Source organism: Sorex fumeus, unplaced genomic scaffold (genome assembly GCF_029834395.1).
Source record: "Sorex fumeus unplaced genomic scaffold, SorFum_2.1 ptg000064l, whole genome shotgun sequence".
Classification (NCBI taxonomy): Eukaryota; Metazoa; Chordata; class Mammalia; order Eulipotyphla; family Soricidae; genus Sorex; species Sorex fumeus.
This window is the reverse complement of record NW_026606121.1, coordinates 712478-850757: the sequence shown is the minus strand read 5'-3', so window position 1 is coordinate 850757 and position 138280 is coordinate 712478. Positions and strand designations below refer to the sequence as shown.

Sequence of the window (138280 nt, the reverse complement as noted above, 5' to 3'; positions counted from 1 at the left end):
GAGAACTTGCCCACCTTGCACACAGCTGACTGGGGCTCGATCCCTGGCATCCCATAGGGTTCCCCAACACCACCAGGGGCAATTTCTCAGCGCAGAGCCAGGAGTAAGTCCTGAGAATCACCAGGTGTGGCCCCAAAACAAAAATTAATAATTAAATTATTTTTCTTTTTGTCATAAATACCTACAGTGAAGATACCATCCTTGTCTCATATTTATTTATTTTGCATTTTGAGATGTTTTTCCTTTGGCAAAAATCTGACCTGGTCTGACTTTTCAAGTCTCCCTGTCACTCTCTCTGTATCCTCTGTATCTCTCTCCCTTTCTCTCTCTTCCTCCAATAGCCAAAATATTATTGACTTGATTTGTCTCTTCATCTGCCTCTCACCCTGTTTCTGATATATTTTATAACTTGGAAATGTGAGGAGGTGATAGTAACATCTTGGAAATACACCCCCAGAGTACAGGCTATAGAAAATTCTTTGAGATCAGGAATAAACATAGGCTTTTTCTGAACTAATTGTTTGTTTGTTTGGGGGCCACACCCAGGAGTCCACAGCAGAGCATCCACCTCCTTGGTATGATGAGTCGCTCTGGGCGGCTGTTGTCGGGCAGCGCCAGGCTGAACTTCATGGCCCAGGCGTTTACAAAGAACACGGGCAGGCGGCTGAAGGCTGTGCGCAGGAGCGTGAGCAAGTCTCTGCGGTGCCCGGACTCAGTAGTGGGTGTTGGCCAGCTCCACGACCATCAGTGGGTGGGTTCTAGGGTCAGCAGCGCAGACACGGCCTCCAGGATCCCAGTCTGGAGCCGCACGGAGATGGACACGGGGAAGGCAGTGAAGTGGATGCCCGGGGCCCACCACCCTGCAGAGCCCAGCCACGGAGTGTAGGAGGCCACGGGGTGCAGCTGGGCAGCACCATGGCCAGCAGCGACCCCATCTGGTAGGTGAAAATCCACCAGCCTCAGAGATGTAGGGAGACGGGAGGGAAAGGCGGCCAGGCAGCTCATTTCCACACGAGTGATGCCTGAGCACAGTCAGAAGAACCCCTGAGCATTGCTGTGTGACCCCAAAAGGCCCCCTCCAAACGAAGGGGAAATTAGAGAGATGGGTAGACAAATGGAGCTTGTCCTGCACGCAGCTGATGCAGATGATTGATCTTTGGCACCACTGTTCCCACCCACACCCCCCACCCGCAACTGCAAGGGGAACTCCGGAGCAAAGTGTCAATTAGCCCCCAGGTGCTTCCCACCTCCCAAAGAAACAACAGGGAGAGAGAAACCTCAGGGAAGCCAGATGTTACATTCATGAGACACAGGCTATGTTTTTAAAAATATATTCGTCTAATCCAAATAGTCACTAAGAAAGCGAAAACTTGCATGAAAGTCTTGGGATCTTGTGGCGAACGCGCAGGGGACTGGAGGCGGGTGCTGTTATGTGCCGCACTCCAGTTTGATCCGCGGTGCTGTGTGGGACCCCTGAGACGTGGAAAAGTCCCTGGCCACTGCAGGGTGGGTGACCCCAAGTACATTTGGACCGTCAGGCTTGTGATAGATCTCAGGGAGTGAAAGAGAAGGAAGGAAGGAAGGAAGGAAGGAAGGAAGGAAGGAAGGAAGGAAGGGAGGGAGGGAGGGAGGGAGGGAGGGAGGGAAGGAGGAGGAGAAGGAGGAGGAGGAGGGAAGGGAGGAAGGAAAGAAGGAAGGAAGGAAGGAAGGAAGGAAGGAAGGAAGGAAGGAAGGAAAGACATCTGAGAGATGCTCAGAGGCCTAGAGGCACACACTTTGCTTGCAGGACCCCCAGTTCCATCCCCAGCACCACATGCTTCCCTAAGCACCAAACTGAGAGCCATCCCCAAGCATCCCCAAGTATGACCCAAAGACCAGGGGACAAAAAGGAAATAGAGGGGGTTGGGGCAGAAGTACAGCAGGGAGGGCACTTGCATTGCACATGGCCAATCTGGGTTCGATCCCCGGCACCCCATATGTTCTCCAAGCCCTATCAGGAATGATCCCTGAGCACAGAGTCAGGAGGATTTCTCGTGCATCATTGGGCTCAAAAATAACACAAACAAAAATAACACAAACACAACCAAAAAAACCCAAAACAGAAGTAGGGTAAGTAAAGAAGGAAGATAAGAAAGACAAGGGAGAAAAAAAAGGAAAAGTGGAATTAAATTGAGATGAGGGAGCCAAGGTTTGAATGGATTCTCAACACTCACCCAAAGCAAAAAAAGAACGAGAAATTTAATGGAACGTTTCATTCTGAAGGGGGTTCTGCAACAGAAAAATTGTATTAGGTGAAAAGTAAATAAATCTGGTACCAGAGACATTCTACAGGGTCAAGGCTGATGCTTTTGCCTGTGGCCGACCTGGATTTGATCAGCTGCTGCCCTGAGGATCTTGGGTGCAGTCCAGAGGCTCTTGAGCACTGAAGGGTGTGGGGTTTTCACTTGGGGTGGCCCGGGGAACTCCCAGCACTGCAGAGCCAGCGTACCACTCACATTCTTAGGACCTGCACTGCCCCTCTGGCCCTGCTAGTCTAGAACTCCTGGGGAGGATCCTGGAATCATTATTGTTTTTTTGGTTTTTGGGCCACACCTGGTGGTGCTCAGGAGTTAATCCTGGCTATGTACTCAGGAATTACTCCTGGCTGTGCTGGGGGCCCATATGGGATGCTGGGGATCGAGCCCAGGTCAGCTGCATGCAAGGCAAGAGCCCTCCCCTCTATATATTACTCCAGCCAGGATCCTGGAATCATGGTTGGGGTCCCAGACCTCTGGAGCACAGCTTGGGAGGATCCCTACCGACACTTCCAAAAGGCAAAGAAATTGGAAGAAGCAGTGGACATTAACTAATACCAAGGCATCATTGTTCACTCAGAAATTGCAACAGATATTCCAGGTTGATGGAGGATGTGTGAGCATAAGGAGAGAAAGTACGAGAACATGCTACCATCTGCTCAGTTTCTTCCTAAATCGAAAGCTGTTCTCCCCCAAAGTCATACAAAAATTCCCACTCTTTCACAGGTTTTTATCCAAGAGAAAGAACTATTTGCCCACAAACACCTTCTGTTCGTAGCGACGATATTTAGAGTCCCCTCACAGTCTGGAAGTGACCCAGATGGTCTTTGGTCCATCCATTGATTACACAAAACCACTCAGAAACATTTCAGGGAGAAGAGAGAAAAAGAAGAAAAGTGCGTGCCACAGAGGTCGGCTGGGTGGTTGTGCTGGCGAGAGGGGACCAGGGGACATGGGTGATCAGAATGTACACTGGTGTTGGAACATTGCAAGATTGAAATCCACGGTGAAAGCTTTGTGACTGTGTATCTTATGGTGATTCAATTACAAAATTTAAAAATAATAAACAATTATGTCACTAAGCAAAAGAAGCCAGGTACCCACATGCTTTATGGCTCAGAGAAAATCCATCAATCCTTGACTGGGGCTGGTGTAGGAGATGAAATGGCTGCAGGGACTGTGAGAACCTCTAGGGGGTGTGCTTCCACCTCTGGATTGTGATGGAATCACGTTTACCAAAATCGGACCAGTCTGTGAAACAAGCCCCGTTCATTGCACACCTGATTTGCAAAACAGCACCAAAATTCCAGAACCGGCTTAATCAATGGCTAAATAAATAGCAGTGCTCCTACACTATAAAAAAAATCTCCAAACTCAGATCACACGGCTTTGATCTGCTAAGGCAAATAGCTTAAAAAAACAAAAACAAAAACAAAACAAAACAAAAAAATCGCCTTTGTCCTAGAAAAATATGTCCCCGTCTTTCTTACCCGTCTTTCTTACCCTATCTAGCTGACCTATTTTAGAGGTCAGAAATAGTCACTAAAGTCTATGGTGGGCCCCTTCTCCCTCCCCAGATTGTCTGCAGAATCCCCCACCACCCACTGGAGTGGATGAGCTGCAGGTGCAGCTGCCTGGGACCACTCAGAGCAGGAGATGGAGAACAGGCTGGTGCCACTTCCCCTGAGTCCACCGTCTTCAAGTTGAAAATCCAGAGGCTATGCCCAGAACAGGTCCCCGCTGTCAGTCTTGGGTTGATCACAGTGGTCTCTAGCCACCCAAATGATCTCCCAAAAGCTGCTAATGGCATAGATGTCCTGGATGGCACCCCTCAGGTGGTAAGGAGTCTTACCTCCTGGACTTCTGGGATGGGAGGCTGGTACAGGATAGAGGTCAGGCTGCTGTCGAGGTCAGCTTGGACAGAGTTGGAGTTGGAGGGAGGTTATCATGGTTATCATTTTAATTCAGAAAGTTTGCAGGTTGGGCTCGCTTTGGCGGCGCATATGCGGAAAGTTTGCAGGTCAAGTTTTAGAAATACAGTGAAGACAAAATCAGTGGTCAAGAAAGAGTAATTTTTTAGACACAAGAGGGCAGTAGAATAGAATAGAGAAGTGCAAGAGAAGAGAGGAAAGAGAAAGAGAAGAGTGAGAGAGGGAGAGAAAAGAGAGAGAGGGAGTAGAGAGATAATTCAGAGTGCAGGATGCTTGCCTTGCAAATGGCTGACCCAGGTTCCATCTCCAGCATGCCATAGGGTACCCTGAGCACTGCCAGGAGTAATTCCTGAATCCAGAGCAAGGAGTAACCCAGAACACTGTTGGGCATAGTCCCAAACTAACACACAAAGAGACAGACAATAAAGAGAGAGAGAGAGAGAGAGAGAGAGAGAGAGAGAGAGAGAGAGAGAGAGAGAGAAGAAAAGCTCTTCATAGAGGCAGCAGGAGGTTGGGAAGGTGGGTGATGGGAGGGAACCTGGGGACACTGGTGCTGGGAAATATACACTGGTGGAGAGATGGGTGGTGAAATATTATATGACTGAAATAATGAACAGCTTTGTAAGGTTCTATCTCACAGTGATTCAATTAAACAGTTATTTGTAAAAAAAAAAGAGAGAGAGAGATCCCTCATTCTTCTGTAGACACAGAAAAAATCACTACTTATTTATTTTTGCTTTTTGGATCACACCCAGCAATGCTCAGGTGTTACTCCTGGCACTGCACACAGGAATCACTCCCGGTGGTGCTTGAGGAACCCTGTGGGATGGGTCCCAGCAGTGGATAGAACCCAAACACCCTTCCACTACCCACTGTACTTTCATTCCAGCCCCTAAGAAGAAAATCTATAAAGTGTATCCTTGGGGGTCTGATGGGGAAACTCTGGTGAAAGTTATTGTCAAGAGCAACCCCTGAGGAAAGACTCTAGGACACTGGGAAAACCAGGACTCGTGGCCATTCTGATTCCTGGGTGAAGTTGTGGGAGGGCGGGAAGCTGATGCTCCATTACAGCTGCCAGAGAGCCACTGCCCACATGGGAGCTGATTACCATGATGTGCGTGCAGGAGCTGTGGCCGGACTGGACCCCTGGGTGTCAGTGGACAAAGTTTTGTGAACGCATGAAGCATCCATCAGCATCTTGAGCCGCAGTCCCAGTGAGGGCTCCAGTGCTGGGGGATTCAGAGACCCTGGGCCAGAGTGATCCTCAGAGCCCTGCAGGCATGTGGCAGCCACTGAGAGTCTTGAAACTGGAGCTGGGTTTTGAGCATGGTCCTGCGGGTAGAGCTGACCTGGGTTGGATGCCCAGTGACCCATACGTTCCCCGAAGTCACCCAGCAGTGATCCCATAGCACAGAGCCAGGAGTCAACCCTGAGCGCCGCATGCCAAAAACAAAAAAACTGAAGCGAATGGGGCTCTCCAAACCTGCAGTTTAGGAGACAGCCAGTGGTCTTTGCCAGTGGAGAGCAGCCCCTTCTGCTCAAAGTGGAAAGTGTGGTGGAAGCGAATTCCAATGGAGCTGCCGCTTGGCCGCTGGCCGGCCTACGGGACCTCGCCGAGGACAAAAATTCCTCGCTTTTCCATCCTTCTCCCTAATGGAGATCTGACCAGGAAGAAGCGATCAAACGAGACTTACACCCAAGGATAGTAGAGATGTGTACCAGGAGGATTACTCCACAACTTGGAAACTGGCCTCACATGCTGGGGGAAAGGCAGGTCAGATAGAGAAGGACCATCAAGTAAAGGGTGCTTGGTGGGCCTGCTCGGGATGGGAGATGGGTACTGAAAGTAGACTATAGGCTGAACCTGATGGCCTGTCAATACCTATATTGCAAACCCCAACACCCAAAAGGAGAGAGAGACCAAAAGGGAATGACCTGCCACAGAGGCGGGGTCGGGTGGGGGGATGGGGTGGAGGTGGTGGGAGGGATACTGGGATCATTGGTGGTGGAGAATGGGCACCAGTGGAGGAATGGGTACTGGATCATCATATGACTGAAATGTAAGCACGAAAGTTTGTAAGTCTGTAACTGTACCTCACAGTGACTCATTTAAAAATTAAAAAGAAGAGGAGGAGGAGGAGAAGGAGGAGGAGAAGGAGAAGGAGAAGGAGGAGGAGGAGAAGGAGAAGGAGAAGGAGAAGGAGAAGGAGAAGAAGAAGAAGAAGAAGAAGAAGAAGAAGAAGAAGAAGAACAAGAACAAGAACAAGAACAAGAACAAGAACAAGAACAAGAACAAGAACAAGAAGAAGAACAAGAAGAACAAGAAGAAGAAATAATCAAAGGATCAAAGGAGTGGAAGATGTAGAGCAGCCAGAGTCCAAATGAGGAAAATGACATGGTCCCCTTCTGGGTGCACATGGGGGGGTGGTGGGAGTGGTGGACAGTCCAGGCCGGTGCTGCAACCTGGAGAGCAGGGCAGGCACCCGCAATCTATGTTCTTTCTGCAGCACAGCCTTCTCCGGTGATGAGAAGTCTGGTGGGACTGAGCTGCTGCCTGGGGAGATCCTGCTGCGGGTGCCAGGCGGCCCCTGCTCAGTGGTGGTTCTGCTGTGGAGCCCGGGGGGGTCGAGCGGGATGGTGCAGGCTAACTGCTTGGTGACCCTCGTCCTGCCCGTGGTGTGGGCCCGGCCGCAGTCTCGAGATCTGCCCGTCGCGAGGGCGCGGAGACGAAGACGGCGCTGCGGGAGGTGGCCGGTGGCCCCATCCTCTTGGACACGGGGACGGGGGGGGGGCGGGGTGGCGCCCTGGGCTGGGGAGGTGCTGCTGGGGTCCCTGGAGAGGCAGGGAGTGGGCCCAGGCGACATGGGGCTGGTGGTGGGCATGCACGGGCACAGGGACCCCGTCGGGAACCTGGGGCTATTCCCTGGGGCACTCCTGCTGGTGTCCTCCCCAGGGGCCTCTACCTCCCGCACACGCTGAGCAAGGAGCGGCCCCTATGGCTCGGACCCAGGCTCAAGGTGTGGGCCACGCTGGGCCATGGCGGCCAGCGGGACGTGAGCGTGGTGGTGGAGGGCACTGGCCCTGGGCACCCGTGGTGGTGGCTGGCGACGTGTTCGAGCGCCACGGGGACGAGGAGTCGTGGTGGGCGCTGAGCAAAAACCCGGTGGCGCAGGAGCGAAGCCGCAGAAGGGTCCTGGCCACCGCCGACTTGGTGGTTCCCGGCCACGGGGCCCCCTTCCGGGTGATCAGGGGAGCCCCGCGGTCCTGCTGCACGAGTGTCCCGTGAATCTGGCACCGCTAATGGGCACTACGGATCCCGGGGACCCTGCTTCTGCTTCAGGAACTAAGGACCCGGAGGTGCATGGGCCGAGCAGCCAGCGGGTGATGGCCACGGGCTTCAAAGTCTCCTTTGAGGACCGACCCCTCTTTTCTCTCTCATCACCAAGCTGAGTCCAAGGACTGGCCTAGGCGGTGTTGCCTCCTCTGGGACCTCATTTGTAAAACGGGGATGTGGTTAAAAATAAAAACGGGAAACCACCAACCATCTTGCCCCCAAGCCTACTGCTGGCCATGAACAGGGAATCTTGCAAATGCAGTGGGCTAGAACGGCCCCTGGATACTCTAGCCTGCTAGTTCTCTTAGGGTGCAGGCTGCAGAAAGAAGGTGCCCGCTGTAGGACACCCAAGCTCGAGCCAAGGTACAGCTAAGAGGGCATTTGCCTTGCATGCAGCCAACCAGGTGAAATCCCTGGTATTCCACATGGTCTCCTAGCTCTGCCAGGCGGGATCCCTTAGCAATGCCAGGTATGCCCCTTACACACACACAACACACACACACACACACACACAAAAACACACAGCACACCATATCACCCTTGTCCCTCTACCCGGTCATCATTCATTCTCTCAGTCCTGAAGAGCCTTTCAACACCTGAAACGTTCCAGCCACTGCTTGCTCAGAAGGATAGGAGACAGTGAGCGACAGACAAACGGCCGTCTCTCCTCGAGGTGACTTCAGAGTTATCAGAGAGGAAATACCTGTGCTGACTGAGGAAAGAGAATGATCCAACAGGAAGGGGAAAGAAGGGGGCCGTGGGGGGGGGGGGGGAGGTATCTTCCTTTAGAGCACTCTGGGAGAACATCCCAGGAGCGGAAGCTTGATGAGAACTGAGTGGAAGGAGACCTACACAACTGGGGAGAGGCGATTCCAGCCCCAGGAGCAGCCGCTATGAAGCTCGAGACAGGCGGGCCTGACCTGCTGGGAGAGCAGGAAGGTCCTGCCTCTACGCCAGGCCCTGGAAGGGCACAGGAAGGTTCTGGGTTACTTCTGAGACACAGGCCTTTGGCCTGTGAACAGGCTGATGACACAGATTCACAGAACCCACGTTTGGGTACCCGCCACTCAGACCAGTTACTCAGGGCTGAGTTGAGAATGGTTTCATCAGGAAGAGCCAACTTTGATGTGTTCTCGTGTGACCCCATCCCCACCTCCTCCCTCCCTAATCTTAACCATCAAGTTGGGACTGGGGCTTATCGGGCTGGCTGAGAATGTAAGTTAGGAGTTTAAGGTTGTGGGCAGGGCAGAGGGTCTGACTTGAGGTTGTCCGCACTGGACTCTGTGATGGTTCTCTTCTGGTCAGTGAGCTCCTCCTGTTGCTCCTCTTCCTCTTCCTCCTCCTCCTCTTCCTCTTTTGCTCCTCCCCCTCCTCCTCCAGGGGCTCTGACACCCTGAAGCAGCCTTCCAGGGCCTGACTGGTCTCTCGTTCAAGGGAAAGAGGAATCCTCGGGCGCGATAAACCCCAGAGGCATTTTCAGGCAGTCCTTGGTCCCCACCAGCCCTCCCAAATGACCAAGTTCAGCACCCCAGAGAGAGTGTGAGAACATTTCTTAGGATGAAGAGGAAGGCAGGGAGTGCAGGAGAGGCAGCGCCAGGACGCATGTATGAGGAAGCGGGTGCCTAATGCTCGCGCATTTTGGGGGTCCAAACCCATCCCTGTGTCTCCCCTTCTTTGTCTCTGGGTCACACCAGGAGGAATAGGATGGACCAGAGACCAAGGGGAGCCTGGAGTGTTTCGTATAGCCTCTGCCCAGGTTCCGGGAGACAGCCTTGGTACGTGTAGGCTGGAAGGAAAACTGTGCAGGGTGGCCAGGGTGCTGGGCACGGGTCTCTGCCTTTCTCTTTTGAGCTGCTCATTCCCACCGTGTCCTCTTGCTATGTTCTCTGGAGACGCGCACTTGGCTTTCCGTGGGGTGCTGGGCACCAGGCAGTGGTCAGGGCAGCTGTGTCCAGCAGAGTCCCTGGGTCCATCTCAGGATCCTGCATAGGGCAAAGGGTACGGAGGTCTGAACTGATGGCTCATTGGCTGTGTGGCTTGGCAGGAGTTCTGGAGGAACCCCAGTTCTTCCATCCCGGCCTCAGGGAGCACAGTCCAGACCACAGGGGACCACGGGGGGGTGGGGTGGTGCTAATGAGGGTGGCCTGGGGGCAGCCTGGGAAGGACACTTATTCCCTGTCCTGGTACGAGTCTGAGAGGAAGGTGCCCGGGCTGCGACTCCAGCAGCTCAGGCGGGGCTGCAGGGCCCCAGTGGACTGTGCGGCATTTCCTGCGAGGCCCCAGGGGTGCAGAAAAGACACTGGAGACCAGGCTGGGTCCTCCCATGCTGGGGATGGCGTGTTTGGGAAGGCCCTCAGTTCAGGACACCTGTTGGGGGGCTCTGGGACAGACAGGGAGGGGCTGCTGCTGGAGCTGGAGAGAGCAGGGGAGGGTGGGGGAGGTGTCAGCCTGGGGACCAGAGGAGAATGGGTCAGGCAGGGTGACTGTCCCTTCCTCTTGCCACAGGCAATGTGTCCTGGTGGCCGCTGTCCCCCGCCCAAACCCATGTCTCTACTCTGACTCACCAGAGACTCCCCAAGACTAGCTGCAAAGTAGCACTATGAGCCCACAGGGAGGGCCCGAGGCTTCCCACACCACCCGCTCTGCTCTTGTCCCCAGCAGCCCATCAGGAGCCCCTCTCTACACCCTGCACCCCTGTACCTGCCTCCTCCCCCCCGTGGGGACAGGGTTGAGAGCGGCCCCCCACCTTTGTCTCTGTGCTGTTGCTCTCCTGCCCTGACCAGGACCTGCGGAGCTGCCTGCTGGCTGATCTCTCTGCCTGGACACCCACAACAGGCTCAGCCCCTGCCTTGTGCCCATGCTTTCCAAGAGGAACCTCTCAGGTCCCTTTCCAGGAGGCCGATGTGGTTCCCACTCCCCTCCCCCACTGCCTCCTGGGGCCCCCTCCCCCACAGCCTTGGGACCCATCTCAGTGGACACCCACCCATGCAGGAAGCCTGCACCTCTGTGGGGGCAACAGAACCCAGCAGCACTTCAGCAGCCTCTGCAGCCCCCACACTGCCCAACTGGGGAACTGAAGGGGCTTCCCCCAAACCACACCGCGGGGCACGCGGCCTCCTCAGCACCCATCTCTAGGCTGTATATGTGTGTGTGTGTTTGCATGTGTATCTGCGTGTGTGTCTGTGTATCTCTGTGAGTCTCTGTGCATATGTGTGTCTGTGTATCTCTGTGAGTCTCTGTGCATATGTGTGTCTGTGTATCTCTGTGTTTCTATGTATGTGTGTATATATATCTCTCATCTCTCTGTGTGTATATATATGTTTGTGTGTCTGTGCATTTGTGTGTATATCTGTATCTCTGTGTGCATCTCTGTGTGTCTGTGTATCTTGGTGTGTCTGTGTGTGCGCGCATGTGTGTGTATCTCTGTGCGCATGTATGTGTGTGTGTGTGTGTGTGTGTGTGGTCATGTGTGTGTGTGTGTGTGTGTGTGTGCGCGTGTGTGAGTGAGTGTCCTCATGGTGCTCAGAAATCAGTGGACCCCATGGTTCTAGGATCACACCTGGCTGATGGTTTCACAGGGACCCACCTGCCAGCCCCTCCTCTGACTCTCTTCCTGGCACAGGAGCTGGTGTCACCCAGTAGGAGGCTGGGGAGGGGGAGGGGCCCTGCACCACCTACCTTGGCTTCTCTTCCACACGAGGTAGGAGATCAGCCCCAAAATTGTCATTTTGAGAAGGGAGATGGTCACCGTGACTATGACCACAGCATCCAGCCTCCGGGGCCCTGAGTTCTCTGTGCTGTTGGTCACATCCAGGCCAGTTTCAGGTTGGGCTGAGGAGACACAGGACATCAGCGGATTCTCCTCAGGAGGCCCAGAGGACTCTGATGCCCATATTCCAATACAACTTTCAAGATACTACATGACATGAAACCATACTGTAGTTCAGTGGAATTTTCATAAAACATTTTCTCTTTTCTTTTTTTTTTCTCTTTTTTTTTTTGGTTTTGTTTGGTTTTTTGAGCCATACCTGTTGACGCACAGGGTTTATTCCTGGTTTTGCACAAGGAATTGCTCCTGGCAGTGTTCAGGGTACTGTGTGGGATGCTGGTGATCGAACCTGGGTTGGCCACATCTAAGACAAGTGTCCTCCCCACTGTGCTATCACTCCCATCCCATCCATAACATCACACACACACACTGTCCTCCCATTGTTCATCGATTTTCTCGAGCGGGCCCAGTAACATCTCCATTATGAGAATTCTTGTTACTGTGTTTGGCATATTGAATACTCTCAGTAGTTTGCCAGGCTCTCTGAGAGGGGCAGAAGAATCAAACCTGGCTCGGCCAGGCTGACTGCGCTCAAGGCAAACGCCCTACCGCTGTGCTATCACTCCAGCCCATCCATAACATAACTATATATATATTTTTTTTTTTGGAAGGGTGTCACACCAGTAATGCTCAGTGGTGACTCTGGCTCTGCACACAGACTCATTCATGGTAGTGCTCCAGGGACCATCTGGGATACCAGGGATTGAAACCCGGTCAGTCACATGCAAGGCAAATGCCCACCCCACTACACCATTGCTCTGGCCCCCATAAAACCATTTTCAAAAATAAAGTCAGCATTATCATAGAGCAGATAAGGGCTGGAAAGACCCACATCCACAAGAACAAAAGCAACCGGTGCTGGCGCGGATGTGGCGAGAAAGGGACCCTCCTTCACTGCTGGTGGGAATGCCGGCTGGTCCAACCCTTTTGGAAAACAGTATGGACGACTCTCAAAAAATTAGAATTTGATCTGCCATTTGACCCAGCTATAGCACTCCTGGGAATATATCCCAGAGAGGCAAAAAGGTATAGTCAAAGTGACATCTGCAATTGTTTGTTCATTGCAGCACTCTTTACAATAGCCAGAATCTGGAAAAAACCTGAGTGCCCAAGAACAGATGACTGGTTAAAGAAACTTTGGTACATTTACACAATGGAGTACTATGTAGCTGTTAGAAAAGATGAAGTTATGAAATTTACATACAAGTGGTACTACATGGAAAGTATCATGTTAAGCGAAATGAGTCAGAAAGAGCGGGATAGACACAGAAAGATCGCATTCATCTGGGGAACATAAAGCAACAAAAAGTGAGAGTGACACACAGGAATGGCTGAGATTAGTACCAGGAATTTTGCTCCATGAATGGAAGGCCAGCCACAGGCTCTAGGTGAAAAGGAAGCTCAGATAGAGAAGAGAGTACCAAATGAAGGGTGTTGTGAGGGCCCTCCCAGGGTGGGAGAAGCATGCTAAAAGTAGTCGATAGACCAAACATGATTGCCACTCAAAGCCTCTCTTGCAAAACACAGTACCCAAAAGAAGAGAGAGAGAACAAGGGGGAATACCCTGCCACAGAGGCAGGATGGGACGGGGGGGGGGGGGGATGAGGGGGGGGGATGCTGGGACCCATGGGGATGGATGACGGGCACTGGTGGAGGTATGGGGACTTGATCATTGTATAACTGAAACCCAAGCACAAAATTTGTAAGCCTATAACTGTACCTCATGGTTTTTCACTAATAAAAAAAAAAAAAAAAAGGGCTGGAAAGAGAGATCAGCACGTTAGGCACTTCTTGTGCGCAGCTGACCCGGTCCTGTCCCCAGCGTCAAGAATCGTGCCCTGAGCACCGCCTGGCACAGCCCCAGAGTTTTCTTCCTTGACCATGGAAGAGAGACAATAGAGGACTCCTTAGTTGAATCTGGTATGTGGGAAAACCCAGTTTGGCCCTTGGCGCCATGTGACCTCCAGAGTACCAAAGGAGGTTCAGCTCTGCAGAACCCCAAGTCTGGCCTAGGTGAACCCCGGCACCCCAGGACTCAAACAGCCTTAATTCCTGGGCCCTTGATTGAAAGGCTGGCCTAGCTGACCAACAGTGCCAGGAGTGGCCCTTGAGGCCCTTGAGAATGACTTGGGAAACCCCTCAATAAAAGAAAATCTTTTGAACTCTAACTGCTTTATAGAATTTGGGACTTAGGAGGTTTGGTGCCACCCAGAAAGTCAGCCTAGATTCCCGGGCCAAGTGCATAGGCAACTGAGGTGACTTCAGGCATCTGAAACCCCAGAATTGCTAATGTGCCTTTGGCAGGACCCAACTATTTGGAACCAAGTTTCTGGAAAATTAAATGGCCAAAAGTTAGGTAGGTGGGAGTCACGCCCACAAACCAGCTCTGGCCCAGCTTTTTTTTTTTCTTTTTTGGGTCACACCCAGCGATGCACAGGGATTACTCCTGGCTCATGCACTCAGGAACTACTCCTGACAGTGCTCAGGGGACCATAGGGGATGCTGGGAATCAAACCTGGGTCGGCCTCATGCAAGGCAAATGCCCTAACTGCTGTACTATCACTCCAGCCCTCTCTGGCTCAGCTACACAAGTTCAATAATCTATTTAGCATCTGCTTGAGGGTCAGGCTGAGGGGGTTGGTAGGATGGGTCAAAGTAAGGGTGAGGGGGAAGGAGCAATGGTGTGGAATTGGTGTTGAAATAATGAATGCAATAATATTGTGAATAGATTGATGAAAGATTAAAAAAGTAGAAAAACAAGAATTTGGGGCTTAGAAATAAGAAAGTAGACAACTGTCTCTGTACAATTATGCAATGGGTTGGTCTGCAAAGCAAACCCTCTGCAGGATAAGATTGATATGGAAAAACAAACTTAGGAGTGACACTGGCTGGCAAGATTTCATTGCTGTGATGACTTTGCATGGTGAAAGTCAACTCAAAATTACTCTATTTTCCTATATTTATTTATAAAAGAAATGGGTATGAATATCACATGAATTTCATGAATTAAAAATTGCATTTGGGTGAGCATAGCTGGAGGCATTCAGGGCTTCCTTCTGCTCTGTACTCAGGGATCCCTTTTGGTGAGGTAAGAGACCATCTGAGGTAATAGGGATTGAACCCGACTTAGCCACATGCAAGGCAAGCATCCTACCCACTGTCCCACCCACTGTCTCCAGCCTGCAAAATTTAATATTGATGACCAAATTCTTCAGAAATGTAACTGAAATGGAGAATGCGAAAAGGAGGAGGCTTTAGGACAAAGGGGCTGGCCCGAGCAGCTGACTCACCAGGGGTGACGCTTAGTTTGGTTCCCTGGATGGACTCAAGCACCTGTGGCCCACATCTCTTTGTGTTCAGAGTCACTTGGCAGAAGTACGTGGTCGCGTCCCCCCTCCGCAGGTCCCAGATGAGGAGGGCACCCTGGGTCTGGCCTTGTGTCCAGTCCAGGCGGAGACGGTCCTTGAACTCCTTATGGGTCCAATTCAGAGTCTGGTTGTAGATGAAATCTCCATGTAAGTGCTTCCACCTCCAGCCTATCTTCACCTCAGGATTCTCGGCTAACTCCCAGCCGTGGTGGAAGGAGCAGGGGATGCGGACGGAGCTGCCCTCGAGGGCTTCCAGGTGCTCTGGCTGGTTGACCCCATGGCCAGTGTTGCAGTCTCCAGGGGCAGCTGGTTGGGGAGGAGAGACACAGAAGTAAGAGTCCCACGTCTCTGGCTCCATGTCCCTGGGCAGGGCAGGACCGTCCCTCTGAGCAATGTCCTCTGTCTAAGCTTAATGGACAGGGATGACCCAGCACCAGGCCAGCCCTTTGCTCCTGGCCATAGAGACCCTGCTCTGCTCCCCAGAGGCATGTCCCCCAGGTGCCAGCCCCACCCTGAGGAGTTCCCCTGTCCAGTCACTCACCGTCCAGCAGAGAGGCTAAAGGGGCAGCAGCATCAGTGGGTCCGGGCCCATGCCGTGCTCTGCTCAGGGCGGGCAGCAGCAGGGCTGCTCTGGGGGGCTGCAGGGGGCTCCTGAGCACAGCGGAGGGAGGAGCAGGGAGGGAAAGCACAGGGAGCCCTACTGTGACCAGCACTTCCTATGACCGAGGCTGCTCTCTTCCTATATTGCACAAGGGCCTCCCATGGCCAGTGAGGGGGATCCCACCTGCCTTAAGTGCGGGGCAGGTCCTGACCGGGTTTGGGCTCCCTCAGAGCAAGGGGCTGAGAGATGGGGGCTGGCACCTGGCCACCCTCTGCACCTTCTCTGGGGGCTGTGCCCACCGTCACAGGCTGAGGTGGTCCACGGCTGATGAACTAGGCCAAGGGGTGGGTGGCCAAAAAATTCACAGAGGAAGTACTCTTGGCTTCTGGGTGGCAGCAAACAGAGTCACTTCCCTTCTCCCTGTCCCCAACCCCAGTGACACCTCTCAGGGTCCCCCTTGCACTGCCAAGTTCTTTTCCTCCCTCGCAGGCCTGAGAAAGGAAGTTCAGTGTCTTCACAGAGATCGTTGTCTGTCAGCCCTTTTCTCTGCCCCGTCCTGTCGTGGTTGGAGTGTGTCTTATCTCCCCTGGGAAAGCCGTGGCCAGAGCCCAGAACTTTCTGGGCTTTGAAAGTTGCTTGAGAGGATTGGGGAGAGCTGGGCAAGGGCAGGTGAGGAACCAGGAGTGTCCAGGAGTGCCCTGAGGGTGACACCGGCTTCCCTCCCGCCCGCTGACCCGGGGTTCAAGGCTTACACGTCTTCTTCCTAGCCAGGCCGCCTGGGGAGGCCCAGACTCACTAGGGTCACCACTGCCCACTCCACAGGGCAGTGCAGGATGTCCCCAAAGCAAGCCCTTGGCTGACAGCCCTGAGTAAATGCTGTCAGATGCCTGAGGCCGCGCAGCCTCCTGATGGGTCTCTTGGAATCAGGGGGCTTGTTTCATGCCATGGTCTGCCCCGGCCCAGCTACATCCCCCAGAATAACCGTGAGGGGACATTTCTGTTCAGAAAGAGAGAGTGACTCACGGGGTGCCATCCTCCTTCTCTAAAAATGAGAGACCTGACAAATGTATGGTTGGGGCCCTGCACACAGAGGGCTTCAGGGAGGAGGTCGAGGGCTGGTGTTTGGTCAAGGTTGAGGGGGGAGGGACAGCTTGTATAAGATCAGTGGCCCAGAGAAGGGCCAGAGCAGTGTTAAATAAACAGAATTTATTTCCGGAGGCCCTCCCGTTGATCGTCGATTTGCTCGAGCGGGCCCAGTAACGTCTCCATTGGAGACTTTGTTGTTACTGTGTCTGGCATATCGAATACATCACGGGGAGCTTGCCAGGCTCTGCCATGCGGGCGAGATACTCTCGGTAGCTTGCCAGGCTCTTTCTTTCCTGAGGAAACCAAATTTCTTTTCCGAGGGCACCGCTGCTGTCCTCCCTGAGCAATATTTCCTTTCTCTCCCCCATATCTGGTTCATATTGGTAATGCTGACGCGGTCCTGATTTTAGAAGCTCGAACAAACCCAGGCGTCCCATGTGTATCACATCCCGACTGGCCTATCTCCCCCCACCACCCCTCTGGTCCAATTCATTCTCATCTACGGGAAGAATTTGCTCTAGGTGAACGAAAAAGTCAGTTTCTCTAGAAATAGCCTCCTAATCTGAGGAGAGCCTGCCTGGAAGAAAGTCAGAAAACTATGTTTCCTCAATGACCCCAAAGAGGGAAGCAACAAAAAGAACAGGGACTGAAAGACAAGAGAACAGATCAGACAGACGGACAGACAGACACCACACCAGCAGAAATCTGTGCTGTCAGGAGTGAGTGTGTGCTTAGTTAAAATATTCTGTGGGTGACATGATTTTCTGAAACAAGCCAAAAGCCTTGGAAATGTTTTGCAGGGTCACCTGCTTTCCTCCTGGGTCCCCCTACTACCATTAGGGCTTAGCTCCTCTAATTCCGTGTGAGTACTTCCTGTTACAGAGTACAGTTCTCGTTCACTCGGCTCACAGAAGTTTCCCCACCCAGAGAGCTGGAGAGAGAGCACAGGACTTGGGCACCTGCCTGGATGCAATTTAGCTGTGGCGCGGTGCAGACACCAGCTCAGCGTCTGTCCCTGAGCCCAGAGCTGGGCTGGGCTTCTGAGCACTGCCTGGCACAGCCACACAGTTTTCTTCCTTGACCGTGGCAGAGACCACAAAAGGCTCCATGCTCGTGTCTGTCCTTGGAAAACCCAGTTTGACTCTTGGCAAAAAGTGACCTCCTGAGTACAGCAGGTTCAGCTCTGCTGAACCCCAAATGTGACCTGGCTCACTCCAGACACACAGGGCTCCACAGCCTTGTGTCCTGGGCCCTTGATTGAAAGGCTTGCCTGGCTGACTGACAGTGACCAGGAGTGGCCCCTGGGGCCCCTGAGAATGACTGAGCTATCCCCTCAATAACAAAAATCTTTTGAGCTCTACACTGTTTATAGAATTTGGGGATTGGGGGTATGGTGCCATCCAGCAGGCCAGCCTGTACCCGCAGAGTGAGTGTATCAGCAACTGAGGTGCCTTCGGGAGTCTTGAAACCCCAAAATTTCCGCTGTGCCTCTGGCCAGACCCCAACAACTTGGGACCAAATTTCTTAAGAAATGAAAAGCCCAAAAGTTAAGTGTATTGGATAGATGCCCACAAACCAGTCGCGGCTCAGTTAGACAAGCTCAATAATCTACTTAGCATGTGCCTAAGGGGCAGGCTGGGGGGTGGTGCGAAGAGTCAAAATAATGGTGGGGGGAAGGTGCAATGGTGGTGGGATTGGTGTCTATGCCACAACACACCCCTTGGAGGTGACCAACAGGTCCGAGGGCATGGTGGGTCCGTCAGGGTGAGAGCCGCGGCCACTGGGCTGCGGTCACCGCAGGAGGTGCCATTTAGGCACTGTTGGGGCACTCTGAGCCTGGTGGGGCACATAGTAATGGGGGTGTTGGCCATTGTCAGGGGTCTCCTGACTGAGTGCAGCGAAGAGGAGGGACAGCCCTGGGGGCTACCAGAGGTCCTCGCATAGCCACTTGACGAAGGAGACACTGGCCACATCTGAGAAAGTCAACTTCTGGGGCTCCGCCTTGGATTGGAGACAGAGAAAGGTCCCGGAGACCCCAGAAGCTCCTGAGGATGTGGGGGGCAGGATGTGGGATGTGAGGGGCAGGCCAAAAGGAGCCCAGTTGTGGGGAAGATAAAGCACCTTTTTGTGGAATATAAAGTAACATAATAGGAGACAGCGGGTAGGGTGTTTGTCTTGCAGGTGACATCATATGCTATTCATAATCACTTAATCACTTAATCACTTAACTTCCCGTTAGTCGTTGATTTGCTCGAGCGCGCGCCAGTAACGTCTCCATTTGTCCCTGTTGCGTGCTAGTGTAGCCCAATGGCATCTCTTCGCTCCGGGAACATGGAGGGCCTCAAACCGATCGTTCATGACCTTGACAAAGAAGTCTGACCATCTGGTAGGTGGGCGGCCACGCGGTCTTTTGACATCCCGTGGAATCCAGTCGGTAACAGCTCTAGTCCAGTAGTCGTCTTTAAATCTCATTACGTGACCAGCCCATCTGATTTTCGACACCTTGGCAAATGAGACAGCGTCCCTGATTCTTGATTGTCGATGGATGTCAGAACTCCGGATTCTTTCTCTCATTTGAGTGAAACGTGATATTCCAAGCATAGCTCTTTCTATTCTTCTTTGGGAGACCTGAATAGCGTTCTCATCCTGTTTGCGTAGGGCCCAGGTCTCTGAGGCATATGTTAATGCAGGAAGAACAGTGGAATCAAAGAGATGTGCCCGGAGCCGGAGGTTCTTCGTCCTCTTAGCTATTTCTTCGACGTTCTTGAAGGCGTTCCAAGCCACTCTCTTCCTCCTGCGCAGCTCGGGTGCCAGGTCATTTGTCATGTTGACCTCTCGACCTAGGTACACATAGCTGTTGCATTCAGAGATGGTCGTTCCGTTGAGAGCGAATGGGGCGTCAGGAACGAGGCTGTTTCTCATGAACATTGTCTTCGTAAGATTCAGCTGTAGTCCTACCTTTCCACACTCACGGTCAAAGTCGGCCAGCATTTGTGCCGCTTGGCTGATGTTTGGTGTTATTAAAACAATGTCATCAGCAAAGCGGAGGTGGTGTAGTTGCCAACCATCTATCTTCACTCCCATTCCTTCCCATTCCAGTCGTCGCATGATGTTCTCAAGGGTGGCACTGAAGAGTTTCGGTGAAATGGTATCACCCTGCCGCACCCCTCTCTTGACATCAACGATCACTTCTTTGTAGAATGGTGAGATCCTGGTAGTGATCCGCAATACAGCTCACGGAGGATCCTGATGTATTGGGCTTGAATGCCCTGATTGGCTAGGGCTTCAATGACCGCTTCCGTCTCAACAGAATCAAAGGCCTTCTTTAAATCAATGAACGTTAAACAGAGCGGCATCTTGAACTCCCGAGAAACCTCAATGAGCTTGGTTATCGTGTGGATATGATCGATGGTGCTGAATCCTTTGTGGAACCCGGCTTGCTCGCATGGTTGTCCTTCATCTAGTGTTCTGCCAATCCTATTTAGGATGACTCGAGTGAACAACTTGTAGATGACAGACAATAGGCAGATCGGGCGATAGTTGCCAATGTCATGGATGTCTCCCTTCTTGAAGAGTAGTACGGTCCTGCTGGTTTTCCATTGGGACGGAACCTTGCATTCAGACAGGTAGCGAGTGAAGAGCCGAGCCAGTGTATTGATGAGTACTGACGGCAGGTTTTTCAGGTGTTCAGCTCTGACCTTGTCTGGGCCAGGTGCTGTTTGTTTCTTTACCGAAGAAATGGCGTGTCGGATTTCGGAAGGGAGAACATTGGGAACGACATATCCATCCTGTGGAATTTGGTATGTCGGCAAGTGGACATGGCTGTCGAAGAGATTTGAGTAGAAGTCATGGATAATCTTCTTCATTACCATTCTGGAGAATGTGATGGATCCATCAGGACATCGGAGGGCAGTCATCTTGGTCGTGTAGTTGGCGAAGGACAGGCGGGCGTTACGAATACTTTTCCCGGCTTCTGCCGCATCTACCAGTACTTCTGCTCTTCTCTCTTTGAGGTCTTCCTTGATCGCATCTCTGCACTGCTTTGCGAGCTCGGACGTTAGCTTGCGGTTGCCTGAGGCATGCGCCAAACCACGCTGACGAATTAGCTCAAGAGTTTTCGAAGATAGGCGATTTTTTGTGGCTATCTCTCTCTTGGCGTTCCTCGCACATTCATGGAGGTGCTGAACCAGTCGATCGTATTCCTCGTCAATGTTGTCAACAATGGCATCTTCCCATGTTGTCGCAATAGTACCAAAGAGTTCCCAGTTGGTGGTCATTCTGGGAGTTCTCTTTTTGAACTTTGCAGCCCTTTCTCCCCGCTCTGTGAAGTAGAATTTTGCACGAAGGAGACAGTGGTCCGATCCCATTCAAAATTTTGGGACAACAGCGACATCGGTCAGGCAAAACCATCGATTGAATATGATGTGGTCTATTTCGTTGTGGAATCGTCCACCGGGAGATTCCCATGTCCATCGTTTAGATTCTGCCTTCTGGAACTGTGAGTTACCATGAATGGTCTTGGTCAACATGATGAACTCAGACAGTCTCTCACCCTGTTCGTTCCATTCTAGGCCATGGGTCCCGATGTGAAGTTCTTCAGCTGATCTTCTCGGTCCTATCTTGGCATTAAAATCACCCACAATGATCTTGTAGAAGGTGTGGTCTTCTTTATAGAACTTCTCTAGCTCCATGTAGAACTTCTCGATTTCTCTTTCATCATAATGAGATGTTGGTGCGTAGACAACGAAGATAGAAACTGCAGGCAGTGAGCCACATCTATTCAAATGTAAACGTCCGATTCGGGTTGTTAGGCATTCTAATGAATCAATGTTCTTGGCCAAGTTTGTGTTGACAAGGACACCGACGCCTCCAACACCTCTTTTATCGCATGTTCCGAGGAACAATTCTTCTCCAGTGTCGAAAACGGCATGGTGAGATTTGTACTTTCTTGGCTCGGTCAGACCAATGATGTCGTACTTGATCATTCGCGCTTGTACCATCAGGTCCTCGATGGATGCATCTGATGCTAGCGTACGTGCATTGAAAGTACAGACGATCATTTTTGTCTTCCTTCGTTGTGGCAGCCTAGGTCGACATTCATAATCAACAATAGAAAAAGATAATGTGGCAGAGCCCACAGGGGTCCTGGGAGCTTAGAGGAGTTAGAAAGGAAGGAAGAGGGGACCTGGGGACAGGATTCCAGGGTCCTTGCAGGATTCCAGGGCGGGGGGGGGGTGTGTGCAGCTGTTGTCCGAGCAGCCGACTCACCTGGGGTGACGCTGAGTTTGGTTCCCCAGATGGACTGAATCACCCGTTTCCCGCATCTCTTTGTGTTCAGCATCACTTGGCAGAAGTACGTGGTCGTGTCCCGCCTCCGCAGGTTCCAGATGAGGAGGGCACCCTGGGTCTGGCCCTGGGTCCAGTCCAGGCGGAGACGGTCCTTGAACTCCTTATGGTCCCAATTCAGAGTCTGGTTGTAGATGAAATCTCCATTTAAGTGCTTCCACCTCCAGCCTATCTTTACCTCAGGATTCTCAGCTAACTCCCAGTTGTGGTGGAAGGAGCAGGGGATGCGGATGGAGCCGCCCTCGAGGGCTTCCAGGTGCTCTTGCTGGTTGATCCCATGGCCAGTGTTGCAGTTTTCAGGGGCAGCGGTTTGGGGAGAAGAGACACAGAAGTGTGAGCCCCACGTCTCTGGACCCATGTCCCTGGGCAGGGCAGAACCGTCCATCTGAGCAGTGTCCTCTGTCCAGACTTAGGGGACAAGGGAAGAGGGGGTAACCCAGCACCAGGGCAGCCCTTTGCTTCTGCCCTACTCCCTCAGAGGCACATCCCCCAGGTGCCAGACACAGCCCGTGGGGTTGCCCTGTCCAGGCCACTCACTGTCCAGTAGGGAGGCCAGCAGGGCTAGCAGCAGCAGCGGGGCCCGACCCATGCCATGCTGTGCTCAGGGTGGGCAGCAGTGAGGCTGCTCTGGGAGGCTGTCGGGGGCTCCTAAACACAGTGGAGGAAGGAACAAGCGGGGACAGCGCAGGGAGCTAGAGCGTGACCAGCACTTGCTGTGACTGAGGCTACTCTGTTCCTGTATTGCACAGGGCCTCCCTGTGGCCAGTGCGGAGGCCCCACCTGCCTTATGTGTGGGGCGGGGTCCTGACCCAGGTGCTGGGCTCTCTCCCCACTCTTCTGCACCCCTGCTTAGCTGTCCCTGGACAGCCCGAGGGCTAGTGTGCATCTCTGGCACTTCCCTTATCTCGGCTTCTTCCTGATCACATCCTGCCTGAGACAGGGCGACCACGGGGCCAGAGGAGGCTGTCAGGAGAGACCCGGTGGCCCTGGGCCTCTCTCAGCCTCTGCCTCAGAGCGAGGGGCTGAGAGATGGGGGCTGGCACCTGGCCCCCTCAGCGCCCACTCTGGGGGCTGTGCCCATCGTGCCCAGGCTGAGGCGGTCCAAGGCTGAAGAACTAGACCAAGAGGTGGGCGGCCAGGATTTCATAGAGGAGGTGCTCTCGGCTTCTGTGGTGGCAGAAAACAAAGCGACTTCTCTTCTCCCTGTCCCCAACCCCAGCATCACCTCTCAGGTTCCCCCTTGCACCACCAAGTTCTTCTTTTTCTCCCTCACAGGCCTGGGAAAGGAGGTGCAGTATCTTCACAGAGACCGTTGTCTGTCAGCCCTTTTAGCTCGGCCCCATCCGGTCGTGGTTGGAGCGAGTCTTATCTCCCCTGGGAAAGTAGTGGCCAGAGCCCGGAACTTTCTGGGCTGTGAAAGTTGCTGGTCCACCAGGTGTCAGTGGATACAGTTTTGTGAACGCACCGAAGCTTCTATCAGCATCTTGAACTCTCTCTCCTTCCCCCCGGGGGCCGGCCCCAGTGAGGGCTCCAGAGCCGGGATTCAGAGACCTTGGGCCAGAGTGATCCTCAGAGCCCTGCTGGCATGTGACCACCGCCGAGATTCAAGAAACTGGAGCTGGACTCTTGGTGATAGTGCAACAGGAGGGTGTTTGCTTTGCACTCAGCCCACCTGGGTTCGATCCCTGGCATCCCATATGGTCCCTTGAGCACCACCAGGAGTGATCCCTAAGCACGGAGCCAGGAGTAGCCTGTGAGTTTTATCAGGTGTGACACAAAAACAACAAAAAACAACCCAAACCCATATTCAGGAACCTGGTTGGCTTGGGGACAGGCAGTGCTCCCTGGGGACCATGTGCTCTGAGGAGGCTTTGATGCCTGAGGCCCAGGGGGGAGTCCAGGGCTGCCCTGGCACAACTGGAGAGGGCCCGGCTCAGTGCTGGGTCTGTGTCCTTGAAGCCAGCAGACGGGGAAGTGTGTGTGGCTGTGGGGGCCTTGGGTTCCTGAGGGACCATCTGACTACGGGGGGAAATTCTGAGCAGGGTAGGAGGACCTCGGTCTGGCTGCCCAGCATGTAGGGCCCCATCCACTCAGCAGATCCTCAGTTTTGGGGGGCTGAGCCCCAACTTTTCTGTGCTGGGAAGCCTCCTGAAAGTTTCTGGTTCTCACGAAACCAAAACTCCAGGTTGCTTTGTTGGGGAGAGGGGGTCTCACTTCCTTGCCCTTTACACAATTTTCGGCGCCACTCTGATTTCCAGACCCCTCCCACCCCTTCCATCCTCCCTCCAACCCCGATCCCACGTTGCCCAGCACCATCCCAGGCCTTGGAGGTAGTCTGCAGGGTCACCTGGTTTCCTCCTGGGTCCCCCCACTACCGTTAGTGCTTATCTCCTTTAATTCCGTGTGACTGCTTCCTGTTATAGGGTACAGCTCTCCTTCACTCAGCTCACAGAAGTTTTCCCTTGTGAGCTCTGCTCAAAATTCCACCCCCAACCCCCACCCCGAGAGCTGGAGAGAGAGAGAGAGAGAGAGAGAGAGAGAGAGAGAGAGAGAGAGAGAGAGAGAGGGAGGACAGGCTCGGGCACTGGCCTGGATGCAATTTAGCCATGGCACCGGTGCAGACCCCAGCTCAGCGTCTGTCCCTGAGCACAGAGCTGGGCCGGGATTCTGAGCACCGCCTGGCACAGCTGCACAGTTTTCTTCCTTGACCATGGCAGAGAGACAACAAAGGGCTCCATGCTTGTGTCTGGCATGTGGAAAACCCAGTTTGATCTTTGGTACCACAAGGCCTCCTGAGTACAGCAGGTTCAACTCTGGAGAACCCCAAGTGCGGCCCTGGTGACCCCTGACACACGGGGTTCAAACAACCTTGTGTCCTGGTCCCTTGATTCAAAGACTGGCCTGGCTTACTGACAGTGGCCAGGAGTGGCCCCTGGGGACCCTGAGAAAGACTTGGGAGGCCCCCAAATAACAAAAAATATTTTTAACTCTATGCTGCTTTATAGAATTTGGGACTTAGGGGGTACGGTGCACACAGCAAGTCAGCTTGTACCCATGGGGCGAGTGCATCAGCAGCTGAGATGCCTTCAGGCTTCCTGATACCCCCAAATTGCCACTGAGCCTCTGGCCAGACCCTAACACTTTGGGACCAAGTTTCTGGAGAAATTAAACAGAAAAAAGTTAGGTATGTGGGAGTCACGCCCAGAGCTAGCAAGCTCAATAATCTGCTTAGCATCTGCCAAAGGGGCAGGTTGGGGGTTGGTGGGAAGGGTCAAAGTAATGGTGGTGGGATTGGTGTTGAAATACTGAATGTAAACAATTACTGTGAACAGCTTTATAAAAATTTTTAGAAGTAGAAAAACAAGAATTTGGGGCTTAGAAATCAGAAAGTAGATAAATTGTCCCTATACAATTATGCAGTGAGGTTGGTCTGCAGAGCAAACCCTCTGCAGGTTAAGAATCCATAAGTAAACACCAACTTAGGAGTGACACTGGCTGACAAGATTTCTTTGCTGTGAGGACTTTGCACGGTGAAAGTCAACTGAAAATTACTCTATTTTCCTATATTTATTTTAAAAATGAGTTTGAATATCACTTTAATTCCATGAATTAAGAAATTGTATTTGGGTGAGCATACCTGGCGGTATTCAGGGCTTCCTTCTGCTCTGTGCTCAGGAATCCCTCTTGGTGACGCCAGAGACCATATGCGGTAGTAGGGATTGAACCCGGGATGCAAGGCATGGCAAGGCACGACAAGCCACATGCAAGGCAAGCATCCTATCCACTGACCTACGCACTGTCTCCGGCCCACAAAATTTGGTTTATTGATGACCAAATTCTTCAGAAATGTAACTGAAATGGAGAGTGTGAAAAGGAGGAGGCTTTAGGACAAAGGGGCTGGTCCGAGCAGCTGACTCACCTGGGGTGACGCTGAGTTTGGTCCCCTGAATGGACTGAAACATCTTTGGCCCACATCTCTTTGTGTTCAGCCACACTCGGCAGAAGTACATGGTCGCGTCCTTGCTCCGCAGGTTCTGTATGAGGAGGGTACCCCTGGTCTGGCCCTGTGTCCAGTCCAGGTGGAGACGGTTCTTGAACTCCTCAAGGGTCCAACTCGGAGTCTGTTTGTAGATGAAATCTCCATGGTAGTTCTTCCACCTCCAGGCTATCTTCACCTCAGGATTCTTGGCTAACTCCCAGCTGTGGTGGAAGGAGCAGGGGATGCGGACGAAGCCGCCCTCGGGGGCTGACAGGTGCTTTTGCTGGTCGACCCCAAAGTTTTGATTGCCACAGTTTTCAGGGGCAGCTAATTGGGGAGGAGAGACACAGAAGTTTGAACCCCATGCCCCATGTCCCTGGGCAGTGCAGGACCGTCCATCTGAGCAGTGTCCTCTGTCCAAGCTTAATGGATAGGGATAACCCAGTACCAGGGGAGCTCTTTGCTCCTGGCCATGGGGGCCCTACCCTGGACCCCGTGAGGTGCGTCCCCCAGGTGCCAGCGCCACCCCATAGGGTTCCCCTGTCTGGTCACTCACCGTCCAGCATGGAGGCCAGCAGGGGCAGCAGCAGCAGCAGGGCCGGGCCCATGTCGTGCTCTGCTCAGGGCTTGCGGCAGCGATGCTTCTCTGTGGGCGGCTGAGGGCTTACGAGCACAGTGGAGGGAGGAGCAGGCGGAGGCAGCGCAGGGAACCCCAGCGTGACCAGCACTTCCTGTGACCAAGGCTGCTCTGTCTGTATTGCACAAGGGCCTCTCTTGGCCAGTGCAGGGTCCCCACTGTCTTAGGTGTGGGGTCGGGTCCTAACCCGTGTGCTCAACTTTCTCCCCTCTCCCCTGCACCCCTGCTTAGCTGCCCCGGACACCCTGAGGGAGCTCGCCAGTGTGCATTTCTGGCTCTGCCCTTGTCTCTGCTCCTCCCTGGCTATTCCTACCCGGGGACGGAGTGGCTGCAGGGCCTGTCGAAGCTCCCAGGAGGGACATCTTGACCTTGGGCCTCTCTCAGCCCAGCCTCAGAGAGAGGGATATGAGAGATGGGGGCTGGCACCTGGCCACCCTCAGCGCACACTCTGGGGGCTGTGCCCACCCATGCCCAGTCTGAGGTGAAGGACTAGGCCAAAGGGCGGGTAGCCATGACTTCACAGAAGAAGTGCTCTCGGCTTCTGCAGTGGCAGCTAACATAGTGACTTCCCTTCTCCCTGTCCCCAACCCCAGCGTGACCTCTCAAGTTCCCCCTTGCACTGCTAAATTCTTCTTTTCCTCTCTCGCAGGTCTGAGAAAGCAGGTGCAGTGTCTTCACAGAGCCCCTTGTCTGTTAGCCCTACACACTTCTTTTTTTTTTAATTAGTGAAACACCATGAGGTACAGTTGTATACTTACAAGTTGTTGTGCTTGGGTTTCAGTTATGCAATGATCGAGTACCCATCCCACAACCAGTGCCCATTCTCCACCCCCACCAATCCCAGTATCCCTCCCACCCCCCCATCCCCCATCCCACCCTGCCTCTGTGTCAGGGCACTCCCTTTTGTTCTATCTCTCCTTTTGGGTGCTGTGGTCTGCAGAAGAGACATTGGGTGGCAATCATGTTCGGTCCGTAGATTACTTTGAGTAGCCCTACACACTTCTTGCTTCATAAAATCATTGTCGCTGTCCTGTTGTTCATCGATTTGCTCCAGTGGGCCCAGTATCATCTCCGTTGTGACACTTGTTACTGTGTTTGACATATCAAATACTTAGGTGTGGGGTAGCTTGCCAGGCTTTGCTGTGCAGGCGAGATACTCTCAGTAGCTGTCTCATAAAATATATATATTACTATTATATATCATATAGGCTGGAGCAATAGCACAAACGACTGAGTTCTGCATCCCAGACAGAGTGTGAGAACATTTCTTAGGATGAAGAGGAAGGCAGGGAGTGCGGGAGAGGCAGCGCCAGGACACATGTATGAGGAAGGGGGTGCCTGATGCTCGCGCATCTTTGGGGTCTGAACCCATCCCTGTGTCTCCCCTTCTTTGTCTCTGGGTCAGACTGGCTGGAATAGGATGAACGAGAGACCAAGGGATGCCAGAAGTGTTTCCTGTAGCCTATGCCCAGGCCTTGGTACTTGGGGGCTGGAAGGAGAAGTGGGCAGGGTGGCCTGGGTGCTGGGCCAGCTGGTTAGGGCCCTTTCTCTTTTGAGCTGCTCATTCCCACAGTGTCCTCTTGCTATGTTCTCTGGAGACGCGCACTTGGCCTTCCAGTGGGGTGCTGGGCACCAGGCAGTGGTCCAGGCAGCTGTATCCAGCAGATTCCCTGGCTCCATCTCAGGATCCTGCAGAGGGCCAGGTCGCTGAGGCCTGAGCTTACAGCTCACGGGTTGTGTGGCTTGGAAGAACTCCGGAGAACCCCCACTTCTTCCATCCTGGCCACGGGGAGTACAGCCCAGACCACAGGAGACGGCGGGGGCTGCTGATTTGGGTGGCCCTGGGCCAGACTGGGAAGGACACTTGTTCCCTGGCCTTGTACAAATCTTGGAGGAAGTTGCCAGGGCTGAGGCTCCATCAACTCAGGCAGGGCTGCAGGGCCCCAGTGGACTGTGCTGCATTTCCTGTGAGGCGCTGGAGGGGCAGAAAAGCCACTGGAACCCTGGCTGGGTCCTCCCATGCCGGTGACGGTGGGGTTGGGGAGTCCCTCAGTTCAGGGCTCCTGTTGGGAGGGTCTGGGACAGGCAGGGAGGGGCTGCTTCTGGAGCTAGAGAAAGCAATGAAGGGTGGGGGAGACGTCAGTCCGGGGAGCAAGAGAGAAAGGGTCAGGCAGGGCGGCTGTCCTCTCCTCTGTCCACAGACAATGTGTCTTGGTGGCCGCTGTCCCCCGCCAAAACCCATGTCTCTACTCTGACCTACCAGAGACCCCCCCAAGACTAGCTGCAAAGCAGCGCCATGAGCCCACGGGGAGGGCCCGAGGCTCCCCCCACCCCCAACCTGCTCTTGTCCTCGCAGCCCATCGGGAGCACCGCTCTGCAGCCTGAACCCCTGTATCTTTCTCCCCCTCTCTTGGGGGCAGGGGTGAGAGGGGCCCCCTACCTTTGTCTGGAGCTGTGGCTCTCCTGCCCTGACCAGACCTGAGGAGTGACCTGCCCGCTGCTCTCTCTGCCTGGACACCCACGGCTGGACCCTGCCTAGCCCCTGCCTTGTGGCCACACCTTCCCATGAGGAACCTCTCAGAGCCCTTCCTAGGAGGCCACTGTGGTTCCGATTCCCCTCCCCCTCGGCCTCCTTCTTCCCTAGAATATCAGGGCTCCCCTCCCCCATAGCCTCCTGGGGCTCCCCTTCCCCCACAGCCTTGGGGGCCCATCTCAGAGGACGCCCACCCGTGCAGGAAGCCTTCACCCGTATGGGAGTAACAGAACCCAGAAGCTTCTCAGCAGCCTCTGGAACCCCCACATTGCCAGGGCTGCGATGCTGCCCCCCTGGGGAACTGAAGGAGCTTCCCCCAAACCACATCACAAGGCATGTGGCCACTCTCGCATCCATCTCCAGACTCTGTGTGTGTGTCTGTCGTGTGTGTGTGTGTGTGTGTGTGTCTATCTCTGTGTATCTCTCTGTGTGTATTTGTCTGTGTATCTCTGTGTGTCTATGTGTATGTCTGTGTATTTCTGTGTGCATCTTTGTGTGTGTATGTGTGTGTGTGTGTCCCCTTGGTGCTCAGGGTTCAACGGACCTTGTGATTCTGGGATTATGCCTGGCTGACGGCCTCACAGGGAACCACCGGCCCAGCCCTGCCTCTGACTGTCTTCCTGGCACAGGAGCTGGAGTCACCTGGTAGAAGGTCGGGGCAGGGGCAGGGCCCGGCATCACCTACCTTGACTTCTCTTCCACACGAGGTAGGAGATCAGCCCCAAAATTGTCATTTTCAATAGTGTGACGGTCACCATGATTGCGACCATGGTGTCCAGTGTCAAGGGAGAGCTCTGTGTGCCGTTGGTCATATCCAGGCCAGTGTCAGGTTGGGCTGAGGAGACACAGGACATCAGTGAATTCTCCTCAGGAGGCCCAGAGGACTCTGATGCCAATATTCCAATACAACTTTCAAGACACTATATTACATGACACAATGCTGTAGTGCAGTGGAATTTCCATAAAATATTTTTTTCTTTTGTTTTTTTTTCTTTTTATTTGTTTTTGTTTTTTTTTGGGGGGGGGGGTTCCTGGCTTTGCACTAAGAAATTGCACCTGGCAGTGTTCTGGGTACTGTATAGGATGCTGGTGATCAAACCTGGGTTGACCAGGTGTAAGGTAAGCGTCCTTCCCACAACAATATTGCTCCTGCCTCATCCTTAAAATATCTATCTATAAGCTTTTTTAGGGGGTGTCACACCCAGCAATACTCAGGGGTTGCTCCAAATCTGCCCTCAGGAATCACTCATGTTAGTGCTTGGGGGACCAGCGGGATGCCGGGGATTGAAACCAGGTCTGTCATAGGCAAGGCAAGTGCCCACCCCACAGTACCATTGCTCCAGATCCAATGAAAGAATTTTAAAAAGTAAAGTCAGGGGCTGGAGCAATAGCACAGCGGGTAGGACATTTGCCTTGCATGCAGCCAACCCGAGTTTTATTCCCAGCATCTCACATGGTCCCCCGAGAACCACCAGGTGTAATTCCTGAGTGCAGAACCAGGAGAAACCCTATGCATGTCTGGTTGTGACCCAAAAAGCAAAAATCACAAACCAAAACAAAAACAGTAAAGTCAGCATCAAAGAGCAGCTAAGGGCTAGAAAGAGTGACCAGCAGATTAGGCACTTCTTATGCACAGCTGACCCGGTCCAGTCCCCAGCATCAAGAATCATGCCCTGACCATGAACGGACACAGCCCCACAGCTTTCTTCCTTGACCATGGCAGAGAGAACAGCAAAGGGCTCCATGCTCGAGTCTGGCATGTGGAAAACCCAGTTTGACCCTTGGCACCATGTGACCTCCTGAGTACCACAGGAGGTTCAGCTCTGTAGAACCCCAAGTGCGGCCTGGGTGACCCCCAACACCCCAGAGCTCAAACAGCCTTAAGTTCTGGGTCCTTGATTGAAAGCTGGCCTTGTTGACCAACAGTGGCCAGGAGTGGTCCTTGAGGCCCCTGAGAATGATGGGAGGCACCTCAATAAGAGAAAACCTTTTGAACTCTAAACTGCCGTATAAAATTTGGTGCTTCCTTTTGCTCTGTGCTAAGGGATCAGTCTTGGTAACATCAGAGGTCATATGAGGTAGTAGGGATTGAACCTGGGTCAGCCACTTGCAAGGCAAGCATCCTACCCACTGTCTCCAGCTCCCCAAATTTTGTTTATTGATGTCCAAATTCTTCAGAAATGTAACTGAAATGGAGAATGCGAAAAGAAGGAGGCTTTAGGACAAAGGGGCTGGACCGAACAGCTGACTCACCTGGAGTGATGCTGAGGTTGGTCCCCTGGAACAACTGAAACCTCCTTGGCCCGCAACTCTTTGTTTGCAACGTCACTTGGCAGAAGGACATGGTCGCGTCCCCCCTCCGCAGGTTCCAGATGAGGAGGGCGCATCGGGTCTGGCCCTGTGTCCAGTCCAGGCGGACACGGTCCTTGAACTCCTCATGGGTCCAATTCAGAGTCGTGTCGTAGATGAAATCTCCATGGAAGTGCTTCCGCCTCCAGTCTATATTCACCTCAAGAATCTCAGCTAACTCCCAGCTGTGGTGGAAGGAGCAGGGGATGCGGACAGCGCCACCCTTGGGGGCTGTCAGATGCTCTGGCTGGTCCATCTTAAAGTTTCCATTGCCACAGTCTTCTGAGGCAGCTGGTTGGGGAGGAGAGACACAGAAACATGAGTGCCATGTCTCCGGCCCCATGTCCCTGGGCATGGCAGGACTGTCCCTCTGAGCAGTGTCCTCTGTCCAGGCTTGGGAGACAGGGGAAGAGGGAGTGATCCAGCACCAGGGTAACCCTTTGCTTCTGTCCCGCACCCCCAGAGGTGCGTCCCAAGTGCCAGCTGCACCCCATGGGGTTCCCCTGTCCGGTCACTCACAGTCCAGCAAGGACGCCAGCAGGGGCAGCAGCAGCAACGGGGCTGGGCCCATGCCATACTCTGCTCAGGATGGGCAGCAGCGGGGCTGCTCTGGGTGTTGCCGAGAGGTCCTGAGCATGACCAGCACTTCCTGTGACCGAGGCAGCTCTTACTGTATTGCACAAGGGCCTCCCATGGCCAGTGAGGGGGCCCCTCCTGCCTTAGGTGTGGGACAGGTCCTGACCAGGTTTGGGATCCCTCAGAGCGAGGGGCTGAGAGATGGGGGCTCGCACCTAGCCACCCTCTGCACCTTCTCTGGGGGCTGTGCCCACCGTCACAGGCTGAGGTGGTCCACGGCTGATGAACTAGGCCAAGGGGTGGGTGGCCAAAAAATTCACAGAGGAAGTACTCTTGGCTTCTGGGTGGCAGCAAACAAAGTGACTTCCCTTCTCCCTGTCCCCAACCCCAGCGACACCTCTCAGGTTCCCCCTTGCACTGCCAAGTTCTTTTCCTCCCTCGCAGGCCTGAGAAAGGAAGTTCAGTGTCTTCACAGAGATCGTTGTCTGTCAGCTCTTTTAGCTCTGTCCCATCCAGTCGTGGTTGGAGCGTGTCTTATCTCCCCTAGGATAGCCTTGGCCAGAGCCCAGAACTTTCTGGGCTGTGAAAGTTGCTTGAGAGAGTTGGGGAGAGCTGGAGAGCTCACGGAGCATCCAGGCCTGCCTGAGGGTGACATTGGCTTCCCTCCCACCCCACTTGCTGGGGATGCAGTTGCAAAGTCTACTCCCAGCCCTACTGCCTGGGGAGGGCACTGACCCACCAGTCACCACTGCCCACTCCACAGGGCAATGCAGGATGTCCCCGAAGCAGGTCCCTAGCTGACAGCACCAAGTAAATGCTGTCAGGTGCCTCAAGCCTTGCTGCCTCCTGATGGGTCTCTCAGAACCATGGTGATGTAGGCAGGATAGGGAAGGCCCCCTCCAAGGCAATGGCAAAAGCAGACCTTGCAGAAAACAGGAAAAACCGGAAGTAAGGCCTGATAAGACCTCACCTATCTACAGCAACAGACCCAAGAAGCTCCCGCAGAAGCAAAAGACCAGGAAAGGAATTTCAAAGGCCACACACAAATATACACATCGCAGTAAAGGGGCACGTCTCATGCCACGTTCTGTCCCCGGCCTGGCTGCATCCCCAACAGTGACCTTGAGGGGACATTTCTGTTCAGAAAGAGAGAGTGACTCACGGGGGCGCCATCCTCCCTTCTCCAGAAACTAGAATCCTGACAAATGTGTGGCTATGGCCCTGCTCACAAAGGGCCTCAGGGAGGAGGCGGAGGCCTGGAGTTTGGGTGGTGGGGGGGTGGACAGACTGTATAAAGTGTGTGGCCGGGGAAAGGGCCAGAGCAGTGTCACATATAGAAAATGTATTTCCCGAGGAAACAATATTTTTCCCGAGGAAATAAAATTTATTTCCTGAGGGCACCACTGCTGCCCTCCCTTAGCAATATTTCCTTTCTCTCCCCCATATCTGGATCCTGTTGGTAATGCTGAGTTGGTCCTGATTTTGGAAGCTCAAACCCAGGCGTATCATGTATCGCATCCCCACTGGCCTATCTTCTGTCCCACCAAATTCATCCTCATTTAGAGGAAGAATTTGCTCTAGGTGAATGAAATAGTCAGTTGATATGGAAACAGTCTCCTAGTCTGAGGAGAACCTACCTGGAAGGAAGTCAGAAAATCACTAGGAAAACTGACCCCAAACAGGGAATCAACAGAAATAATGGGTGCCAAAGACAAGAGAACAGATCGGACAGATGGACAGAAAGATACCACACCAGCGGGAATCTATGCTGTCAGGAGTGACTGTGTGCTTAGTTAAAATCTTCCATGGATGAGATGATTTTCTGAAACAAGCAAAAAGCTATGTTTGGGTTTTGGGTTTTTGGATGACTCCCCTGGTGTCCGGGGCTCTGCTCCACCTCGTCTGGGTGGGTGTTATTCGTAGCAGTGCTCAGGGGACCAGGTGGTCCAGGACTTCAGCCAGGATGAGCTCTAATCCCTGGAACACTCTTTTTGGTGCCCCAAATCCTTTTTTTGTGTCTAGAGGTACTGCTATTTATTCAGCCATTGATTAAGCTGATTGAATTGGGTATGAACTCCACATTACTTTTTATTATTATTATTATTATTAAAATTGTTTCTTAAATTAAATATCTGTTAAACACTTAATATCCATCTTCCAAGATTACCACACCATATTTGATGGGGTTCGGAGAGCCCGGCAAGCTACCCAGAGTATTCGATATGCCAAACACAGTAACAACAAAGTCTCCAATGGAGAAGTTACTGGGCCCGCTCGAGCAAATTGATGATCAACGGGAGGGCCTTTTATTTAAATATGGTTTAAAACATGGGAACACCCGCAAGGGTGATTAGAGACCGCCCTAAAAGCCTCTATCCCTCTTGAAGAGCCTGGCAAGCTACTGAGAGTATCCTGAAGTATACTGCCTGCCTGGCAGAGCCTAGCAAGCTATCTGTGGCATATTCAATATGCCAAAAACAGTAAATACAATGGGTCTCATTGCCCTGACCCTGAAAGAGCCACCAATACAGCAGTGTAAAGAAGGATGAGGAAGCAGAGGCTGATAAAATCTCAAGGCTGAACTAGGCTGCCAAAATGAAGAAGGACTAAAATGAATGTCTGTACTTTCAATGCATGTACGCTGGCATCAGATGCATCCATCAAGGCCCTGATGGTGCAAGCGCAAAAGATCAAGTACGACATCATTGGTCTGACCGAGACGAGAAGACATCAACCACATCACGCCATTTTTGATACTGGAGAAGAACTGTTCCTCGGAACATGCCACAAAAGCGGTGTCGTTGGTGTCAGTGTCCTTGTCAACACAAACTTGGCCATGAGCATTGATTCATTCGAATGCCTAACAACCCAAATTGGTCGTTTACACTTGAATAGATGTGGCTCACTGCCAGCAGTTTCTATCTTCGTTGTCTATGCACCAACATCCAATTATGATAAAGAAGAAATTGAGAAATTCTACATGGAGCTGGAGAAATTCTATAAGGAAGACCACGCCTTTTACAAGATTATTGTTGGTGATTTTAATGACAAGATAGGACCGAGAAGATCAGCCAAAGAACTCCTCATTGGGACCCGAGACCTAGAATGGAAGGAACTGGGTGAGAGACTGTCTGAGTTCATGATGTCGACCAAGACCATCCATGGTAACTCACAGTTTCAGAAGGGCGAGTCTAAATACTGGACATGGGAGTCTCCCGGTGGACAGTTCCACAATGAAATTGACCACATCATATTCAACCAACGGTCTTGCCTGACCTATGTCGCTGTTGTCCCAAAATGCCAAACAGGATCGAACCACCGTCTCCTTTGTGCAAAATTCTACTTCATGAAGCAGGGAGAAAGGGCTGCAAAGTTTAAGAAGAGAACTTCCAGAACGACCACCAACTGGGAGCTCTTTGGCACTATTGTGACAATATGGGAAGATGCCATCATTAACAACGTTGACGAAGAATACGATCGACTGGTTCAGCACCTCCATGATTGTGCAAAGAACACCAAGAGAAAGATAGCCACAAAAAGATGACTGTCTTCGAAAACTCTCGAGCTCATTCGCCAACGTGGCTTGGTGAGAACCTCAAGCAACCACAAGCGAACATCCGAGCTCGCAAAGCAGTCAGATAAATGATAAAGGAAGACCTCAAAGAGAGAAGAGCAGCAGTGCTGGCCGATGCGGTAGAAGCTGGGAAAAGCATTCGCAATGCCTACCTGTCCTTCGCTAACTACAAGACCAAGATGACTGCCCTCTGACATCCTGATGGATCTATCACATCTTCCAGAAGGGCAATGGAGAAGATTATCCTTGACTTCTACTTGGATCTCTTCGATAGCCACATCCACCTGCCCACATACCAAATTTCACAGGATGGATATGTCATTCCCAACGTTCTCCATTCCAAAATCCAACACATCATTTCGTTGGTAAAGAGGCAAACAGCACCCGGCCCAAACAAGGTCAGACCCGAACACCTGAAGAACCTGAAGAACCTGCCATCAGAACTCATCAATACACTGGCTCGGCTCTTCACACGCTCCCTGTCTGAATGCAAGGTCCATCCCAATGGAAAACCAGCAGGACTCTTCTACAGTACAAGAAGGGAGACATTCACGACATTGGCAACTATTGCCCGATCTGCCTGTTGTCTGTCGTCTACAAGCTGTTCACTTAAGTCATCATGAATAGGATTGGCAGAACACTAGATGAAGGACAACCATGTGAGCAAGCCAGGTTCTGCAAAGGATTCAGCACAATCAACCATATAAACACAATAACCAAGCTCATTGAAGTTCGTCAGGAGTTCAAGATGCCGCTCTGTCTCATGTTCATTGATTTAAAGAAGGCCTTTGATTCTGTTGAGACTGAAGCAGTCATCGAAGCCCTAGCCAAACAGGGCGTTCAAACTCAATACATCAGGATCCTCCATGAGCTGTATTACGGATTCACTACCAGGATCTCACCATTCTACAGGAAGGTGATCATTGACGTCGAGAGGGTTTCGGCAGGGTGACACCATTTCACCGAAACTTTTCAGTGCCACCCTCGAGAATGTCATGCGATGACTGGAATGGGAAGGAATGGGAGTGAAGATAGACGTTTGGCAACTACACCACCTCCGCTTAGCTGATGACATCGTTCTAATAACTCCAAACATTAGCCAAGCAGCACAAATGCTGGCCAACTTTGACTGTGAGTGTGGAAAGGTCAGCCTACAGCTGAATCTCACAAAGACAATGTTTATGAGAAACGGACTGGTTCCTGACATTCCATTCACTCTCAATGGAATGACCATATCCGAATGAAACCGTTATGTGTACCTAGGTCGAGAACTCAACATGACGAATGACCTGGCACCTGAGTTGCACAGGAGAAAGAGAGCAGCTTGGAATGCCTTCAAGAGTGTCGAACAAATAGCTAAGAGGATAAAGAACCTCTAGCTCCTGCACATCTCTTCAATTCCACTGTTCTTCCTGCATTAACATATGCCTCAGAGACCTGGGCCCTATGAAAACAGGATGAAAACACTATTCAGGCCTCCCAAAGAAGAATCGAAAGAGCTATGCTTGGAGTATCACGCTTCACTCAAGTGAGAGAAAGAATCCGGAGTTCCGATCTCCATTGACGATCAAGAATCAGGGATGCTGTCTTGTTTGCCAAGTTGTCGAAAATCAGATGGGCTGGACATGTAATTTGATTTGGAGATGTCCTCTAGACAAGAGCTGTTACTGACTGGATTCCACGAGATGTCAAAAGATGGCATGGCCAGGTGCCAGGTCATTCGTCATGTTGAGTTCTCGACCTAGGTACACATAACCTACAAGATGGTCAGACTTCTTTGTCAAGACCCTGAACAATCAGTTTGAGGCTCTTCATGTTCATGGAGCGAGCAGACGCCATTGGGCTACACTAGCACGCAACAGGGACAAATGAAGACATTACTGGTGCCTGCTCGAGCAAATCGATGAGGAACAGGATGCCAAGCGATCAAGCGATTAAAACTGTTTTTAAATTGAATATCTGTTAGATAGACCATTACAAAGTTGTTCATAATTGGGTTTCAGTCATACAATGATCCATCGCCCATCCCTCAACCAGTGTATATTTCCCACTACCAATGTCCCCTTTTTCCCAACCACCATCCCCAAGCCCCACACCCCCACCCCAGCCTCCCTCTATGGGAGGCACTTTCCTTCTCACTGTCTCTCTCCTTTTCCTTTTGTGCATTATGATTTCCAATACAGGTGCTAAGGGGTCATGGTGTTTGTTCAGGGCACAAGGTATTTTTATCAGGACAGTAAGGGTGGAGTAGCTTTCCAATTGGTTGGCCACTATGGGGTGTGGATATAACTGGCAACACTTCCGGAAGTTCAGGGTGGTGGGGGAAGGTAGCCCATCCCAACTTTGAGAAAGCCTGGAGATTTCAGTCACAAACTCACATACTCGAATTATCCGCAGATTCTATCTTGGTGAGGTTCGTCCTGAGACGATGGAGTCAGGCCAGGGGTATGGCTGCAATTTTGGATTGTGGAAGCAAGTGGCTGCCAGGTGCTCTGCTTGGGCAGGCCCCTGGACAACATGTGCCCCTACAATTTACCCAGGTCTGTTTAGCCATGCACAGGTCTGGGGATAATTGTGGCTTTTGATTTCTTTTGAGATTTATGGGTCTCTGAAATAGGTTGTTTAGCTGAGTTGGAGGTGGTTTGTGGGTATGGTTCCCACAAACCTCACTTTTGGCCATTTAAGTTCTTAGTAAACTTGGCCTCTAGTATTGGGTCCAGCCAAAGGCAGAGTGGCAATTTTGGTGTACCAGGAAGCCTGAAGCACCATCAGCTGCTGATGCTCTCTCCCTACAGGTACAGGTTGACCTATTGGTGGCACCATAGCCCTTCCCCCCTCCCCCAATCTTCAATCTTTATCATGCACGTAAGAGATAACTATCTCTCATTCTAGATAAACTTTCAGTATCAATGTTCCAAACCACAATGCCCAGAAGAAGAGACGGGGTGAGAGGTGCGGGTGGAGAAGAAATGCACCTGCCATAGAGGCAGGCAGGGGGTCAGCATTAGAGGGTGATGGGAGGGAACCTGAGGACACTGGTGCTGGGAAATGTAGACTGTTGGAGGGATGGGTGTTGGAATACTGTATGACTGAAATCATAAACAACTTTATAAGGTTCTATATAAAAGTGATTCAGTTTAAAAATGTTTTTGAAAAAAGAGATAATTAGCCCTTATTCTTCTGTAGACACAGAGGAAAATCTTTAATTTTTTTTCTTTTGGGTCACACCCAGCACTGCTCAGGGGTTACTCCTGGCTCTGCACTCAGGGATCATTCCTGGTCGTACTTGGGGGACCCTATGAGGTGCTGGGGATGGAACCCAGGTCTGCTGAGCGCAAGGCAAACGCCCTCCTGTCTGGACTATAGACCCTCCCCAAAGAAGAAAATCTATAAAGTGATACCTCTGGGGGTCTGATGGGGAAACTCTGGTGAAAGTTGTTCTCAAGAACGAGCCCTAAGGAAAGACTCTAAGGACACGGAAAAACCCGGGACGCAGGCTGTTCTGATTCCTGGCTGAAGTTGCAGGAGGGTGGGAAGCTGATACTCTGCTACAGATGCCAAAACATCACCGCTCACATAGCAGTTGATTACCAGGACGTGTGCGACCCCTCTTGTCAGTGGACACAGTTTTGTGAACACACTGATGCATCTATCAGCATCTTGAGCTCTCTCTCCTTCCCCCACTTCGGGCCAGCCCAGCAAGGGCTCCAGGGAGGTCAGTGCCAGGGAATTCAGAGACTTTGGGCCAGAGTGATCCTCAGAGCCCTGCTGGCATGTGGCATCGAGACTCTTAAAACTGGAGCCTGGGGTCTGGACAATAGTCCAGCGTGGAGGGCATTTGCCTTGCACTTGGCCGACCTGGGTTCTATCCCTAGTATCCCAAAGAGTCTCCCAAGCACCACAAGGAGTGATCCCTGAGCACAGAGCCAGGAGTAGCCCCTGAATTATATCAGGTGTAACACAAAAACAAAAACAAAACAACCCAAACCCAAACCCAGGAACCTTGTTGGCTTGGGGACAGGCGGTACTCCCTGGGGACCTTGTGCTCTGAGGAGGCTTTAATGCCCGAGGACCAGGGGCAGTCCAGGGCTTCCCTGGCACAGCTGGAGAGGGCCCAGCTCAGTGCTGGGTCTGTGTCCCTACTGTTGGCCAACAAGAAAGTGTGTGTGGCTTCAGGGGCAGCGCGTGGCTGTGGGCTCCAGAGGGATCGTGTGAACGCGGGGGGATATTCTGAACAGGGTAGTAGGACCCCAGCCTGGCTGCCTGGCATGTAAGGCCCCACCCACTTAGCAGACTCCCAGTTCTGGGGGTTGAGCCCCGATTTTGCTGTGCTGGGAGTCTCCTCCTGAAACACCCCTCCCACCGGTTCTCACAAAAGCAAAACTCTAGGTTGTTTTGTGGGGCAGTGGGGGTCTCACTCCCTTGCCCTTTGCACAACTCTCAGCGTTGCTCTGATTTCCAGACCCCTGCCACCCCTTCCATCTCCCCCCCATCCTGCTCCCAGCGTCACCCAGCACCATCCTGGGCCTTGGAGATATTCTACAGGGTCACCTGCTTTCCTCCTGGGTCCCCCCACTACCATTAGGGCTTATCTCTTCTAATTCCCTGTGATTGCTTCCTGTTACAGAGTACAGTTCTTCACTCAGCTCACAGAAGTTTTCCCTTGTGAGTTCTGCTCAAATCCCCGCGCCCCCTGCCCCCCGACCCGGAGAGCAAGAGAGAGAGCACAGGGCTCCGGCACCAGCCTAAATGTAGTTTAGCCATGTCACGGTGCAGACCCCAGCTCAGTGTCTGTCCCTGAGCACAGAGCTAGGCCAGTTTCTGAGCCCCGCCTGACACAGCCCCAGTTTTCTTCCTTGACCGTGGCAGAGATAGCTAAGGACTCCATGCTCGTGTCTGGTTGTTGAAAACCCAGTTTGATCCTTGGCACCATGTGACCTCCTGAGTACAGCAGGTTCAGCTCTGCAGAACCCCACGTGCGGCCTGGGTGACCCCAACACACAGGGCTAAAACATCCTTGCGTCCTGGGCCCTTGATTGGAATGCTGGCCGGGCTGACCGACAGTGACCAGGAGTGGCCCTTGGGGCCCCTGAGAATGACTTGGGAGGCCCCTCATTACCAGAAAATATTTTGAACTCTATATTGCTTTGTAGAACTTGGGGGTTAAGGGGTGCCACCCAGGAGGTCAGCATGTACCCCTGCGGCAAGTGCATGAGCAGCTAAGGTGTCTTCAGGCTTCCTGATACCCCAAAATTGCCCCTGTGCAGACCCCAACAATTTGGAACCAAGTTTCTGGAAAAATTCAACGGTCAAAAGTTAGGTTTATGGGAGTCACAAACGAGCTCCAGCTCAGCTAGACAAGCTTAAGGTAAAGGTAAAGGCCCTCCCGTTGATCATCAATTTGCTCGCGCGGGCCCAGTAACGTCTCCATTGGAGACTTTGTTGTTACTGTGTTTGGCATATCGAATACGTCACAGGGAGCTTGCCAGGCTCTGCCGTGCTGGCAAGATACTCTCGGTAGCTTGCCGGACTCTCCGAGAGGGGTGGAGGAATCGAACTCGGGTTGGCCATGTTGGCTGCGTGCAAGGCAAACACCCTACCGCTGTGCTATCGCTCCAGCCCTAGACAAGCTTAATAATCTATTTAGCATCTGTCTCAGGGGCAGGCTGGGCGTGGGGGGAAAGGTCAAAGTAATAATGGGAGGAAGGTGCAGTGGTGGTGAGATTGGTGTTGAAGTCTGAATGTAAACAATTTTTTAAACAGCTTTATGAAAAATTTAAAATGTAGAAAAACAAGAATTTGGGCTTAAAAGTAAGAAAGTAGACAATTGCCCCTATCCAGTTATGCAATGGGTTAGTCTACAAAGCAAAGTCTCTGCAGGTTAAGAATCCATAAGTAAACACAAACTTAGGAGTGTCAATAGCTGACAAGATTCTTTTGCTGTGATGACTTTGCATGGTGAAAGTCAACTCAAAATTACTTTATTTTCCTATATTTATTTAAAGAACAAATGAGTACGAATATCACTTTAATTCCATGAATTAAAAATTGTATTTGGACAAGCATACCTGGCACTCTTCAGGGCTTCCCTCTGCTCTCTGCTCAGGGATCCTTCTTGGTGAGGTAAGAGACCATATAAGGTAGTAGGGATTGAACCTGGGTCAGCCACATGCAAGGCAAGCGTCCTACCCACTGTCCTACCCACTGTCTCCAGCCCCCCAAATTTTGTTTATTGATGACCAAATTCTTCAGAAGTGTAACTGAAATAGAGAATGCGAAAAGGAAGAGGCTTTAGGACAAAGAGGCTGGCCCGAGCAGCTGACTCACCTGGGATGCTGAGTTTGGTCCCCTGGATGGACTGAATCACCCATGGCCCGCATCTCTTTGTGTTCAGCATCACTCTGCAGAAGTACGTGGTCGCATCCGCCTCCGCAGGTCCCAGATGAGGAGGGCTCCCTGGTTCTGGCCCTGTGTCCAGTCCAGATGGAGATGGTCCTTGAACTCCTCATGGGTTCCAATTCAGAGTCTGGTTGTAGATGAAATCTCCATGGAAGTGCTTCCACTTCCAGCCTATCTTCACCTCAGGATTCTTGGTTAACTCCCAGCTGTGGTGGAAGGAGCAGGGGATGCGGACGGAGCCGCCCTCAGGGGCTTCCAGGTGCTCTGGCTGGTTGACCCCAAAGTCAGTGTTGCAGTCTCCAGGGGCAGCTGGTTGCAGGGAGAGACACAGAAGTGTGAGCCCCACACCCCATGTGCAGGGCAGGATGGTCAATCTGAGCAGTGTCCTCTGTCCAGGCTTAATGGATAGGGATGACCCAGCACCAGGGAAGCCCTTTACTCCTGTCCATAGGCGCCCTGCCCTGGACTCCTAGAGGTGCGTCCTCCAGGTGCCAGCCGCACCCGGAGGGGTTCTCCTGTCCGGTCACTCACCGTCCAGCATGGAGGCCAACAGGGGCAACAGCAGTAGCGGGACCGGGTCCATGCCGTGCTCTGCTCAGGGCGGGCGGCAGCAGGGCTGCTCTGGGGAGCTGCCAGGGGCTCCTGAGCACAGAGGAGAGAGGAGCAGGCAGGGACAGCGCAGGGAGCCTGAGTGTGACCAGCGCTTCCTGTGACCAAGGCTGCTCTGTTCCTGTATTGCACAAGGGCTTCCCCGTGGCCAGTGAGGGGGTCCCACCTGCCTTAGGTGCAGGGCCGGGTCCTGACCCGGGTGCTTGGCTCTGTCAGAGCAAGGGGCCAAGAGATGGGGGCTGGCACCTGGCCACCCTCAGTGCCCACTCTAGGGACTGTGCTCACCCGTGCCCAGGCTGAGACAGTCCAGGGCTGAAGGGTTAGGCCAAGAGGTTGGCAGCTGGGATTTCACAGAAGAAGTGCTCTCAGCTTCTGCAGTGGCAGCAAATAAAGTGACTTCCCTTCTCCCTGTCCCCAAGCCCAGCGTCACTTCTCAGGTTCCCCTTTGCACTGCCAAGTTCTCCTTTTCTCCCTCGCAGGGCTAAGGAAGGAGGTTCAGTGTCTTCACAGAGACCCTTGTCTGTCAGTCCTATACACGTTTTGCCTCTTAACATATATATTTATATTATAGCACAGCGGGTAGGGTGTTTGCCTTACACGCGACCAACCCAGGTTCGATTCCTCCGTCCCTCTCGGCAAGCTACTAAGAGTATCCCGCCCGCACAACAGAGTCTGGCAAGCTCCCTGTGGCATATTCGATATGCCAAAAACAGTAACAACAAATCTCACAATGGAGACATTACTGGTATCCACTCAAGCAAATCAATGAACAAAGGGAAGACAGTGTTACAATGCTATAATATACGTATATTATATGTATAATTTTTGGTTTTTAGACCTCACCTGGCAGTGCCTAGGGCTTTCTTCTGGCTCTGTCTCAGGTATCACTCCTAGTGGGCTCAGGGATCCATATGGGGGGCCAAGACTCAAACCCGGGTTGGCCGCATGTAAGACGAGCACCCTGCCAGCTGTATCACACTTTCAGCCTCTATTTGTATATTCTAGACAACGATTTCCAAAGGTGTTTTCAGTAGGTCAGCCATCCATGTTCCTGCCCTCATTCCCGTGACCTCGTGACCCCATCCCTTCCCTCCAGGCTCTCTCCTACCCGCTACCTTCATCCTTGGCAGATACATATTTGAGCTCAATCATTGTGTTTCGGGTCCCATGCTCCAGAATTGATGGGTCTAGTATATCTGGGCACCTCACAATTCCAGGTTGTGGTGGTCACGTCATGCTGGGCCACCCCTGAGAAAGTTGAACCTGAAGCCTCAAGGGTTGAAACCTTCTGGGCCATGGAAGAAGCTGCAGAAATTGGGATCAAGGGTCCCAGCAAAGGCCCAGGACTGGAAGCTTCTATACCTCCTTGATAGTTGTCTTCATTTTTGAAAAACTGTTTTTGTTGTTGCTTGTTTTGGGGCCATTCCTAGTGGTGCTCAGAGATCAAATCTGAGTCAGTCACATGCAAGGTAAGTGCCCTCCCCGCTGTACTATCGCTACAGTGCCCCCGTTGCCTTCTCCTCTATCTCTCTCTTTCTCTCTCTCTCTTTCTCTGTCTCTCTCATCCTCCCATTCTCTCTCATCAAAGTAAACTTTCCAACTTGAAATGACACTTGTGGTGGAGAATTTAAGCTCATGCTCATCCATTCAAAGAAAGAAATTACTAAAAATATGATTTAAAACGGTAATAAGGAAAAATATAAAGGAAAGAAGGAAAAAAGAAAGGAAGAAAAGAAAAACCAGGAAGATTTTGGTGTTCGCTCTAATACAGTTGAAATTTTAGCTCCAAAATGCTCAGCCTTATCTTCTAGATTTGCAGTGCCTCAAGATGATCACTAGGGGGCACCAAGGCAGCAGCCCGCTGGAACCTTGTGCTGTTTGAGGAATCTTGTGTGTCAAGGATGAACGGAGCAGCCCCAGCTACAACCCGAGGGTGTCGGCAGGAGTGTCAGCCGACTCAGTGTCCTGGAATGATCGAAATGCAAATTCACTTTCTATCAGTTTCCACAACACGCAACTCCCTTTTTCCCTCTTCTTGCTTTCTGGGTGCCTGGCTGGGTGTCTGGGTTGTGACACGTAAGGGTTCAGTGGCAATTTTTGCTTTGCCCTCCCTGTGCCCTTGGAATCAGGAAGTGTGTTCCCTCGATGTACTGTTAGAGTGTTGGGGAAGTCAGGAACAGGAGCCGGGAAACGGGCAGCCAGAGGCAGGAGCGCAAGCAGCCTGTCCTGAAGCTGGGCGGAGATGAACAGGTCATAGATCACAGAGCTGACCAGGGCGGAACAGAGGGACCCAAACTCACCTGTGCCCATGGCGGTAAGGGAGCGGGACCACCAAACCAGGAGATTAGTAAATGTCTCCCTGGGACCTAAAACCCAATGTATCGTCACACAGTCTAAGCTATAAGGGACCCTGCTAAGGCCCATGTCGTTCCCCTCCTGCCTCAATGTCCCTCAGTGTACTGTCATGACACAACCAACGACAATACTTCATTCTTGTGTTCTTCTCTTTATCTCACCACTGCACTGTCTCACCACTTACAAAAATGCTCTGTGGGACCAGAGCCATAGTACAGTGGGGAGGGCTTTTGCCTTGCAAGTGGCAAACACTGTTTTTTTGCCTTGCAAGTGGCCAACACTGGTTTGATCTCTGGCATCTATATGGTCCCCCTTGCATGTCCAGGAGTAATATCTGAGTGCAGAGCCAGGAGTAACCCAGTGCATTGCCAAGTGTGACATTGCAGAAGGAAAGAAAGAAAGAAAGAAAGAAAGGAAGGAAGGAAGGAAGGAAGGAAGGAAGGAAGGAAGGAAGGAAGGAAGGAAGGGAGGGAAAGAAAGAAAGAAAGAGAGAGAGAAAGAGAGAGAGAGAAAGAGAGAGAGAAAGAGCTGAGAGACTGAGGAAATGGTAGGGAGGTACAAACAGCCCTTCCCAGGGTTCTGGAGAAGGAACAAATCTCCAACACTACAATAAACATCTCTCATTAAGAAAAAAGAAACGATGGAGCTAGAGTAATCATACAGCAGGTAGGGTGTTTGCCTTGCACACGGCTGACCCAGGTTTGATCTTGGCATCCTATAGGGTTCGCCAAGCACCGCCAGGAGTAATTCCTGAGTGCAGAGGGAGGAGTAACTCCTGAGAATTGCTGGGTGCAACCCAAAAAGAAAAAGAAAACAGGAAAAAGAAATGCGGGGCTGGAGATGGGGAGATACAGACAGCCGAGGAGGGGGCTCAGAGCCAGGGTGCGCGCAGGGTTGCTCCCCCGAAAGCCTCGTCTGGGTGTAGAGCGGCTGCTGTCTCAAGGGCACCGTGGTCTCCCCACCCATCACAGAGGGAAGGAGTGCCAGTCTCTGCTCTCACCACTGTTGGGAAACTGAGGGTCTGGAACCGGCGCCCCCTTACTCTGAGCCCTGAGACCCTCTTTATTCCTCAGGAAGCCCAATCTAAAGCCAGTGCTGGTGGCGCCTCAGCACAGGGATTTGGGGGACCCAAGCATTCAGCGCTTCAGGAAATCATTGACGGGGAGATGGAGGAAGCACGCCGGGAGGAATCGCAGGGAGAGGGCGGAGCAGGCTGCCAGGGCCCAGGGTCGCGACACTCGCCTCCTTCTTGCCTGGCATGAAGACATGGGTGATGGTGAACATGCGCAAACTGCGCTGACCACTCAGCTGCCAGGACCCAGCTGGAGAGAAGATAAAGGTCTAGAGATAAGGTGGCAGAATTTGTTTATTTTATTATTTTTAAAAATGTTTTTGAACCACATTAGCAGTGCTCAGGGGTTACTCCTGGCTTCGAATTCAGGAATCCCTCCTGGCAGTGCCCAGAGATCAAACGGGATGCCAGAAACTGAGGCTGTGTCAGCTACATGCAAGGCAAGTGCTCTCTCTGGTTGACACCTCTGGTATTTCTTCTGGAAGACTGAGAAATCTTTGCTCATAAAAAATTTTTTTTTCTGGGAGTGGAGAAATGGTACAGCGGGTAAAGTGCTTGTCTTGCACGCAACCAACCAGGGTTCGATCCCTGGCATCCCATATGGTTTCCAAACACCAGCAGGGGCAATTTCTGAGCACAGAGCCAGGAGTAACCCCTGAGCATCACCAAGTGTGGCCCCCCCCAAAATTAATAAAATTGTCTCTAGTCTCTAGCCCTCCCGTTGATCATCGATTTGCTCGAGCGGGCCCAGTAACGTCTCCATTGGAGACTTTGTTGTTACTGTGTCTGGCATATCGAATAAATCACGGGTGGCTTGCCAGGCTCTGCCGTGCGGGCGAGATACTCTCGGTAGCTTGCCGGGCTCTCCGAGAGGGGCGGAGGAATCGAACTCGGGTCGGCCATGTTGGCTGCGTGCAAGGCAAACGCCCTACCCGCTGTGCTATCGCTCCAGCCCAGCTGGAAAATTACTTTTCTTTTTGTTATAGAGATATACAGTGAAGATACAGTCCTTGTCCCATATTTATTTATTTTGCAGCTTGAGATGTTAGGCAGTTATTCCTTTGAAAAAATCTGACTCGACCTGATTTCTAAAGTCTATCACTCTCTCGGTATCCTCTGTATCTCTCTCTCCCTTTCTCTTCCGCCAATTGTCAAATTTTTATTTAAAAATTTTTAATGAATCACTGTGAGGTACAGTTAGAGACTTACAAACTTTTGTGCTCACGTTTCAGTCAAACAATGATCAAGTACCCATCCTTCCACCAGTGCCCATTCCCTACCACCAATGATCCCAGTATCCCTCTCCCACTCATCGCCTCCCTCTACATCCCCACCCCCACCCCCCTCCGCCTCTGTGGCAGGCACATTCACTTTTACTCTTTCTCTCCTTTAGGGTGTTGTGGTTTGCAATGCAGGTATTAAGGCTGGACTTCATGGCCCAGGCGTGCACAAAGGCCATGGGCAGACGGCTGAAGGCGGCGCGCAGGAGCGTGGGCCAGTCGTTGCGGCGCCCGGACTCGTAGCTGGTGTTGTCCAGCTCGGTGACCACCAGCGGGCGGCTCCAGGGCCAGCTGCGAGGACACGGCCGCATGGATACCGGCCAGGCGCCACACGGGGATGCACGCGGGGAAGGCAGTGAAGTGGACGTCCGTCCACGGAGAGCAGGAAGCCACAGGGTGCGCCTGGGCAGCACCACGGCCAGCAGCGGCCCCGTCTGGTAGGTGAAGATCCAACAGCCTCAGGGCTGTAGGGAGCGGGGAGGGATAGGCGGCCAGGCAGCTCATTTCCAAACGGGTGATGCCTGAGCACAGTCAGAAGGAGCCCCTGAGCATTGCTGGTGTGACCCAAAAACCCAGCCCCCGCTCCAAACAAATGGAAGGCCAGAGAGATGGGTGGACAAATGGAGCTTCTTCTGCAAGCTGCTGTCGCGGGTGATTGATCCTTGGCACCACGTGATCCCCACCCGCGCCTCCACCCGGCACCGCCAGGGGGCACTCCCGAGCATAGCGTCGGGAATAGCCCCCCCAGGTACCGCCCACTTCCCAAAGAAACAGCTGGAAGAGAGAAACTCCAGGGAATCCAAATGTTACACTCACGAGACACAAGCTATGTGTTTTGTTTTTAAAAAACTGATCGTCCAAGTGTTCACCAAGGAAGCGGAAACATACATGAAAGACTTGGGGTCTTCTGGCGAACACGCAGGGGGCTGGAGGGGGGCGTTGTCATGTCCCTCATCCCAGTTTGATCCGTGGCGCTGTGTGAGACCCCTGAGACCCCGGGAAGCCCCTGAGTACTGCTGGGTCAGGTGACCCCAACTACATCTGGGCCAACAGGCCTGAGACAGATCTGAGGGAGGGAAAGAGAAGGAAGGAAGGAGGGAAGGAAGGGAGGACGTTAGAGAGATGCTCAGAGGCTTGGAGGCACACACTTTACATGCAGGACCCCCAGTTCCATCCCCGGGACCACATGCTTCCCTAAGCACCAAGCTGAGAGCAATCCCCAGGCACCCCAAGGTATGACCCAAAGACCAGGGAATAAAAAGCTAATAGAAGGGGTCAAGGCCATAGTACAGTGGGGAGTGCACTTGCCTTACACATGGCCAACCCGGGTTCGATCGCTTGTACCCAATATGGTTTCCCAAGCCCTACCAGGAATTATCCCTGAGCAGAGTCAGGAGTCATCCCTGAGCACCACTGGGTTCAAAAATAACACAAACAAAAGCAACAACCAAAAAAAACCCAAAAAAGAAATAGGGGAAATAAAGAAGGAAGACAAAAAAGACAAGGGAGATGAAAAGAAAAAATGGAATTAAATTGGGTTGAAGGAGCCAAGGTTTGGACAGATTCACAACACTCATCCAAAGCAAAAAAAAATAATGAGAAATTTAATGCAATGTGTCATTCTGAAGGGGGCTCTGCAACAGAAAAATTATATTTGGAGAAAAGTAAAGAAGTCTGGTGCCAGAGACATTGTACAGGGTTCAGGCTGATGCTTTTGCCTGTGGCCGACCTTGGTTTGATTGGCTGGTGCCCTGAGCATCTTGGGTGCAGGCCTAAGGGCCTTGAGCACTGAAGGGTGTGGGGTTTTCACTGGGGGTCCCAGGGAAATCCCAGCACTGAAGAGCCAGGGTACCACTGCTCATTCTTAGGTCCTGAACTGCCACAAGACCCTTTTAGTACAGAACTCTTGGTGAAGATCCTGGAATCATTGTTTGGGTTTTGGTTTGGGGGCCACATCCAGTGGTGCTCAGGGGCTACTCCTGGCTCGGTCCTCAGGAATTACTCCTGGCTGTGCTGGGGGACCATATGGGATGCTGAGGATCGAACCCAGGTTAGCTGCATGCAAAGCAAGAGCTCTCCCACTGTGCTATTACTCCAGCCCAGATTCTGGAACCGTTGGTGGGGGACCCAGACCTCTGGAGCACAGCTTGGGACGGTCCCTATCAATACATACAATGATACATATAATACATAAAAAATACATAAAAAATTTTGTCTCCACTGCCCAAAAGGCAAAGAAATTGAAATAAACAACAGACAGTAGCTAATACCAAGGCATCAATATTGGCTCAGGAATTGCAACAATTATTCCAGGTTGATGAGGGACGTGTGAGCATAAGGAAAGCAAATACGAGAACGTGCTGCCATCTGCTCAGCGTCTTCCTAAATCAAAAACTGTTATCCTCAAAGTCATACAAGAATTCTCACTCTTTCACAGGTGTTTATCCAAGAGAAAGAGAAATATTTGCCTACAAACACCTTCTGTTCATTTAGAGTCCCCTCCCAGTCTGGAAGTGACCCAGATGGTCTTAGTTCAATCCACTGATTACACAAAATCACTCAGAAACATTTCAGAGAGAAGAGAGAAAGAAAGAAGAAAAGTGCCTGCCACAGAGGCTGGCTGGGCGGTGGGGCTGGTGGGAGGGGACTCAGGGTCATTGGTGGTGGGAAATGTACCCTGGTGTTGGAGCACTGTATGATTGAAACTCATCATGAAAGCTTTGTGACTATGTATATCATGGCATGGTGATTCAATTAAAAAATTAAAAATTAATAAACAATTATGTCACTAAACAAAAGAAACCAGGTACCCACATGCTTTATGGTTCAGAGAAAGTCCATCAATCTTTGCCTGGGGCTGGCGGCAGGTGTGAAACTGCTGCAGGAACTCCAGAAACCTCTAGGAGGCACAGTTCCATCTCTGGATTGTGATGGAATCACAATCCATCACAGTTCCTTTGGCAACAAGTTTACCAAAACCTGACCAGCCTGTGAAACAAGCACCTTGCATTGTACAGTGACTTACAAAATAGCATCAAAACCCCAAAGTCAGATACAGGGCTTTGAACCTCTAGGGCAACAGCTTAAAAAGAAAATTGTCTCAGAAAAATGCGTCCCGATCTTTCTTACACTACCCAGTGGGCATTCTCCTCCCAGAGAGTGTCTTCCAGTCCATTGTCTTCCAGTAGAATGTGCCACCAAACCATCGCAGGGTGAGGGAGGGGGACGGGCACAGAACCAGGGCTCTCCGAGTCCACATCTGCATCCTGCACAGATGACTTTAACCTTAGTTGACTGGCAGGGGGTCCACATTTGCAAGTTACAACTTCCCCATGCCCCAACGGCCCCCAGAAATAACCCCTAAAGTCCACGGTGGTCCCTTTCTCTCTCCCCAGATTCTCTGCAGAACCCCCACCACCCGCTGGAGTGCATGAGCTGGGACCGCTTAGAGCAGGGGACAGAGAGCAGGTAGGTGCCACCTCCCCCAGGGCCAGCACCTTCAAGTTGAGGACCCAGCAGCTATGCCCAGAACAGGTACCTGCAGTCAGTCCTGGGCTGATCCCAGTGGTCTCCAGCCACCCGGATGACCTCCCAGAAGCTGCCCATGGCATAGCTGTCCTGGATGGGACCCCTCAGGTGGTAAGTGGAGGCCTTACCTTCTGGACTTCCGGGATGGGAGGTCAGTACAGGAGAGAGGTCAGGCTGGTGTCCAAGGTCAGCTTGGACAGAGAGTTGGAGGGAGGGCAGGTTCAAGTACTTGGAAGCAGCGGGGAGGATTTCTGGGGGTGAAAGGGGTTGATGGACAGGAAGTATATTTTCACACAGAGGATCTGTGGGTAGAAAATGAAATCTCACGGGGTCTTATGTTTTCCTCATTTCTTCTGAAGGTGGAGGTTTCCTTTCACCAGAGCTAGACCCTGCCCCCAGAGCAGCCCCAGAAGTCCTGCCAGCCCATCCCAGGCTGGCACTTAGCAGCTGGACTTGTGATGGGTCATCAGGACATTTATGGGCGAAGGATGGATAGTACAGGGGTCAGGTGCTTGTCTTGATGCAGCCGATCCCCATTTGATCCCTGTACTCTACGGGATCCCCTGAACCCCAGCAGGAGTGATCCCTGAGCATAGAGCCAGAAGTAAGCCCTGAACACCACTGGGTGTATCTGAAAGACAAGAACAAAAAACAGGGTCTGGAGCAATAGCACAGCAGGTAGGGCATTTGCCTTGCACGCGGCTGACCCAGGTTTGATTCCCAGGATCCTATATGGTCCCCTGAGCACCTCCAGGGATAATTCCTGAGTGCAGAGCCAGGAGTAATCCCTGTGTATCGCCGGGTGTGACCAAAAAAGAAAAAAAAAAGAACAAAAATAACTTCCATATAGTGAAGGAAGCAATCACCAAGGTCAAAAGGCAATCTACAAAAGGGAGAAGCTATTTGCAAACCACATAGGTAGTAATGACTTAATCTCTCAGTTATGTTTTTAAAGAACCTCTAGCTCAAAAGCAAAGTGGTAAATGGCCTGGTTAGAAAGTGGACGAAAGTCTTGAATAGACATTTCTTCCTCAAAGACATTCAATGGGTACATGAAAAGATTCTCCATGTCACCAACTCCCTGGAAAAGGACATCAAAGGTATACCTTACATTTGATAAGGGAGGCTATTTTCAAAAACCAAAAAATGTAATTGTTGGTAAGGATATGGGAGAAAGAATTCTTGTGTACTGTTGGAGAGATTGAAAAATGGAGCAATTACTACGGAAAATATTGCCACTGTTCCTCCCCAGATTAAAAACAAACTGCCAAAACAAAACAAAACAAAACTGTCAAATGATTTAACAATCCCACTTCTGGTACTGATCCAGAAGAACTGAAATTGGGACTTCAAAGAGGTACTAGTGCTCCTATGATCACAGCAACACAATAAAGAATAAGCAACATGCAGGAATAGCCATCCATAGACGAATGGGTAAAGACAATGTAGCATGCACACAGGACATATTTTCTTCCTCAAAAAGGACATTCTGTAATAGGAGTGAAGCCTGAGAATATAATACTGGGGGGAAGGAAGCCAGTCACAGAAAGAAAAATATTGCCTCTTTCCATTTGTAAGAGGGATCTAAAACAACCCGAGTTTATATATCTGGGGCTAGGGAGCTGGAGGTCTTTTTTTTTTTATAAAAGTTTTAAATTTATTTATTATTATTACTGGCTGGAACTATACCTCAGCGGGTAAGGCATATGTCTTGCATGGGGCCAACCCAGGTTCAATTCCTGCACCCCTCTCAGAGAGCCCAACAAGCTGCCAAGAGTATCCTGCCCACATGGCAAAGCCTGGCAAGCTACGCATGACATATTTGATATGCCAAAAACAGTAACAAGTCATGGGGCTGGAGAGATAGCACAGCGGGTAGAGCGTTTGTCTTGCACACGGCCAACCCTGGTTCGATTCCCAGCATCCCATATGGTCCCCTGAGCACCACCAGGAGTAATTCCTGAGTGAAAAGCCAGGAGTAACCCCTGTACATCGCCGGGTATGACCCAAAAAGCAAAAAAAAAAAAAGTAACAAGTTTCACAATGGAGACATTACTGGTGCCCACTCTAGCAAATCAATGAACAATGGGAGGACAGTGCTACAGTGCTATTATTATTTTTTTTTTTTTTTTAATTAAATTTTGTTTATATTATAAGTTAGTTCACAATATTTGGTTACATTTAATATTCAAACACCAATCCCACTACCATTATACCATCCCACCACCAAATTCGGGATGTTTCTTTTTTTTTTTTTTTTAATTTTTTTTTCCCCTTTATTTTATTTTATTTTTTTTAAAGTTGTAGATTTACAATTTTTTGTGCTTTGGTTTCAATTATACAATGATCAGATACCCATCCCTCCACCAGTGCCCATTTTCCACCACCATGGATAATATCCCTCCCACCCCCATCCCCCCATCCCCCCGTCTCTGTGGCAGGGCAATCCCCTGTGTTCTCTCTCTCCTTTTGGGTGTTGTGGTCTGCAAAAGAGGCATTGAGTGGCAAACATGTTCAGTCCATAGTCTACTTTCGACATGCATCTCCCCTCCTGGGAGGATCCTCCAAACATCCTTTATTTGGTGCTCCCTTCTCTATCTGAATAGCCCTTTCCTCTAGGATACCCGGCTGGCCTCTAAGTTATGGAGTAATCCTCCTGGTGCTGATCTCAGCTATTCTTGGGTATTAATCTTATACTTTGTTACTTTATATCCCCCAGATGAATGCAATCTTTCTATGTCTATCCCTCTCTTTCTGACTCATTTCGCTTAGCATGATACTTTCCATATTGTACCACTTGTATGTAAATTTCATGACTTCATCTTTTCTAAGAGCTACATAGTACTCCATTGTGTAGATGTACCAAAGTTTCTTTAACCAGTCATCTGTTCTTGGGCATTCAGGTTTCTTCCAGTTTCTGGCTATTGTAAAGAGGGCTGCAATGAACAAACAAGTGCAGATGTCACTTCGACTATACATTTTTGCCTCTCTGGGATATATTCCCAGGAGTGGTATTGCTGGGTCAAATGGGAGCTCAATTTCTAATTTTTTGAGAATCGTCCATACTGTTTTCCAGAAGGGCTGAACCAGTGGACATTCCCACCAACAGTGAAGGAGTGTCCCTTTCTCGCCACATCCACGCCAGCATCGGTTGCTTTTGTTCTTTTTGATGTGGGCCAGTCTCTGAGGTGTGAGATGGTATCTCATTGTGGTTTTGATCTGCATCTCCCTGATGATTACAGTGCTATTATTATTACACCAGAGATGCTCAGGGGCTACTCCTGGCTATATACTCAGGAACTACTCCTGGTGGTGCTCCGGAGACCATGTGGGATGCTGGGAATTGAACCTGGGTGAGCCCTGTACAAGGTAAGCGCCCTTCCCACGGTACTATTGCTCTGGTCCCTGGAGCGCAAGTTTAACAAGCCAGAGCCCCAGGTTCAATCCCTGGCACTGAGCCTTCTGAGCACAGTTGGAAGAACCCCCCCACCCCAAATATCAACAGTTCTATTCAACTACTTTAAACCTGAGTTATATCAGGACTTGGGCTGGAGCAATAGCACAGCGGTAGGGCTTTTGGCAGACCCGAGTTTGATTCCTCTGCCCCTCTCGGAGAGCCCAGCAAGCTACCAAGAGTATCTCGCCCGCATGGCAAAGCCTGGCAAGCTACCTGTGATGTATTCGATATGCCAAACACAGTAACAACAAATCTCACAATGGAGACATTGCTAGGCCCACTCGAGCAAATCGATGAAAAACAGGAGGACAGTGACAGTGACAGTGATATCAGGACTAAACTAAATGGATCTATGGGTTACTGTTTTTCTTTGTAATTGTGGGTCACACTGGTTTGGGCATATCAAATATGCCACGAATAACTTGCCAGGCTCTGCCGTGCCAGCTTTGCTGATGACATTGTTCTAATAACACCAAACATTAGCCAAGCGGCACAAATGCTGACCGACTTCGACTGTGAGTGTGGAAAGGTCAGACTACAGCTGAATCTCACGAAGACAATGTTTATGAGAAATAGTCTCGTTCCTGATGTTCCATTCGCTCTCAACGGAACGACCATCTCCAAATGCAACAGTTATGTATACCTAGGTCAAGAAATCAACATGACGAATGACCTGGCACCTGAGTTGCGCAGGAGGAAGAGAGCAGCTTGGAACATCTTCAAGAGCAGAGCGTTGAAGAAATAGCTAAGAGGACAAAGAACCTCTGGCTCCAGGCACACCTCTTCGATTCCATTGTTCTTCCTGCATTAACATATGCCTCAGAGACCTGGGCCGTACAAAAACAGGATGAGAACACTATTCGGGTCTCTCAAAGAGGAATAGAAAGAGCTATGCTTGGAGTATCATGCTTCACTTAAATGAGACAAAGAATCCAGAGTCCCGACCTCAGTTGATGGTCAAGAATCAGGGATACTGTCTCGTTTGCCAAGGCGTCGAAAATCAGATGGACTGGACATGTAATGAGATTTGGAGACGACCGCTGGACTAGAGCTGTTACTGACTGGATTCCACGGGATGTCAAAAGACCACGTGGCCGCCCACCTACAAGAGGGTCAGACTTCTTCGTCAAGACCCTGAACGATCAGTTTGAGGCTCTTCATGTTCCTAGAACAAGCAGACACCATTGGGCTACACTAGCACGCAACAGGGACGAATGGAGACGCTACTGGCACCCACTCGAGCAAATCAATGAGTAACGGGAAGTCAAGTGATCAAGTGATCAAGTGTGGGTCACACACCTGGGGGTGCTGGCTGTGGAGTTGGGGCAACACTGGGGATCAAGCTCCGAGGAGCCTTCAGCCCGCTGTCCCCACTGTAATGCTTAGCAGAACTCAGATGGGGAAAACAGCCTCAAACGCCAGACAAGAAACAGATGTCTTGGTGACAGGTCCAACAAACGGATGGAACAAATCAATATCCCAGCAACAGAGAGACATCTGAGTGGAGTTGGAGCCCCAAACCAGGCTCCACCAGATCTGAGACCCTGGGGGAGTTAGCGACACGTGGGGATCCCCTCCTACCCCCGTGTGAGGGAGCCAGATTGTTTCCATCCAACCTTTTGCTCAAGACACCAGGCAGCATTTGCAAATAAACACCAAGCCCAAGGAAACAAGTGAGACCAAGTGTAATCCAATCTCAGGCCTTTGAAGACACAGTTCACAAAAGCAATGATTTCTCGGGGTCCAAATGATAGGATAGCAGGGACAGTGTTTATCTGTCAGGCGGCCACCTGGGCTCGATCCCCAGCAATCCACAGAACTCCAAGAGCACTGCCGGCAGTAATTCCTGAGTGCAGAGTTGGGGAGAGGTAACCCCTGAGCATTGAGGGGTGTGACCCAAAAAGCCAAATCTAGGAGCGCTAGGAGCCAGGCCTAGACCCCCTTAGACCACGCAGGCACAGGTGAATTACATGTTCTGGGGGACCTGGGTCCAGAAATCCCTTCACGAGGCAGGATCTCTTGGTAGATCTCTTTTCTCTAGCCCTGCTTGCTGGGAAGTTCTCTGAGCTGGAGGCCATTAGCTTTCTTTCTCTCTTTCTCAGTATTTGCCTCAAACTCAAGTTCCCTCACTCCTCATGGGAGTCACCAAAAGAAACTGAACGATATCTGTAGAAGTCCTGGGCTTGGTGAGAGACTTCAGGGATTGGTCCTCAGACAGTTGTTCCTGTCAGGAGCTGGGAACAGGAACTCTGACTGTGGACTCGGCCCTGGGACCCCTGGGCAGGAGACAGGTTTCAGGGGCCCTTGTGGGTCTCCCCTCCATGCAGGGAGCTGTGTCCGACCACCCCCTCATTTGCATTCTTCACTCTATTTTTGCTCGAAAAAAATCCTTATGGATCTTTTGGATCTTATAGATCTGGAACTAAGCCCCTGGATTCGGGGGAAGAAGGAGATACATCAGGTAGGTAAGGATGAGGTTGTGGCCTGAGAGAGACAGAGACAAAGAGAGAGAGAGAGAGAGAGAGAGAGAGAGAGAGAGAGAGAGACAGACAGACAGACAGACAGACAGACAGAGACAGAGATAAGACAGAGAGAGACAGACACAGAAAGAGGCAGAGAGACAGAGAGAGAGAGGCAGAAAGAGACAGAGACAGACAGAGACAGAGAGACAGAGACAGAGATAAGATAGATACAGAGAGAGACAGACACAGAGAGAGATGCAGAGAGAGCAGTTTCAGCAACTGAGGCAGGAGCTGTTCACTTTCTGGCTGACCCAAGCTGATGGCATCGGTCCTGGTGCAGCTCTGCTGGCCCCAACAGCTGACAACTGGCAGAGGCTTGTCACACAGATGAACAGCACCAGAATGGTAGTAGAGGGGAGCCCAGTTAGGGTTAAGGCTGTCGGCCCTGCTGTCTGACCGTCCCAATCCAGGCTCCTGACTTTACCACACAAAAGAGCAAGTCAGAGAAATCAAGTCTAGAAAACAGTTTAGTGGAACGAAGACATGTCCCAAAGGAAGCAGCATTGATCTAAGGCACCTTACCAAAGGCAAGAAGCCGCACTCGCGGGTGAGAGGAAGGCGGACTGCAGAGAGGGTGGCGTTGTTGCCACACCAATCTCTAGCTTCTATAGGGAAAGAACAGGATAGACTAGTAAGGGGAACGTGCAGGGAATAGTTGAGAGGAGCAAGGAAAATGTATGTTGATTTATTGGATTCAAAGCACCGCCCTGATTCTCACTTGGTCACTTGGTCACTTCCCGGGGCTCCCACCACCCCACCGTTGTAAACTGACCTGGGATACGTGGGTGTGGTTTGCAGAATGCAGAGGTAGCAAACTGAGAGTGAAATCAAGGAAGGGCTCTTTCGGCCATCACCGGCTTGCTCATCTGCTTTTAACTTCTCTGTCACTGTCACTGTCCTCCCATTGTTCATCAATTTGCTCAAACGGGCCCAGTAACATCTCCATTTTGAGACTTGTTGTTACTGTGTTTGCCATGTGTTTGGCATATCGAATACGTCACGGGTAGCTTGCCAGGCTTTGCTGTGCGGGCGAGATACTCTCAGTAGCTTGCTGAGCTCTCCGAGAGGCGCGGAGGAATTGAACCCGGCTCAGCCGGACTGGTTGCACACAAGGCAAACGCCCTACCGCTATGCTATCGCTCCAGCTCTTAATCCTGATTATTTTCACCTTCGGATGACTAAAATTTTGTTCATGGGTAGAAGCATTCTGAGGCTCCAGGATTTATGTGCGGGCTTCTAAGAAAAACCTGATCAAACATGAGAATCGATCAAAGGTGTAAAGGGAAGATGAATTACTCGAAGGGGTACAACTGGTCATTGTATATTTTAGTTATTTGCTCATAGATATTTGCTTCAGAGACTAACAGGATTCGTCACTGTTACGCTTCGCAGTGTCGGCAGAAGGAAATATTTTTTCCAAGAGGGGAAGTTTTCTGATTCCTTCCCCATCAAGGTCAACTATTCACCATATTTATACTGTTCACTCTCCTGACTCATAGCATGTCCCAATCTTTCCTTTTTCCTTACTCCAAATTACTGTTTCCCTCTTCCTTTTTTTCCCCTTCCCTTACTTCTTCTCTTTCATCTCCTTTCTCATCTGTCCTTCTGTCTTGAGAGCTTTGTTTGATGGCATGATTTTATGAATAATACTACTTAAGATTTGTGTCTTACCCCAAGGTCAGCTTCATGGGGACATTTAGTTATTTTTTAATTAATTAATCAATATTGAATTCCCATGAGATACAGTTACAAAGCTTTCACAATCAGATTTCAGTCGTACAATATTCCAATACCTGTTCTTCCACCAGTGTATATTTTCCAGCAACAATATCCCCAGTATTCCTCCTGCCACTACCTCCTCCCCTGTCCCCCAGTCCCCAGTCTGCCTCTGTAGCAGGCACTTTTCTTCTCTCTCTCTCTCTCTCTCTCTCTCTCTCTCTCTCTCTCTCTCTCTCTCTCCTTTTGGGCATTGTGGTTTGCAATGCAGGTACTGAGAGGACATCATGTTTGGTCCTTTACCACTTTAAGCATACATCTCCCATACAGAGTAATCCCTTCCAACCATCACTGTCATAATGGTCCCTTCTCTTTCCCAACTACCCTCTCCCCAAGCCCTTGAGGCAGGCTTCCAACCATGGACCAGCCCTTGCCCTTGTTTCTACTGTCCTTGGGTATTAGTCTCATACTATGTTTTTTAATATCCCACAAATGAGTGCAGTCATTCCATGTATGACCCTCTCCTTCTGACTTCTTTCACTCAGCATGATACTCTCCATGTCCATCCATTTATAAACAAATTTTTATGACTACATTTTTTTCTAATAGCTGTATAGTATTCCACTGTGTAGATGTACCATAGTTTCTTTAACCACTTGTCTGTTTTTCAGGCACTTGAGTTGTTTCCAGATTCTGGCTATTGTGAACAATGCTGAGTTTAAGATGTTAGATTGACGGGGGGCGGGGGGGCAGTGCCTGGTAGGGGAGATAGTTCCAGGGGCAAAACACTGAGGGTCCAGCTGCCAGGTTTCGCTTTGTGTCAATGCCCAGACTTCAGGATGGAGAAGGGTAAAAAACCCACTCCATGGAACTCTTTCTAAGAAGAAATGTTTCAACTCACTCTAGAGCTCTGGTCCCTACTTTTCAGGGACACAGCACAAGTTTGCAGTTTGTTAGATAAGATACAGGTTCTTTTTATGTTTTTCTGGTTTTGGGGTCTCACTTGGCAGGGTCAGAGCTTACACTTTGCCCTGTGATTAAGGTTCACTCCTGGCAGTGTGGAGGGAACCATGTGATGAGCCAAGGAGCGAAGTTGGGTTGATCATGTACAAGGCAAGTGTCTTATTCACTGTACTATTGCTCCAGCCCCAAGACACAGGTGCTTCATTGAAGAAGGTAGTAAAATAATCACACAAGAGTCAGCATTACATTTATAAATAAATTGCAGGATTTTCCCTGCATGCAAGCCAAGTGCCCTACCCACTGTACTATCTCTCCAGCCCTAGCTACCCATTCTTTATCAGCAAACAACTTTTAGGTTAAACACATGTTTTCTGCTGGGCCATCTTCAAACCAACTTTGAGATAGCCAGTAAACATGACTTACTCCGTGATGCTGGTTTGACCTAAGTTCAGCCGTTTTTAAAGTGTTGGCCATCTTATGATTTCAGTTTGGGGTTCCAGTCTAGACAGGATGCTTCTTTGGCACACCTGCGCCACCCAAAGTGCATTGGGTCAGGATGGCCCTGTAGTTAGCGTCAAGAATTCTTCCCAAGAGCCCAGCCTCGCAGTCACACTTCGCCTCGGAGCCAGCAGGAAGCCTGCACCCTGGGCACAGTCTCATCAACCCTGCCTTGCTGGCACCTCGGTCCCCTGGGAAATGAGCAGGCTCAATCTTCACAGCTTAAGATCTTGGAAAATTATGAACAAAAGGGGCCCAAACCAGACAGGAAGAGAGAAAATAATAAAACTTCAGAAATGAATGAACTGGAACCCCACCCCCCCCAAAAAAAATCCAAAAGATCAATGAAACCAAGAGCTGGTTCTTTGAAAAAAATGAGATTGATAAACCACTAGTAAGAGTCACAAAGAAAGAGAGAGAATCTTAATAAACCAAATCAGAAACGAAAGAGGCACATCACAACAGATCACTTGATCACTTGACTTCCCGTTAATCGGCGATTTGCTCAAGCGGGAGCCAGTAACGTCTCCATTTGTCCCTGTCGCGTGCTAGTGTAGCCCAATGGCATCTGTTCGTTCTAGGAACACGAAGAGCCTCAAACCGATCATTCATGGTCTTGATGAAGAAGTTTCCACTACCTCCACTACCCAGCCGCTGCCATGCTCCAGGATGCTTTCTGGACCCGCGCGGGAATTGCCGTACCATATTTGATAGGTTTTAAATATGGTTTGAACCATGGTAACACCTACAAGGGCGATTAGAGGCTGCCCCAAAAGCCTCTATCCTTCTCGGAGAGCCTGGCAAGCTACTGAGAGTATTCCGCCCGCACGGCAGAGCCTCGCAAGCTATCCATTGTGTATTCGATATGCCCAAACCAGTAACTACAATGGGTCTAATTCCCCTGACCCTGAAGGTGTCACCAATATGGCAGCATTGAGAAGGATGAGAAAGGAAGGGCCGATAAAATCTCAAGGCCAAACTAGGCTGCCACAACGAAGGAAGACAAAAATGATCGTCTGTACTTTCATCACAACAGAACCCAAGAAATTCAAAGGATTATCAGAGATTACTTTGAGAATCGTTATGCCACGGAACAAAAGAATCTAGAAGAAATGGATACATTCCTGAATTCTAATAATCTCCCAAGGCTGAACCAAGAATATCTGGAATACCTGAACAGATCTAGCACGGAAATTGAAATGGTAATCAAAAGTCTTCCCCAAAACAAAACTCCAGGCCCAGATGAATGCACTTTCAAACCTTAAAGAGGACTACTGCCAATCCTTTCCAAGTTTTTCCAGGAAGTCAAAGAAACATAAACATTCCCAAACACTTTCTATGAAACAAATATCACTCTGATATTCAAAGCAGATAGAGATACCCACCAACAAAGAAAGTTACAGGCCAATATCCCAGATGAACACAGATGTGAAGATCCTCAATAAAATACTAGCAAATAGAATCCAACAACTCATCAGAAAGATCATACCCCATAGCCAAGGAGGTTCCAGTATGGCGATGCAAGGAGAGATGGTTTAACATTTGCAAGTAAATTAATATAATACTGTCCTCCCATTGTTCATCAATTTTCTTGAGCGGGCCCAGTAACCTCTCCATTGGAAACTTTGTTGTTACTGTGTTTGGCATATCGAATACATCACGGGTAGCTTGTCAGGCTCTGCCGTGCGGGCGAGATACTCTCGGTAGCTTGCCGGGCTCTCCGAGAGGGGCGGAGGAATCGAACTCGGGTCAGCCATGTTGGCTGCGTGCAAGGCAAACGCCCTACCGCTGTGCTATCGCTCCAGTCCCTAATATAGCACACCGTATCAAAAAGAAAAAAATTTTAAACCATGTGATGATATCATGGAGAGTATCATGCTGAGTGAAATTAGTCAGAGGGAGCAGGACAGACATAGAATGATTGCATTCATTATGAAATATTAAAAACAACACCACAGTGTGTTACTACATGGAAAGTATCATGCTAAGTGAAATGAGTCAGAAAGAGAGGGACAGACATTGAAAGATTCATTCATCTGGGGAATATAAAGTAACAAAATGGTAGACTAACACCCAAGAATAGCCGAGATAAGTACCAGGAGGTTCACTCCATGGCTTGGAGGCCAGCCACAAATGCTAGGGGAGAAGGCAGCTCAGATAGAGAGGGGAGCACCAAGTAAAGGGTGTTGGGAGGATCCTCCAGGATGAGAGATGCATGCTGAAAGTAGACTATAGACCGAACATGATTGCCACTCAATGCCTCTTTTGCAAACCACAACACCCAAAAAGAGAGAACAAAAGGGAATGTCCAGCCACAGCGGTGGAGTGGGATAGGGGGGTGTGTGGGAAGCTGGCCCTTTAACTGACCAAGGGCCTACGTGCCTGTGCTATGTATGGTTATCTTGGCCTATGTGACCCTGAACAAGTGGGTCCTGACTAGCGCAAATCTGGTACTGCGTCTGCTCTGACTGCAGCCTATGAGCTATGTATGGTTGTCTAAAAGAAAACATTTGTCACAGCTAGCCCAAGAATAAGAAGTAACTGACACTGACTAATCAAGCACATGGAACATGTAGTTTTTGTAACTCTCCTAACAATATATGATATGACCTAGTGATGTAATTGCCTTCTGTGATGTAAGCATAGTTTCCTGGGTCGCAAAGTATATAATACCCCTGCTGCCCTGAATAAAGTCCTGTCCTGTCCTGTCTCTTTATCTCTGTTTCTAAACTGTACTCTGTCTCTTGTGTCTTGTGTCTTCGTTCGGTTGGTCCTTCCCTGCATCTATGGATCCTAGGGCCACCTCCGCAGGCCAGAGAGTGGTCTGGCGGGGTCCCCCGCAGGGGTGGGGGTGGGAGGGATGCTGGGAGCATTGGAAGTGGGAAATGGGCACTGGTGGAGGGATGGGTGCTCAATCATTGTATAACTGAAACCCAAGCACAAAAATTTGTAAGTCTACAGCTGTACCTCATGGTGTTTCACTAATAAAAATTAAAAAAAAAAAACACCACAATATGAGACTAATACCCTAGGACAATAGGCCTGGAGGACTGATCCACAGTTGGAAGTTTGCCACAAGTGTGAGGGGGACGGCTGTTAGTACAGAAAAGGGATTGCTATGACAAAGATAATTGAAACTGATCACTCTGAGACAAGAACTGAGTGTTGAAAGGAGGCAAAGTAAAGTAATATACGTGATACTCTTTCAGTACCTCTATTGCAAATCATAACACCCAAAATGGGAAGAGAGAGTGAGGGTGAGAGAGAGAGATAGAGAGGGAGAGCGAGAGAGAGAGAGAGGAAAAGTGTTGGGAAGGGTGGTGAGAGGGAAACTGGGGTCATTGGTGGTGGGAAATGTGCATGGGCACTGGTGAATGGACATGGGTATTGGAACATTGTATAACTAAAACAATCTTTACTGTGTAAATCATCTCATGGTGATTCAATAAAAAAAAAGAATTAAATAAAAAATTTAAATTTAAATAAAAATTCTGCCCAAGCATCCTGATAGCCACTTGGCAGGAATGAAGAAACACCAGGAACCAAAAATGAAAGCAAAGGTAACAGGATTGTGGGAGTTTTCTAACCAAATAGGCAAGAGTTTTTAGATATGTAAAGTTTCACTGAACGATTTAACCCCTGTCTCAATGGATTAGCTCTGTAAACCCCGTAATTCCTATCTATCAAAATCTATATGACCCCACAATACCAGTTCTGGCAATATATCCTGAAAGTGCAAAAAAAGCACAGTAGAATTGACATCTGCACCTGTATGTTCATTGCAGCACTGGACACAATAGTCAGAATCTGGAAACAACCCGAGTGCCCGAGAACAGATGATCGGTTAAAGAAACCTCCGTACATCTACACAATGGAATACTATGCAGCTGTTAGGAAATATGAAGTCATGAAATTTGCTTATAAGTGGATGACATGGAGAATATCATGGTAAGTGAAATGAGTCAGAAAGAGAGAGACAGACATAGAATGGTTGCATTCATTTGTGGAATATAAAATAACATGAGACTGACACCCAAGGACAGTATACAAAAGGGCCAGGAATATTGCCCCATAGTTGTCTCATGAGCTGGGGGAGAAGACAGCTGGAATAGAAAAGGGATCACTAAGTCAATGATGTTTGGAGGGATCGATCAGGTAGGGAGATGTGTGCCGAAAGCAGATAAAAGACCAAACTTGATAGCCTCTCAGTATCTGCAAACCATAATGCCCAAAAGTAAAGAAAGGGTATGGGGTAAATTGTCCTCCATAGAAGCAGGAGGAGGGTTGGGATGGGGGAGGGGATACTGGAGACATTGGTGGTGGAGAATGTGCACTGTGGAGGGATGGGTGTTTGATCATTGTATGACTGAAACTCAAACATGAAAGCTTTGTTAACTGTATCAGTTGGTGATTCAGCGAAAGAAAGAAAGAAAGAAAGAAAGAAAGAAAGAAAGAAAGAAAGAAAGAAGGAAGGAAGGAAGGAAGGAAGGAAGGAAAGAAAGAAAGAAAGAAAGAAAGAAAGAAAGAAAGAAAGAAAAAGAAAAGAAAGAATATCACATGGTGTTGGCTGTCTTGGGGCACTCCAGGCTCTCCTTTAGGAGCCGTGCTATTTCAGGGGTGTCTGGGTTTGCTTCGCTAATGTTCCACATGGTTCTGCTACACCTGGGAATGCAAACGGCCTAGGTTTTGAGGGATCCTGTGGATATCAGGGGTCCCTGCCCTCCCAGGGCCACAGAGAACCAAGGCGACAGAAGTCACAGAAGGCGTCACAGTCTGTGATGTCCCAGATACTCACATGCCTCCCACTCTTCTGGGTTGTTGTTTCTTCCCCCAAGATAGATGCCTACAAGGTACATTTATTCCGTCATTCCCAGATAACCCTGGGTGGAACAGAAGTGAAAGAGGGAGAGAGAGGAAAGGGCCATCCGGGAGGAATTGTTCCAGGGATCATGCCAGCTTAGGGGGACTCATCTTGAAGGTCCGGCAGAGAGGAGATGAAGAGAATCCAGCAAACGCTTATTAAGAGCTCCACGCGAGGTTTGTAGGTCTCTGGAGAGTCTGCACTGTGAGCAAAAGCCGTGTAAGATTTATAGGGTCGAAACAAAAGCGGGGATGGGGGCGCCAGAAGTGGGCACCATTTGCTGATTTTCTCGGGCCGCTGATGGTTATCAGACCCCATTTTACTTAATACAGTGCACCCATTATGACAATTCCAGCACAGAGCAGGAGTCATCACTGTGAATGGCCCAAAACCCAAAAAGGAAAAGAAAACAGAACTCCCAGCCCCCGGGAACCACACTCCCTTCCCCCATTCCTTGCTGGATAGCCTCTCAGGATTCTGACCCTGTGGGTAGCTTTGTTTCCGGCTGCTCTGGAGAGCCTGACACCCACAGCTTCCCCAGGGTGACTCGGTGCTGTTGGATTTGAGTCTTGGTACTTTCCTCCGAGCTCCCTTGTCCAGTGTGCATGTTGAAAATTGCACCATTTCCTTTGAGACTGGACCTCCTTGCATCTTGAGTGCATCTTATCTCTGCTTCTTCTCATTCCAGTCTCCAACCGTCACCAACAGCCGTTGCAACACCATTCTCAGTTCCCTATATCTTGTGACCGACCCCTATCTTCAACAAATAGCACTTTTGGAAGATTCCAGCTTAATGGTCACGTGCAGGGGAACAAAATGTCGCGAACAGTCACATGGATCTTCCCAGGTGGTTCAGCTCACAAGGAAGTCAGGGGGAAAAATAAGAGTTTGCCTCGTTTGCTCAGCTCAGTCATGTGAGCTGAGTCGCCCTAGAGATATATTAGATCTTGCTGGAACAAGATAAGCATTTAGTTGTATTGAGTGGGTGAGTAAAGGAACAGGTGATTAGTTCCAGTCAGAAGGTCCTGCTGAATCAGCTTAATCAATGGCTGAATAAGTAGCAGTGGTCCTACATTTATAGCACTGTAGCACTGTCCTCCCATTGTTCATCAATTTGCTCGAGCGGGCACCAGTAACGTCTCACAACAAATTGTGAGACTTGTTGTTACTGTTTTTGGCATATCGGATACATCATGGGTAGCTTGCCAGGTTTTGCCATGCGGGTGGGATACTCTTGGTAGCTCGCTGGACTCTCCGAGAGGGGCAGAACAATCGAACCCAGGTCAGCCATGTGCAAGGCAAATGCCCTACCCGCTGTGCTATCGCTCCAGCCCCCCACATTATAAAAATAAATAAATAAATCACTTGATCACTTGACATCCCATTACTTGTCAATTTGCTCAGGCGGGCGCCAGTAACGTCTCCATTTGTCCCTGTTAAGTGCTAGTGTAGCCCAATGGTGTCTGCTCGTTCCAGGAACACAAAGAGCCTCAAACCGATCATTCAGGGTCTTGACAGAGGAAGTGTGACCATCTCGTAGGTGGGCGGCCACGCCATCTTCCATGGAATCCAGATGGTAACAGCTCTAGTCCAGCGGTCGTCTCCAAATCGCATTACATGTCCAGCCCATCTGATTTTCAACGCCTTGGCAAACGAGACAACGTCCCTGATTCTTGATCGTAGACAGAGGTTGAAACTCCAGATTCTTTCTCTCACATGAGTGAAATGTGATACTCCAAGCATAGCTCTTTCGATTCCTCTTTAGGAGACCTGAATAGCGTTCTCATCCTGTTTTCGTAGGGTCAAGGTCTCTGAGGTGTATGTAAATGCAGGAAGAACAGGAAGAACAGTGGAGATGTGCCCAGAGCCGGAGGTTCTTCGTCCTCTTAGCTATTTCTTCGACGCTCTTGAAGACGTTCCAAGCTGCTCTCTTCCTCCTGCACAACTTAGGTGCCAAGTCGGTCGTCATGTTGAGTTCTTAACCTAGGTACACATAACTGTTGCATTCGGAGATGTTTGTTCTGTTGAGAGTGAATTGAACGTCAGGAACAAATCTGTTTCTCATAAACATTGTCTTCGTGAGATTCAGCTGCAGTCCTTCTTAAGCATCCTTAAGAAGGATGAAATTAATTAATTAATTAATTAATTAAAAAAGAAGGTCCTTCTGAGTGGAGAGAGGAGGGGTGCTGTGTTTGGGGGTGGCTTGGGCAGGAAGGAAGACCCACCCTGGCCCTGGGTGGGACATAACCTATTAGCTCACATCTCAGGATTTGTTCCCTCTTCTTTTGTTTGATTTGGGGCCACACCTGGCGATGATCAGAGGTTACTCCTGGCACTTTGCCTAGGAATTACAAGTAGAACTGTTCGAAGGACCATATGGGATGTTGGGGATCAAACCCGGGTTGGCTTCTTGCAAGACCTTCCCCTCTCTACTATCACTCTGGTCCCAGGATCTGTCCCCTTCTTTACCAAAGAGGAAACTTACATTGGAAGTGTGACAAGCAGAATTTTTTTTTAAAAAAACAACCTGGTATTAAAAGATTTCATTTGAGGGCCAGGAAGATGCTCAAAGGGCTGGAGCATGTAGTGCTTTGTATGAAGGAGACCTGGATTTGATTCCCAGCATCATATGGACCCCCAGAAAGCCCTGAGCGATAAGTCAGGAGAAGCTCCCTCCACTCTTCCAAAACCTGGAGTGTGGCCCCAAAATAAACAAACAAAAGAGTTCAATTTGGTGGCCTGGGAATGTGGTTCAACAATAGAGCATCATGTGTGAGGCCCTGGGTTTAACCCCTGCACTGGCAAAGAAATAAAATATAAATTTCAGGGGTTGGAGCAATAACACAACAGGTAGGGCATTTCCCTTGCACGTGGCCGACCCGGGTTTGATTCCCAGCATCCCATATAGTACCCCGAGCACCACCAGAAGTAATTCCTGAGTGCATGACCCAGGAGTAACCCCTGCGCAGGTGTGACCCAAAAGGAAAAAAATGTAAATTTCAGTTTGTGGATTAATTATGCTTGGGGTGCTAAGGGAGGCATTGGAAATTCAAATGTCACCAGGTCCCTTTCTTCAAGGAACTCAGACTCAAACAAGTTGAATAAGTACGTGTCTTGTCAGATACTCTTCCCAGAAACTAAACCGATGCAGCATCTATGAAAAACAATATGGGAGAGCATTAAGAAAATCAAAATAGAAATTCCACATGGCCCAATAATATCATTCCTAGGCAGTTACCCAAAGGCTGCGAAAACACTCATTTGAAAGGCTATTTGAACCCTGTTTGCTTAGCAGCATTATTCCCTGCAGTCAAAACATGGAATCAATCTAAATGTTCCTGGAAAAATAAGCTGTGGATGAGGGGTGAGAGGGATACTGGGATCAGTGGTAGTGGAGAATGGGCACTGGTGGAGGGATGAGTATTCGATCATTGTATAACTGAAACCCAAGCACAAAAATTTGAAAGTCTACAACTGTACCTCATGGTGTTTCACTAATAAAAATTAAAAAAAAAGAAATTAAAAAAATAAGTTGTGGTTGGGGCTGGAGCGATAGCACAGTGGGAAGGACGTTTGCCTTGCATGTGGCCAACCCAGGTTCGAATCCCAGCATCTCATATGGTCCCCTGAGCACCGCCAGGAGTAATTCCTGAGTGCAGAGCCAGGAGTAACCCCTGAGCATCACCGGGTGTGACCCAAAAAGCAAAACAAAAAACAAATAAATTGTGGTCTATTACATAGTCAATGTAATACTATCTGCCATTAAAAATGATGACTTGTGGCTGGAGAGAGGGAGGGCACTCGCCGTGCATGCACAAACCTGGGTTTGATCCCTGGCACCCCATATGGTCTGCTGAGCAACGCTAGGAGTAATTCCTGAGTCCAGAGCCAGGAATAAGCCCTGAACATAGCCAGGTATGGTCAGAAACTGTCACTGTCACTGTCCTCCCATTGTTCATCAATTTGCTCAAGCGGGCCCAGTAACGTTTCCATTGGAGACTTTGTTGTTACTGTGTTTGGCATATCGAATACATCACGGGTCACTTGCCAGGCTTTGCCGTGCGGGCGAGATACTCTCGGTAGCTTGCCGGGCTCTCCGAGAGGGGCGGAGGAATCAAACTCAGGTTGGCCATGTTGGCTGCGTGCAAGGCAAATGCCCTACCGCTATGCTATCGCTCCAGCCCATGGTCAGAAAACAACAACAAAAGACAAGTTAGGCTCCAAAGAGATAGTGCAAAGGGTAAAGCACTTGCCTTGCACCTGGCTGACCCGGATTCTACACCTGTCAACCCAAAGGGTCCCTCATGCACTCCCTCCATCACTCAGGAGCGATCCCTAAGTGCAGAGCCAGGAGTAAGCCCCGATCACCCATGGGTGTGGTCCCTCACAAAAATGTAGATTAACAGTAATGATAGGGAGGAGAGGGCTGGGAGTGGGGCAGGGGGAGAGGTTGAACTAGAAGTGACACAAGGGTAGTGGTGGAAGTCTTGGATCCTGGTGAAGATCCTGGTGAAGTGTATAACTTTGTACATCAAAATCATAAACATTGGCACTATTGTAAGCACATCATCCAGACTGCAGCACTGTAGCACTGTCCTCCCATTGTTCATCGATTTGCCCGAGCGGGCCCAATAACATTGTGAGACTTGTTACTGTGTTTGACATATCGAATATGTCACCGGTAGCTTGCCAGGCTTTGCCGTGCAGGCGAGATACTCTCGGTAGCTTGCTGGGCTCTCCGAGAGGGGCGGAAGAATTGAAACTGGCTCAGCCAGGCTGGCCGCGCGCAAGGCAAACGCCCTACCCGCCGTGCTATCGCTCCAGCCTATAAGTTCAAAAATGGAAAATAAAACATTTGAAAAATATTATGCTGTAACTATTAATCAGTGGAGGGATCCCAGCACTCAACAGCAGCAGCAACCCTCAAAACGAAAGACAATAAGGGGGCTGCAGAGTAATACACTGGGTTTGCTTTGCATGCATCTGACACACAACTAGGAGTGATCCTTGAATGGAGAACCAGGAGAAAGGTGGTCACTGGAGCACTTCCTGATATGGCCAAACCCCCTCTCAAACAAGAATAGAGAGAAAGTCAACCAGGAATCCAGTTATTGTGTGCCTGCTGAAATAGTCACAAAGGAAGTAATCTTGACAATAAATCTAAATCTGAGAGATCTAGAGTCTATTTGCAAGAAATAAACAAAAACACACAGTGGTAGAATAAGTCAGAGGGGAAATGTTACACAACTTAATAACAAGGTAACTTCAACAACTACATTTCAAGTGAGGAAGGAGGGAGAGAAAAAAACAAGGATAGGGAGGAAGGAGAAAGAAGAAAGGTGGGGAGGGTCAAGAAGGACGGAGAAGAAGAATGAACTGAAGGAGAACAGTCTACAATACAAACATTTATTTTAAATTATAGGTAGATGACCAAAGTGATAGCAGGTGGGTAGGGTTTGCATTGCACACGATTGGCCCTGGTTCGATCCCCAGCACCCCCTGAGGGTCCCCTGAGCACCACCAGGCCTGATCCCTCAGTGCAGAGCCAGGAGTAAGGCTTGAGCACCACTGGATATGGCTCAGAAACAAAGAAAAAATTATAGTAAGTATAGTTGGCCCATGGAGCAATGGCAAAGACAACAGCTTCCACAGGAATGAACAGACGGAAGCAACTGTATATCCAAGAGAAAGGTTCAGTCTCTCCTAAGCACCCACTTCTGCAAAACCGGGATAAGATTACAAGTAAGAAAAAGGGTAAGAGAAGTGTGGAAAAAAATACCACTCCAGGGGCTGGAGTGATAGGACAGTAGGTGGGGTGCTTGCTTTGCATGTGGCCGACTCAGGTTTGATCCCTGGCATCCCATATAGCCCCCAAGCACTGCCAGGAGTAATTCCTAAGTCCAGGAGTAACCCCTGAGGGTCACTGGGTGTGAGTCCACCAAAAATATTTGAAGATTAATTCAGAAATTAAAAAAAACTAAAGAAAGAAAATACTATTACAAACTCATGGCTAGCTAAAGGTCAGGGAAACCTTAAAATTCAGCATTGTCCTAGAACTTTCACTATATTCTCCTCCAGTTTATTGTTTCTGTTCAGGGGTAATAGTAACCCCTGGCGATGGCAATGCTCCAGGGTTACTCCTGGCTCTGCACTCAGGAAAGATTCCTGATGGTGCTTAGGGGATCGTATAGGATGACGAGGATCAAACCCAGGTAGACAGCCTGTAAGACAAGCACCTTATCTGCTGTACCATCTCTCCAGCCCCCTCTCCTGCAGTTTAACTTTCCTTTTGTTCTATTTTAATTTTTATGGCCACACCCAGTGGTGCTCGGAGCTGCTCTTGGCTCTGTGCTCAAGGGTCACTCCTGGTGATGCCCCAAGGTCCATCCTACTGCAGAGATATAATGGCATGAAAACATGTGCTCCAGTCACTGAGCTAACTTTTGAAAGGAGCTAGGAAGGCTAGGAAGGAGTTAATTAACTTGCAAAATTGCTTTTTGTAAACAAGTTCAGTAGCCTTGTGGTTACAAAATTGGATTGAATCCAGTAGATGTGTAAGGTATGGGTTAGACATAACTATTTAAAGATAGATAGAGTGTTTTGACCATTCTGGAAACTGAAACTATGTGACCGGGTCAAGATGTTTGGGTCGAGATACTGCAAGAAAAACCGTAAGGAACCTAGCAAAACATGTATGTGAAAAATATGTGGTCTTTGTTCTCAAACTGTATAAAAGATGACCTGTTTCTCAGTTCGAGGCTCTCAGCCTCTGCCCGCTCTTGGGTATGTTACAGAGCCCCAGCATGCTGGTCTGAATAAAACCCCGCTTGAATTCCTGCAGGAACGTTGTCTGTCTGGTCTCTCCGTGCCTCCCAGGGCTAGGGAACTCCCGACCCCAACACTTTCAGGCTCTTCCAGTTTATATTTATGAACAGGTCTCTTTTTGTCTGGTTGTTTTGGGCCACACCTGCTGTACTCAGGGTTTACCCCTGACTTTGTGCTCAGGGATCACTCCCAGTGGTGCTTGGGGAACAGTGTATGCAGTTGACCAGGATGGAACTAAAGTCTGCTGCAGGCAGAGCCAGAACCCTGTACCAGATCCAAGCGTACTTCATTAAAAGAAAAAAAAAAGACAGTTATCTTCTTTTATCAGTTTCTCCTCGAGAAACAGGGTTTCCTTTTATTGAGATGTGATTCACAGACTGTCAGTTTCACCTTAAAGTGTGCAATTCCATGGTTTCCATTGCAGTGACCAAGCTATGCAATCATAATCCTGAACTTTTCCATCACATAAAAAGAAACCACTCCCCCTTCCCCTCCCTTCAGTCCAGGAACATTCATCTTTTTTTTTTTTTGCTTGTTTTGTTTTGAGGCTATAGGCTGTAGCTGGTGGTGCTCAGGGTTTCTCCTGGCTCTGCACTCAAAAATCACTCCTGGCGGTGCCCAGCGGACCATATGGGATGCGAGGAATCAAATCTGCAGCGTGCCAGCCTGAGCACCACTGGGTGTGGCCCTAAATTGTACCTGCTGTACAATTTCTCCAGCTCCCCTTTATCTAGTTCAGATGCAACATATAAATGGAATTCTATTTTGTGTGTGTGTGTCCAGCAGTGCTCAGGGATCATGCCTGGCAGTGCTCAGGGAACCATAGGTGGCGGGGTATGAACCTAGGTCGGCCATGAGCAAGGCGAACACTCTACCAGCGTTGTGCTATTCCTCTGGTCTCAGTGGAATTCAGATTTCTTTTCCCTTAGCACGAGGCTTTTCAGGTTACGGTACACAGGAGTACCTCATTCCTTTTTCTGAATGGGGAGCAGTCTCTGGTACCGATACGTCGCATTTGTCATCTATTCTGTCACTATGTGGCTGGTTCCGCTTGGGACCAGGGTGAATACATCAGGTCGAAATAGTAGACACCTCTAGGTCATCTCTGTGTATCTTGGAGTGGTACTGCTAAAAGTAGGGGGCTGTGCTTTCGGGGGAAACGCCAGTCTTCTTCCACAGCGGCCCCTCTCCAGGCCCCCAGCCGCAACGGGACCGGCTGGGATTTGCTCACAGCCTCGCCGAGAACTCGACTCAGCCCCCGATCCCGCCAGGGCTGCCCAGTCACGTCAGTGCTGCGTGCAGAGGGAGAAACCCCCAAACTGGAAAAGATTAGGCTGCCGAGGTTCCTTTTTTTTTTCTTTTTGGGTCACACCTGGTGATGCACAGGGGCTACTCCTGGCTCTGCACTCAGGAATTACTCCTGGCGGTGCTCAGGGGACCATATGGGATGCTGGGAATTGAACTCGGGTTTGGCGCGTGCAAGGCAAACGCCCTACCCGCTGTGTTATTTCTCCAGTCCCCGAGGTTCCTTTCCGGGCATTATTTATTCGTTCCTGGAGTTCACTCCGCTGCCAACGCCCCGCTCCCACCAAACGCTTTCGTCGGAATAACCAAGCCGGCTAACACACCCGGATCCCGAGCGGAGAACGACCCGGAGCGGCTGCAGGGGGAGCGGCCGAAGGCCACTGCGCGTAGGAGTGGCCTGCACCGCACGGCCTGCACCGACCCGGAGAAGCCCCCGGCCACCGGGTGTAGACCAACCAACCCAAAGCCATATCAGGGGCGTGATCCCACGGGCTCGTTCGGAGAGAAGCGGCCCAAACTACACGACACCCACTCACTGCCCCACTAGGGAGCGGTGCGAGACCAAGGAGCGACGACGCGCAAGCGCACAGGGCCCCCGACGACCCGCCCTCCCGCTAACCAATCCGCGCGCGCCTCGGGGGAGCGGCGTTCTGCAATTTGCAGGTTCACTTTAGTGGCGTAGCCACGCTCCAATCCGCACCTGGGGGCGGGCTGCAGCCCGCGGGGAGCACGTGACCTGGGCTGGAGCCGGAAGCTACCTCTCCAGCAGGCAGCGCCCCCCATCACCTAAGGCTGCGATGGTGAGTGAGGACGCATGCGCGGGCTGACCCGGGGCTCCCCGGCCCCTAATCTCTTTGCTGCCCCCCCCCCCCAGTTCTGGACCTGCACTCGGGCCTCTCATTGCCAGTCCCTCCCGGGACAGAGAGGGAGTGATGTCAAGGGTGGCGAGGGCGAGGGTTCAGGAGCGATCTTCTGGGTGTACCCGGGCCCGGGGGTCGTCTGCGGGGGCGGGGCGAGAAGGGGCCCCACGGAAATGGAGCCTTTTCAGGGAGCGGCCAAAGGGCGACACCGGCGGGGTGGGACGCAGGAAGGGGACGTACAGACCCTGAGATGGGAAGAGAGTCTGGAAGGGCCCTGGGCGGGCGTGGGTGACTGGGGCTTGGGGTCCGTTCCTGGGGTAGGTGACACTCGGACCATTTCGCAGCCTGCTCTCACTGCACCATCTTTCCCTGTAGACGTCTGCACTGACCCAGGGACTGGAGCGAATCCCAGACCAGCTGGGCTACCTGGTGCTGAGCGAAGGCGCAGTGCTGGCGGTGCGTTCAGGGTTCGGGAGCCCCTTCCCCGACTACACTTGGGCTGGTAGTACCTGCTCATATTTCCCGGGTGATCTTCCTTTATTAGGTCTCTATTCTGCCTCTGCTGGGATTGTGCCTGGCATTTAGTATGGTTTCAGGATTCAGGTAAATCCCCGGAATCTCAAAGATGGAAGGCGAAAGAGGAACTTCACTTAAACTTACCCATCTAGATTTCTTTCTTTATTCCTTTCTTTTCTTCTCTCTCTCTCTCTCTCCCCCCCTCCCTCCCTCCTCTCCTCCCCTTTCTTTCTGCCACACCTTGCAGTCCTCAGGATTTACTCCTGACTCTGCACTAAGGGATCTCCCCTGGTGGTACTCAGGGGACCATATAGGATGCCAGGAATCAGACTTGGGTAGGCCATGTGCAAGGCAAAAATGCCTTATCTGCTGTACTGCTCTGACCATAGTTAACATGTTTCTTGAAAGGGGATAGTTTCTGAAGGTTGTTTTGTGTGTGTGTGTGTGTGTGTGTGTGTGGTTTTTTTTTTTTTAATGTCTTTATTTGGGATTTCCTAAAAAGCCTCTATCTTTTGTGCCATAGAACAATAAAATGCTCGCTTCACAGATTTTGAATTTAAAGGTGACTGGGCTTATGGTTAAAAGTTGAAAGATGTGTCTGGCAAAATCTGCTAGAGGGGATCAAAACAGGGCTGCATCCTTCATTCTGGGCTATGACTTGTGTCAGGACAAGGAAACTTTCTTGGAGGTAAGAATTCAGCTGGGTGTAAAGGACTGGAAGAGCGGGGAGTGATGCTCATGTATCAGGCATGCAACCAGGGTAAAGCTATGTACAAAGCGAGCACCTTACTACCTGTATTCCCTCTTCAGCCCCCCAAAAGAGCATTCTGGACAAAGAGTGGTATTTGCACGAGGGTGACATGGGCCTTTGTGAATGTCTACATTTGTGTTGTCAAGGTTTGGAAAAGTTGGAGAAAGATAGAAAACTTGATAGTAAGCAAAGATAGGACTGTGGGGCCAAAAGAGAGAGTACAGGGATTAAGGTACTTGCAAGGTACTTGCCTTGCAAGCAGCCAACTCCAGATCGATCCCCAGCACCACTGGTAGGACCTGTCAAACCTCCCCCCACAGTTTAATATGGAGCCCGCTGTGGAAGGCTTTAAAAGTCATGTTAACAGGAAGTACTTTTTTTTTTTTTTTTTGCTTTTGGGGTGACACCCAGCAATGCTCAGGGCTTACTCCTGGCTGTGCACTCGGGAATTACTCCTGGCGATGCTCAAGGGATCATATGAATCTGCCAGGGATTGAACTCAGATCTCCCGTGTGTAATACAAACACCCTTCCCACTGTACTATAGCTCTGGCCAACATGAACTAATCTTGAGGCTAAAGGGGGCTTTGGAGACAGTATAACCTGATGAAGTAGCCGAGTAAGCAGGCTCTGAGAGGTGTGAAGGGGGGCCCCAACGGACAGGACAAAGCTAGCTGCTACTGAAATCTAGTGGGCCCATAGCAGTGAGGAGCAAGGACAGGATTGTGACTGGAGAGTGGAAGCTGGAAGCGGAAAATAGAATGAAACTGGGGAGAGAAGTCGGAGCTGTCCTTTGATGGCTTGACTGTTGAGAGTACCGAGTTTGCTAGAGAATGGGAGCAGTCAGATAGTGCGCTGGGTGAGGTGTGAGCCTTGAATGCGGCCAATCCAGCTGCAACACTGGCATCTCCTGTGGTCTCCTGAGCACAGAGGCAGGTGTAAGCCCTGAACACCGCTGAGTATGGCCCAAAGCCAATAACAACATGAAAATAAGCAGTCAGGATGCTTTACTGGAAGCTGTTCAAAAAAGCGCTTCAGGGCTGGAACAATAGCATAGCGAGTAGGGCGTTTGCCTTGCACACGGCCGACCCGGGTTCGATTCCCAGCATCCCATATGGTCCCCTGAGCACCGCCAAGGGTGATTCCTGAGTGCAGAGCCAGGAGTAACCACTGTGCATCACCAGGTGTGACCCATAAAAATAAAAAAGCGCTTCAGGGACTGAGCAATAGGATAGCAGGGACAGTGTTGGCCTTGCATGTGAGCCACCCAGGTTTGATCCTCGGCATCCTTGATGGTCCTCCAAGCCCACCAGGAGTGTTTCCCTGAGCACAGAGCTAGGAAGAACCCTCAAGCATGACTGGGTGTGGCCCCAAAACCAAACAAACAGAAGCCCTTTGCAATACTTTCACAGAGTTCTCACAGCAAGCCCCAGAGCTGGGTACCCTGGCTCTTGGACAAATGAAGAAGGGGCACAAACTGCACAGAAGGGAGGCCCACAGTGGGGAGGCCCAGCTGGAGGCAGGAAGGGGAAGCCCGGGCCACTCCCAACAATACCCCTGGCTCTCAAGGAAGGGCTCAAGATAAAGCCAAAGCTGTTTCCGATTGGAGCAAGTGGGGAGATGGGGAAATTGGGGAAAGAATCACTGAACAATTAGTGGGGTGGGCGCTGCCCGTGGAGGACATGGGTTCATCCAGTCCAGGGAGATGGAGAGAGGACTAACTTCTAGGGACCAGGAAAGACTGTCAGGATGAGATGGGGCGGCTTCCAAGGAGCCGGAGAGAGAACAGCGGGGAGGGTGCTTCACCTTGCATGCTGTTGGTCCAGTTTTGAACCCTGGCTTCCCATATGGTTTCCTGAGGCCCGCCAGGAGTGATCCCTGAATGCAGAACCAGGGCTGAATCCCAAGATGAAAGTAAAATGTTTTTGAATGTTTTGCCCCCCCCCCCAAAAAAAAAATCAATGAAGAGTTACAGATTGTTTCTAAACACAGAACACAGGCTGTACGCAGGGGAGGGGGCGGGGGTTACAAAAGCCAGGGCCAGAGGGCCTGTTCTGGGATCCTTTCCCAACCCTGTACCCCAATTTCCCCCCTGCAGTCGTCTGGAGACCTGGAAAATGACGAGCAGGCGGCCAGCGCCATCTCGGAGCTAGTCAGCACGGCCTGTGGGTTCCGGCTGCACCATGGCATGAATGTCCCCTTCAAGCGTCTGTCTGGTGAGCCCCTGCAGTCCGGGGGGTGGGGGGCTGCTCCCCATCCCCACACTCAGCACCCGCTCGTCTTCTTTCGGTCAGGCGGAGGAAGGGGGCCAGTCGCCACCTGTGTGGCCTCGGCTTACCCGCCCCCCCACCACCAACCTCCTTCCAGTGGTCTTTGGGGAGCACACGCTGCTGGTGACTGTGTCGGGCCAGAGGGTCTTTGTGGTGAAGAGGCAGAACCGAGGCCGCGAGCCGATTGACGTGTGAGCCCCAGGGGCAAGGGCACAGGCCATCGGAGGGGGCTCCACGTCTGAAGACTGACACCCCACCTTCCTGCACCCTCCACAGCATTCTGCGCTCCCAGCCCATCCTTACTGAGCAGAACTGAGGTGTGGAGACTTTGTGCTGGGGGGGGCGAAGGGGTTCCCCCTCTTCGTTCCCTCCCTTGTAATAAACATGACCCAATGTGCTCAGGCCCAGAGATGTGTTGTATTGGGGAGGGATCACCCCATGTCTGCGTTTCGCCTGCCGGAGGAGTGGGACAAGGCCACATCCAGTCATCTAAGCTGACTCCTCAAGGGCATGTGGAGGGGCTCCCTGGGAGGCCCTGGGCCCCGCTTCCACCACCAACACACAAACATCAGCCCTCTGGCTCCTGAACAGGCTTTAATGATCCGGTGTGGGGTGAAGCAGTCGCTGGAGAATAAGTTACAGGAACAAACGGACGAGGAAAAAGAACAAAACCCACAACTTAAAGTGCTTCAGGCTACAAACGTAAACATGAGGGGGCCCCCCCTGCTCCCCCCACTGCCCTGAGACAGGACGGCCACTGCTGGGGGTCCCCTCACCGGCTCACCACCCCCTGCTCTCGGCCCCGCGGCAGGAATGTCAGAGGCGGGAAAGGCGAGGGACGTACTTTGTAAACTTAAGAGTTGGGGAAAGGCGGGGGTGTGGGGGCTCCCGGAGCCCCTGCCCTGGCCGAGGGGTGGGGCCAGCCCCCCCCTCCCAAAAAGTTGGGGAAATACTGTTGGCCTAGTGGGCAGCACACTGGAGTGCGTGATTCACAGCTTCGTCCCTCGCCCTCAGCAGCAGACACAGACAGACAGCCACGGGCAGCCTCTGCATCCCTCCCTTGTCCCCCACCCCCACCCCCACCAGAACAAGGAGCCCGGGGTGGGTGGGGGGTGTATTACATCTCTGGCAGTGCCGACGGGGCCGGCAGTTCTACTTGACGGGCTCCACCACCAGGACCTTGCACTCGCGCTTGGCAATCTTGTCCAGAGAAAGCACGGCCTTGTCCGGGGGTAGGTAGAGGGGGCGGCCCACGGGCGAGGCCACGGGCGGCGTGATGGCCCGGCGCTCCATGACGCTGCCCGACCTGAGGGATAGCAAGAGGTGGTGGCTGAGGCCCCACGAACAGCCCATCCCCCACCCCCCCACAGCCCAGCCCTACCTCATGAGGTGGCTGCGGGACGGCTGCTGGTGGGAGAAGGACTGGGAGCGGCCCAGGCTGGCCTGGTGCCTGTCCACCAGGTCGCGGACCGCAGGGCTGCTGGGGCTGCTCTTGCGCGACAGGGGCCGGGCCTCGGGGGGCGGATGGGACACGCTGGCCGTGAACTGCAGCTTCAGCTTCATGTGCTGGCTCAGCTGGGGGGGGGGGGGGGGGGGTACAGTCAGCGCTTGCATCCTCCCGCTGGGCAGGGGGCAGGTCCCCCAATCTCGCCCCACGCCCCGGCACCCACCTCGAAGAGCCCGGCCCGCAGAGCCCGGAAGGCCACACTGACGGTCAGTGCACTGCCCTTCCGGGAGAAGCCCAGGTTGCTGAGGGGCGTGTGGCACACCACGGCATCCAGGGCCGCCTGCATGGCGCGGCGCTCCTCCTCACTCAGCTGCTTCCCTGTGGCACAAGCGGCACCCTCACACCCCCACTCACAGCCCTGGCACCACCAGGACATCGGCCCCCGAGGTTCTGAGCAGGGTTCTGGGCAGGACCAGGATCACCCAAGGGGCCCCCACACCACCAGGCCAAATACCAACAGGAGTGACCCTCAAGTCCTCCTGAGCACTGCTTGGGAGACCCCTGCCGAGGAAAGCCTAGGATGTGACCATTTGCCAAATTTCAGCAAGAACGGCACGGCACGAGTGTGCTCGGTTAGAGTTCAGATCTCTCTACTCCACATTCTTTTTTTTTTTTTAGGATCACACTCGGCGATGCTCAGGTGTTACTCCTGGTTTTGCACTCAGAAATCACTCCTAGTGGTGCTCAGGGGACCATATGGGATACTGGGAATCGAACCCGGGTTGGCCGCTTGCAAGGCAAATGCCCTCCCCATTGTGCTACTGCTCCAGTCCCACCACTCCACATTCTATTAGCTCATTAACGGCTAGAAGAATTGATGACTTTCAGGACTTTGAGGCTCGGAGAGGTTAAGTGACTTTCTCTAGGTCACACAGGGAAGGGAGCACTCCAGCCTCTCCTGCTCTGCAGATGGCCCTAGCCTACGGCCTCTTAGCTCCGTGAGACTGTGGCGAGCCCACAGCCCTGTAGCCTGCCACAGAAGCCTGCCACCATAGCAGCCCCCTCCCCTTCTCTCCTGCAGGCGCAGGCACCCAGCCTGGCCCACCCACCAGCCTGGGCGTGCTCAGGGGTCCACACGAGCCTCACGGCCAGAAAGTCCTGGAGATTGTTGAGCAGCGTGTAGGTGACGGTGAAGCGCTCATAGGTCCGGACAGGCGACTCACAGGAAGCGGTCATCACAAAGCACGGGCGGTCCAGGCGGATGCTGGGCAGGCTGGAAGCGGGGAGGAAGTGGCTGATGCAGGGCTGGGAAGGAGGGGGCAGCAGGTGCCCGAGGGCGGCAGCATGCCTACCGGTAGTGGGTGTAGATGCTCTGGGTGAAGGGCAGTTTCGGAGTGGACCACTGAAGCACAGCAATCAGGGGCACTTCCAGGCCCTGCAGGACAGGGCCAGAGGAAACATCAGTGAAGGGCAGCGTCCACTCAAGGAAGACCCTGTCCCCTGCTCTCCCTCCCACTGCTTTCTCTTTTTTGGAGGGAAGAGCCCACACCCAGCAATGCTCAGGGGCTCCTCCTGGCTCGGTATTTGGGTTTCACTTCCAGTGGTACTTGGGGAAACTACGAGGTGCCAGGGATTATTAGCTCCTGGCCTCCTACATGCAAACGTGAACACCCTTCCAGCCATTTTCCTGGCCCCAAGTGCTTTTCTTTCTCCCAAAGCACTCCGGGGCCCATTATTCTCACCTCCTTGGCCCCTGGAGGGGGCTGCTCACCCCCTCTTAGCTGAAACAGGAAGTTGTGTTCCTCCAGGGCACTAAGTGGGCAGGGGAAGCGGCCAGAGGTCCCAGGGAGCCGACAGAAGGAGCCCATGGAGACGTCCCCAGATTGGTGACTAATTTGGGGGACAGGGGGGCAGAGCTCAGAGCTTGAGCTGGCCTTACCATGTCCCCCTCCAAACCCCCCTGCAGCCCTATGCCCCCAGACCTCACCAGACATTGTCCACCAGCAGCACGGAGCCGTCGGGCATGACGGGGAGGTAACTGGCATTGAAGTTGGGCAGGATGCGGACGTCCCAGATGGAGATCTCCTCCTGGGAGGAGCTGTTCAGCACTGTCGTGGGGAGCCAGCTCAGTACTTGGCCCCTCACATCCCACGGCCCCCCCACCAGCCCACCCAGAGAAACTGCTCCCTCATCCCCAAGCCAGACCAGATCTGCTCACCCTTGAGTACGGTCAAGTGTTTCCCGGCCACAGTGAACTGTCGGCATTTCAGAACGGGAGGCGGCAGCAGCGTCAGCAGGGTGCTCACTGCAAAAGGGGGCATGCGTGACCCCTCTGCCACCCCCAGCACCCCCTTCCCTCCGGGGCCTCCACCCTACATCCACAGGGCCCCTCCCCACCTTGGGCCTTGAAAGCGCTCTGCTCCCCCCGGAAGGTCTCCCCGGGAGAGCGGGTCTGCAGCAGGCGCAGGTAGCCTTGGTCTCTGACCTCTGGTGCCTCGACCTCCCGCTTCCACACCGTCACGACGATCTGAGCACAGACCCGCGGGACCCTGGTTACACGGGGGTGGCTAGGCACGCCGCCCCCAGCCCCATCCCTGGCTGGGCTTACCTTGGCCTTGGGCGTCCCGGGGGGCAACCTGTCCAGGGAAACGGTGAGTGGGAAAATGACCTCGTCCGGGGACACGATTGGCTCCTCCACCGGCAGCTGCAGTTGCAAAAGGGGGTGAAGGGTCTGCGGCGCGGCCCCCGCCTCCCGCGGTCATCCTCCCGCCGCGGCCAGGCGCCCCCCCGAACTCCTCACCGTGCTCGCTGACCCCGAGTGGGCCGGGCCGGGGCCGTGGGTGAGCAGGGGGCTGCACCCGCGAAACAACGCGCCCCCGCCGGGGTCCCCAGCCCCGGCGGGCTCGGCCTCGGGCTCGCCGGCGCCGCCCGCGCTGACCGAAGCCAGGGCGGCCAGGGCGCTGGCCAGCTCGGCCCAGGCCCCGCGGGCGCCCAGGTCGGCGCCGGCGCCGCCGCGGCAGCGCAGCACCAGCAGGAAGCGAACCGTCTCGCCCAGGTAGAGGTGGTTCCGCCGCGGCAGCGCCCGGTACCGGCCCGGGTCGCCCGCCAGCTCGGCGCGCGGCGGCAGCGGCACGGCCGGGAAGTACATGGCGTAGTCGCACTGGGACTCCATGGGGGGCGCTCGGGCCGCTGGGCCGGCCAGCGCCGACCCCACAGGCCCGCGGGGGCCGGGAACCCGGGCGGCGCACCCGGAACCGAGACCCCCCGGGGCCGGAACCCGGGCGCGGGCCGAATGACTGGGGAGCGACCGGAAGCGGAAGGGGCGTGGCCTCGGCAGCCCCAGGATTTTCGGGGGGCGGGGGGGGGGCGCGGCCCGAGAGGGCTTGCTTGGACGGCCGCCCGGGGGATAGAGATGGAGAGAACCACCCTCCGGCCCGCCTCCTCGCCGCTCCGCCCCGCCCAAGGAGCGTCAGGGACTGGTTCAGGTTATTTATTCATTCAACCGACACGCACAGGCATCCCAGCGACAGAAGGGGCACACCGGTGCAACCCATTGAACCCCCGAAGGGTCTTTGCCTCACCGCCGTTAGCTCTTCCGGGGGCCTGTTAAGGCACCCAGAGCAGCCCCGGGGCTGGACGGCGCGGGAGGGGCGCCTGGAACCCGCCCCCTCCTCCCCCCCAGTCCCAGCAGTTGGAGGCTGGCCGGGCAACGGCCGCGGCAGGGAGCAGGCGCTCTTTCCGAATGAAGCAGGGACGCCCGCACCCACCCCAGCAGCTTCCAGCTCGTCTGCAATTAGACATCTGATGCCTATGGAGAAAGGATCCTGGAGGTCTTGAGGGGCAGAGACACCGTCGGTGGGAACTGCTTGGCGTCCAGTTTGTCCTTGTACTGTAGCTCAGGCGTCACCAGGCGCTCGCACTCCTCCCGGTCCGGGAGGCTCAGTCCGTCCCTAAGTACATATCCTAGCACCTTTCCCGACCCAAACTGGAAAGGGCGGAACCGTTTGTCAGTGATGTATTCGGGGTCTAAGGCCTCACCCCCGACCAGACAGTGTTTGGCCAGGGCCTCACGGCGGGCCCTGAGCTCGGCCACTGCGTTCTGCAGCCGGCTCTGGCCGTATTGCTTGATGCGGGTCCAGAGACTGTGGTTGAAGTGAACGTAGAGGGCCCAGTCCAGGTTGTTCCAAGCTCGGGCCCGGGTGCTCAGCTGCCTGTCCTCAGCCGTTAGCCCGCCGTCCCCCGTGTCCCCCAGGCCCTGCTGACCTCGAGCTTGGGCATTATGCATGAAGCCCACCACGTCGTCTAGACCCCAGCACAGGGCATCGGCAAGCAGAACCAATGACTCATCAAAGTACTCGGCTACCAAGACCAGGTCAAAGACCGAATCCAGCCAATCCAGACTCCACTGGATGAAAGACGAGGACCCTAGGCCAAAGGAGGTGTAGCTGGGACCTTGAGCCACCGTGGGGGCCGCATGGAGCAGAGCATCAGCATCTGGGCTGTGGGCTCGGGGGTCACTGCCAGAGGGCAAGATACGCAGCTGTGCGGAGTTGGGGTTCCGGGCAGGAGGAGAATTCTTCATCTCAGGGGGGAAGGGGAGGCCAAAGTCAAACCACAGCAAGTTGCGAGCGTAGTGATCCCCACGGGCCCCGGGCCGGTAGAAGGCTCGTGGGTTGGCCAGGAAGGCTGCCAGGGAGGGAGCCTTCCGGAAGGCCGAGGAGGTGGACTTGTAATAAGAAAAGGCAGAGCGGGCCAGAGCTGCCGGGTCTCGGACAATGGAAAAGAAGAAACTGTCAGAAGGCATGACCCGAAGTACCTGTAGAGAGAGAGAGAATAGACATGGGGAGAGAATGGCGCCGCCTCAAACTGGCAATTGCCCAGATCCTGCCCAGATCCTGAGCAAGTCACTCTGAATGGTTTGTGCTCTGCTGTGGTTGGATCCCCAGCACCATGTATGATCCCCTTGAGCACGGCCAGGAGCGATCCCTGAGCACAGAACCAGGAGTAGCTCCTGAGCTGGGTATTGCAAAATTAAATAAATAATGTTTCCCCTTTAAGCTCTTCTGTTCACCTTAGTCTGTAAAACCTCTGAGGAACTGATTTTGTGTCTCTTCTTCAACAAATCCCAACAAAGGATAGGGATAAGAGTGCTTACCTTGTAACTCACCAACCCTAGTTCGAATCCCTGGCACCACATAATGTCCCTGAAGCCCTGCCAAGGGTTATTACTTCTGAGCACAGAGCCAGGAATAGCGCCCAAGTACTGCTGGGTGTAGCTCAAAGCCCTACTCCCCCCCACAAAAAAAAAAAAAAACATCTGAAGGCCTAACCTGGGTCTCTGCTCCAAGAAAGAAACTAGTCTCAGGTCTCAGGCCCCAGGGGATGGCCATCTGGCACCAAGAGGCAGGAGAGCAGACTACCATGCCAGGTGCTGGCATCAGGTAGGCAAGCCCACCCCCGGGTGGCAAAGGACAGGGCACTTCTGGGATTCCTGAGTGTGTTGGAGAGCAAAAGATGTCCCTGGCTTGGGCACTGGAAACCCTCGGCAAAGTGGCATCCCGAGACCCGGGATGTAGGACCCTGCATGTCAGTGAGAAGGAAGGTGAGGACTGAGCTGAGCTGCACCCCGGGTGGTCTTTGCAGGCAGCTGGTGTCAGAGCTGACTCTGCAGCCTCCCGGAAGGCCTGCCCCTTCAGACATGAGTGGGCCTGCCTTTGAGGCAGTGTCTGGGTGCATATCCCCTGGGAAGGCAAAGCACAGTGCCAAGTCCAAGGCGTGGCTGAGCTTGGAATGAAATCCCTCCCCAGCCGCTGGTCAGCTGGGCAATGCAGGACAGGTGACTGGGCTACCAGAGTCTCCCTCCAGCTGCACCGTCTGGATCCATGCTGCCCTCAAAGAGTGTGAAGGCAGGTCACTGTCCAGCATCACCCTGACCGCCGCCATCAGGCTTCTGCTGGGGTGCCCTCACTACCCTATTCCATCACACACATGTGCCTTCATGGTTTTCTCAGTTCCAGCAGCCCAGACTGGATGCCCCCACCCCCACACAGCCCCCCACCCCCACCAATTCCTCACGCAGGCCCACATAAACACATTCAAAACCACTATCATCACTTTTTTTTTGCCACATCTGGTGATGCACCTGGGTTACTCCTGGCTCTGCACTCAGGATTCACTCTGTGCAGTGCTCGGGGGACCGTATGGAATGTCGGGGGTCAAACCCAGGTTGACCTTGTTTAAGGCAAACACCCTACCCACTGAGCTCTCTCTCCAGCCCCTAACGCCCCGTCTTGGTTGCTTTTTGCACCCCCTAAGCCTCCCAGATATTCTCCTTATTACAAAGGCACACCCAAACCCCTTTCCTTTCTAATGCACCTTTCTAGAAAGCCCTGCTCTCCTGAGTTAATATTCCAAAGACTTAGCACAGACCCATGCCCACAGCCCCTGAAGGTGCCGTGACTTTGGCACACATGGACCTAGGTACAAAGCCCAGCTTGGTAGCTTCCAGCCAGTCCCTTTGCCTCTCTGTAGGATGGAGATTCAAGGGCCTTCCTGCCGAGGCAATGTTAGAATTATTACCAGGTGCTTGCTACAAAGCACCGGCCCCTACTGGGTGTTTTTATTTGCTCAGAGTGTGTCTTCCTCCGAGAACTCAGGCTCCTGCATGTTCGAGTCAGCAGGTAGCGGCGCGCCCTGGTCTCTCCTTCTGTGCTGGGGCCAAGCCTTGGCATGCATTAAGTCTCTGGATCTGGCAAAAGTGGTAAGAGGAGGGCGCCAGATGCCAGTGGGAGGGGCCCAGAGGGCAAGGGGCACCTGGAGGAAGAGTTGGGGCAGTACACGGGACCCCAGCATCAGTGGGGGAAATTGAGGAAAGAGCCTGGATAAGCTGGGGGGTAGGAATCGGGGGGGAGGGAAGTTTGTGGTCCCCAGGCCCCAACTTTGGGTCAAACAATACTGGGGTGCCCCAGACCTGAGACCTCCCTGGTCCTAGGCCTGGGCTCATCTCCCTTGTGCCTCCCCCCACCCCCGCTTCCCTCCTTGCTCCCTCACCTCTTTCAGGTTGAACCTCATGTGATGACAGATGATGTGGAAGGGGGGCTGGTTGTCTCCATTCTGTGGGTGGTACCCTTTGACGCGGGAGGCCTGGAAGAGCCTGGGGTAGCTGAACTGGTAATGGGTGGGGAGGGCGAAACGTAGCCCGTGCCGGTCCCCGTAGCGATGGAGCAGGCTCAGCACCGAGCTGCTCCCGGATTTGTGTGTCTTCAGGAAGACCAGGTGCTGCCGGGGTGGGCAAGACAGAAGCGCGGGTCCCACGGACGGAGTCCAGGGCTTGCGGAACTGCACCTGCACCCCAGGGAGCCTGGGAAAAGACAGACAGATGGAGAGAAGTGACTGGGTCTCACCAGCAGGTGGCCAAGGGTCTTAGGGAGCAAGAACAGAGCCCCTGAGTCACACCCCTAGCTTGGGGAGTGGGGGGGGGGGGCACCAGACAGGGGCAAGTGGGACTGGGGGTGACTCTGTGGAGTCGGGAAAAGATGGGGGTCTTACCTTTTCTGAAAGGGCCCCCCCCAGAGCTGGAGCGCAAATCCAATGGTCATGAAGACACCCAGGGCCACCCCCAGGCTCCGAGGTCCCCAGAGGCGAATGGTCCTGGTTGGAGAGAGGGAGCCCATGGGGCCCGGGGGCAGCGTGATGCCAGGGAAGGCCAGGCCGGCGACTGGGGCAGAGGCAGCTGGGGGCAGCGGTGCAGCCGCAGAAGGCACGGATAGGCGATCTGGGGGCTCATTCCCCAGGCCTCCTCAGCCCTGGTAGAGTCGGCCCCCTGAGTTAGCAGATTTTTGCCGCTGTCAGCGTCTAGCTGGGAAAGGAAAAGGAAGGAGGGAGCGTCTAAGGAGAAGGGTAGAGCCTCTGAACCGCTGAGCCCCAACTCTGAGTGAGTGGAGGCCGGGGTGTGCTGGCTACACCCACTCTTCTGAGGAAGGCCCGGCGCTCCTCCTCTACTCGCTGCCAACTGGTCCCCCAAACCCCCACCTCTGCTCTCTCCTTGAACCTGGGCGGGGGGGGGCTTTGGTGGGAAGGGAGAAAGCAGAGACCCTGCGAGGCAGATCTGCAGTGGAGGAAGATAGGCAGGAGGACAGAGGTTCCTTCTTGGACTGGGAGAGGGGAGGCTGGGGGCTTGGGCTGATATGGGTCAGGCAAACAGTCAGCTGGGAGAGGTGGCAGAGAGGGGGGACCCCAAAGAGGCGGCCGGTGTCAGAAAGGAGGGGAGATGACAGAGCAGGCTTGTACCTAAGGGTATGTCACGGACTGGGACATTTTGGGTGACTTAAGGGCAGATATCCGGCTACCTCCTAGCCGTCCTCCCAGATCATTGGAAAATCTGCAGGGAAGGAGGAAGGAGGGAGGGAAACAGGGACGGAGACCCAAGAAACAGGCGGCTCCGCTTCCCTAATCCTCGGGAGTCCGGTCCACCCCTTTCAGATTCCAAGCCGGGTGGGGGAAGAAGGGGGGCCAGGGCGCAGCCAGTAGCAAGTTCTGACCAGCCCCCCTTTCGGAAGAAACTGGGAATGATCCCAGCAGAGAATCCCCCCAGGGCAATCAAAAGGCCCATCCCTCTGGCGCCGGGGGCCCCCGTCCCTCCCTTCAGCACAGCCCCCCCCCCATCCAGCCCAGTGTCGGGGGGCCACTTCTGTTCTTCCCATCCATTTGTTCCCGTCCAGCCTCCTGCTCTCGGTCCCCTGCTTTGGATGACCGCTGCCTCCCTCTGGGCTTCTCTTGATGAGCCCCCACGACTTCCCCCGCAAAAACCCAAGGGTCCCTCCAGTTGCCGAAGCCTCGGCCTCACTGGTCCACTCACCGGGCACCTGAGCTAGCCGCGGGGAAGCGGGTCTGGCTGTCCGGCCGCGCGCCTCAGCCACCGCCCGCCCCAACTTTCCCATAAACTTTCCAGCGCCCAGGCTCCGCCCACTCCCTCCCTTTGTCCCGCCAGCCTGGGCAGCTCCCCAGCGCTCGCATCCCCGCTCGGCCTCTCCCCTGCCAGGACGCCGCAGCTTTCCTTCTGCAGACCACCGCCCCCAGCAACCCTGCGCTGAGTCCCACCGTGGAGGACTGGCCCGACACCTCCGTTTCCTCCCTGGAATCGATACCTTTTCCTCTCCCGACAGAACAAAAGGTTTATTCAGGCGCCAGAAAAGAAAGAAAAGGGAAGGAGAAAGCACCAGAGTTGAAAGCAGACCTTGTCAAGGACTTGACAAAGGTGGCCAGAGGCTGGCATGGGGAACCAAGCGTGGGGGACCCAGTGGGCAAGCCCCGCCCTGGGCAGGGGCTGTGCGGGATGTTAATCAGACATAGAAAAGCCTTCAGCCAACACAGGCACAGTCTCCCAGAGTTTTGACTCGGGGGTTCTTCACAGCTTTTCTTTATCGAGAAAGGAGCTCAGGTTTGGAGGCTGGACCCCTGGTCCAAAACCAATCGCCCCTCCCTGGCCCAGGTTCCAGGAGTCAAGAAGTGGGTCACAGAGGCCCTGGGATGTGAAAGGAGCAGAGAGTCACACACCAATCCAATAAAAGTAACCGTTTATTTGTAGAGCTAACACTGAAACACGACATGGCGAAGCTTGTATCGGATGTGGATGGCAGAGATCATGGATGACATTTAAGAAATTGAAACTGAAAAAAAATCGACGGAACTCAGGCCCATAGACTCTCACCTCCTGGACTCATCCACCCCAGCCCCTGGCCTCCCAACCTCACCACCCATCAGCACCCAGCTTTGTCCATTTCGGAGTCAGGGTGTCCCCACCCTTCCCCACTTCCAAATTCCTTCCAACCCTCCCATCCCCCAACACTAAAAGCCCCCCCCCCAATTTTTTCCCTGTTGGGACTGATCCCCAGCCCACTTTCTTACTAAATAAATACCCCCCAGCCCCACATCCTCCATTAACCAATGAAAAAATAAATATTGTGGCTACCCTTCCCACCTACTCCCAAATCACCTATGGAAAAAATCCCCTGGATTCGGGGCCCCAGCCATTCACCCCAAAAGTCCCTTTTCTCTAACCTCTCTGCAGCCCCCTTCAACTCCTCCCCACACCCAGCTAAGCGGGAGGGGCAGGGAAGGGCCCATGAACCCTTCTGCCGCCAGGGCACCCCCTTTTGTGTTACCGAGGCCCCAGGAGGGCCAGGACTGAGAGGGAGATAATAAGGGTGGGCTGGAAATGAAAACCAAGAGATGCCCCCCCAGTCCTGCTCCTCCCCTGGTTGTGTCGAACAACGACACCTCCTCCTTTGCTCCCAGCTCCCTCTCTCCGAGGAGGGCGAGGAGGGCGAGCTGGCGCGGGCACAGCTGCTGCCCCAGCCATCCAGTCGTCTGCATAGTGGACGCCTTCTCCAGAACCCGCACTGCTGCCTTCTTCTTCATCGTGGTCCTCATCCTCTGCAAACAGGGAGCCCCCCCCCGCCCAGTGTGAGGCACAGCCAGGAGGAAGAGAGAAGTGCAGAGGGGAACAGAATGAAGAGAGGCGGCGGAGGTGGAGGGGAAGGTGAGCATGAGCGACAGGAGAGCAGGGGCAAGCGCAGGGAAGGAGGGAAGGCAAAGGAGGAGGAGAAAAAGGAGGCGGGTAGATGGAGAGAGGAAAAACGGGAAGAGAGAAAACAGACATCCACAGAAGCAGCCAGCAATGGGAAAGGGGGTGCGGGAGGAAAGGGACAGACAATGAGAAACGGGTATAAATACAGATGCTCGGCAAGTACCTGGGGGGAGTTCGCCCAAAGGCCCTTGCGCACCCCTTTCCCAGTCTCCCCACAGCCACTGCCCACTCAAAGAAGCTCCCCACCGCTGGGCAGGAAATGGGTGGGAGTCTCCCCCCCTCCCCCGCGCCGGACCGCGAACTCGGCGGGAGACCCAGATTGTTTTCCTGCCCTGAGCTCTTGGCATGTGTATTGGGGCAGGAGCGCGGTCCAGTGAATGACAGGCGGGGGCGGGGCCGAGCGGCCGGGGGCGGGGCCGGGGCCCGCCGCGGCCAATCGCAGGGACCCGACGCTCACCCGAGTCCTCCGACGCCAGGTCCCGGCCCTCCGCGGCCGCTTTCATTCGGATGGTGGCGGAGCGGAGTAGCAGCCGCCTCTTCCGAGCAGCCAGGTCCGGGGCGAGGGTCACCCCCGGGAACTCCGGGTTGTCCTGGTGCTCGGTCTCGGAGTCCTCGACCACGCGGGACAAGTACCTGCGAGCAAAGCGGCCCCGGAGGCTCCCACCCGCCGGCCCGGCCCCGCCCGGCCACCCACCCCCAGCACCGCGCCGCGCCCACCCGCCCGCCCAGCCCGCGCCTCACCGGCCTCGCCCGGCCCCGGTCCAGCAGGACGCCGCCTCCTGCGAGATGTCCGCGGCCATGCGGGAGTCGGCGCACACGCTCTGGGGCAGCCCGGCCCAGAAGCCCCGCACCCGACCTAGCCGCTCGCGGAGCTCCCACACCTGCGGGGTGCAGAGAGCGGGGTGCCAGCTGAGGTCCCCAGCCCGCCCCCCGCGACCCCCGCGCCGCCCCGCCGCTCACCAGCCTCGTGAGGTTGTTGCTCATGGTCTTTTGGGTGGGCGGCTGCTCCTCCAAGGACCCTGAGCTCCAGAGCCGGAGTCCGTCTTCCCGGAGGGGTGGGGCTCGGCGAGTGCGCGCCTGGATGATCTGGGGGGCCCCGCATTCCTTAAACACCTGTGGGAGAGCCATCCCACGCAGTCAGCCCACAGTGGGAAACCCCAGGGTCCTGCTCTCACCCCTCCATCTCCCCTCTCCAAAGAGCCACCTGGCTTGACACCCGCACGCTGTGTTCCTGCAGGTACATCAAGGCCTCCTGGATCCGCAGCCCGACGGCGCGGGCGGCCTGCTCGAACGAAAAGGGGCCCAGCAGCTTGTCAGCCAGCAACAGGAGACTATCTGGAAGGAGGGGGAGAAAAGTAGGGGGGCGGCAGGGACACAATCACTGAATTAGCAAGTCCACACGAGCATCACCCACCTGGCCTTGGAGGCGCCATGGCCGGGAGAAACTCACAGGCCCACTCACCCCTCATATATCCTCACAGGCATGCTCGGTCCCCCGCCCCCATCCCCGCCCCCCCCACCCAGGCTTTCCTATATCCCCCTCACCCAGGTAGGATTTCCAATCAGGATCCAGTCCCTGAGGGCCGAGACAGCCATGGGCCACATTGAGGCAGAAGCCACGACAGGGGGCCAAGGAGGGGACCCCCCTGCAAAGGGGGCAGCCGATCAGACGCATCACAGCCCGTTTGCAGTCCTCAGTCAGGGATGTCTGGGTAGAGAGCAGAGAGCAGAACTTTACCACCCCAAACTCTCAGCCCCACCCACACTGAACTCTTTCTTTCCTTCTTTCCTTCCTTCCTTCCTTCCTTCCTTCCTTCCTTCCTTCCTTTCTTTCTTTCTGCTTTTTGGGTCACACCCAGCGATGCACAGGAGTTACTCCTGGCACATGCACTTACTCCTTGCAGTGCTCGGGGGACCATATGGGATGCTGGGAATCGAACCTGGCTCGGCCGCGTGCAAGGCAAACGCCCTACCTACTGTGCTATTGCTCCGGTCTCTGACACTGAACTCTCGTCCAGGCTGGCTATGAGGTGACTGCAGCTGTTGACCGCAGGGGACAGCAGGTCATACTCCAAGACGGAGCCACAGATTGAGGAGGGGGCTCCTGTTACTTTGGGGTCCTGAGCGGGGTCTGAGAAAAGACCAGTGGTGGGTGGAGGGAGGGAGCTGAAAACGTAGGTGATGAGGCTTCTGGGGTGAGGCCTTGATGCCCCCAGATCCCACAAGGGGCCCAATCTCGAGCAGACCTTCAGTGGGTATGAGTCATCATCAGAGGGCTGGAGAAGTTCAGAGGTTAGGGGTCATGACACCAAGGAGCATTCATTCCAACCCCTTCCTCTCTGATTTTCCCTGAGGTGCCTTGGGGCGGATAAGGGAAGGTCCCAACCAGCTGTCCCAGTCTCCTTTTCTTCTTTCCTTTTTGTTTGTTTCCAGGTCACACCAAGCGGCTGCAGGGGCCACTCCTGGTTCTGTGCCCAGGGGACCATGCGATGCCTGGGATGGAAGCGGGGCCACTTCCGTGCTCCGCAAGCACTACAGACACCAAACTCTCTCTGGCCCTCTCCTCCTAAGGTCTCCCTCCCAGGGCTCTGTGCACCCACAAACCCCCCTACCTTAAGTGCTTCGTTGACCACATCTCTTCCGTTCTTCAGGCCCTGCACAAAAGCTCGGGCAGCCAGCAGGGCCCGGGTTAGCTGCAGGAAGGGGAAAGGTGGAGAAGAGAAAAACCAATAAAGGGTCATTCGTAGCTAGGTCAGTGAAGACAGACTGAGAGTTCACCCAGGGGGGCCTGCAGTGGCCATCAGCCTTGTGGGGCTATCTTAGAGTGGCCAGGATGGAGCTGTTTTACAGGATCTGAAGACAGAACAACTAGATTGAAGACAGAGGAGCTGAGCATGAGAAACAGCTTTACCACTTGCTGGTTATGGCATCTTAACAACTCCGGGAGATTCAGCATTCTCATCTGTAAAATGGGCATATTACTGCCTCCCTCTGGAAGCTACATCAATGAGAAGAAAATGCAACCCTTCTCAAATCTGAAGGGCTAACTCATGGCAAGTTCAACAAGAGGAAGCCAAAATGTTAGGAGTAGGAGGGGTTGAAGGAGCAGGTGAGCAGGAAACTAAGAAGAGACAGGGACTCTTGATGAGGATCACTGGGTCAGAGCCAGCTGCCACGCAGGTCTGGAATGACGGGGGGGGGGGGCATGAAAAGGGGGCGTCAGAGGGCTGAAGAGCGAGGCATAGTTAGAGAACACACAGTCGGTCAGAGATGCTGCAGCTGAGGCCTGGGGCCCCTCACCTGCTGGCGGAGGCGGCGGGGTGAGTCCCCGAAGGGCTTCAGAGACTCTTCAGCAGAGGTGGCAAAGCGTGTGAGGCAGAAGAGATACCCGGAGGAGAAGGAGTACTGTGGGTGCAGCACAGGAAATATTCTCTCCAGGAGCTGCGCCCAGAAATCCGCCAGGGCATCATCTAACCCCCCACCGGACTTCTCATAGTAGTCCCGGAGCCGAGAGAACAGGCCACTGAACAAGAGCGTGTGCTGGGCATACAGGTGGCGGCCGTAGGAGCGGTGGAAGAGCAGGGCCAGAGAGTGCTCGGATGACAAGAGCATCTCCCGGAAAGTCTCTGTGGTAAAGGCAGAGAAGCACGTGTGAGGGGCCAGAAGGCCGGCAGCAGGATGAGCGAGCGGTGGGAGAGAAGAGGAAAAGCTGGAAACCCAGAGATCTGAGCAGCCTGGGAATGGGGCAGGGGTGGGGTGGGGGGTGTAGGGAGGAGATGGGGGAAGCAGGAAGGACCCTGGAGAGAGGCTGGGAGGAGGGAGATGCTAAGCTAGGGCTGAGCTGGGATGCCTAGGGAAGGAGCAGGGGAGAGGGACAGGATGCTTGGACAGCACACAGAGAGGGTGACTGGATCAGCATGGAGGACTCCGAGTTCTCACCATCAAACGTTTTGTGCCGGGCAGACAGCATGTGAACCAGGAAGGAGCCGTTCTCCTCCACCAGGCTCTGTAAGGTGGACTCTGTCTCCCAGGTCAGCCTCTGCTCGATCTCACTGGAACAGCAGGTATATTCCTGGGGACAGATCTGGAGGTGCTCGCCTGGACGGAGAAGTAGTGGATGGGGATGTGGTGAAATTTCTTCCTCCCCCCCCCAACCTCTTGGGGGGGGGGTATCCCTTCTCTTCTACCTGTCTGGTCCCTTGTCTATTGTCTGCCCTGGCCCCACCTGCTCCGGGTTCTTCCTTATTGTCTCCTCTTCCATCCCGTATCTGCTGCATCTCATGTTGCCCCGGGATCAAATAGTGATGGGGCAAAAATGTGATCAAAGGGTCCTCAGGTGACCTTCCCTAACAATCACACACCACAAGTCTTTAGGGACTAACAGGACAGCTTCTGTGGGAAGCATGGGGTTGAGGGGTGGAATCACTTGGCAAACTAGAAAGCATCGCTTCCTAAGCGGGCGGGCAGAAATTGTGATGGGAATGAACTGGGCTCAGAAGAAAGAAAGGCAGAGGAGATGCTAATGACTAGGAGATTCCTGGGGTGGGGGGGAGTAAAAAAGCTATTATGTGATCCAGGGAGTACCGTAATTCCGGTAAGAAAGTTCGGAAGGAGACATTGTTACTATGGGGGATGGAGGGGTGGTGGTGGGAGACGATTATTACAACGGTCACTCTGAAAAGGGAAGAGAGTTATTGTGCGATGAGGAGGACCCGCCCCCGTCCCCCTCCCTCGTCCCCTTTTCTCTGTAGTCTTCCTCTTTCTCCTCACCTGAGATCAGGGCGGGAGGGAGTAGATTTAAGCTATATCCCCGGGCTCCCAGCACCTGCCGGGTCTCAGTGCAACTCCGGGTGACCTTTGCCTCGCTCCTGAGTCCAGGTCCCGGACCGGGACACAGAGGCAGCAGCAGAAGCAGAAGTGATCGCATCGCGGACATAGCTGCTGCGTCTTGGGACGGCAAAGTGGGTCCAAAGGAAGAAAGAAAAGCCGCCCGAACTCAGAAAGTCCGTTCTTGGACACGGGACCCGTCCGCCGGTCAGAGAAAGAGCGCGACCTCCGAAAACTGAACGCAGAGCACCGTAGCTGGACCAGGCGGCATCTGCGGAGACAATGGGAGCCGGAGTCGGACAGGGGGCGGGGCCCCGGGCAGAGCCCCACCAATGATGGTTAGGCGCTGCTTTGGGGGCGGGGCCAAGGAAGAAATCAAGCCAATGTCCGGGAGGGAAACTCGGCAGGGGGCGCGGTACTCGATCGAACTAAGAGGGTTGATGGGGGGAGGGGCGTGGCCTTTCTGGGGGGCGTGGCAGTCCATTTGGGAGGCGGGGCTGGGATGGAACTCAGCCTATGGCAGTTGAGAAGCAAGCTGGAAGTGAGTCTGGGAGAGTTGAGCGCGAAGCCCACCCGATAAGGGGAGGAATAGGGGCCAGGTCTGGGCGGTGCCGGGGTGGGGCTGGGCTAGAGAGAGCAGGCCGCATGCCCGGGCCCACGTGACTGGGCGACCAGCCGCCCACCTCACCGCTCCTCGAGGCTTTTAGAGCGGCGTGACGGGAACGTGGTGAGCACGAGCTCACGTAAGGCGCAAGTCTCGCGATAGCCCTGGGCCAAAATGTTGGCTCTGCGTCTGCGCACGGCTCACCTCGCGCCTTCCCGCGCTTTTCTACGTTCTCGCGCCACCGGAAGCGGCGGCGGCGGCTGCGTGTGCGGAGGCGTTGGGGTTGCGGACGTTTCTTTGGCCCCGCTCGGCCTGAAGTCGCTTTCTGAGGCACCGCTAGTGACGTCCCACTTTGACCCAGGTTCCGGCCCCTTCCCATCCCAGATTCCGGGCCCGACCCGACCCATTCCCCAGAGGCTCGGAACCGCGGCCCGAGCTGCTGTGGGGGCGCTCGGTCCGGAGCACCTCAGGGTCTGTCAGAGGAGCCTCTTCTCAGAGACGCCACCTCACTTGGCCCTTCCCACGGCCCTTCACGGAGCGTCTTAGAGCCACCCTGGTGGCTTCCCGCGTCTGGGCGAATCTTCCAGCGGGAACTCCAGGCTGTTCTGGGAGTTTCTACTCTAAATTGTCGTGTGGGCCTGTGTCCGCAGTTTCCGTCTCTGAAGCCTCCGCAGGTTCCAAAAGCTCGGGCAGGTGCCTTTGCCCTTGCTCGGGGTGCTGGAGCTTTTATTTGGGGGGAGGGGGGAGGCGAGCCGACACCTATAGGTGCTGGGGCTGACTCCTGGGTCTGCGCTCAGGAATTTGCTCCTGGTGGGGCTGAGGGACCCAGTGGGGTGCCGGGGATCGAACCCACATCAGTCGCGTGCAAGGCAAGCGCCCTCCCGGCTGTACTGTCGCTCCCGTCTTTGTTGTTTTTCCCCAGGGTCCCTCACACGTAGGACCTGTGGTCTGCCGCCGAGTCATCACCTAGCGTCTTTTTTTTTTTTCGGTCACACCCAGCGATGCACAGGGGTTACTCCTGGCTCTGCAGTCAGGAATTACTCCTGGCGGTGCTCAGGGGACCATATGGGATGCTGGGATTCGAACCCGGGTCGGGTGCATGCAAGGCAAACGCCCTACCCCTGTGCTGTCGCTCCAGCTCCTCCCCTAGCGTCTTTATATTTTAAAATTTCTTAAGCTTATTTTTTATTTTTTGCTTTATTTTTATTTGCTTTTACTTGCCTTTTATTGTCTTTTTTTTTTTTTTGCCATGTTCTATTGCTTGATTCCCCTTTGGCACCTTTTGCTGGGAGCACTGTCTGCTGCGCCTTGTTGAGATTTGTGGTGCAGGAAGTTGAGCTTCGAACCTCGGCCTGCAAAGGGTCCCCACGCCTTCGGTCAAGATCCTCTGTATTAGTTCTTGTGGGTTTCTTCCGGGTTTCAGGAGCAGGCCTCCTGGAAGGAAAGGGGCTGGGTTTGGAGAAGTGGGGGTGTCTGAGCCTATGCCCCTTTGTCTTTGCAGCTTCCCACCATGCCTGCCCTGCGCTCCTCCTCTCGCCTCCAGAGCACCTCCACCTGCGCCCTATCCTCCCCTCTGCAGAGGAGCCTGGGGAGTGGGCCTGGAAGTCTGGCCGCGTCCCCCAGTTCATCGGTCAGGGTGGTCGGTGATGACGGGGACTCGGAGCAGACATCAGAGGGGTGAGTGGATTCCCGCCACACAGTGCCATACCTCCCCCTTTCTCCTGCAGTACCAGCAGCTGGTCTGGTCTTTGGAGGACAGGCGCTGAGAAGACTTGAAAGGCTCCACTTGGTTCAGAGTCTCCTGCTCCTATTACAGTTTTGTGAGCCCCCTCCCCCAACGTTATGGGGTGGTGACCACTAGAGCCCTACTCTGGCTTATCCCTTATCTTGTGAAAGTATCTATATGAAGCAGGGGGGATGGGGGAAGGAGTTAAAGCATCTTTTCCCCCTTGCAGGACTAATAGTACAGCCTTCTTAGTTGAGTTTCTGTCCTGCCCTTTTCGAGAGATTTTATAAATAAGTTCACGGTTTTATGTTTGTTATGTTCGTGACTTTATTTTGTGAGGATTATAAGAGTTTTTTTTTTAAATTTTCAAGTCTTGATCATAAAAAAGCATCTTATTCAATACCTGATTTATCCCCTGATCATTTTAGTTGGCTTTTCTTCCCTCCCTTCCCTCTCCCTTCCTCTCCCTCCTCTTCCTTTCCCTCTTCCCTCTTCTCTCTCCCTTCTCTTTTCTCCTCCAGTCTTACTCTCCCCTCCCCTTTCTCTGCCTCCTCCGATTGATTCCCTTCCTTTCCACCTCCTTTTCCCTTATCTTCTCTTCTAGTCCTGCTTCCTCTTCACTTCATTGTTTTTCAGCCACACCGGGCTTACACCTGGCTCTGAACTCAGATCACTCCTGGCAGGCTTGGGGGACTATATCCGATGCCAGGAATTGAACCAGGCAATTGCTTGCAAGATCTCTCCAGTCCGCTTTGCTGATTTTTTCTCCACATCCTTCTGCCTTTATAAATGAATTGTCAGTTGATTGTTTTATTTAGAGAAAGATTGTTCATCAGCAACCTCAGTTCCTTATTCTCTGTTCCTTAATTGTTTTTAAAAAAAAGAAACTACCTTTTTGTGGGGGGCTTTCCAGGGGCTACATACTGGGATACTCAGGGGCCATGTGGTATAGGAGAGTGAATCGAAGTTGCACCCCTCACCATGTGCTGTCTTCCTGCCCCCTTTTTGTTTTATTGAATCACCATGAATTACAAAGTTACGGAGATATTTATGATTAAGTTTCAGGCTTATATTGTTCCAATACCAATCCCTTTAAGTGCTCATTTTCTCTCCCTCCCCCATCCTGCCTTTGTGGCAGGCACTTAAAAAAAGAAAATTTTCATTTTAAGATTTTGTCTCTGCTTCCTAGAAATGGTAAGCTAATCTCTTAGAGTATACTAATCTCTATGTCAGAGACATAGAAATAAATCTGCATTTACTGTCTTGTATAGAGGGACTGCAGATCATGTTTAAGGGTAACCACACTTCCTCGTAGGGAGAGTGACTCTCTATCCCCCAGCGAAGACAGTGACTTTGAGGACAGCCTGAAACGCAGTGCGAAGAAGAGAGCTGCAAAACGACCACTCAAAACAACTCCAGTGAGTCTGTTCATCTTATTTTGGTTTTGAACCAAATGGAATAATGAAATGAAATAACCAAATGGAATAATGAAATGAAAAGGAAAAAAAGAAAGCACAAAACAATGTAAAGGGACAGAAGTCAGAAAAAAAATGAACCTAGAAAGATCGTGCAGCAGGCAGGGCACTTACCTGGGTTTAATCCCTGGCACTCCATGTGGTCCCCCAACCCTTGCCAGGGACTGAGTGCAGAGCCAAGGGTAAGCCCTGAGCATTGTCAGATATTGCACTGCAATATATTGCCCTCCTCCCAGAAAGGAGGGGAAAGTTTTTTGTTTTTTTTTTTCTTTTTTTGTAGGAGTACTGTTATTTATTCAGCCACTTATTAGCTGATTGAATTGTGCATGAACTCCACCTTACTTTTTTTTTCTTTTTCCATTTTTTATAATTTTATTTATTGAATCACCGTGAGAGCAGTTACAAAGCTTTTGGGTCTAAGTCTCAGTCATATAATGAAACACCTGTACCTTCACCAGTGCCCATTCTCCACCAAAAATCCCAGTATACCCCTATCCCACACCCTCCCCCTGCCTGTGGGGTAGATGATTTCTACATTACTCTCTCTCTACTTTGATCACATTCACTATTTCGACACCAGACCCACCATTATTTAAGATTTTACCCCAACACTCAGATCTGCTGAAAAGGCAACAGTAGACAATTTGCTCTCTATTGCTGGTTATGAATAACATATGATGTCGTGTGGCTGCAGTAGGGCCATGTGGTTTTGAAATTCTGAAATTTTAACACTTAAATCTGGAGGGATTTCTGCCAAAAGCCACTGGGTTTAGAGATCTGCTCCTGAGTCTCTGGGATCATGGCCGTTGAGCAGCTTGATAAGGAGCCAAAGAGGCCGTTCGTTGGGGTCTCATTGGGGTGGGGAAGACAGGCCCGGCTCCACCTCCCCCCCCATCCCGTGAGACCCAACAAGTTTCGTCACTGCGGGCCCAAGCCTGACTGTCCAATGGCCTCTGGAGGATGACAGCCACCAAGTCACCAAGAGGGAGCAGGCGGAGGGACAGCACCCATTCCCCCCTGGGGTGGCCCGGCGACAGTAACCTACTGCGGGGTCCGGACACATTTCTGACAAAAGCCGCTGGGTTTCGAGAGGGAGGGGAAAGTTTTAAAGAGAAAATTTTAAAAATTAAGTTTAAGTTTCACCCTCTGCCCCAAATAAAAATTTTTGGAGGGGGTGTTGGGCCACAATTGGCATTGTTCAGGGCTTATTCCTGGCTCTGTGCTCAGGAATCACTCCTGGTGATACTTGAGGGACCATATGGGGTGATGGAGATTGAATCCAGGTCCACTGTACGCAAGGCAAACGTCCTACTCACTGTACTATCTCTCTGTCCCCAAAATAACACTTTTTTCCTTTGTATGAAACTTTTTTTTTTTAAGTGAAGAGAATATCTTCAGTTGGGGAGGGACTTAGTATAGGGCTAAGTTTAACAACAACCCAAAAGCTAAGTTTTGGGTTCTTTTGGTTTGGGGACCACATCCAATACTCCTGGCTCTGTACTCAGGAATTACTCCTTATGGTACATGTGTGACCATATGGGATGCCAGCGATCGAACCCATGTCATCCGTGTGTACAGCAAATGCCCTACCCGCTGTTCTATCTCTCCAGCCCCAACAACAGTATTTTTTAAAAAAATTATTTCTGATGTTTGGTTATTAGGTAGCTAAACAACCCAAAAAGGCATCCAGAATAGTACGTGGTCGTGAACAGAAAAAGGAAGAACCACCACCCAGTGATCTCTTTGATGCTGTGAAAGCTGCCAAAGGTGACATGCAGGTAAAACTGTCTCTATTTCTGGACACCTTCTCGCCCTTAGTGGGCTGGAAAGATAAAGAGATACTTAAGACAGATGATTTCATATGTACATTTAATGATACAGTGTAGTGAGTTTAACTTTTACCAGTAAAGACTGATAAGACCTTGGAGTGATAGAAGTGAGACATTAGGTAAGAAAGAATGTTCCTCTATGAAAAATATTACAGGACAGAATTAATTTTGCCTTTATGAATTAATAGAAAAGGCAGTGAGAAGCATCGGAAAATCTAGGGAGGAAGATGTGGTACAGCTGACAACTTGTTCCCCTTACCACTTAAGTCACGGTCACGGTCCTCCCGTTGTTCATCGATTTGCTCGAGCGGGCCCAGTAACGTCTCCATCATGAGACTTGTTGTTACTGTGTGTGGCATATCGAATACGTCACGGGCAGCTTGCCAGGCTCTGCCCTGCGGGTGAGATACTCTCAGTAGCTTGCCGGGCTCTCTGAGAGGGGCGGTGGAATCGAACTCGGGTCGGCCATGTTGGCTGCTTGTAAGGCAAATGCCCTACCGCTGTGCTATCGCTCCAGCCCACTTAAGTAATTGTACCTAATTTTTTCTCCCCGCATACCTTTATAAAAAAAAATTTTACTATAATTTCATTATGTAAAAGTGTGTGACTTATATGTGGTTTGATGTCCTTTAAATGGCCTCTTAAGGTTTTTCTATCCAGTTGAATAAATGAAATATTACTAATATAGAATTTCTTGTATTTTTTCACCCTGCCTACCTTCATAGCCCCCTTGCCACAGAGATAACCATTAGATTTAACGGTGTTACTCATTTCCATAACTTTCATGATAGTGTTTCACCAGTGAGTATGCTGCTTTTCTCTGTGTATTGGGTGCTCCCCTACAGTGCTCGGGGGTCTAGGGGCCTCTCAGCGATTCTCAGTCTAGTGCTTGGGGTGTCTGGGGTTGCTCCTGCTGATGCTCCATCTGGCGGTGCTGGCCAAGTTTCAGTGCTCGGCACGGCAGTCAGCAATATTTTTTGAAAGTATCATATATGTTTTTACTGAACTGGGAAGACAGCTTTGCATGTGGGAGGTCTGGGTTGGTCCCAACACTGCACCGATCAAGGAGTAGCCCCTTAGCACCACTGCATGTGATCCAAAACACCCGGAACAAACTGCAAAAGGTTATTTCTTCAATCAGGAGTTTTTCTGCTTTGATTGGGAAATAATAAGGAATTTCTAATCTCATACTCCTGGCATAAAAGCTCTGTATGACTTTCTTAGACATTGGTGGACGAATGGCTGGAAAGCTACAAGCAAGACCCAGAGGCAGGCTTCCTGGAGCTCATTAATTTCTTCATCCGATCTTGTGGATGCAAAGGTGAAGAGAAATCCCTACCTCTTTCTAGACTTTCATCTAGACTTTCATCTCCTATGTTATAAAACCTCTACCTTTTTGAGTAGAGGTAGGCAAAATTAAGGGAGAAGGCATTTTAAAAGTTTCACTTATTTAACTCCATTGTTTTGTTTTGGGGTCATTCCCAAAATGTGGTGTTCTGGGATCACTCCTGATAGTGCTCAGGGGAATATAAAGTAGTGGGGATCAAGCTTTGCCTGCTTCTATACCAGGCACACGCTCCAGCCCTCTGAGCCATCTCCAGATTCTTTAATTACATTTATTTTTGTTGGTTTTGGGACCACACCCGATGGTGGTGGTCAGGGTTTACTCCTGACTCTGTGCTCAGGGATGGCTCCTGGTGGGGATCAGAGAACCATATGGGTACAGGGGATTGAAGCTGGGCTGGCCAGTTGCAGTGAAGTGCTCTGTCCACTCTGCTATCTCCCGACCTTGCTCCGTCTTAATTACTTTTTTTTGTTTTTGGAACTACATTTTATAAATTATTAAATAGAAAAATGATCGTGTAGGGAACTACATGTTTGTAAATAAGGTCCTGGGGCAGGGGGGATACATACTCATGCTAGTATAAAAATAATTATAATGATCACAGTCCAGGATTGGGGCTGGAGTGATAGCAGAGTGAGTAGGGCCTTGTACACTACTGACCCGGGTTTTATCCCTGGCACCCCGATGGTCCCCTGAGCCCGCCAGGAGTAATTCCTGAGTGCAGAGCCAGAAGTAAGCTCTGAGAACCACCAGGTATGGCCCCCAAAATAAAGAAACAAATAAAAAATCATAATCCAGGATTTACAAATGAACAGTCACAAGTTGGAGAGATAATACAGTGGGTTGGGCACTTGCCTTGCACATGCAGACACGGGTTTGATTCTTAACACACTGTATGATTCCTGCCAGAAGCGATCCCTAGGTGTGTAGCGAGGAGTAGGTCTTAAGTACTGCCAGGTGTGGCCCTCAAAACAAGGGCAAAATATACCAACATTCTTTAGTCTTTTCTCTGGAGGAAATAATTATTTGATTTCTTATACTTTATTCATTCAGCCATCATTTTCAATATTTCTCCCCTAAACTATTCCCAAAGGCCATGGTCAGATTCATTGGATCAGTCTCTCTCAGGTTGTCTCATAAGAATCTTCACTTTGGTTTTATTGTTTTGACTTTTTAAACTGTTCAATAGGGCTTGGGGAGATTTTGGATGGTGGCTGGGGATCGAACCCAGGGACTCAAACATGCAAGACAAGTGCTCTACCGCAGAGCCACATATGAGCTTAAATGTTATGTATACACACACACACACACGTGTATATATATATATATATACATATATATATTACAGCTTGATTCCTTTGTAGTTTCGAGAGGAATTGCTTAATCAGAGTTTGACTGATGTAAGGATTCAGGTTTTCTGATATCCCTCTCATCAGGTTTTTACAGTGTATTTTCTATTCATCTTCAGATGTACATTCAAATAAATGGTTATTTTGTCCTGTTATTTTCTTACTAAATACCTCCTCTTCTTCACTCCTTGTTCTAGGCACAGTGACCCCTGAGATGTTCTCGAAGATGTCCAACTCCGAGATTATCCGGCTCCTAACAGAACAGTTTAATGAGGTGGAGAAGAATGTCAAAGCCTCTCATCCCTCTTATTTTGAAATATAAAGCCTGTTAATTCTGGGAAGTAGAATAGTATTTAGAAGTAGCAGATGTATTCTCTAGAGGGTGAAAAGGACCTACAGGTACTAATTTTGTTTATAGAATTGAAAATAGCAAAAATGAGGTATGGCATTTACTTTTTTAAGTTTTTTTTTTAATCGAATCACTGTGAAGTTTTTAATTTCAGAGTTTCAATATCCAAAGTGTCTGGTTTCATAGAACTGGTAGTGACTACCATTCTCTCCATCCACCCTTCTCTAGGACTCAGGCGACTACCCATTGACAGCTCCAGGTCCGTCCTGGAAGAAGTTCCAGGGCAGCTTCTGTGAATTTGTGAGGACGCTGGTTTACCAGTGCCAGTACAGCCTCCTCTATGATGGCTTTCCTATGGACAACCTCATCTCTCTGCTCACTGGCCTTTCAGACTCCCAGGTCCGCGCCTTCCGCCACACTAGCACTCTGGCTGGTGAGCACTCATTTTCACTCTCGAAATGTTCTCCCAAAAATTGATCCAATTCCCCTCTGTTCTCCAGTCCTGGATCTTATTTCCCATCTGGGTCTTAATTCATTTTTTTTTCAGTGCCATGCTGCTGTGGCAGGGGGCGGGGGGGGGGGGGAGGGGAGAGGGATGATGAAGAGCATCTGCTTTTTTAAGTATTTTTATTGATTGAGATTCTGTGGTTTGCAATACTGTTACAAATGGTTTCTCATGCACGTAATTACAGTGCCACCCCTTTCACCATTGTGTCCCCCTCCGTCCCCCAAAGAATCTCCCTCTTCACCCCCATTCCAGCTCAGTTGTGTGGATCAGTTCTATCGTGCCATGCTGCTTTTAACCCTAATCTCAAGCAGTTTCTCACTGGTGAAATTGTAAAAAGTGGGTCATGGTGAACATTTTCAGAATCAACTTTTTGTTTTGTTTTGGGGCTACACCCAGCAGTGCTCAGGACTTACTCCTGGTTCTGCGCTGTAGGTGCTTAGGCGACCATATGGGGTGCTGGGATCGAACCTGGGTTGGCAAATGCCCTCCCCACTGTACTATCGCTCTAACCCCAGAGAATTGGCATTTTATATTTACCATGGGAATCTGCTGACAGTTAAAAGAAGCCCAAAGGAATGAGGAAAAAAAGTCAACACCAACATTCTAGCTTCCCATTTTCTCTCTCTTTCTTTTTTTTTTTAAACTTACCTTTACTCCTCTGACTTAAGTAATGATTCCCATATCCTGTCTTTCTGAACTCAAAGCCATGAAGTTAATGACCTCCTTGGTAAAAGTTGCCCTCCAGCTGAGCCTGCACAAAGAAAACAACCAGCGTCAGTATGATGCTGAAAGGAACAAGGGGCCTGCGCTCAGAGCACCAGAAAGGCTGGAGAGCCTGCTGGAGAAGCGCAAAGAGGTGAGTATTCCCTGTTTCTTCCCGAGCTCTTCCCCAGCCTCCCTCACTTCCTGCCTGCACAGCTGCAGTCCATTTCTCAGTCCCCAAGTGCTTCTCTGTGCTCCACTACAGGCAGCCTCTTGAGGCATGGTAGCAAGGCTGGCCATAGAACCATCCTGTCACTAGAACCATTCTATCAGAGGTCATAGCATGTTCCCCTTGTTCCTGGGATGTGGGCTCAATAAAAATAATTCATTTTATTTATTTATTTGTTTGTTTTTGCTTTTTGGGTCACACCTGGCGAGGCACAGGAGTTACTCCTGGCGGTGCTCAGGGGACCATATGGGAAGCTGGGAATCGAACCCGGGTCAGCTGCATGCAAGGCGAACGCCCTACTCGCTGTGCTATCTCCCCAGCCCCCAAATAATTCATCTTTAACTTAGAGTAAACTCTGTAATTCCTAGCTCTGTACTAAGGGATTTCTCCTAACAAGGCGGGGGAACTATATGCAGAGCCAGAGATCAACCCCAGATCGGCCATATGAGACAAGCGCCTTACCCTCTGTTCTCTCTCCAACTTTCCTCCTTTTCTATTTTTTCTTTTTTTAAAAAAAAATAGTCAGTGTGAATGAAAAAGTTATTCATGATTGAATTTCAGGCTTAGTGTCCAACACAATCCCTTTCACCAGTGTCTGCTTCTCCCTAGCCTGCCTACATGTTATAGGCTCTGTGGTTTACAGTGCAGTTACTAATAGGGTATCATGCATATCACTTTACCTTCTTTCAGCACCCCCTCCTTCAGAGTCACCACTTCCCTCCATCATTGTTTTAATGTTCTCCTTCCTATTTTCCTCCTTTTCCCCAGTGGCAAATTTTCTATTGAAGGCCGTTTTTCATGTTCTTCATTTCTACTGCCTTTGGACCTTTGTTATTTCCCTACTATGTTTCTTTATACTCCACATATGAGAGAGATCATTCTGTGTCTGTCCTGACTAATTTCATGCAGTGTGATACTTTTCAGGTCCATCAATGTAGCAGTAAATTGCCTGACTTCATCCTTCCTTACAGCAGAGTAGTATCCCATTGCATAAATGTACCATAGTTTCCTTCTCCAGTGATCTGTTACTTGGGCACTTGAATTATTTCCAGATTTTGGCTATCATGAATAGTGCTACAGTGAACACAGGGGTGCAGACGTTTCTTCTGGACCGCCTTTTTGGGCCTTGGGGCTATATTCCCAGGAGTTCCTAACTTTATTTTGTCTGTCTGAATTCTTTTTTAAAAATTTAATCACTGTAAGATACAGTTAAAAAGTTGTTCACGATTGAGTTTTAGTCATACAGTGTTCTGTTTTAAATCTGAAAATTTTCAAGCATTTAGACAAAGAGACTAAATATCAATACTACTAATTTATTATTAGCATGAATACGACATATACATTGTCTGGTTTTAACACCAATATTTCACCATATTTTTCCATTTTTGCTATTTTATAATAAATTTTGGATATAATTAATATTCTAGTCTTACTTTAATGTGTTCTCTAAAGAATGACATGTTTCTGCACAATATCCATACCCCATTTCGTGCTCAAAAATATTCACTAGTTTGTAACATCACTAGTTTATAACATTTTCTAATACCAATTTATATTTAAATATCTATCAAAAGTCAGTGATAACTGGTTAATTCCTAGCAGAATTTAAGTAAGGACTGTATTGCATTTGGTTGTTGTAAGTATTTTGTGGCGGGGGGTGGGGGGCGGTCAAGGTATGTGCTCAGGGATTCCTCCTGTCATGGGATCTGGCCCCTGTGTTTTTTGTTTTTGTGTTTGGTCACACCTGGCTGTGCTCAGGACTTACTCCTGGCTCTGCACTCAGGGATCATTCTTTGTGGGACTTGGGATCATTTGGAGTGCCAGAGATAAACGTGAATGGGCTATGAGCAAGGCAAGCATTGTACCTTCCCAGCCACTGTGTCTTTTATTAATTATACAGTGGTAGGGCGTTCGCCTTACACACGGCCAACATGGCCGACCCGAGTTCGATTCCTCCGTCCCTCTCGGAGAGCCCGGCAAGCTACCGAGAGTATTCGATATGCCAGACACAGTAACAACAAAGTATCCAATGGAGACGTTACTGGGCCCGCTCGAGCAAATTATACTATTTATTATTTATTTATTTTGGGTTTGGGGCCATACCTGGTGATCCTCAGGGCTAACTCCTGGCTCTGCACTCATGAATTACGTTTTCTGGTGGTACTGGGGAACGGTATGGTATGCTAGAGTTGAATAGGGTCAGCCATGTGCAAGATAAACACCCTACTTGTTATACCATTGTTCTGCTCCCCCCACCCACCCAAGGCTTTTTAAATCATTCATGGAATCTCTTTCTTTTCCCTTCTCCCGCTCCATTTCCTCCTAATAAATTGACTTATTAAAGAGGTAGGTCAGTTGTCTTAACATTTTCTTGTAATTTTTCTTCCTTGATATCTATTAAACAAATATAGAGGTTATTAAGAGTGGCTGTTTCTTAACTATTAACATTGGGAGCTGTCCTAGCATTGTAGGTTACTTAGCAGCATCCCAGCCTTTGCTACATACAAGTGAGTTGTATTCATCCAGTTGTGACAACCAAAAATATCTTTAAAATTTTTTTCATTTTTTTGTTTGTTCCATTTCTATCAAGCCATAATTTTCCAGTGTTGTCAGAGACCCCTTAACTAGAAGCCAGAGCCTTTTAGGCTCTCTTTTATGCCGAGAGCCAAAGTAACCATGAAAAAATTCCAAATACAAAGAAACCTTTGTGACATTAGTTGACTACATAGCCTCTTCCAAAAGTAGGTTTGAAAGGGAACATAGGATGGGGGGAGGGGTTTCGACTATAACTCAGGCTCTTGAGGCTCAAGATCTTGAGATTGACCTGTTCCTTCCTGTTACCCAGCTTCAAGAGCATCAAGAAGAGATTGAGGGGATGATGAATGCCCTCTTCAGGGGTGTCTTTGTACATCGGTACAGGTGAGATCATGGATTCGTGTATGTTAAAACTCATAGAATTATGTTCATGTTAAAACATTCTTGTTTGTGTTGAAACAACTGGACCTTGGTGATGGAATCTCTGAAAGTACTAGTACTAAGGTTTTTTCTGAACCAGTAAGACTTAGCTTATTCCCACCTACAAAGGCTTTTTTGTTTTTGTTTTGTTGGCTTTTTGGGTCACACTCAGTGATACTCCTGCTCCAGTCACCTGCAAAGGATCTTATAAACTCTCCTGGGAGAGGAAATAAGAGGGTACGACACTGCTGAGAATGCTTCCCAGCTTTGCACAAGACCTTTCCTGTTCAGTCTTCCTATAGTTAGAAACTTCAGGGGATAAAAACAAAGAGTTAAAAGAACTTCTGAGGGATATTATGTACATTGTAGCCCAGCTTAGGGTTTTATTATGCCAAAGGCAGGGGAATTTTTTTTTTTTTTGCCACACTCAGTGGTGCTCAGAGTGCAAATTTATTCCTGAATCTGCATTCAGGAATTACTCCTGGTGGTACTTAGGGGACCATATGGGATGCCAGACATTAAACCCAGGCAAGGCAAACATCCTGCCTTATCTTTCCAGACCCAGGCAGGGAATTTTCTACAGAAACTGTTAAGAGTTTAATTTTTTTTTTTTTTTTTTTTTTGCTTTTTGAGTCATACCCGGCGATGCACAGGCGTTATTCCTGGCTCATGCACTCAGGAATTACTCCTGGTAGTGCTCGGGGGACCATATGGGATGCTGGGAATCGAACCCAGGTCGGCTGCATGTAAGGCAAACACCCTACCTGCTGTGCTATCACTCCAGCCCCGAAATTGAGTTTAAAGAGAGCATGTGCATTTCTCACTTTTACCAAAATTAAAATCTCGACCTTTCCAGAATCTTGTTTTTAACATTTTTTTTAAAAAGTGGAATCAAAACATGTACACACATGTGCATGTGTGTGCACATACAGCTGTTAAATTCCAAAATAAGATATTTTTTTTTTTTTGCTTTTTGGGTCACACCCGGCAATGCACACGGGTTACTCCTGGCTCTGCACTCAGGAGTTACTCCTGGCGGTTGTCAGGGGACCATATGGGATGCTGGGAATTGAACCCGGATCAGTTGCGTGTAAGGCAAATGCGCTAATGTTGTGCTATTGCTCCAGCCCCGCCAAAATCAGATTTTAGGGTCAGGGATGTGGCTCACGGGATGGCACATGCTTTGCATATGTCAGACTCTGGGTTTGATATTCATTGCCACAAAAATAACTCCACAAGGCAAATGTGTGCAAGGTTAGTTATTTAACCAGCTGGTTACAGAGAAAAAAACATTTATTTGTTGATTGTGGACCATACTCGGCAATGCTCAAGGGTTACTCCTGGCTCAGGGGAGTCAGGTATTGAACTGGAGTATTGGTATTGAACTGGAGTACTGGTATTGAACTTGGGTCAGTCACATACAAGGCAAATACCTTACCTGCTGTACTATCATTCCATCACCAACATTTGTTTTTGTTTATACTGCAGTTACGTTGGAAAGAGAAGCTATATTTAGTCAAGAAAGTTGTTGTGTGCCATTGAGATACCTGGTAAATCGGGAGTTAGGGGAGATGATGGTATGGGTCGATTTTCCTCTCTGTCTAGGGATGTTCTTCCAGAGATCCGGTCTATCTGCATCGAGGAGATCGGAACTTGGATGCAGAGCTACAGCACGTCTTTCCTAACTGACAGCTATTTAAAATATATTGGCTGGACCCTGCATGATAAGGTGAGGGGCTAGTGCAGCCACTTCCCCCTCTGCCTGCCCTGCTCTGCTTTATCTAAGGGTACTTTCCAGGCTACTGCACAGTGATCCATAGGGAAGCCCAGAATCAGGGAAGGTAGGCTAATCTGGGAAAGGTATCGGAACATAAAAAATGCCCCCAAACCAGAGTAGGCGGTAGAAAGACTCCCATGAAGAAGCAGGAAAGTGATCTCCTTTAATTGGAAATCGAAGTCCTGCATGGCATCCAAAGAGATTTCTCATTGTGGTTGCTGAATTCTTTCTTTTTTCCTCAAAGTTTTGGGGTGCGCAGGGAGCACACAGTATCAGGGTAATCTCCCCAGTCCTGTGAATCTTTGCTTTTTAAGTAAAAAGATTATCAGAGTCTTTGGTGGGATTACAGACCCAGACCCTCAGGGAAGGGGAGTATGGCAGCCTGTGGGGCTCAGTAGGTAGTGGTGGGTGATGTTGCCCTTCTCTGTAGCACCGGGAGGTTCGGCTAAAGTGTCTGAAGGCTCTGAAGGGGCTTTATGGCAACCAAGACTGGACTGCACGCCTGGAGCTCTTCACCAGCCGCTTCAAGGTAAAATTGTGATGGTGCGCTTCATTTGACTCTTTAATTGGGGGGTGGAGGAGTAGCTACTCCTAGTTCTGTGCTTGGGAGTTGCTCCTGGTGGTGCCCAGGGGACCAAGTGCTGAGGATGAAGCCTCTCTGCAAGTGCTGCCTGATGAGCTCTCTCTGGTCCTAGTGGCCTTTCCCTCCCTCCCTTTTGCCAATGTTTGTTGCACCTAATGTCTGTAGCCCTTTCTTCTGCATCATCTGCTTGCCCTCTCTTTAGAGATGTGTCTGTAATCCAGGTCTCAGAATGTATGTGGATGGAACAATGAGCTGTTGCACATTCTTCTTCCTGCAGGACCGGATGGTTTCCATGGTCATGGACAGAGAGTATGATGTGGCAGTGGAGGCCATCAGGTTACTGATACTTATCCTGAAGTAAGTCCCGGGAAGTGGAGGCGAGCATGAGCTCCACGATTTCATTCTAACTGCTGAGCTACACCTAGTTGTGCTCAGGGTTTACTCCCGGCTCTGTTCAGGTATCGATCCCTCCTGGCAGAGTGCAAGGGACTGTATGTGGTCTCCTTCCCAGAGTCTCAAAGGTCTTTCCAGTGTCCTGGCTCTCCCCCTAGCCAAGGTTGACTCTTTCCTTCTGCTCAGGTTGAAAGATAGAGGCCAGTCCTGATTGGCAAGATCTCCCAAGGGAAATTTTCCTCTCTTCTCTAACTTGCTGTCTTCTGCTTTTCACTGAAAAGCTCATTGTGAGTTTAGCCTCATTGCTTTTTCCTTTCTCCTTCTAGCCTTAGTTGTGCTCGAGGATGGTGCCTAGTAGCCACCTTCTTTTTTCTTTCCTGTGGCAGGAACATGGATGGAGTGCTGACCGAGGCTGACTGCGAGAGTATCTACCCTGTGGTATACGCGTCTCACCGGGCGCTGGCCTGCGCTGCGGGCGAGTTCCTGTATTGGAAGTAAGGGGATACCCTCTGATTCTGGCCGTGGTGCTGCTGCTCTGTGGTACCTTCCCCAGACCCCTCCTTTCCCTTCGCAGCCCTTGGACTCGTCCCCAGCTCTGTCCTCTTTATTCCCGGCAAGCTACCGAGAGTATCTCGCCCGCACGACAGAGCCTCGCAAGCTCCCCGTGACGTATTCGATATGCCAAACACAGTAACAACAAAGTCTCCAATGGAGACGTTACTGGGCCCGCTCGAGCAAATCGATTATCAATGGGAGGGCCTTTACCTTTACCTTTACCTTAGACTGGTGACTATTTCCCCCCCCCCCCCCCCCCCGCCTTCACTCCCCCTATAATGGCGTCCAGGCTCTTCTACCCGGAGTGTGAGATGAGAACAGTGGGAGGGAGAGAGCGCCACCGCAGCCCAAGAGCCCAGAGGACTTTCTTCCACCTCCTGCTGTCTTTCTTTGTGGAGAGCGAGGTGAGTGTGGGGGTGCTGAGGCCTACAGGTGGAGAAGACTTCGCGTGGCTTCAGTAACTCTGCCCACTTCCTCCTCAGCTCCATGACCATGCTGCGTACCTGGTGGACAGCCTCTGGGACTGTGCGGGGCCTCAGCTGAAAGACTGGGAAAGTCTCACGAGCCTCCTGCTGGAGAAGGACCAGAGTGCGTGCCACGTGGTAGCGGGTGGAAGGGGCCTTTCACCTCCAGGAAGAACGAGCCGAGGTTCTGTACTGGAAAGGGCACAAGTAGTAATGCAGTGGGGCGGAACTGAGGGAGGTGGAGAGTCTGATCTAGGATCCTGTGCTTCATTGCCGAGCCAGATCTAGGCGATGTGCAAGAAAGCACGCTGATAGAGATCCTCGTGTCCAGCGTTCGTCAGGCATCTGAGGCTCACCCACCGGTTGGTCGGGTCACTGGGAGGAAGGTAGGACATGGGATGGAGTTCAGCGTTCGCCCACACATAGACTGTTGCCTTCACGTAAGTCTCTTGGCAGGATATTCCGCTTTCCAACCCTCAGAGAAAAAATCATCTGAGTGGAGCTGTCATTTCTCATCTCTTCCTGGATAAATATGGGGGTGGGGATGGCAACCACATCTCTATCCTCTGGATGGAGTGTCTCCATACCTTTCTCCCCACACCCAAATGTCTTAATTCCAGGGCTTAACTTCGAAAGAACGGAAGATCCAAGCTGATGACAAGGTGAAACTGACTGAACACCTCATCCCTCTGCTGCCGCAGCTTCTGGCCAAGGTATCACTGGAAAGGAAGTGGCCCCATAGGCACTGGAATAAGAATGATAGGGCTGGAGAGATAGTCCAGTGGGAAAGGCATTTGCCTTGTGCTTTAGCCAAACTGGATTCCATCCCTGGCACTCTAGACGGTTCCTGGGGTCCCCCAGGAGTATTCCTGAGTACAGAGCAGGGTGTGGCCTCAGCGCCCAGAGTAAACAATGAACCATGTGTTTGCTAGTGACTAACCTCTCCCTCTTCTCAGTTCTCAGCTGATGCTGAGAAGGTGGCCCCCCTGCTTCAGCTTCTCAACTACTTCGACCTCCACATCTATTGCACCCGGCGCTTGGAGAAGGTAAAGAAAGGGCAGCCTGCTGCCCCCCTATTAGGTCCCAGGGTCCTACTGCCAGGATCTGATTCTTTTCCAGCACTGGAGTCCCCCAAATGAGCCTTCCCTTTTCCGGGCATCCTCTTCTCCAGGTGGGACGCTGCCAGCCTGCCTTGCCCCACTCCCTCCAGGCGTCCTTTCTCAGCACTGTCCCCAGTTTTCCCCCTGCTTTGCTTCCTCTCAGCACCTGGAGCTGCTCCTGCAGCAACTGCAGGAGGTGGTGGTGAAGCACGCCGAGCCAGCAGTGCTGGAAGCCGGAGCGCACGCCCTCTACCTGCTCTGTAACCCCGAGTTCACCTTCTTCAGCCGGGTGGACTTCGCCCGCAGCCAGCTGGTCGATCTACTGACCGACCGCTTCCAGCAGGACCTTGAAGAGCTTCTGCAGGTACAAGGGGGGGGGAGTAACAGGATACCCCCAGCCTGGGTGGGAACACCCCCAGCTCCTGGGTCAATGCCGTTGCCTTGCTTCCTAGTCGTCCTTTCTTGATGAGGATGAGGTGTACAGCCTGGCGGCTACTCTGAAGCGCCTTTCAGCCTTCTACAAGTGAGCAGCTGCCTCTTTCCTCTGCTTCTCCCATGACTGGAATTGTTTCTCTGCATCTGTTCCTGAGTGATAATTCTCTCCCTGCTCCTCCAGTGCTCACGACCTGACTCGTTGGGAGCTGTACGAGCCGTGCTGCCGGCTGCTGCAAAAAGCTGTGGACACAGGAGAGGCGCCACACCAGGCCAGCAGACGAACTGGAGATGGGGCAGGGGCTGGGGAGGAGTTTTCAAGGGCCTGTGCCCCAGATAGCCAGCCCTTCCGGGGATGTAGACAGGAGGAAATGAGCACTGTGCAACAGGGCTTCCTCCCTGCTGCCTGGGATGGAGGGCCCACTTTCCAGGGCCCAAGAACAGCGTCCATTGTTCACTTTCCTGAGAGGCAAGGGAAAATTGGGGGGGCTCAAGGAGACTGCACATAAATGTGGACCAGAAGGTAGCGTTACCACCCAGGGAAACATCTGTGAGGATTGGCAGAAATGGGTCTCTCTTAACCCTGTCTCCCCCGCTCCACTGCTCTGCGTGTAAGACTGCCTCGTGACCCTCGCTTTTCATTACAGATCATTCTGCCAGCCTTGACTCTAGTTTATTTTTCCATTCTCTGGTCACTTGCCCACATTTCTGGATCAGACACTTCCCAGGTGGGAACATGAGTCTAAGTGATGGCCTGGGAATAAGGGCGCCTGGCTTCAGTTCCCCTCCTCATACCATTGTCTCAACAGAAGCAAATCATGAGTCTGAAGGACAGAATGGTGGCCTTCTGTCAGCTGTGCCAGAACTGCCTCTCAGATGTGGATCCCCAGATCCAGGAGCAGGTGAGTGTCCACTCCGTGGTCCCAGGGAGGCCAGCCATCTCCCTTGTTCTGCAGATACCTGCCTTGGTTAATTCTGCCATTTAAAGTACACTTTCTCCTCCATCCCTCCCCCCCCCCACAGGCATTTGTCTTACTCAGCGACCTGCTTCTCATCTTCAGCCCTCAGATGGTTGCAGGGGGTCGGGATTTCCTCAAACCTCTTGTCTTTCTCCCCGAAGCTACTCTTCAATCTGAGCTAGCAAGCTTCCTCATGGACCATGTCTTCATCCAGCCCGGAGAACTGGGCAGTGGTACAGGGACTCACTGAACTCAGGGAGGGGCTGGGGGCTGAGGCCTGGATCGCATTTTTATGGTGCATTTGATATCCGCCAGGTCATTCCCAGGAGGATCATTTACAGATAGAGCAGCTGCACCAGCGCCGCCGCCTCCTGGCTGGGTTCTGTAAGCTGTTGCTTTATGGAGTGCTAGAGATGGATGCAGCCTCGGATGTTTTCAAACACTACAATAAGGTACAGCTTGAATGGTCAGGACTTCAGACACTGTCTCACTGCCAAAAGAGCCAATGGGGAGTTCCCTGACTCCCAGTGATATCGGGCTTAAAAGAAAAGTTAGAGCTTAGAATGAAGATACAGAAGACAGAGTAGTAATACTTGGAGAAAAAGCAGTTGAAAGGAAGAAGTTCATTGAGGTTAAACCTTTGATTCTGTCTATGCAGAAGTATTTTATAGCAATTTTTTTAAATCTCATGCTTAACTACCTGGCAGGATTCTACGCACATAAGGGCACAGCAGTGAACTAAGTTCCACTTTGTTCATGAACTGCCATTCTAGTGAGAGAGAAACAGGATGGTGGCATGAGTGCCGGAGTCAGTGGCTACTGGCAGACTTGAAGCTGACCTGCTGGTGTTTGAGAGCGCCCAACACTGGCCAGGCCAGGTAGTGTTTGCTAAGAGGGAAACACTTTATTGCAGTCTGGAGAGCAGGGACAATGTCCAGCTGGAATGAGGGACTTGAAACTTGTATCTTGTCTCTTTTGAGTTTGGGGACCTTGAGGTCATCAAGTAATTTGGCTTCCTAGATAAAAATGTGTTTTTTTATGCATTTCTTCCTAAAATATATTAGGATTTGACTTTGCTGTAAAAGACAAAAAGAAGGGTACAGGTCTGAGTAAATTTATGTTTGCCATTCTTTGCCTATAGAACACTGATATAGTTACTGATTTGGCAAAGTAGTTCACTTTATGAATGCTTTAAAAAGTTTTTTGTCTAATCCTTCCTTACATTATATATATATATATTTGTTTATATGTGTAATATGTGTGTATGCATACACTCACACACATATATACTGTGGGGGTCCTGGAATTGGATAAAAGCCTTTTGGGTAGGGGGAGTGAGGGCTCAAGGAGTTTTCTTTTAGAAGAAGGGTTTTTCTTCACTGAAAGTGGGGTCAGTTGTCTCAGAAGCTCCCAGGAAGTTAGGTTGAGAGCTTATCTGATGTTCCAGTTTGTCTTGTGCCTATTCATGACCGTTAATATGTAGAAGGCAATCTCAGTAAATTAAAACTTACTCATTCCAAGATTTTTTTCAAGTCTTTAAATATATTTTTAGCTATCTAGAGCTCCATTGAATAATGAAGATTAAGATTACTTGTTTTTATAATTTGCTAGGGCTTCAGGATCAACACCTGTGCGCTTTTAATCAACTGGCATCAAAGATTCTCTCAGGGAACTCAGACCATCTCCTAGTTTTCATTTTGCTTCCTTGAATTTCCAATATTTTGTAATTCCCTTCTGTAACCCACTAGGAATGCAGTCCAGTAATATGCCTGTGACCACGCTCATTGGGGTTCCACTGTGAATCTGTGACTGAAATAACGGTGGTTACAGGGAGTCTCACAGGATCGTTGGGGCTCTCTTTATGCTTCTTGAGGGGGCCTTCCTAAAATCATTCCTTTCTCAGAGGTCCAAGGGGAGTTGTTGAGGCCCTGAACCTCTTTTCAGTTGGAGTTCCAAGTATTAATTACAGAAGTTCCTTCTACTGTGATAAGTAGGCGGGACTATTTTTCCAGTCAGAGGTGGGAAATGGACTTGCACATGGAGTATGCTCTGGTTGGCCCTGCCCGTCTACTCCAGTGGACACCTGCCTGAAAGGGAGATGCCCTCTTGGGTTTGAATAGCTCCTCACCAAATCTGAGTGCTGCCTGTTAGGATGGGGAGACACCATTCCTTCTGGCAGTATCTAGTACCTCCCTAAGAAGAGTGATGGTAGGAGTCAAGTGTGAAAGTGACAATTCATTATTTAAATCAGGTTGAGAATCTGGTAAAACTAGTTTCTGTGGCTCAGCTCCCTCTCACTGAATCATAGTATGACACCTCTTGTACAGTTCTTATCCTAATACAGGTACAGGAAGGATTGGACAGGACAAGGTATAGATTTCATCCCATTTCTCTTGTTCCCTACAAACAGCTCTAGGTATAAAATTAGTGTAGTAGTTTAAGGACTTGTGCTCAGGCCAGTTTTCCCCTGCTTCAAGGGATTATCATGTCCAGAAAGTCACAGATAAAATAACATCTGTTCTAATTCACAGGCACATAACTATAGCTTGACTAATTCTGAAGAATACAGCACAGGGCACTATCAGAAGGAGTACCTTGGGTGTTTCCTATTTTGTCTTAATTTTATGGAAGTACAAACTACAGTCAGACACACAAATACATAACCATTTAACAAGTAGGTTATTATTTGCCAGAGCAAAATCTCAATCTTTGGGTTTTTGTTACAGTCACCAAGGAAGTTCAAGTCAAAACAGCAAAGTTCAATCAATCAAGACAGATAGATAGACTAAATATGACAAAAAAATAAATGTCCACCGTTGCACAATTTTAAAACCAGTGGTAAAGAATTATGGTGTACCTCAATCTTCCTTGTCAAGATGTATCAAATAACAAATCCAGAGCTCTTCTGACAAAACCAGAATCCCTCTAAGAAGAGCTTTAACAGCAAATCAGAAACCAAGTTGACCTCGAGTACCTCTCAGCTGTAACTTCCTTCTCTGTCACTGGTTTATTTCCTCGGGCTCTGTCCCAGAATCTGTTTCTTGGGGTTCTAATTGAACACCGTCACGAATGTTAACCTAACACGTAGGCCTCAAATTCAGAACTAGGCAGATGAAACTCCCCCAGTGGAGGCTCTAACCTCCGTTCTTTAGAAGATCGATAATAATGAAGGTCTTGGCACTTCCGGCAAGGCTGCTCACTGGACTCGGTGCCTCTGCAAGGAGACAGATGTGAACACCAAGTGGGGTTACTCACCCATGGACATCTCATTTGAGCAGTTTCTCCTCGCCCAAGAATGAAAACGTGCCAAAGGCGGACAGTCCCCTATCTGTCACCATCCAGACCAGTGGGTGACACCTGCTCTGGGTACAACTGGAAGGCACTTCTATTGTTGACGTAGAGAAAAGACTTTTCGAGGGATGCTGAGGGATTTTTTTTTCTTTGAAAATGGGGTAGTAAGCAAGGTAATTTGGGGATTCTGCTCTAGACAGAAGTGTCTAGGCAGCTGCAGAGCTCTATCTGGGTGCCTGTCTCTGGCGGTGGGACTGGGAGCAGGGACTGAGCTCCCCACTGCCCAGGGAAGGCCTGGCGCCTGGTGTGCCTGGGAGTCAGACCCCAGCACACTGCCTTGGCTAGAAGGAAAAGGCTCTTGCAGTCGGTAATGTAATGAAGCAGAAAAGCAGTGCTTGGGTTTACCTTTCTTTAGTTTTTATTACTTTTAATTATATTATTATTTTTGTAGAGTGAAGGAGTTGGAAGTTATCTGTTTCTTCAGAAACAGCAGAGGGACCCAGAGCAATAGTACAGCAGGTGGCTTGCACACGACAGACCTGGGTTCCAACAGGTACCCCATGTGGTCCCCCAAGTCCACCAAGCTCAGAAGCAATCAGGAAGTAGGGTCCAAGAAAAATATGGGATGGGGCACTTCTGATCCTTGAGCTTTCTGGGTGATTGTTGATAGTGTAAGGGGAATCCCAGAATGAGAGCAGGACGCCACTTCAACAGAGTGCCCCCACTCTCACCTTCTCGCTAAGGCAGCTGGAAGCTGAGAACCACCCGGTCTGTCTGGACTGGGGGCTGAGGGCTACCTTTGGCAGGCAAAGGAGAGACCCTCCTGTCTGCAGCTCTGGGTTCTGTCTATTCTCAGAAGACACAGAGGCAACAAAGATGGTCCCTGCAGAACTCTCTCTGACTGGGTCTCCTGGATTTATGTGTTTATGGGGGGAGGGTTGTGGTGCCTAGGGATGTCTCCCAGCTCTGTACTCAGGATTTGCTCCAGAAGGTGCTCGGAGGATCAAGTGGGGCTGGGGATTGAACAGGATCAGCGTGTACAAGTCAGAGCCTTAACTGCTTTTTTTTTTTATCTAGCCCTTTTTCCCCCAGGGAGCGGGGTACACCCAGCAGGGCTCAGAAATCCTGGCGGGCTCAGGGGACTGTGTGGGGTGCTGGGGACCAAACCTGGGTTGGCCGCGTGTGAGGCAAATGCCCTCTTCACTATCCTGTGACTCAAGCCTTCTAGGTAGGTTTCTTGGTGGTCTGGACCTTCAGCTTTTAGGTGGCTTATGGTCTTTCGGGCTTTCAGATCATGTCTAGTTTAATGACTTTATGAAATTTATTGCCTAGAGATCTGTTAGCTGGCAGCCTCCCTTTGATATATTTTCTGTGCAGATTCTCTTAAAATTTGACTCATAATAAGTGTAGACATTGTTGGCTACTTTGAAGGTAAGAAGAGATGGAGAGGGGGCATTTCAGCTGAGTGATTTTCTGCTTATTGTATGAAATAGTCTTGGGTTTTTTGGTTTTGATTTTGTTTTGGGGTGGGGACCACACTCAGCGATGCTCAGGGCTTCTCCTGGTTCTGTGCCCCAGTGCCTGGGGGACCAGATACAGTGCCCAGGATCAAACCCAGGACAGCCAGATCCGAGGCACATCTCTCCCTATAAAGAATTTCAGGGTTTGGGGGGGTTTCCATTTTTCCTTTTAGCTCTTTTGGGTCACATCTGGTGATGCTCAGGGGTTATTCCTGGCTCTGCACTCAGGAAGTATTACTGGTGGTGCTCTATGGGATTCCAGAGATTGAACCCAGATTGGCTTATGTGCAAGGTGGGCGCCCTCCCCATATTTACTCTATCCAGGCCCTGAAATAGGTGTTTTCTGTGTCAAACTCAAATTTATCAAAGTCGGTAGCCTTGACTTGGTAGAGCCTCAGTTTCAGGCTCACTTCTTTGGTTTGTTCGGGTTTTTGTTTCTGACTCACACACAGCTGTGCTCAGTGCTTTCTTCTGGCTCGGTGCTCAAGAATTACTCCTGGTGGTGCACAGGGGACCATTGGGATGCCGGGGGTCAAACCCAGGTCAACTGCAAGGCAAACATCTCACCTGCTGTGCTATCACTGCAACCTTTTCAGGATCAACAGCTTTTATTCCAAGAGGGCTTGGTTGTTTCTTTTCCCTCTAGATTAGCATAGCAGGTAGGGCGTTTGCCTTGCATGCGGCCGACACGGGTTCCATTCCTCCGTCCCTCTTGGAGAGCCTGGCAAGCTACCAAGAGTATCCTGCCCACATGGCAGAGCCTGGCAAGCTCCCTGTGGTGTATTCGGTATGCCAAAAATAGTAACAAGTCTCACAATGGAGACATTACTGGTGCCCGCTCCAGCAAATCAATGAACAAGGGGAAGACAGTGCTACTTTTTGGGAGGTAGGGGGTATTGTTCATGGTCTTTGGCCATTTCTGGAGGCTTTTGACCAACCAGGCCAGAATTTAATACTAGGGTCCAGCATTGCTAGGGATTACCTGAATGCCCCACGCCCCCACTGCCAGTGTTGCCAAACCCTGGGGTTCAGGGGTGGGCCTAGGTCTCGACCATGCAGGCAGGTGCTCTAACGGCTCTCCTCTCTCTGCCCGTATCCACTACATATCTTTGTCTGAGCTAACATCTTTTAGCTTTGTACTTCCTGACTGAGAGAAAGCTTCCTTGTAGTTGCTCCTGTTTTGTTTTGGTACCACACTCCTAGATCTGTGCTCAGGGACAATCCTGGCCATGTTCAGTGATTCCAGCACACATGCAAGGCAAACGCCCCACCTGCTGTACTCTCTCTGGCCCTCATCTGAGTCATTTTGTGCTGAAATCCATGTTTCCCTGCCGAGTGCCCTTTTGGAATAAGACATAATTAGGAATTTGAAGGAAGGAACTGATGTCAGTGGGGGAGGTGGGAGGAAACTAGGTACCCTCAGTAAAAGAGCCTTGGTCTCCCCAGAAGTGCCCTGGGGGTCATGGTTTAAAGGCCTCCTGCCCCCCACCCCATGCAGATCTAGTCTTCCCCAGCCCCATAGGTGGCTGAGGCTGCAGCCACTCGGAGAAATTGCCCTTTGTAAGAAAAGGAAAGTCACTTCTCACCTCACAGAAAAGAATGTCAAGAGGCAGCCAGAGCCATAGTGCAGGGGGCAGCTTGGGCCTTAACACATGGCTGACCTGGGTTCAGTCCCCAGCATTTCAGAAAGAAAAATGAGAAAAAGAAAACTTTATTGACAGTAAGCCATTAGGTGAGAAGCTGGCAGGCTCCGATCTTCAAAGTAACCTCTTGTTTGCATCAGTCACAGGAAATCGTTTTTATAAAAAAAGAGAACGGGGTGCTCCTTTTCAAAAGAGGGTGCTGCAGACCGGTGAGGATAGGGGTGACCAGTAGATTCCCTGGGCTGCTGCGGGTTCCCTGAAGACCAAATGTCCACAGACGCAGGCCAGGGTTCCGGGTGAGGCCTCACCCTGCCACCAGATCTTGGCTTTTGGCAAGACAAATTCCCTATCCACAAGAGCTCACCGGTTTTTCATTTTAAATTCAGTTCTAAATGTACACTAGTTTCAGAAAGAAAGTAGACTTTTTTTCAAAAATTTTATTTTCCAAGGCAGTTGAGATAGAGAAGGGTCCACCAAGCAAAGGATACTTGGAGGGCTCACTTGGGATGGGAGATGAGCTGTGAAAATAGAATATAGACGGAACATGATGGCCATTTAATACCTGTATTGCAAACCACAACACCCAAAAGGAGAGAGAGAGAGCAAAAGAGAATGTGCCTGCCACAGAGTTGGGGGGAAGAGGGTGGGCTGTGGTGGGAGGGATACTGGGAACGCTGATGGTGGAGAATGAGCACTGGTGGAGTGATGGGTATTCGACCATTGTAGGACTGAAACATAATCACGGAAGTGTGTAAGTCTGTAATTGTATCTCATGGTGTTTCATTAAAAAAATAAAAAACATGAAAAATAAAATTTTTCTTAAAACTTAAAAAAATTTTTTTTCTTTTCCATTTTCTCTCATTCAGTACTATAATGATTATGGTGACATTATCAAGGAAACATTAACTCGAGCGAGGCAGATTGACCGAAGCCACTGCTCCCGAATCCTGTTGCTGAGCCTCAAACAGGTACCCCTAAACCTGCAGCCCACAGACTGACTCTGCCTCAACCCACCATTCTAGAAAGGTTCCCAAGAGCAGGAATTTGCTCATTGAGTTTTTATTTCTACAAGACAGTCTCCTTCACAACTAATAGAGTTACAGAAAATAAGTTTTTTTTTTAACTGACCAGTATCATGTTACGGAATTGTAACTGTCAGGATGTGGGAGCAGGAAACTGCTCAGGAATCCCTCATCTTCTCTCTCAGCCCCTCGTTGCTTCACACTTCACCTGGCTGCCTGGAGAGCGACCCAGCGCCTTCTGGCAGGGAGCAGGGCAAGTCCGTGTCCTGAAAGGGAAGAGTAGAAGTGGCTGCGGTTCTAGACAGAGCAGGGAGCGCTGCTTGCGTTGCATCGCATTGCATTTCTCCCTCCCCTGTCTCGTGACAGCTGTACACAGAGCTGCTGCAGGAGCACGGGCCCCAGGGCCTGACCGAGCTTCCAGCTTTCATCGAGATGAGGGACCTGGCCCGCAGGTTCGCCTTAAGCTTCGGACCCCAGCAGCTGCAAAATCGTGACCTTGTGGTCATGTTGCACAAGTAAGGACGCATCTTGAGGGTGATGGTACTCGAGTACTAGAGACATGTTCCGGGACCATGGGGAGCAATGTAGAGGGAGGGCCCGCTTGAGAAGCACTGCCAGGGGTCAGGAGTGATAGTATAGGCGGGAATGGTGCTTGTCTTGCATGTAGTCGATGTAGGTTCGCTCCCTGGCATCCCATTTGGCTCCCCAAGGACCACCAGGAGTGACTCCTGAGTGCAGAGCAGGAGTAACCCTGAGTGAGCATCACCAAGTGTGGCGTCCTCCCCCCCCCCCCCAAAAAAAAAAGTGCCACCAGAGAGGGGTGTGTGTGTGTGTGTGTGTGTGTGTGTGTGTGCGCGCGCACATGTGTGTACGTGTACACACTGGGGATGGGGTAAGCGCCTGCACAGGAGTGCTTAGCCCTGGGGGCACGGGGGAAGAACTTGGTTCCTAAAAGAATTCTGCCCAACCAGGGAAGGCATTAAGTTCTCCTTGTCTGAGCCACCTCCTACTGGCTTCAACCAGCCCCCGAATCTGGCATTTCTGGAGCTGCTAGCAGAGTTCTCCCCGCGACTCTTCCAACAGGACAAAAAGCTGCTGTGAGTAGGGGTGGCTCCCGTGGGGTGAGGGAAACTCCACCAGAGGCAACAGCTGTTCCTTCTCTTCATCCCACCCCTCCGCTTCCTCAGATTGTCCTATCTGGAGAAGAGTCTGCAGCGTGTCTCCCAGATCCCTGGCCTGACCTGGGCTCCAGTGAGCACCTATAGCCATTCCCTCAGCCCAGTGGAGAGCACCGTGGAGACCACCCCCCAGAGTCACCCCCACCCCAAGAAGAGGCGAGTGGAAGGTAATGTGTGGCGGGACCAGTGGCACCTGGGCTTCTGGCCTTAGCTAAAGTGTTTTCACTGAGCTGCTGCTGTTTGCTATCATTTACGATGCTTGCTTGCTTTTTTTAGTTTGTTTTGTTTGGGGACCACACCTGGCAGTGCCCAGGGTTTACTCCTGGTGGTGCAGGGGGACCATGTGTAGTGCTAGGGATCTGACTGCGCAAGTGCCATACCTCTGCTTTCACTCACTCGCTCTCTGACCCTGAAGAGATGGTTATATTCTAGATACAAGTCCCTTACCAAAAGATGCTGTACATGTTGCTTCCATTCTGTAGTTTATCCTTTCAGTTTCTCATTTGTGTTCTTTTTTTTTTAACTCAAAAGTAGTTAATTTTTATGAATTCCAGCCTATTTTTCCTTTTGCTCTGTGTGCTTTCGGTGCCATTTTGTTGTTGTTATTATAAATATTTGAGCCCTTGGCTTTCCATATGCCCTTCCTAGCAGAGCTCTGCTGAGAATGCTATTTTATCTCTTTCCTCTGGCATTTGGAAAAGTCCTGTTTCCTATTTCTTTCTACCTCTCAGCCCCTTATCATAGCAGCTTTTGGACTTAAGATGCCATTGTCATTTCTTTTGAGGGGGAGGCTGTGAGGGCTGCACCTGGCCATACTTAGAGTACCATGAGGTACCAGGAACCAAACCCAGAGCCTGGCACAAGCCACATCCCCAACCCTTCTGTTGTCATTTGGAGCTTTCCTTTCTCAGATGTGGGAATTAAAGCCCATCTCTCTCATTCATGTTTAGATAAATACTGTTTCCCTGTAAATAGATAGGTTTATTGCTATTTCTCAGGCTGGAACGATAGCACAGCGGGTAGGGCGTTTGCCTTGCACACTGCCAACATGGGTTCAATTCCACCATCCCTCTCGGAGAGCCCAGCAAGCTACGGAGAGTATCCCGCCTGCATGGCAGAGCCTGGCAAGCTCCCTGTGGCGTATTTGATATGCCAAAAACAGTAACAAGTCTCACAATGGAGACGTTACTGGTGCCCACTCAAGCAAATCGATGAACAATGGGAGGACAGTGCTACAGGACAGTGCTAGCTATTTCTCAGTTCTGTACCAGGTTTCCCTCAGACACACTTGGTTTCATTCTATTCTCCTGACCTTTTAGTTCACAGGGATATCCGCATGGAGAGCAAAGGCCCCCACACCCCTGAGCCTGCTGTCTTTAAGCGAATGAAAGGTCCCCCCAGTGGCACCTGAGGCCATTTCCACCCCCACCCGTCATTCCAGCATGGAAGGCGTGTCTCGATCCACTTTGGGAACTGCCCACAGGGTCTGTCCCTCCTCCAGTCCTAATGTGAGGCCGTCCCATTCCCCACTCTCTGCTTTCTCAACTGTCCCTTCCCTATACTGGGGGGATTGCTCAGGGTCTGGACACCTTTATGCCTGAGGCCCTGGGTGATCCCTGGTAGAACTGAGACCCGCATGCTGGCAGGTGCCTTGGGTGGCCCTGGAGCATCACCACCGTGTCAGGCCACTCTGCTGGTGGAGTGGCCCCCGAGATATTTGGGAGCCCCCCTCCCCCCAAGAAGAGCACCATGGCAGTTGGTGTACACTGTGTGTGCGCATTTCCCTTTGCAGGCCCTTCCAGGCGACACAAGGACGACATCCCTCTGTGCCAGGAAGAAAACCTGCCCCTGAACCGCGTCCTGCCCGCACCCACCCTCACCTCCACGGCTGTGAAGAGCAGGCAGCCACTGCTGGTGCTGAAGGAAGTAGAGGAAGTTGGTTCGGAGCCCGAGGCTGCCGCAGGGTGAGGCGCAGGGAGCTTGCCTTGTCGCTTCTGTTCTCTAGACCCTCACCTTCTCCAGTCCTCTTCTAATTTTTTTTTGCTTTAGAATTTGTCTTTTCAGGGCTGGAGCAATAGCACAGCAGGTAGGGCGTTTGCCTTGCACGCAGCCAACCTAGGTTTGATTCCCAGCATCCCATATGGTCCCCCGAGCACCGCCAGGAGTAATTCCTGAGTGTATGAACCAGGAGTAACTCCTGTGCATCGCTGTGTGTGGCCCAAAAAGAGAAAAAAAAATGTTGTCTTTTCCTAAAAAAGCAAGAAAAAGATCCAACATCTTTCCTAACCACTTTTGTGCCTTAGTGCAATAAATGCCTCTTTACCCCTCCCTCTGTCTTGGGTTTTTCCCAGCGGTGTGCAGGGATCACTCCCAGATCTCACTCTAGAATTCCTTCTGGTAGACCTCGGGAACCCTGTGGGATATGGGGGATGGAGCCCGAATTGCTGCATGCAGAGCGGCCACACCGTGGCTCTGGGTTGATTGACCCTTTCCAGTTTGCTCAGTCATTGATTCTGCTTCTTCCCAGCAGCTCATCCCTTTCAGGCACCCAGAGGTCAGGCCTCTCGAGCCCGCCTCGCTTCCCGACACCATTCAGCACTTCATGCTCTGGGCTGGGCAGCCGGCTGACACGGTGGGCTGTTTGTTCTCTTCACCTGCCACCTTGGGACCCCACCTGTCACCCCAGCAAGGAGCTTGCCCCTTTCCTTTACCCATTGCCTCTGGGCCAGGATTGGGGGCTTTTAAGCAAGGAATCTGCCTTGCAGGCCAATGTCCCTTGAGTATAAAACCAAGAGAAACAGCTGCTAGCTTGGGGGGGCGGGAGGGGAGAGAAAAGCACCTCTGCCTACAGCCCACCTGCGCCCCAGGGCCTTTGAGTTCTCAGGGACCTTAAAAACAGTTTGGACCCTGTCTGCCCCCCACATCTGTCCCATAGCCTCAGCCTTATGGAAGAGGACGAGGAGGAGCTGGCAGAGCAGAGCGAGTTGGGTGGAGAATGGCAGGTCGAAGATAAGGTGAGTGGCCTGGTCCCGCCTCCCTCTCCATCAGGGACAGGGAGAGGTGGGAGGGGCGCTCCTGGCCGCCTGGGTGGCACCTTGTCTTGGACATGTTGAAGATGGTTTTGGTGGTTTGAGGGGATCCCCAGTGTGCTAGCTACCTCCCTTGCCTCTGATAAGGACATTTTGAAAGAATGAGAGTAAAGGAGAGAGGTTTGTAAGTTGCCATTTCATTTTGCTAGACTTCTGTTTGTTTTTGGGTGCTAGCACCCTTGGGTGCTAGGCTGGGAAGGGTTACTCCTGACTCTGTGCTCAATAATCATTCCTGGCATTCCCTGGGGGTGGGGGGTGGGGGCAATGGGATGCCAGAGATCCAAGCCCCACAGCCCTCTCCACTGCTCTCACCTTTTTGCTACAACTTTTATTAAAATTAAGGGGCCAGGTTTAATTAAATTTTAATTACATTTTTAATTTTATTACAAATTTTCATTTTTATTAAAATCAAGTCCTCAGTACTGAGAGTCCAGAGCTGAAGAGGAGCAGTGTTTGGCCCTGCCTTCCCTGCCCGCCCTGAGGGTTTCCTAGCACCTTTCTGCAGCTGCCCAGGAGAGCATGTGGCTCCATAGGGCTGAGAGGCTTCAGCCTACCCCCCTGTCACCCTCCTGGCTTCCTCTGAAATGAAGCTCTGCGACAAAATGCAGTACAAAGGCCCCTCTAAAGTGGAAGTGGCTGGGTGTGCCTGCCTGCGTGGAGTGAAAGAAAGCCACGCTGCAAGAGCTTCCCACGAGAGAAGAGAAAGTCCTCTGAATTATCTTCCCGAAAGTTCTCTTGGGGAAAAAAATCCATTCTGTTTCCCAAATCCAGCAAATCTGGGGACTCCATTATGGGCCCAGGAGCGTGTCACAGTGGGCTCTGGCTGCCTTGCCTTGACCACCCTCCCTGACCACTCCAGGGCCCGCGGGAGACAGATGGGGAGCATGGTGGCTGGTGCACTCTGGCAGGGAATTCTGATCTTTGCTCTCACTTTTCTCTAGCAAGCAAGTGGCCTGTCTTCGCCCAGTGAGCATGGCCTGGACCTTCTAGATTCCACAGAGGTGCTTCTGGAGGTACGCAGCAGCACAGGTGGTGAGGCGCCGTCTGGAGGTGTTGTGGGCCAGGGAGAGGACAGGGGTTCTTAGCTGGAGGGGGTGAGTGGCAGATCCTGCCCATGGGAGCTCTCAGGAAGCCCGCGTGGGGGAGGGAGGCCTTCCTGCAGCTGGTGCCTCTTTGCTTTTTGGGTCATACCCGGGGATGCACAGGGGTTACTCCTGGCTCTGCGCTCAGGAATTACTCTTGACAGTGCTCAGGGAACCATATGGGATGCTGGGAATCAAACCCAGGTTGGTCGCGTGCAAGGCAAATGCCCTCCCTGCTGTACTATCGCTCCAGCCCCAGCTGGCGCCTCTTCTTAAGTGGCATCTTTCTTCTCACAGGATTTCTGACAGGCCTCTGACCCACCCCAGAGACACAGAACAGGGCAGGAGGGACCAGGACTGCGTACCTGCCTGAGCCTCTGGGGAAGAAGCAGAGCTATTGCCTTGAGCCCGGTTCCAGGAGGCTGAGCCACAGAAGCCTTGGGTCATTCTCCCGAGGCTGCATGCAGATGCCTATCTCTGGCAGTGTTTGGAAGAATGGGTGTCGATGGGGGGGGGGGGGGGGGAAGGGGGCGGAAATGCTGCCTCCCTGGACTGGATGGAAGGAGCTCTGGAGTTTACTTGTATTTTGGGGAACATCTTTCCCAACCACTTTTGTGCCTTAAAGATTAGTGCAATAAATCTATTTGGCTTGTTGGTTCCCTGGTGTGTTTGGAGAATGCAACAGCCCTCAGGCTGTTACTCCACATTGGGGGGCTTTGGGGCGCGTGTCTCTAGCACAGGAGCTGGAAGGGGGATTCTGGCTGGCTCCCACATGCAGGCCAGGCCTCACACTGGTAGCTCTTGCCCAGGGTTCACAGTGCAAATTATTGCTCTCCCAAAGACACACGTCCTGCAAGAGTCGGAGTTACTCTCCATGTCTGACCCCCAGATTCTGTACACCTGTCTGCATCTTAGCCTGCCCCAGCTACTGCTTCATCGTCTGTCAGGCCAATCTCCAGAACCATCCTGCCCTGTCCCCTCGCGGGCCACTCTCACGCACTGTCTGGAAACACACGTTTCCCTCCATCCCACAGCACCCGCATGCTGCCGCACCTCCTGCAGTCCTTCCTCCTGTGGCTTAGGGGCCCTGCAGCTTCTCTGGGAGATGGAATTTCCAGATCTTCCCTGTACTGAGCACCAACCTGCGGGTTCCTTCTGAGTTTCCCATGCTGGACACAGCCATCAGCATGTGCACCGTCTGCAAGCAGGGACTTGGTCAGTTGCCAAAGCCACTTCCCCCTCCAGCCTCTCAGATGCAAACTAGAGGTGGGTTTGCACGTGTCCTTTGGGAAATCTGCAGCTGCCCATGCCTAGGTAGCTGCTGACTCAGCTTCAGCCTGTTGGGGAGACACTGAGAGGGGTTTGCTGGGCTGCGTGGACAGGGCAGGCACCCAGGCGAGGCTCCTTAGATCACAAAGGACCCTGAGGGGAAGGGGATCGTGTTCATTCACCACCAGCCCAGCTGAGGTGCTTCCAGGCCAAAAGAGGAATGTGGGAGCTGTCAGCGTGGGCTCTCTGCTCAGCCACACAGCCCCAGTGTGAGGCGGGGGAGCCCCCCGTCTCAGAATCTGCCCCCATGACTTCTACCTTACTCCCTAAATACAAATGCCTGGCTGCGTGTAACTGAGTGTGGGTCTAGAGCCTTCCTGCTCCACCGTGAGCTAGAGTGATTAGCAGAGGGGACTGGGGTGTGGCTCCATGAAACATGCAGGCCTGGGATCGCCCCCAGCACCCAGCCAGCTGTGAAGGGGGTGATGCTGGGTTAAGGCCTTAAAGAAACTGGCAGTTTGTATCCTTTTTCCTGAGCGGCTCACTTTTGGACCCCACATGCCACTCAGCTGCATGGGAAGGCTTCCTGGAGGTGCAGAGCCTCCTGTCAAGCCACTATGGCATCAGGAATCGGCACCATCTCCAAACCTGACCCATCAACTGAACGTGCAGTCAGCATGTGACTCCAGAGCACAACCTGACACACTGTCCTTATCAGTTAAGCATTTGAAACCTTACAGAAAAATTTGTGATTTTTTTTTTTTTGGTCTGTACACTGCAGTGTAATGGTTGAACTAATGAAATAGTGTCTGAAATGCTGATGACTGGGCTTTGGAAAGGGAGGAGGCCACTTCTGTGTCTCCCCCACCACGTGTGATGGTGGAGGAGGGTGGGCTGGTTGAAAGGAATCTCTTAGGGGCTGGAGTGATAGCACAGCGGGTAGGGTGTATGCCTTGCACGCAGTTGACCCAGGTTCGATTCCCAGCATCGCATATGGTTCCCTGAGCACTGCCCGAGTGCAGAGACACAGAGCCAGGAGTAACCCCTGTGCATCTCCAGGTGTGACCCAAAAAGCAAAAAAAAAAAAACAAGGAAGGAATCTTTTCAGCTGGCCAAAAATGGTTAAAAGTGAAAAATGCCAACTTAGGTTTTTTTTCCCTCTAAAAATATTTTAGTGATCTCTATGTGAGAAACATTTTTCAAACCGTAGCTAAAAACTTTGAAGTAGAAAGTTGCTTATTTTATTATTTTTTAATGTAGGAGTATTGCTATTTATTCATCCATTGATTAGGCTGATTGAATTGGTCATGAACTCCGCCTTTTTCTTTTTTATAAATTTATTTATTGAATCACCGTGAGAGCAATTAAAAAGCTTTTGGATTTAAGTGTTGGTCATAACAGTGATCAAATACCCATCCCTTCACCAGTACCCATTTTCCACCCCCAAAAAACCCAGTATACCCCTCATCCCACACCCTCCCCCTACCGTGGGGCAGATAATTTTCACATTACTCTCTCTACTTTCGTTACATTCAATATTTTGACACCAGGCCCATCATTATTATTTGGGATTTTACTCCAACACTCAGATCTGCCAAAAGGCAACCGTAGGCAATTTGTTTTCTATTGCTGGTTATGAATAACATGATGTCTCACAGTCGCAGTAGTGGCCGTGTGATTTTGGAATTTCGAAATTTTAGCAATTAAATCTGGAGGGATTTCTACCAAAACCTGCTGGGTTCCAAGATTTGTTCCTGAGTCTCTGGGATCATGACTGTTAAACAGCTTGATCAGGAGCCAGAGAGGCCATTTGTGGGGTCTCGTTGGGGCAGGGAGGAAAGGGTCAGTTCTGCCCCCATCCCGTGAGGCCTTGCGTGTCTTGTCACTGCGGGCCCAAATCTGACTGTTCAGTGGCCTCTGGAGGATGGCGGCCACTGGGCCGCCAGGGGGAACAGGTCAAGGCATGAAACCTTTTCCCACCTGGGGTGGCCCTGTAACCTACGGGGACCAGACGCATTTCTGCCAAAAGTTGCTGGGTTCTGAGATTTGTTTCTGAGTCTCTGGGATCATGGCCCTTAAGCAGTTTGGTCAGGAACCAGAGAGGCCTTGCCTCCAATTATATAGCTGAGCTGGAGGTGGTTTGTGGGTGTGTCTCCCACATACCTAACTTTTGGCCATTTACTTTCTTGGTAAACTTGGCCCCAAATTTTTGGGGTCTGGCCAAAGGTACAGCAGCAATTTTGGGGTATCTAGAAGTCTGAAGTCGCCATCAGGCTCCTGATGCACTCGCCTCACAGGTACAGATTGACCTGCTGGCGGCACCATACCCCATCAGTTTTTGGTTTTGTTTTGGGGACACACCCAGGAATGCCCAGAGATCATTCCTGGCAGGGCTCGGGGACCACTTGGCCTGGGATGGAACCAGGGTCACCTGCGTGCCTGGCAAGTGCCCTACTAGCTGTACTGTCACTCCAACCCCCACTTGTCATTAATTTTCCCTTCATTAGTATGGAAAAAATGCTTCTCAAAAACATACAGAACCAGATGTTAGATGAGTTAAAAATAAAAAAATTCCCTGAAATTCTTTTAGATTTTAAAACAAGTCGGTGTAAATAGTATTCTTAGAGAGGCCAGAGCAATAGTACAGTGAATAGGGCATTTGCTTTGTACGTGGCCAACCCGGGTTCAATTCCCAGCATCCCATATGGGCCCCTGAGCACCAGGGGTAATTCCTGAGTGCAGAGCCAGGAGTAACCCCTGTGTATCGCCAGATGTGACCCCACAAAAAAAAATAATTTTCTTAGAGAGGTTGCGGTGGTTTAGACCACACCATCCTGTGACAGGAAGCCCGTCGTATTAAGTAACAGTTGTACACAACCTCAGACCTTTAGATGCCCATCTTCAAGGTAAACTATGAACACATTAGGAGACCACTGAGGCCACCAGTCTCATCTAAACAATAACAAGAAGTAACTTTATCCCAAGGCCAAAAGGTACTCGGGGTCTGGGGCCACTAAAGCCTGCTGGTGGCAGGAACCACCAGGATTAGCCAGAGGTGCTCAGAGCACCATGAGGTACCAGGGATCAAACGGGGGCATCTACCATCACCACAGCTTCCGCTTGATTATACTTTGATCTGTAAAATTTAGAAGCATTTATTTTTCCTGCAGGACCCTGTGAATGTTTTGGGCACGGTTAGAATCACATACACATGCACTTGCACACCACCCTATCCCCACCCCAACCCCAGTCAGCCTCAGCCTGGAAGGGTCTGGAGCCTGGAGCCTCTGTGCTCTACCGCACCGCCAAGCAGTGCCTTACAGGGGACAGCAGCTTTCTACCAGATAACGCTTTTGAATGATTTCTAGGATCATTTCTATCCTAGAAACAGCCCAATCATTCTTAGGGACTGGAGCGATGGTACAGCGGGTAGAGTGTTTGTCTTGCATGTGGTCAACTGGGTTTAACCTCAGACACCCCATATTAGCCCCCTAGTCCTGCCAGGAGGGATCCATGAGCACTTCCATTTATGGCCCAAAAAACCCCAAATTAAAATTATTCTTCAATGCAGATGATGTGAAAATTCTTAATGTGTTCAGTTGGAACAGTAGAAAGACACAGTGATGTGTGTGGCCAGGAAGAAGCCGTGAATGATAAAAGAACCCACAGAACCTGGCAAGGGCTTCAAGCAGGCACTGGAAGCCTGAGTCCCAGCAAACTGGAAGGAAGGAGATTTCGCCTGGGGGCTAAGGAGACCCAGTGCATGTTCTGCCACAGGAGCACTGGGTCTTCTCCCCAGCACCACATGGTTCCCACAATACTGCCATGCAGGGCCCAAGACAAACACACAGATTCGAGGTTGGACCAGGGAAGAGGTTGAGGGTGTAGGGAAAAGCCAACAGCATCACCCCTGCCAGGACAGGGGGGCACCTGACCCCGAAACAGCGCTTCTTCCCACTGGGCACAAACCTGCTCATTGCATTCCAGCTTTTTAACTGTGTGTGAGCAGCAGCTCAGCCCGGCTGGTAACTGCCGGTTCCAGAGAGGCAGCTTCACCAGGGTCGCATCCTGGCTCATTGCAGTAGCCTCACAGTGTTGGGAAGAGCTTTCGTTCCTAAGGGGACATGTGCGAAACCAATTTGTGAGTCACTCCAATTAAATTTAGCACAGAGTCTACATTCCGTGTTACTGTTTATTCTGTTACTTACACAAGAGCCCAAGTGGCCTTTCCCACATCTGAGATCTGTGCAGAAAAGAAAGGAGTAGCTGTGTCACTTTACAGACCTGGGCTGGCCACAGATCCTGAACACCGACAAGCTATGAGGGCGGGGCAAGATGTGCGCCAGTGCCAACCCCTCCCCACTTCCTGCACTCTGTCTGTCAGTCACCCCAAAGCAGGAAGATTCTTGTGGGCGCATCACCACTTTGTCTGTGCTTGCATCACTAGATCTTGGCGCCAGCCAAATCCTCGGCACAGTGCTCACCACAGGGGCCGTTTTCAGCACCGCAGAACCAATGAGATTTCACCGGAAATGTAAGCGGAAGTTGACTCCTACTATACCTGTGCCCCCAACCTTGGCTGTGTCAGCTGTTTCCACTCACTACCCCTTTTCCTCAAGAAATGCAACAAGAAATGGACAAGCACTGCCAGAAACCACACTCTTTTTGGTGATTTGCATTCAGAAGCCTTTTTACTATGGGGCTGGAGAGCTCAGTGGGTAGGACCCTTGCCTTGCACAAGGCTGGGAGAGGTTTGGTCCCCGCAACCATGTACCGTCCCCCCAGACTCACCAGCAGTCACCCCTGAGCACCACTGGGTGTTGGTCCTGAAACCAAAACAGACATTTCACTGTGGCCAGCTGTTCCGCGACTGTGGGTTCATGACCCGGGGCTCACCGGAGGCGACGCTCCCCTCTGCCCGCTTTCAGCTCGCCCCTTCTCTGCCCTGTGTGTTCCCCTTAGGTGGCGCAGCCTGGATCTGAGCTCTCTTCCCGGGGAGATGGTTCTTGCCACAGCCCCACTTTAGGCCCTGCCCAGGGCTTGGCCTGCGGGGGTCCTGGTTCCCCGCTGACCGCTGACCGGGCGAGGCCTGAGCCCCCAACTCACAGGAGGCCACGCCCAAGGAAGTGGAAGCCTTGGTGTGGGCTGTCACCTAACGTAGGAGGGAGCGCTGGGTCCTGCCCCCCACGCTGAGGTTGACTGAAAGGAAGTGTGGTTTAACGGAGCACGGGCTGGCGGCTGCTGGGCCTGCGCCGTTCTAGCCAGGCCCGGGCGGCCATGGACAGGCCCCTGGCGCTGCTCCCACTCGCGGCGCTGCTGACACTCTGCATCACGGCTGGTAAGGGGCAGCAGCAGGAACTGGGGCGGGCGGGCCGGGACCAGGCCTGGACCTCCCCACTCCTGTATTCTTCAGGGACCCCCGACGTTTGGATGCGGGTTGAGATGGAGGCCGAGAGCCTGTCCTTCACCGTCCACTGTGGCTTCCTGGGGTCTGGATCGCTCTCCCTGGTGACTGTGAGCTGCGGAAAGTCGGAGACGGCTCAGGGGACCAAGCTGGCCGTGCTGTCCCCCGAGTCGGGCACCTGGCACTGGGACCCTGACTGCCAGGCCCGCTGGGAGACCAGAAGCAGCATCTCCCTGACCCTGAAGGGATCGGAGGGCAGAAGCCTTAGCCCCAACACCACCTTCTGCTGCAAGTTTGTCTCCTTCCCCGAGGGCTCCCAAGAGGCCTGTGGGAGCAGCCGGCTCAGCACTGACCCAGGTGGGCTGCTCAGGGGGACACGGGGGCCCAGGCACCGCCACCCTCTTACGCTCTCCTTTTGCTTAGGGCTTCCTGCGCCTTCTCCTGCCTCTGGACTGCGGGCAGACCTGGCCGGGATCTGGGGGGTGACCGGGGCCCTCCTCCTCGGCTGCATCTACCTCCTCCACCTTCTGTATCGGCAAAGGCATCGGTGGGAGCCGCCCGCAGGCCCCGCCACACCCCAACACACTCCCGGGTCCCTCCGAGACCCCCAGCTACTCCACAGCCAGCCCCGGACACCGCAGCAGGTGAGGGTGAGGATGAGGGGGTGCGTCTGCATCGGGATGGGATGGGGTGGGCCCTGGAGGCAGAGCTCACTTGGCCTCTCCCCCACAGGCAGCCAGCAGAACCTTCCAGACCTCGTTCCCTCTGCCCTCGGCCAGCCTCAGCACCAAATCCTGCTTCCCCACAGCCCTGCACGCGGGGCCCTGGGCCCTGCCGCCACCACCTCCACCTGCCACCCGGGCAGCGCTGTACGCCACAGCCCGCGGCAGATTCGTCTCTGTGGAGAACGGACTCTATGTTCGGATGGACGAGACATCCCTCATCTCTTTCCTGGACCCGCTGGGGCCCAGAGCCGGGGTGAGAAGGTGCATTTAGGGGTACAGTAGAAGACCCCACCCACAGGTCTTCCTCCCTGGCACCCAGGACCCTCTGTGGGTGCCGACGGTCTGCGACCTTGTTTGGTCCTTAAGTCTCAGGTGCCTCACATGTAGCAGCTGGGCCCACTGCTGCGGATGTGGTCGGCCTGTGTGTGTGTGTGTGTGTGTGTGTGTGTGTGTGTGTGTGTGTCTTCCCAGGTGATGTCAATGATGAAACTGCTTTTCTGGAGAGCAGCGGGCAGGCCAGGAGGGTACACGCCTTGCACGAGGCCACCTTGGGTTCAGTTCCCAGCATCAAATATGGTCCGTAGCCCTGCGGGAGCAATCTCTGCACGCAGCAGGGAGGCGCTCAAAAACAAAACAAAACAAAAAAAAAAAGGTTTTCTAACTTGGATCTCTACTAGCCTATATTTGGGGGGTGAGATGCTTAGAGATAAGCAGCCCCTGGGGATGCGGAGTGGGTTGGGGTGAGAGGGAGGATGGGGTGTCGGCCTGGGAACCACAGGGATCCATGAGTCAGGGTCCTGGCGTTGGACATGGAATCCCCAAGCCAGGGTTCCTCAGCCCAGCCTGAGGTGGGGTCACAGCACAGTGTCACGTGCCCCAACAGCTGAATGTCTCCCCACTCGCCATGCCAGGTGGCCGTGCGGGCTCAGCAGGAAGCTACTCTCTGGGTGTCAAGGCGGGGGGCCCTTAACCCTCTCCCCACCATGTGGATACTGGTGTGGGGGGAGCTCCTGCCCTTCCTCAGTCCACTGGGCAATGCCACCGCCAGAGCAGGCTCGGGAAACACACCTTCTGCCTGCAATCTGCTGGCACCCCTTTTCCACTCCCTGCCATGCTGGGCCCGTGGCCTGGACCAGAGGGCGGACAACTGGGACGAGGGTAGCCTCCTGTCCCTGGAGCCAGGCGGATTGAGTGGCTCTGGGGGGTGGGGCTGGGATGTTGCAGAGTCCCTGAGAGGCGGTGCCTGCACCAGGACAACGCTGTGTGGAGGTTCACGGGACTTGGGGGGAGGGGCTCTTGGAGTCTCAGTGCTCTAGGGAGAGTCTCCTGGGCAGGGAGACAGTGCAGGCTCCTGATGCTCACCAGGCAGCCTGCAGGCCCTGCACGCAAGGCCCGAGTAGTACCATGTGCTTGGCGCCAACCTGAGTGCAGAGGACCCAGGCCGGCACCCAGCGATCTGAGAGAGGGAGGCGTGCCACTGGGTGTCAGGCCGAGTCCACACTGGCTCCACACCAGGTGGCCCCTGGGGAGAGTTAGTGGGCCCAGGGGGACAGAGCTGGCCCAGTCTTCATGCGGGACAAGAGAACTTTGACCTCTGAGTCCCGGGGCTCCTGGCTTGGGACCCCAGTATCTATGAAGCTCTCTGGCCCATCACATGCAAGTAGCAGAAGGACCAGACCTGAGGGGAGAGGGAAGACTGCAGCCCAGAACCTCAGCCTTTTTCAGACTCACTTTTTTCAGACCCCGGGGGTGGGAGTTCCAGTGCCTGAGGTGACATGGGGAAGCCACTGGGGCCTGAACTGGAAGGCAGGCAGATGCTTCCGGGGTTCAAGGAGGGAGGCACAGGGCCACCCCCGGGGCCTGGCCCAGCCTCTGCATGGGTAAGGGGGGCTGCAGCATGGAAACCTTGGAGAACTGGCTGGGCAGGTGGTGGCCACACCTGTGCTGGAAATGTGGGCCACTGACAGCCCTGTGCGGGACGACCCTGCTGGGCACAAGGTCCTCCGGCACCATGAGGGGCTGCGAGGGGACAGCTGTAACTCCTAGCCGCCGCCCCCCCACCCTGCACCCCTGCCCGGCCCTGCAGCCCACTCAGAAGCAGGACTGGAAGTCAGCTCCCACCCCCCTTCCCAGCCTACTGGTCCCCGAGAAGCCACCCCCCACCATCACACCCGTGCAGCCATGCCTCTCCCCACTGTCCCCTGCCCCCTCCCGACCAGCCCGCTGGGCAAGGCACCCCCAGCTCTGTGACTTTAGAGAGTGGAGGAAGCGGGGACCGTTTCAAGGTCGGGGGAGACCAGCAGTTCCAGACAGCGAAAGATATACTGAGGGCGGAGGCCGAGAAAACGGGCAAAGCTCCGGGTGGTGTGTAGAGCAGGGGGAGGGCGGGGCCCTGAAGGGAGGAGGAGTCCGTCAAGGCCAGGGTCACCTTTTTGGTTTTAGGCCATAGAGGGGTGCTGGGTGACTTGTGGGAGGGAGGAAGCAGAATGGAGGCGTGGGAGGCTTCCGGTCAGGGCGGTGGATGCAGATGGAGAGTGGCCGGGGTCGGTGTTAGGGAGCGGCTGTTCGCAGTGGGTTCAGGAAGCAGGGACGGGCACAGCAGAGCCAGAAGACACCCAGTCCCAAATCCCAGGGAGACAGGGTGGGGTTCCAGGTGGAACGGCTCAGGGGGCAGATGCCATGCACAGGCTTCTCTGCACACCCGTACCCTCTAGACAGGCCAAAGCAGGGCCTGGAGCAGGCAGGGGGAGAACGCACTGGCTTGACACGACCCAAGTTCAATCCCCAGCAACCCATACGGTCCCCTGAGAACTGCCAAGTTCAAGTCCTAAGTGCAGAGCCAGGAAGAACCCCTGAGCATGACTGGTGTGTGACCCCCTAAAAAAGTCCTTCTCGTGGGCATCAGCCTCGTTTGTGTTCTAAATAACAAGAGTCACTTCATTGTTGCGGTTTTGAAAGGATTTTAGGAACTAGGAACAGAGACCACATATTTTAGCAGACTCTGCCACTGTTCTGTCCCCACTGTTCTTCCTCGGGAAATCCCGAGGGTTTAGGGAACTGTAACCAGGAAGCAGGATCAAAGCCAAATGCTTTGGTCACCGGAATGAGCAATGCCTATTTCTGATCAATTTCTTATCCCCAGAGTAATAAGCACATGAACATTCCCCAGGAGCCTCCAACCATCCTAGCCTCAGCTGCCCCGGCCTGACCCAGAAGGAGGAAGACAGACTTTCCTGGAAAGAACGCCCTGACCACATCTCCATCCTGAGGGTCCGGGCCAAAACGCACAGTGTCTGCACGGCTTAAAAATGCAAAAAAAAAAAAAAAGCAAAAACAGTGCTGTGTGGCCCCGGTCATGGCCAGACACGCTGAGTGACCACTGCAGGACAGCTGTGTGCTGGACAAGGCACACGCAAGACCTCAATGTGCTTCCAGGTGGAGCTGGAGCGATAGTCCAGTAAGGAGGGAGATTGCCTTGCATGCGGCCGACCCACGTTCAATCCCCGGCATTCCACAGGGTCCCCAGGCACTGCCAGGAGTAAGTCCTGAATGCAGAGTCAGGAGTAACCCCTGAGTATCACTGGATGTGACCCAAAAAGAAAAAAAAAAACACCAAAATCAACAACAAAGTGCTCCCACAGAGTTCTCAGATAAAATCTCAGTGAAAAGTCACTGCCAAACCACGACCACGAGCACACTGTCAGATTAGACCCTCAGAGTTGCTGATGTTACAATTATGAGGGGTGATAAATATTTTAAAACTGTTATTGTTATTAGGGCCAGAGCAATAGCACAGCAGGTAGGGCGTTTGCCTTACACACGGCTGACCCATGTTTGATTCCCAGCATCCCATAGGGTCCCCCGAGCACCGCCAGGAGTAATTCCTGGGTGCATGAGCCAGGAGTAAGTAACCCTTGTGCATCGCTGGGTGTTACCCCAAAAAAAATCCTATTATTAGATGAATTCTCTTTCAAGGAAAAACAGAAGCTACTGAATGTATGCTGAAATAAAGAGACCATAAAACTAACCACTTGAGTGGGTAAGCTGGCTCGAGTGGCAGAGTATGTGCCTAGCGGGGAGGCCCCAAGTCCAGGCCCTGGTACCAAAAACCATCCCAGTGGAGGGGGAGGGGACTGTGGTCCTTCAGTAGTGCCAGCCCCTAAGGATGGAACTGCAAGGCCTGCACCTCCAGTGGTGAACGGCAGGGAGCCCCTTCCAGCCCCTAGCACCACAGGATGTGCTAAAACACTAAAACAAGAAGTTACACTAAGAAATACAAAGGGTTTGTTTGTTTGTTTGTTTGTTGCTTTTTGGGGTCACACCCAGCAATGCACAGTGGTTACTCCTGGCTCTGCACTCAGGAATTACTCCTGGCAGTACTCAAGGGACCATATGGGATGCTAGGAATCGAACCCGAGTCAGCCGCGTGCAAGGCAAATGCCCTACCCACTGTGATATCACTCCAGCCCCCGGAGCTTTTTTTTTTTTCCCAGTGTCCCGTATGCTTCCTATCAATGAGCTTATTGAGTTCTCACGACAATGATGTCTTCTTTTTTTTTTTTTGCTTTTGGGGTCACACCTGGTGGTGCTCAGGGGATTCTATGGGATGCTGGGGATCCAGCCCGGGTTCGCCACATG

The 138280-nt window shown here is 51.7% G+C and overlaps 7 protein-coding genes and 1 pseudogene across 7 annotated transcripts; 4 read left to right on the top strand and 4 right to left on the bottom strand.

The window, feature by feature from the left end:
- Positions 1-915: 915 nt before the first annotated feature.
- LOC130036471 (metallo-beta-lactamase domain-containing protein 1-like) lies at positions 916-7511 on the top strand (annotated as a pseudogene).
- Positions 7512-28086: 20575 nt separating this feature from the next.
- On the bottom strand, positions 28087-31858 carry LOC130036470 (paired immunoglobulin-like type 2 receptor alpha). The gene is made up of 4 exons (XM_056128313.1): positions 31807-31858; positions 31192-31578; positions 29624-29773; positions 28087-28094 (listed from the first exon to the last, which is right to left on the bottom strand). The coding sequence occupies exons 1-4, from the start codon at positions 31856-31858 to the stop codon at positions 28087-28089; spliced, it is 597 nt and encodes a 198-aa protein (XP_055984288.1).
- Positions 31859-73515: 41657 nt separating this feature from the next.
- LAMTOR4 (late endosomal/lysosomal adaptor, MAPK and MTOR activator 4) lies at positions 73516-77619 on the top strand. The gene is made up of 4 exons (XM_056128476.1): positions 73516-73627; positions 74063-74143; positions 77052-77169; positions 77321-77619. Exons 1-4 carry the CDS (start codon positions 73625-73627, stop codon positions 77416-77418), a joined length of 300 nt encoding a protein of 99 aa, XP_055984451.1. The 5' UTR covers positions 73516-73624; the 3' UTR covers positions 77419-77619.
- A 179-nt stretch (positions 77620-77798) lies between these two features.
- Positions 77799-81971, bottom strand: TRAPPC14 (trafficking protein particle complex subunit 14). The gene is made up of 11 exons (XM_056128358.1): positions 81471-81971; positions 81279-81374; positions 81068-81197; positions 80889-80975; positions 80658-80778; positions 80413-80560; positions 80023-80105; positions 79780-79943; positions 78894-79048; positions 78605-78798; positions 77799-78529 (listed from the first exon to the last, which is right to left on the bottom strand). The coding sequence occupies exons 1-11, from the start codon at positions 81840-81842 to the stop codon at positions 78376-78378; spliced, it is 1704 nt and encodes a 567-aa protein (XP_055984333.1). The 5' UTR covers positions 81843-81971; the 3' UTR covers positions 77799-78375.
- A 379-nt stretch (positions 81972-82350) lies between these two features.
- On the bottom strand, positions 82351-87608 carry GAL3ST4 (galactose-3-O-sulfotransferase 4). Its single transcript, XM_056128467.1, has 4 exons — positions 87528-87608; positions 86219-86528; positions 85721-86030; positions 82351-83486 (listed from the first exon to the last, which is right to left on the bottom strand). Exons 2-4 carry the CDS (start codon positions 86341-86343, stop codon positions 82479-82481), a joined length of 1443 nt encoding a protein of 480 aa, XP_055984442.1. The 5' UTR covers positions 86344-86528; positions 87528-87608; the 3' UTR covers positions 82351-82478.
- A 969-nt stretch (positions 87609-88577) lies between these two features.
- Positions 88578-94324, bottom strand: GPC2 (glypican 2). The gene is made up of 10 exons (XM_056128470.1): positions 94029-94324; positions 93198-93356; positions 92559-92884; positions 91871-91951; positions 90804-90966; positions 90463-90593; positions 90219-90371; positions 90000-90139; positions 89716-89891; positions 88578-89080 (listed from the first exon to the last, which is right to left on the bottom strand). Exons 1-10 carry the CDS (start codon positions 94192-94194, stop codon positions 88830-88832), a joined length of 1746 nt encoding a protein of 581 aa, XP_055984445.1. The 5' UTR covers positions 94195-94324; the 3' UTR covers positions 88578-88829.
- A 1875-nt stretch (positions 94325-96199) lies between these two features.
- Positions 96200-132495, top strand: STAG3 (STAG3 cohesin complex component). The gene is made up of 33 exons (XM_056128312.1): positions 96200-96366; positions 97731-97833; positions 99552-99668; positions 100944-101040; positions 102611-102687; positions 102991-103195; positions 103975-104126; positions 107047-107120; positions 108762-108885; positions 109364-109462; positions 109794-109873; positions 110296-110403; positions 110754-110868; positions 110947-111052; positions 111211-111314; positions 111549-111641; positions 111885-111974; positions 112192-112392; positions 112481-112551; positions 112645-112732; positions 113108-113188; positions 113270-113362; positions 113484-113652; positions 113735-113871; positions 120740-120841; positions 121262-121410; positions 121867-121992; positions 122083-122240; positions 123866-124037; positions 124601-124705; positions 125009-125087; positions 126104-126194; positions 132476-132495. Exons 1-33 carry the CDS (start codon positions 96200-96202, stop codon positions 132493-132495), a joined length of 3753 nt encoding a protein of 1250 aa, XP_055984287.1.
- A 292-nt stretch (positions 132496-132787) lies between these two features.
- PVRIG (PVR related immunoglobulin domain containing) lies at positions 132788-135688 on the top strand. The gene is made up of 5 exons (XM_056128311.1): positions 132788-132851; positions 132927-133274; positions 133341-133567; positions 133650-133895; positions 135539-135688. The coding sequence occupies exons 1-5, from the start codon at positions 132791-132793 to the stop codon at positions 135686-135688; spliced, it is 1032 nt and encodes a 343-aa protein (XP_055984286.1). The 5' UTR covers positions 132788-132790.
- The last annotated feature ends 2592 nt before the right edge of the window (positions 135689-138280 follow it).

What these genes read in the sequence shown, in the direction of transcription:
- LOC130036470 (XM_056128313.1), bottom strand. Translation starts at nt 31,858, where the DNA reads ATGGGCCCAGCCCCGTTGCTGCTGCTGCCCCTGCTGGCGTCCTTGCTG. An exon ending in GCTGGCGTCCTTGCTGGACT is followed by an intron (nt 31,579 to 31,806) that starts GTGAGTGACCGG and finishes CTCCCCAACCAG; the next exon opens with CTGCCTCAGAAGACTGTGGC. An exon ending in CAACCTCAGCATCACTCCAG is followed by an intron (nt 29,774 to 31,191) that starts GTGAGTCAGCTG and finishes GTGTCTCCTCAG; the next exon opens with CCCAACCTGACACTGGCCTG.
- LAMTOR4 (XM_056128476.1), top strand. An exon ending in GCGAAGGCGCAGTGCTGGCG is followed by an intron (nt 74,144 to 77,051) that starts GTGCGTTCAGGG and finishes TCCCCCCTGCAG; the next exon opens with TCGTCTGGAGACCTGGAAAA. An exon ending in CCCCTTCAAGCGTCTGTCTG is followed by an intron (nt 77,170 to 77,320) that starts GTGAGCCCCTGC and finishes ACCTCCTTCCAG; the next exon opens with TGGTCTTTGGGGAGCACACG.
- TRAPPC14 (XM_056128358.1), bottom strand. Translation starts at nt 81,842, where the DNA reads ATGGAGTCCCAGTGCGACTACGCCATGTACTTCCCGGCCGTGCCGCTG. An exon ending in GAGCGCTTTCAAGGCCCAAG is followed by an intron (nt 80,976 to 81,067) that starts GTGGGGAGGGGC and finishes CCCCTTTTGCAG; the next exon opens with TGAGCACCCTGCTGACGCTG. An exon ending in CTGCTGGTGGACAATGTCTG is followed by an intron (nt 80,561 to 80,657) that starts GTGAGGTCTGGG and finishes CCCCCAAATTAG; the next exon opens with TCACCAATCTGGGGACGTCT.
- GAL3ST4 (XM_056128467.1), bottom strand. Translation starts at nt 86,343, where the DNA reads ATGGGCTCCCTCTCTCCAACCAGGACCATTCGCCTCTGGGGACCTCGG. An exon ending in GGGGGGCCCTTTCAGAAAAG is followed by an intron (nt 86,031 to 86,218) that starts GTAAGACCCCCA and finishes GTCTTTTCCCAG; the next exon opens with GCTCCCTGGGGTGCAGGTGC. An exon ending in TGAGGTTCAACCTGAAAGAG is followed by an intron (nt 83,487 to 85,720) that starts GTGAGGGAGCAA and finishes CTCTCTCTACAG; the next exon opens with GTACTTCGGGTCATGCCTTC.
- GPC2 (XM_056128470.1), bottom strand. Translation starts at nt 94,194, where the DNA reads ATGTCCGCGATGCGATCACTTCTGCTTCTGCTGCTGCCTCTGTGTCCC. An exon ending in CCCGCCGCCTCCGCCAGCAG is followed by an intron (nt 91,952 to 92,558) that starts GTGAGGGGCCCC and finishes CCCTTCCTGCAG; the next exon opens with CTAACCCGGGCCCTGCTGGC. An exon ending in ACCGGGGCCGGGCGAGGCCG is followed by an intron (nt 89,892 to 89,999) that starts GTGAGGCGCGGG and finishes CTTTGCTCGCAG; the next exon opens with GTACTTGTCCCGCGTGGTCG.
- STAG3 (XM_056128312.1), top strand. Translation starts at nt 96,200, where the DNA reads ATGCCTGCCCTGCGCTCCTCCTCTCGCCTCCAGAGCACCTCCACCTGC. An exon ending in GTCTTTGTACATCGGTACAG is followed by an intron (nt 107,121 to 108,761) that starts GTGAGATCATGG and finishes CTCTCTGTCTAG; the next exon opens with GGATGTTCTTCCAGAGATCC. An exon ending in CTGGATCAGACACTTCCCAG is followed by an intron (nt 113,189 to 113,269) that starts GTGGGAACATGA and finishes TTGTCTCAACAG; the next exon opens with AAGCAAATCATGAGTCTGAA.
- PVRIG (XM_056128311.1), top strand. Translation starts at nt 132,791, where the DNA reads ATGGACAGGCCCCTGGCGCTGCTCCCACTCGCGGCGCTGCTGACACTC. An exon ending in GACACTCTGCATCACGGCTG is followed by an intron (nt 132,852 to 132,926) that starts GTAAGGGGCAGC and finishes TGTATTCTTCAG; the next exon opens with GGACCCCCGACGTTTGGATG. An exon ending in CCGGCTCAGCACTGACCCAG is followed by an intron (nt 133,275 to 133,340) that starts GTGGGCTGCTCA and finishes CCTTTTGCTTAG; the next exon opens with GGCTTCCTGCGCCTTCTCCT.